Source organism: Adiantum capillus-veneris, chromosome 16 (assembly GCF_014529385.1).
Source record: "Adiantum capillus-veneris isolate H3 chromosome 16, ASM1452938v2, whole genome shotgun sequence".
NCBI classification, from domain to species: domain Eukaryota; kingdom Viridiplantae; phylum Streptophyta; class Polypodiopsida; order Polypodiales; family Pteridaceae; genus Adiantum; species Adiantum capillus-veneris.
In genome coordinates, this window is record NC_140946.1 from 69,264,577 (window position 1) to 69,408,755 (window position 144,179).

At 44.5% G+C, this 144,179-nt stretch overlaps 2 protein-coding genes across 6 annotated transcripts in view; one reads left to right on the top strand and one right to left on the bottom strand.

Annotated features, from left to right (window-relative positions):
• Positions 1 to 4,244, top strand: part of NBP35 (nucleotide binding protein 35) — a 12,997-nt gene extending 8,753 nt beyond the window's left edge. The window contains exon 3 of the mRNA XM_086485098.1: positions 3,124 to 4,244. Coding sequence (XP_086341224.1) covers positions 3,124 to 4,031 — 908 coding nt within the window. The 3' untranslated portion in view covers positions 4,032 to 4,244. The remainder of the gene's footprint in view (positions 1 to 3,123) is intronic.
• A 4,664-nt stretch (positions 4,245 to 8,908) lies between these two features.
• On the bottom strand, positions 8,909 to 76,210 carry LOC147439238 (CDK5RAP3 protein homolog). 5 transcript variants are annotated; one of them, XM_086485099.1, is made up of 9 exons: positions 75,906 to 76,205; positions 43,311 to 43,405; positions 43,139 to 43,233; positions 42,912 to 43,047; positions 42,641 to 42,835; positions 41,989 to 42,576; positions 35,945 to 36,153; positions 12,405 to 12,537; positions 8,909 to 9,386 (listed from the first exon to the last, which is right to left on the bottom strand). In XM_086485099.1, the coding sequence occupies exons 1-9, from the start codon at positions 76,087 to 76,089 to the stop codon at positions 9,264 to 9,266; spliced, it is 1,758 nt and encodes a 585-aa protein (XP_086341225.1). In that variant the 5' UTR covers positions 76,090 to 76,205; the 3' UTR covers positions 8,909 to 9,263. The 5 variants fall into 5 exon arrangements, with proteins under 5 accessions (XP_086341225.1, XP_086341226.1, XP_086341229.1 ...); XM_086485100.1 differs by having other exon boundaries at positions 42,689 to 42,835; positions 75,906 to 76,202; XM_086485103.1 differs by having other exon boundaries at positions 42,912 to 43,028; positions 43,116 to 43,233; positions 75,906 to 76,127.
• Between the last annotated feature and the right edge of the window lie 67,969 nt (positions 76,211 to 144,179).

Consider the following 144,179-nt stretch of genomic DNA (forward strand, 5'->3'; position numbering starts at 1 on the left):
TGGGCAGTGACATATGCAATGTAGCTCTGTCTGTGGCTCCATTTGGCACACCTAAGAAATCCTGGACTCAGCGGGTACTCCTCTAAATCTGCCTGTCTCGATCTCTAGCTGATGTGAGGATGTGCATATCTGACCAATAGCACATCGTATCCCTTCGCATAGATGAGTATCCATGTATCCTGGTCTGATCACAAAACCATCCTCCGTGAGTTGGAGAAGATGCTCTCTATAGAAAGTCATCTTCGTACCTAGCTCATGTGTAGGTTGTATCCAACTGAATCAAGTCCTGTTTGATGAGCCTGGTAATCTCTGCCCTAGTGAGGAAGATGGAGGGTGCATCCAAAGAGTACCGAAAGAAATGGGGGTAGCCGGTCCATACTAAAGCCATGTAAGTGAAACCAAGATGCCATCTCTGCATACCAACATGATCCATCTCCCTGGACCCTATAATGCAAGCTGTCGCGAAGACTCTAGTGCTAATCGAGCATATCTGTCTCTAGGGAGAGCCCAAGCGCTATGCATAAATGAAACTGATCAAGTGAGTGCCTCCACTACCAATGGAGCTGCAAGGAGCTCCACCCTAACAATGCCATGTGGTACTGAGGCCTTGGCCCTAATCATCCGAGAAATCATAGACACCAAGGGCTTCTCCATACATCTGCATCCATCAGTACTGCCAGCTCTGCTATGATGATCAACTGCGGGGCCCCATATCTCCACTCCATACAGCATGGCCGAAGTGACCAAAGTGTCAAAGAGCCAAAGCTTTGTCCGAGGTTCCTGGAGCTGAACCTGTGAACATATCCTCTCAAGTCTCCCCAATGCTACATAGGCTCTGGTCAATCGCGTATCTGCTGCATGCCTCAGGAAAAATACCGGACCACTGAAAACCGCCCTAAGATAAGCGTATGTATCTGCATACTCTCGACCATATGTAAAAGTGGGGGCGGACCTCCTTACCCATTGTGCCGTGGTGTTAAACACCATTACCTTGGTCTTACCAAGGTTCACAGACAATCCACTGTCCCGTGCAAATACATGCAATGCATCCAAATGACACTGCATCCCCTCTGGAGAATCGGAGATCAGCACAATATCATCAGCATATAATAGCAATGGAATCCATGTCCCTGCAAGCTGAGCACCTCTTATCACCCTCTGTATGTACATAATCTGAAAACTCATCTACATATATGCCAAAGAGAGTCGGAGATAGGGGACAACCCTGCTTCACCCCAATGGTGGAGTTGACACGACACAACGTAGTTTCGAGCCAAGACACACTGGTCCCACAGAGAGAGAGAGAGAGAGAGAGAGAGAGAGAGAGAGAGAGAGAGAGAGAGAGAGAGAGAGAGTTGACACGACACAATGTAGTTCCGAGCCAAGACACGGGCCCAAAAGACTAGCACCCCTTTCGGTATTTCTTTATTATTACTTCGCCAAGTACAACTCTTGAGGCTCTCTCCGAGACTTTGCGTCGAGATGCCCTCTGAGAAGTGGCCCTCCGGGCACTTGTGTACTCACAAGGGATGCCCAAAAGCAAAGCCCCAAAAGCATCAGATCCAAAAACACTTGATCCCAAAAGCATCTGCTCTCAGAAGCTCGCGTGGAGAGCTGCCCAAAACAGCCAGCGCTAGTCTCGATAATCCTTACAACGTGCCATGTCGTCAATCAGGGCAATTTTCAGAAATTAATCCCAGATGGCAAGCTTTTGTTATTTTAGGTTTTAGGCCCCTCGGCCGGTGCTCCATAAGTTGGGTAGGGTTAGGTTTTATTTAAAACCCTAACCCCTCCTGTTAATGCCCCTCAACCACACTTAGTGGGTTCAGTCCTTGTCCTCGCGGCCAGTTTTTTCGAGTTGGGCACTGCCACGTCATCTTCTTGTGACATCAGAATTGTTAGAATATTTTCTATGCTTCTGCGATCCTTTGTGGGATCTTGCTCTTCTTGGTTCGTTTGTTCTTCTCGCTCTTCCAAGTCTCTCCATTTCCAGTGCTTCCCGTCCTCCTTGCTAGAGTCGGAGGAAGAGGAACTCTCAGAGCTGTCTGAAGACGAACATGAATTGGGGTCATCTGTTGCACGACTTTTCTTTCGAGAGTTGTTCGAATTGATGACATGGCGTGGCTTAGTTCGGCACCCAGACGCACTGGCCCCAAAGACTGGCGCCCCTTCTCGGTATTTCTTTATTATTGAGCTTTGCAAAGTACAATGCCTGAGGGCCCTCCTCCTCTCAGTGCTCCCCAGCTAATCTGAGCAGAAGAGCCCCCCCCTGGGCACACATATGAAGGCCCTTGGCCAAACTCAGAGCACTCACAATGAAAATCAGTAGCCCCAAAAGCTCCTGTCCCAAAAGCTGGCACCCACCTTGCTGCCCGTAAGACACAGAGGTCCGTGCACTGAGCCATGTCATCACTGTCGTAAAACGTTGAAATCCATATGCTGCCACATCATCAGCAGGTAGGGTTAGGTTTTTAAACCTAGCCCTGTTTTGGGCCTAGGTTTTCTGCTCTTTGAGCAAAACTTTTTCTGCTTCTTTTCACTAGAGTTTTTGGTCCCCTTGGCCACGTTCTGTCCTTTAGGCCGTGCCATGTCGTCACTTTGTACAGTCATTCATCTTCAAACACGTACAGATATCATAAAAACCACAAAACATGGAACAGGGGTGTGATCCATCAATCCAGTGATGGTTTGTACAAGTGTTCTGGTGTTCAGTGCAACAAGTGCTCAAGCTGCCTCGTTGGCAGATCAATCCAGTGCCAGTTTTTGATGACGTCATACATGGCTCCATAGCACTCATCAGGGTTTTGATACATCAATCCGGTAGTCATTTTTTCAATTGAATAGAAGGAAAACATAAGAGGTCAGCCTGTTTATAAAACCCTGCATTGTAGGGTAATAGAGCATAGATAGCTGAGTATCATATTGGTGGTGTAATGGATGAGGTCGAATTAACTTAAGCCTGTTTAATGTTGTAGAAGGTTCAAAGAGGGACCATCTTTAGTTCTGGTTTCTGAAGGCTCAAAGAGAGAGACCATCTTTAGTGCTAATCTCTCGAGTGAGTGTATTTTTGTGTACTGTACTTATGTAAATCAGACTATTAACTTTTGCTGTTGGCTGGTGTAGATCTGGTGCAGATTGCCGAGCGTATGCAGACTGTCAAGCACAAGATACTTGTCCTCTCTGGCAAGGGCGGAGTAGGGAAAAGTACATTTGCATCACAGTTATCCTTTGCATTAGCAGGAAAGGACAAGCAGGTGGGCCTTCTTGACATTGACATTTGTGGGCCAAGCATCCCAAAAATGCTAGGACTAGAGGGTCAAGAAATTCATCAAAGTAATTTGGGCTGGTCTCCTGTGTATGTCGAGGACAATCTGGGGGTTATGTCTATTGGATTCATGTTGCCTGATCCTGATGAGGCAGTCATTTGGAGAGGACCACGGAAAAATGGGCTTATTAAGCAGTTTTTGAAGGATGTATATTGGGGTGATCTTGATTACTTGATAGTGGATGCCCCGCCAGGGACTTCTGATGAACACATCTCTATAGCGCAATATTTGAAAGCAACCAATGTAGATGGAGCTATTGTTGTTACAACACCGCAAGATGTAGCGATTATTGATGTGCGGAAAGAAATTAATTTTTGCAAGAAGGTGGGGATTCCAGTTCTGGGTGTAGTTGAAAACATGAGCGGTTTATTGCAGCCATTATCCAGTTTGACATTTAAGAAGATTAAGGATGATGGTGAGGAAGAGGATGTGACAGAAGCTGTTTTAAGAGAGCTTTTGCAGAGCTCTCAGGAGTCAATCTATGCGTATTCGGAAGTTTTTTATGCTCTAGGTGGAGGAGCCGAAAAGATGGCTAAGGATATGAAGGTTCCTTTTCTCGGTAGAGTGCCTTTGGATCCACAGCTCAGTCGTGCAGCTGAAGAGGGACGATCTTGTTTTACGGATGCTTCATGCAGATCAAGTGCTCCATTTCTGAACAAGATTATTGAGAAGATACAGCTTAGCGTTGAAACAGAGAACGAATAATGATGTTAAGCATATGTTGGCAGTTGCTTTGGATGGAGTGCTTTAACCAACAGGATGGTTGAGAATATAGTGTAATCATTAGAGCATGGCCAAGAGTCATAGGCAGCATTGAAAGTACAGAAAGGGAGAGACTTCCTTGTGCCGGCTTTTGTAAATATATTTGAGTCATGCTGAAGAACTTTTTTTTTGAGTTAAAGAGCTTTATTACATTTATTTGTGATAGTGGCATTTAATTGTCTTTTATGTACAGTATTGGCACAAGTGTCTGAGGTGAGTGGTCAGTTTTTCTTTTTGTGTTCCCTGACAGTTTTTAGATATTTTAAATCACAGGATGGTCAGCACAAGTAATTTTGTGATCTTTTTGGTTCTTGATTGTGAGCTCTATCATCTAATTTTGCTAGCGCAAGAACAAGTCATTGTGCTGAACAATGAATGTTTTGTCGTGCTCAGTCAATGTGCAAGTTGGTGTAACTGATGTAAAACTTCACCTTTTTGCTGTTGCTTAGAAAAAAGATCATTTTAAATATGTACGGTCGTGTTTCATAATTGTTCATTTGTTTTTAAATATGCCAATACAATAATAGGCATTGCATTGCATCAACGATGTTGATAGAAAAACTCTGTTTGAAGATTATTTAAAGTCATGAGGACCTTCAAAATGGTGAAAGGCTTGTTTAGTCTACATGTTACTTTCTTTGCAAATGCCTTTGTTTACAAAAGGAGTATTTTTGCATGTCTCAAGACTCGCAATCTCTTTTTCTGTAAACTGGTGGTATGAGCAACATTAGCTTGTATCTGTCAATGTGGGATGTGTTGCTTCTTAAGAGCTGCCATCATTGTAAGGATGCACTTAATCTGTCGTTTCATGCTTTAGTGTCATGGCGTGCATATTGCCTCCTTAAAGCGTCATATCATGCTTTAGTATGATGATATGCATTACAAAGACATTCATTGAATGTTTTCTGGTGTACATATATATATGCATACTTGTGTAGGTATGTCTTATGTATGTGAGTACTCTAATGCTTCAAATATCAGACTACTCACTAAACTGTAAGTGTCTTAAGAATGTGCTCTACCCCAATGCATGACATGCCATGAAGAAATTGCATTGAAAAGCAACAGTTATTTCTGAAAATTGCTCTCTAGATATTTCAATTAGTTGATTACAGTTAAGGAAGGGAGGAGATAGACGTGTCAAGGGGTGCCAATTTGCATGGATACATGGTTGCAGCGGTAACAGCAGGAGAGTAAGTTTGGTAGGTACTTAAAAGGGGTTGAACTTAAATGTGCCCACACATGATGTCAAGATTGTTATTATATGTGGCTCCGTGAAAGATATCGGCCTTTTTGCTTGAAGGACCAAGATAGTTTTCTTATGTTCCTCAAAATTATCCTTTTGTAAACAAACAAAGAGCAAAATAACATTTAGTGTTGTGAGAGCGATCCCCAAGCATCTAAAGTTGCATCCAAAAACACCGGTTGGCTACATTAGACGCGATCAAGGTAATCAAAATAACGCAATTGTGGGGAAACTTGTAAATAAGCAGGCTAGCATGTGGCAATCATCAATATTATTAGTGGAGTGCAGGGCAACATGAAAACATCATTTCAAAGAAATTTAAGAGATCTCTCCCTCAATCTCAAGCATTGAGACTATTCCAGATATCAAATTGTGTGCCGCCACCCCAAAACAATTGTATCCATAAGCACAAACCTTTCTATAAAAACAAGATAATAGTTGCTTCATCTAATATATGTATCTACATAAAAATGCTTTTGTTAAATATAGAGCCACTTCTATATCAAATTCTTGTTTCTTAGTTCCTTATCCAACTAGCACCTCATCAAGAAAATCAGATGTAGAGTTATTACAACAAATTTCAAGCATTCTAAGAAAAAATGTAAAAGTAATTGACACACATGAGTCATTGCATTGCACAAAAGGTAGCTAGACAATTGTTCTAAACTATTCAAATGTGGCAAATAAAATGTTGACCTCCTTTATGGAGAGAACAAAGGTATTTTTCTAGGAGGTTAAAGTTGGCTAGTGCACACAACAAAATGCCCAAAATAAGGCTCATCTAAGCTAACATAATATAGCAGAAGGGGGAGCCCTTCACGTGTCAAAATCTGTGACATAAAGGCTAAACTCCAAAACTAAGAGAAGCCCTTGTGCACGCGATAAAGAGAGAGAGAGAGAGAGAGAGGCCGCTGAAGGCGGCCGGCCGTACTAGTGGAAATTAAGGCAATATTGGGGAAGATCTAGCTTGATTAAAAATTTGGCTTGTTCCATAATTGTTGGTGCATAATAGATGGCCTTCTTTTCTTTGATCCATCAAAATCATCTTAAATCTAGCTATTGACATGCCACATAGGAAAAGTGTTAACAATGGAACTATTGATAAGCAAACATACAAGTATTTTATAGCCATGTTGAAATGTGTAACGGTTAATAAAAAGATGTCCAAGATTGGGCTTCTAAGATGTTGAGAAAAATTGCTAATGTAAGTACCTTTTTGAAAGGCAATATTTGAACCTACTACAATTTCTACCTCGAGCCTGCAAGCCAAATGCTAAGAAATCTCTTCTTAAAAGACCTTCCATGTTTGAAGAACTAAAGTAAGATCTTTGGCCCTGTTGTCAAAAGGCCAAAGATCTTAGTGTCATGATTTCCCAAAAAAAAAAAAATGTGGTCCACCAAGTCACGCATGCATTCATGACGAGAAAATCATATTCACGAGAAGAGGATCAAAAGATTTCCACAAAGTCAAGCGTGTATTCAAGACGAGAAAATAGAAGGATGAACTCCAGTAATAGAAAATCCACCAGCTCCCAAGCACAAGAAGCTTGGAGGAGGCATGATTACAATATGCTTTTAGAAAGAGGGAAAGTGGAGATGGAGCTCTAACCTATTGTGATCTCTTCTTAGCTCAAAGTCAACAGCTTTGAACATCGTGAGTTTGACAAGAATCGCTATGTCAAGATGCGTCTAAATGTCAAAAGGACTAAATTCACCACAATCAACAATATCAAGGCCCAACAAACTCCAAGCTTCTAGAAGTCTAATGATGAGCATGGAATTCATTTACATTTTCTCACCACCTTTTCCATGTTTAATGATAATAGAAATCTATCATGATTTTACTAAAGATGTAAAATGACAACTAGTTTCTTGACTGTAGATATTGAAATCATCTTCCCTAACAAGGATTAGAATTTCACAATCACACAAGGATTGTGAGCAAACAATGCAAACTTTATCCCTAAAGCTTAGATGTGCCCCAAGCACTTCCAAACCAACTTCAACAAGTCAACTACCTTCCATTAATGGCCAAACCAAAAGAGTACATAAAGTGATGGAAAAGTTTTTCTACGACAAGGAATTGTTGTGAGCAAACAATGCAGACTTTACTTCTGAAGCCCCAAGCAACTAGAAAACAACTTCAACCAATCTAACCACCTTCCACCTAATGGCCAAACCAAAAGAGTGCAATAAGGCATTGGAAAAATTTTATTGCAGCAAGGAGCCTAGCCAATGGATTTTCTATCTTGAAGGGTTCGCACATTAACATTTTGCTTTGTGAAGGAGGATCAACATTTCATAATTTTAATGCTTGCCAAAAGACTACTTATCCATGCAAATTCAGTGCTTGGGATAGAGGTCTTGAAGCAAATGCATCAAGAACTAACTACATGGATAATAAGAATCAGGGTGCTAGACCAAAAACAAGATCAAGTTACTAGACCAAATAAAAGGATAATTTCTACAACAAGAGAAGAATTTTGTTCATATCTTTACTCTTGTGAAGCGGTTGATCCCTTCAAGAGTTTCAATTTGCAATGAATGATTGGGCCTATGAATTTTACCTACCTCAAGGAACTATAATGTCTTATGTCAATTTGTCAAAATAAATTCATGTTTAGCTCAAACTAGATAATGTGTTTGCAAGCAATATAAAACCAAATGAACACGGTCCACAAAGGCAAAGAGGGAAAACCATAGGAGGAGATTGGCTTGTGACCACCTTACTCCTCAACTAAAATTTGCATTGTAAGGCCATCGTGTAAAGTTCAAAGGGTATTTTCTTTTTTTTTCCTCACTTAAAAATATATTATCTTGGCAATTCTTGAATGCTATTAGCTGAATGTACACTTTACATCAGATACTCTTTCATATATTGCTTGACCCATTTTTAAAGCTTTTCTATATTGTCCTAGTAAATAAAATTAATGTCTTGGAAGGCTGTTGAGAATTTCAAGAAGTTGTTTTTTTGAAAGGGCCCCCACTGAGGAAAGCTGTGAGAAAAAAATGAGATTCGAGTTTCTCCCTCCAGCACTCATCAAAGCATCTGCTAGGACAATAGCTAATGTACTGTATCATGTAAAGCACACCTTTGAAACTATGCCATTGCATCAAATACAAAGCACCCTGAAACTTGGAGGAAAATTGATGAGAGAAATGTGACTTAACCCGCTTGATAAATGGAATTATTGATAATCAACAGCTCGTGAAAGAAGGTGAACACAAAGCCCTCTCACGGTTTTAACTCCATGCAAGAAGGTATTTTTTAGAACAACTATAATTGTGTAAGGCATCAACTAAAAACCTTCAGCCAACCACTCCAACAAAGGCAAGGTACCTTTTGCAAGCGCGCACGCGCACACACACACACACACGTCGCACGTGCACGCACGCACACGCACACAATGTACGGCTACCTCTCTTCTTCTCTAAGGCATTTTTTGGCATGTCAAAAAGATGCGACATAGGATTCAGTCCACTTTAGGTCAAAACTCAATCTACGTCTGATTCATGAGACAAAAAATGTACCTCAAATTGAGGGTTGAGATTTTCAAGGCTTGGTCAATAAATCTACCACAATAATTTTTTGCCAAGTAATCAATTGTCTACATTTGCAGGTGGCAGTTTTCACATATCTATAGGTCCCTCGGGTTACATGGGGCAGGGTTACATTGCTCTGCACCGCACACTAGTGGACATTAGATAGCTATCAAAGATTTACCGGATCATCCACACACGTTTTGATGGAAGTGTTTGACATGAGCCTTAGTGATAACTCTAATTTTTCAAAGGGGGGAGATAATTCTAATGGGAAAAATAAATAATTTAAACACTCTTGAGTACCTTTCTTTAAAGCTGCATGTGCAAGACCAATTTTATCAGGAGTAGGGATTCAATGCTACCAGGGTGGTTTCTGATGTTACACATTAATTTTGCCCCAGTACACTATTAATCTCTCCAATAATATTGATGTGTCTTCCTTCATATAGAGTTGATATGGTCTTCTCACATAGGTCCTTTATTCCTCTAATTCGTCGGAGTGCAGCCTCCTGCAACAAAAAACAAATTGCACAAGTATGTGAGGGTCAAATCCAAAAACAAAACAAAGTGAACAGCACACAAATAAGAAGGGGAGGCTTAATGAATCCCTTATTCACTCAATGAAGTCCTTTTGTTCGTAGAACTCCTTGGAGTTCCTCACTAATGTCAAAATGTTAATGGATATGCCTGCTAGCCGGTAGTTTCCTCGTCAGCCCTGGCCGCAACTGTTCAATTTACTGGACCTGTTTGGCTGGTAAACTCTACATCTGTTGCATCATCACGATTTGCTATGAAACTTGTGCAATGGCTGCAGCATATGTAACTACACCGGTTCTGTTCTTTTCCTTTTGAGTTGTCAGAGAGGTGCACATAGTGTACACGCACACACATTCCACGTTGCACATGTTGGTCCTCCAAGCTCAACACAAAACATGAAAAAAAGAAAAGGATTTCATGCATGCAATTCAGCTTCACACATCCAATCATCATTGCTACCCCACAGGCACTTGTGCCTTACCCTCTCTCGTTGTTGTGATATTGTCAAGACAGACTCAGAGTTTATAGTGATTCAAATGGTAGTGGCCTTGGACATTAGTACTCCACAAGCGAGACATTTAGAAAACGATATCACATCGTTCAGCTGTCCCACACCACAAAGTGGCTGGTATGGTGACAAGAGACACAAACCTGATTGCAACAAAATATTCATGGAATTCGTATGCACAGAGTCAGACACGCAGGACACTCAAATGCCTGAGGTGAAGAAAAAACGAGCCTACCTAGCTAAGCTCCTACTTAAGATACTTAAAATATCTAAGGTGCACGATAGCAGTAGGTATGGCAGTTAAGAATATGTGACCAAGCTAATCAATTTCAATTTTGAAAGAAAGAACGATTCTTAGGGTAGGATTCTCAGCGATTTGTTAGAGGCTAAATGCAAATGCTTTTTATGTTCCTCAAGCCATTTGAAAACCAAAATATTATCAAAGAAGACGATCACACAATCCCGATGATTGATCAAGATTCTATTCATCATACGATTGAAACTAGCAGGTGCGTTTTTGAGACCAAAAGGCATAACAAGAAATTCATAGTGACCACTTAAAATGCAGTCTTATGGATGTCAGATTTATGCATCCTGATTTGATTGTAAGGCAGCCCCCTCTCCCAATAACATCAACAGACACACAGCACAATCTCTGTATACCACTCATTGTAGCATTCTGCTAACAATTTGTATACGGCATTGGATGCGGCTGATAGACTAAAGGCATGATCATCAGAGCCTTAAAGCAGAGTCTCGTTTACATGTACAGCAGAGTCTCATAGGGCCATTATGTCATATTCGAGGGCTTAACTTGAATATTCTTGCATGGGTGCTCTTTCTTTTTCTTACTCACCACACCCTAAACAAGGCGAAGGGTGGTTGCATTGGCATTCTAAGACAATAAGACAAGAAGGAAGTTTACAAACATTAAGGCATATTGACATTCTAAAACCATAAAATGAAAAAAGGTTATATGATGCTATGAAATGAAGGGATCCATTGATAAATTAAGAAAAAAGGGATTGATGTGAGGCTATCAAATGAAGGGATCCGTTTGCAAACTCAGAAACACATGAGATTTCAAGGGTTCACACGCAAAGGTAGTCAAAAATTGGTTAATGATTAGATATTCAAATGTACGCCTAAATCCCTTCTTCACTAAAGCTTGTCCTTCATTCAGGATGGACGAGAATGAATACATTGCTGCTTTGTGGAATTCTGCAAATCTTGTAATACGATGAAGATGCTATGGGCCAGTCTTATGAGGAGATTGAAGTGCTGCGAAACCCCGAGGGCATGCCAGGTGCAGTTGTCAGCACCACGGGTTAAGGGTTTCCCACTCTCACCCACTCTCTTCAATCTACGCACTGATGAACCTTTTGATTTGATGGATGGATTGGATGGGCTAGTGTCAACCAAAGGCTTCCGGGACCCACACTACATTCCTTTTGTACTGATTACATATGGACATATGTATGAGAAAGAACCTTGAAAAAACTAAAGCGATAGGGTTCTAGAAATGGAGATAAACACCACACAAGTATAGGGAATCAATCTGACCATAAGTATCCATCTGGTGCAGAGTTGTGGTATGCCAAGTTACAAGAGGTAATAGGTATGATTATTGAGAGTTAGTTTTTTTTGGCCCACATTTACTGATACGAGAATATGCAACCTTGGGGGCCCGAGACAGAATGAAAATGCAGTCAAGTTCAGGAACAGCATAAGTTATGGTTGTTTTACTTATGTTGGTCACCCTGATGATCTTACATGAGTCACAAATATGGGATGGGTACCTAGCTAAACAAGGCTGGGGAACCTAGCTAAACGAGGCAGACCATGTTGGCATACTGCATGGCATGCGGAACGAGAATGGGAATGGGAACGGCCAAATGCACCAAGCCAGCTCAATGCAGTAGGATATCTAAATATTAGAAGCCTCTTAACACAAGTAGCGCAATAATGATCCCAATGGCAACAGTTCTTGCTACCACTCGCGTATCCAATGCTAACTGAAAGTTCATTAGAACTCTCTTAAACCACAAACTCAGCAAACTGGTAGCACCCCCTTATCAGAAGGGTAGTGTCAAAACGAGCCGCTGTATTGTGCCTTTACTTTCGATAACCCCTCCACATATTTCTTCTTAAGAAATACAAACTAGTGATAGAAATAAGCATACTTATCTTGTTCTAAAAGAGCTATTTTTAGAAGGTCGCCCTTGAATTCATTTTGAAGCCGGAGTCGTGGCTTGTGCTTTTTGGGTTGGATTCCCTAGTGGCAGAGAACTTTTTCGGTTCATTGAATTTCCTATTTGCAGTACAGGTGTTTTACAGTATGTTCCTAATTTTGTTGAAAATACATCATCTTGGCTGAAGCCACTCAAACTGGCCCAAGTGTACAGCAGAGTCCATTGAGAGCTTGATGTATAACAAGAAAACAAGAGACAAACTTTTACCACTTCTTGCCCTAGTTGTATACCTGTTTTGGCCATGTTGCTGACAGCATATTTCGTAACTCCAATTGTTTTTGTCCCAGTTCTTTTAAATTTTCCAAAAGTTTTGACTCTTGCTGCTGCTTTTGGAGCAATGACTCTTCAAGTCGCTTCAAAAATCTGCTCAAAAACAACAATTGCAGACTTCACAATAATTTTTATTTCTTTGTGCATGTGCATGCGTTTTCCACAGAATAGACGTGTGAGTTTATATGAATAACCCAGAAAAACAAAAGTTTATAAGTCTTATCATTGTGAGTGAAAACGTAATGCAAAAACCAACTGAAGCAAAAACACAACAATCACTCCTACTGCGTGTGTGCGTGCGTGTGCGTGCGTGTGTTCGCAATCTTTGCTGCCTGCAACTATCGGGTTAGAAATCGGACATCGTATGTAAGGTTTATGTTAATTTTATGGTAAAGACCTTAAGATAAGGGGAAGGTTTTGGCCTGAACCTCTATGTCTAGGAAAGCCGGTTAACAAATTTTTACGGCCCTCAAAATTCCACGGTAAGAGGCTCATGCTACAGCCAAGGCCAAACCGCAACCAAAAACAGAGAGACGACAAATTTGATAGTGCAAAAAGTAGAGGTGCACGACCAAAAAAAGCAACGTGAAACGAAGAGGTTGAAAAGCATGCACCCAAATCAGCGAGCCTTGGAGGGCTAGATGAAGGGGACAGAGAGGGACGCAACAAGTGGAACAAGAAAACTTGCAGCAAAACCTCTGCGCAGTGACGAGAGCAGAGCACTCGTCCAGACTTTGCAACTGCACAAGACTGAAAAATGGCTCCCCCCAAGGCCATTCATTTATAGGCTCTTGGCCTCTTGCTTTTACACATGCTCAAAAGCATGTCACTATTTTTAAAGCTCTTCCAAGGTCGATGCTTTATGTAACTGGCGCCAAAAGCTCTCCGTTGTCCAGATGCCATGTCAACACCCGGATTTCCCACGGCAACTTACATCACAAAGACCGCCATAAGAGCCGGGTCGCACCCAGGTTAGTGGGGGGAGTGGAAACCCAGAGTCGCACCCAGCCTCTTTCAGAACCATGGTCTGTGGCGCCTTCTGTCGACCAGCTCGTGTGCTTTGCTTTCATTGACTCAGGAATTCCTACGTCCCTGGAGGAAGCAGCTAGCCCTTAATACTCGCTTAATCCCCCCCTTTTTCAAAGTGGTAGCGGGGTTAGTAGAAGCCTTTGGATTCTCTGCAGAGCTTTTCAGACTTGCTGAAAATGGTGAATGACTTCCTTCTACTTCCCCCACTCCTCCTGGGCGTGACCCGGCTCTAAATCACAGATTTATACGACCAGTTTTCCATCCTTTTCCTTGGTGCCGTTCCCAATTGACTCTTCCTCCTCTCTCCAAGTCCAATCTAGCCACGGAAGTTTCCGTACAATGTACGAATGCCCATATCGTACAAATACTGTGTACTCTACAACCGTACTATATGACCGTATGAGACAATTCACCATAGGATATTTATATCTTAAGAGTTATTAATAATTGCCTTCCCGAAAGAAGCTACAAGTAGAAAAGTATCCAAAATTTCTCTCTCATTATAGACTAGAAGTGTATCACTCTTGACCATTTGCAAGCCGTCAAAACCTTGGCCTCATACTTCCTCGTCAACCATAATGAAAAAAATAACCTCGTGAACCCCACCGAGTTGTGAGGTATATGAGAAAAGTGTTGACCATCAAGTTTATCATTGCCTTTCACATGAGAGGCCGCCTTTCTCACAATAGAAGCTTCCATAAAGTTGCTACTTTAAAAAGCTTTGTCAAACTGTTTGATTAAGGACAACGCCTTGTTCGTGCCTTTGAACCAAAAAAAATAAAAATCAAACTAGACACTTTGATCTCCATCCTCTTAGCCTTAAATCATCATACATTGTCGGCCAAAGCAAGTGGTTCTCCTTTTGCCCAAAAGTAGACTTGTAAATGGGACGTCTATCATCCTCCTCATCTTTCTCATCCTCATCCTCATATTTAGTGCCTTCCATGTCAGCGAGACTTTTCTTTTATGTGTAGTCTCCTCCACAATTGTTCCTCATCTTCCTCTTCATTAGTAATTAGGTCCCTGTCGTCAAAGTGAATGTTATGTCGTCAATGTTTCTTCCTAGAAACATGTGCTTCGCCTCTAGATCCCTTTTCTGCGCCCAAGTAGCCTAGAAAAGACTTGGACTTATGGCTCTTGCAAGTCGATGAATCGATGAGGTAACATTCTAGACGCCAAAGCGCCCGCTACTGCTGCACTCCCCCCCACCCCCTGCTGCGCCATCGCTGCCCTCTCCGCCAACCCCCCCCCCCCCCTCCTCGCTGCCCTCGCGCTGCCCCCCGCCCCCGCCCCCGCCTTCCCTTGCGCGCGGCAACCCAGCCCGCCCACCCCCTGCTGCGCGTACCTGTCGCTGCCCCCAGCTCGGGCCGCCTCCCAGCCCGCCAGCTGCCCCCCTCGCGCCGCCTTTCGAACCCCCCCCCCCCCCCCCCCCCCCCCCCCCCCCCCCCAATCCCCGCCCGCCCGTTGGCCGCTGACGAGGTGACTATCAGATCAATTTTGAGACCTCCGAGATGGAGTCCAAGGTCATCGCCATGAGTCCATCGACCATCTGAGCAGCACGAGCCCACTATCGACAGTGGAGACATGGTTTCGACCCTGCTTCGGATGTTCTAGTAGAGGAGACAGACATCCCCATCTCCATCTGCTTTCCGGGTTTGCGGAGGGAGTACTTACCACTTTTGTCCAGGATCGGCTCAGCCATTGGGACTGTCCTGGAGACACCTCGCACGGCAACCTCAGTAGCTGACAAGCAACTGGCATTCCCTCAGTTCGCGTTTTGGTCAGAGACACTCACACGCTCCCGAAGGTTATTCTTCTGCCTCGGGTGAGTGGGGGTTGGTTTAGACAGAGTGTGGAGTATTCGCGCCTCCCGAACCAATGCTTCATTTGTCGACAGATGAGCCATCTAGCGAAGGCCTGTCCACAGAGGAGGCCTCGACCTACACCACAACCTCAGCCCCAACCTGCAAGGGCTGGCTAGCAGACACAGACAGAGCCACAACGCACACATGCAGAGCCATCCTCTGAGCTTGGGGCTCGAGCGGAGGAGGGATCGCAGCAGGTCCGTGGTCGACGACGCCAGGGGCCACAGCGACAGCTTGGCACTCAGAGTGGTCCTCAGGCGCCTACTCAGCAGCAGTGGGTTCCCACGGGGAACCGGCTTGGTCCTCTTGAGCAAGATGAGGTCCTTGCTCCAACCCCCACCCCAGCTTCACCCTCGACAACCCCTCCCCCTCCAGAGTTCCCCCCCTCTTCCTCATCCTCCGCCCCGCCTCCTGCTCCTGCCGCCTCCTGCTCCCGCCGCCTCTTTCTCCCGCCCCTCTACTTCTAACCCCCCCCCGCCCCTCTGACGAGCATTAACATCCGGCGCCGATGGGATTCCTTCGACTACGACTTCACTCGTTTTCTGGGCGACCCCTCAGCATACCATGAGGCAGCCTGCTTCAGGGTCCATGTTCTGTTCCTTGCAGCTAGGGGGACAGAGGCCTTGGACTCAGCAGTTGGCTTCTCCTTTCCCCTCTGCGGCAGGGACCAGACAGAGTGGACTCTCGACTCAGTGTTGGGATGGTTGCAGACACAGGTCCTAGAGTTCTCTCACCACATGGGAGAACTAGGAGTTACAGACATGCTTCAAACTCTGTGGCTATTGGCCAAGTTTGCGGTGACACCTCTAGATTCAGCAGGATGTAGACACATTGTGGTTTACTTCTTTGCCGATACACAGTGCTTGCCATGCTATGTATACATTCATGAGGACTCCTGGACAGAGGAGGTTGCTTTACGTACGGCTCGCTCTGCTTGCGCTTGGGTCAGACACTTATTGCAGTCACGCCTATCTAGTGGACGTTCGAATGCGGATTACTCCCCATCCAAGCCAGCCTCGAAGATAGCCCGTCTAGCTGCTGCGGCAGCATCTGTTCTCTCACTCCCCATGAGGATAGTCTCATGGAACGTGCAGGGACTAGGTGGGCCCCAGTTTCAGCGTCAGCGGGGCCGACTACGTCAAGAGCTTCAGCGCTGCCTTGTGGGAGGAGAGATTGATCTCCTTATGCTTCAGGAGCACCATCTGTGTGAGAGCCGCATTAGACGTTGTGGTAAGCTCTTGCGTGGACGATATGACACTTTTTGGTCAGCTGCTTTTGGACCTGGAGCCATCTAGGGTGGGGTATGTATGACTATTGCGGACTCTTTGCAGCACGCCATTGTGGGCAGAGGGATTATTGTGCCAGGCAGGGCTCAGTGGATTACTATGCAGGTTCAGGGTTGCCTAGTGGGCTTCCTGAACATCTATGCGCCCAATGTGGCGAGTGCTCGAGCAGAGTTTTGGTCACAGATAGTTGAGTCTCTACCGCAGGCAGAACACTGGTGCATAGGAGGGGACTTCAACATGTTGGAGGACCCTTTTGACAGGATTGGTGGTAGCCACGCTACTGTGCATGGAGTTGAGCTGGCAGCTTGGGAGAGGTTTTGTATGACTCTGAGGGTCTCGAATGTTTGGCAGCACTCTGGTTTTGTGACGCCCCCAGATAGCCTGGCCTTCTCTCGTTCGGACCGCAGAGTGGGAGGAGTGAATCTATCGCGGATAGATCGCTTCTACACTAGTGACCATTTGAGTGACTTGGGAGGGACAGTGGGCATTCTGGCAGGGACTTCCTTCTCGGACCATGCACCAGTGATCCTCACACTAGCAGACACGCAGAGGAGTGGGACACGATGCTTCGTATCCCAGAGAGGGTCTTGCTGGACTCAGCACTCAGAGAACGGGTAGAGGCTCTCTGGACAGAGAGCTTGGACAGGCAGGATTCTCCTGCTGACAAAGTGGCCTTAGGCCTAGCTCAGATTAGCCGTTTTTTTCTCCAGGAGTCTCTGGCTCGCCGGGCTGCAGCGAGAGAGGAGCAGCAGCATCTCAGACGGGGCATTGCTTCGCTACAGAGGATACAGGAGCAACATCTAGACAGTCCTTGGTTGGAGGAGCAGCTACAGCAGGCTCGTCAGGAGCTTGTTAGCACAGAGGAGAGGCGACATGAGTTTGCTTTCCACCGACAGGCAGCTCAGTGGACCCAAGTGGGCGACAGAGTGACGGGTGCTTTCTTTGAGGCAGTGGGACCTCGGCATTCGCATGCCAAGGTCAGTCAGTTGAGGAGGCCCGACGGGTCAGTTGCTTCTGAGCCCGAGGATATGCGTGCAGTTGCTACTGACTTTTACCGTACTGTCTGCAGAGCCCCAGTCAAACGCCACGATGCATGCAGGGAGCAGGTTTGGGCACAGATGCCTTGTCTTGTGACTGAGGAAATGCGTTAGAGGCTTGAGCTACCACTTCAGCTCGAGGAGTTGCACACGGCTCTTAGGGCCCTCCCCCGTGGTAGTTGTCAAGGCGAGGATGGGCTGACTCCCAGCTTTTTCTTGGAGTACTGGGACCTGCTTGGCCCAGATCTCTGTAGTGCTTTTCAGTACATTTTGCACACAGGAGTGATGCCTGACAGCATGAGTGAGGGCCTGATATACCTCATTCCCAAGGAGGGTAGCTCCTTGGATGAGATTCGACAGTGGCGCCCCATCACCATCCTCAACTCGGCCTACAAAATTCTTGCCAAGGCTTTGAGTTTGAGGATTCAGCCACTTCTAGAGAGCCTTATACATGGGACTCAGATAGGTTTTGTCAAAGAACGTAGTATCCTTGACAACATCTTTACTTTTTGGGAGGCTTCTGCCCTGGCACGGCTCCGTGGTGAGGACCTAGTGATTCTTCTTCTCGATTTTGAGAAGGCATACAACAGAGTTGACTGGGACTTTCTAGAGGGCACTCTACGCAGGATGGGCTTCTCAAATGCTTGGATCAGAGGGGTGTCAGCTTTGTACAGACAGGCTCACAGTCAGGTACTTTTGGCAGGAGGTAGAGGTGATCGCTTCATGCTCACACGTTCGGTCAGACAGGGCTTTCCTCTTGTCCCCTTCCTCTTTCTGTTCTATGCGGAGGCGATGAGAAGGTTTTTGGTGTCGCAGCAGGTTGGTCTACGGGGCTTAGCACTCCCTATTCGGGGAGATGAGCTTCTGGACGTTGAGTTTGCCGACGACTCAGCCTTGTACTTAGATGGCCAAGAGGCCAACCTTCACAGGTGTGAGCAGGCTTTGGAGACCTTCTGTTGTGCATCGGGCGCACTGATCAACTGGAGAAAGACAGTGGCTTTCTCGGTTGGTAGTGCTCCTGTACCCGATTGGATGCCAGGAGAGGGTTTTAGGTGGATCCCCCCAGGGACTGCAGTTCGGTACTTGGGCTGTCAGGTTGGTTTGGACTTGTCTCCCGAGCAACAGATTGCTCCCCTTCTCCTGTCTATCAGGAGAAAGTTGTTACATTGGAGCTCGGCACGACTTTCTTTGGCTGGCAGAGTAGTAGTGGCCAACCAGGTGTTGTTGGCGACTGTGGTACATCACTTCTTGCTGGATCTTCTGGAGTTCTTGTATAAGCCAGGTAGAGAGGCTGATCAGGAACTTCCTTTGGTCAAGACGTGACACTCAGATAGCCCGAGCCAAAGTGGCTTGGCAGGTCATCACTCTTCCTTGTTCACAGGAAGGGATTGGGATCATTGACCCAGCACAGCAGAGCCGAGTCCTTCTTGGGAAGTTCATCGTCAGAGGACTTCTTCCAGGTGAGGAGCCCCGGAAGGAGTTCTTGCTACAGCGGCTTCGTGCTAGGGTGCCTCAAGCAGGAGGCCCCTGGCAACCTTCGACCAGATGGATCTTCACAGAGATGCACAGAGTTGGTTTGAGCAGGAGACTGGAGGACCGTTTCGCTGTGAGTCTGCTTCGATCTTGGGAGCTCTTGCGGCGAGGCCCGGAGCAGAGACAGCCTAATTGCACGGAGGAGCGCCTACGGCAGCCCCTTGTCTGAAACCCCATGGTTAGCACTCAGAGAGGCCACTTGGTTGGTAGTTGGCCTCATGTTTCCTAGGGTCCCATGGCAGCAGGTCCAGCACGCTCTTTAGGTGACTGGTTAGAATTCACAGGCTTGTCTGACGAGGTGCAGGGTTTCCAACTACAGGGCATGAGAGGGGTGCAGAGCATGTGCCAGGACATCTCAGAGGCAGTTTCAGCTGAGTGGCTCACGCCTCTCGAGCCATTAGCACCCAGGTGGATGGGAGCCTTCACACGATTGAGGTTCTCATCTCCGTCAGGGCCTGCTCAGAGACTGTTCCATCCCTTTTCTTCGAGCTTCAGGGTGGGGGACGCCTACAAGAGGCCCCGCAGGTGGCAGAGTGCTGTTTTCAGAGGATCCGAGTAGTGGGCATCTGTGGGAGGACTTGTGTCATTGATCCTGACCCAGCAGCTCTTGAGACTGGACACTGGAGGCTGTGGGTTTGGGAGTGTTGTCCACTGGCACGAGTACAGTGGGATCCTGGTGAGTGGCTCTGGAGGGACCCCTTCTCTTCTGCAGACCACTCAGGAGTCCCTTTCTTTCAGTACATTGTTCGACTGGGACGTCATATACTAGCAGCACAGAGAGAGGCTCGCCCTGCTGCAGCACCTCATTGGCAGGAGGAGGGTCTCACAGCTGAGTTCTTGGCAGCCTTCTGGGAGAGGTTGTGGGACTCCAAACAGTCGAGGCGAGTCACCTTGTTTCAGTGGCTGGTCGCACACAAAGCTACAACGGTTGGGAGTTGGTAGTGCATAGTGGTCTCTCGGCCGCATGTGCAGCTTGTGACCATCTTGTGGAGAGTCAGCGTCATTGTCTTTGGGACTGTTCCTCGGACCAGCAGGTATGGCTACGAGTTCTTCGGCTGATGCTTGCTCTCTCCACAGCTCGGCAGTACACTTTGGTAGCAGCGGCTTGGTCCACCCTCACGGGCCCGGCACTTCAATTTGAGCTATCTTCCACCAGCAGGATGATAGTGATGCACGAGGGGCGACCTACACTCCAGCCTACTACAGAGCTTACTCCCCAGGAGTGGTGCAGTGAGAGAGAGGAGTGTTGGGAGCTCATCAGTGGCTTGACACTCTGGTTCATCTGGCGGGCCCGTTGCTTCCGCATCTTTGAGGCTCGCTCTGTGCCACCAGCAGAGACTGTTCGCGATTTTTGGCTAGAGCTGATCCATACTCTCAGAGGACAGCTTGAGGGACTACAGGGCAGCTCCGACCGCATGCGGGAGCGCAGAGAGGCTTTCCTTCGACTCTCGCGTCCTGGGCCTTTTTACACCATGGTCCAGGGAGTACTCCGATGGCATTACCGACTACGTGTGTGGCTTTTCCCTCCCCCCATTTCTTGATTTAGCCCCATTGTACATATGCTGGTTTTTTCATTGGGAGAGTCTCCCATCATGGTTGTTGTAGCCCTCTCTTGAAGAGGTGGTTGTAGCCCTATGGGCAGTTTCAGTAACTAATAGAAGGATCTTTTTCTCGAAAAAAAAAAAAGTCGATGAGTCTCCCAAGCTTTTCATATGCTTTCTGACTTGGTGCTCTATCTCCCTCTTAATATCTTCTCGTGTTAAAGGAGAATTGGAACCCTTCTTGTGTCAAAGTCAAGATGCAAAAGCGTAGAGCAATGGAGATGATGCACGGGAGAGAGAGAAAGAGAGAGAGTTTCTAAACCAACCAACTTGGCAATGAAATAGCTATTATACAATGGGGACATGGGCTTCTTATATACTATCCAAATGAATTTTCCCTACCTAGAATCTTGTCAAATAAATAAAATAAATACCTAAAAGACAAATAATTAACTAGGATCACATTAGGCATTCACCTAAGATGCATAAACTTTAACACCCTCTCTACAGCTCATAGTGGACATATGTAGGAAGTTTGAGTAAATGAAGAAGCTACCATGGACACCCCAATAGCAGTTGACGACTGGGGATTTGCAATCACCAACTTGTCCCTACAGGCTCCAAACTTGATTAAAAATAATTGTCCAAGAAGAGCGACCATTCGCATAGTAGAATCTCAATCAAACATTCCAACGAGCTTAGACTACATTCCATCGCAGTTTTCAAAGTCTGTACATCTAGAGAAATTTCCTTCTGAAGTCAGGTGTCCTTATTGTTGCTATCCCTCATGGTCGCGCCTCTGTGTGTTGACAATGTCCCATTATCCTTTTTGAGATAGCCAAAGCCGCATGATCAAAATTATAATAAGCATAGTTGTCGCCGTTTAGTTTATTGCTAGCGTTCAAGCATGGGGGTGCCATCGCGATGCAAGCCCCTTCAAGCCTTTGCACACCTTTGCACTTCAAAAGTTTCTACAAAGCCTCCTGCTTCCCAAGTCCTTAGGGGCACTAGCGTTTCAAAACGCCAAGACTCATCTGTGTGCTGCCAATGAAGCTCCTCTGCCACAACAAACTGCCATACAAGGCGTAGAAATGACCTCCTTATGCCGGCCGAAACTGACTTACAGTAACGCATTTCAAAATGCCTTGCCTACCCCACGAGCGCTTGCCCAAGATAGCTCCCAAGCCCTTTGTGACTTAGCATTTCAAAATGCAAGCACAAAGGCTCCCGCAACCGTTGCTAAGGGCCACTTCTCAACTACGCTTCAAAATGCGAAGTGAAGACGCCGCCGATTGACGCCTTGCCTACAGCATTTTAAAATGCAAGAGAAAACGCTATGAAGCCAATGCACAAAGCCACTTTGCCGTTGCCTCCTTCTTCAACACGTGCCGTTTCTCTTCCCTCGCTCTAAAACCATGTAAAAGTCGACGATGTGGAAACATAGAGCAATGGAGATAATGTACGAGAGAGAAGGTTTCTAAACCAACCAACTTAGCAATGAAATAAATAATATATAATGGGGGCATGGGATGCTTATGAACTACCCAAATGAATTTGCCCTACCAAGAATCTTAGTCAAATAAGTGAAAAAAAAAACCTAAAAGACAAATAATTAACTAGGATCACATTGGGCATTCACTTGAGATGCATAAACTTTAACATCTTCTTGGGGGAGGATGTCGGCTTTGGATTTGCTTTCACCTTCGTAGCCATCTCGAATCTAGGGTTGACCACTTCTTTTAGTCTTTTGTCGTTGACGGAGTACCTATATTCTTGGTGTTAAGAGGATCTTGGGTAAAGTCAAGAAGTCGATCCATAAAGACTTGCACTTCCAAGTGACGCTTGTAATCTGCAATTGCGGGCTTAAGTAGGGTCCGCTAGGAGAACACCCCCACCTGTAGGTTCCTTTGTCACATGCACATGGCTCTGAATGCCACGTGGACATGCTTCATCAACTTCCAAAGCGAATTTTCCCCCCCTTCTTAGATATGAGTGTCTAGAATGCTAGGAGGATTAGTGTCGACAATTTTGTGAGCTTGTTTGCAGGACCTGCATGTCCGGACAAGTCCATTAGATTAGGTTTTTCAGTTTTGGAACCCTCTTGCAAACATGGTTTGTACACTCGTTTTGACAGATGTTATTGGACATCTGGCATGACGAGCATATAGTTTTAGGTTAGAGGAATCCGAGGAGCCATTCCCCGTGTCCATCGGATTCCCGGGTGGGGGATGTGCGACAGTTTCACCCAGAAACTAACCCCCTGGCCAAACTTATTAATAAATCATTTTTGTGATCTATTTGTTGGGTATGGTGGACGGTTTGCCCTATCTAGCCCTTAGCATATTTATAAGCCCCATTCCTCACCTATAAAGGGAGCATTGGAGCAAGTTGCAGGTAGTGCTACAAGGCCAGCAGATGTTTTGCAAAACCACCCCTAGCATTTTGCAAAACTTATCCCCTAGCGGTTTCAGCCAGACCAGCCATCGTTTTTGGTTTTCAGCCCTAGTGCCTACAGATACCAGCCAGATCTGCCATCATTTTTGGTTTTCAGCCCTAGCGCTGCAGTTCCCAGCAAATCAGCCAGCATTTTCAGATTTCAGCCCATCTCCCTTGCTAGAAAGAGGCTCGGATCTGGCTTCGCATGTTTCCGTTGCAGTCCGGTACTTCGGCAGCCCATCGAGCCTCCCCTCAGTCATTCCCTCGCCCGCATCGAGTGCTCCATTGCTGTCCATCATCGGCATTGTTGAGGTCTGCGTTTTCAGCCCTTCGTTCCTCTCACATCGAGAGCGCAATTCAGCCCCACATCTACCCCTTGGTGGCCATCCGCAATCCCACATCGAGAAGGATCCAAAGGTCCTCTCTTTAAGGAAAAGTAAAAGGAACCATCATTCAAGATAAAAGGAATCACTAATGCAAGCACAAAAAGAAACGATTTGTGGGAGTGTAAAACCTAGATCATCACCATTTCAATTCTGTTGCACTTGACATTGGTATCAAAGCTTTGAAGATTTTGCACTAATCCAGTAATCCCCAAAAAAGCTCTTTTTCTCTCTCGTGTTTTTGGTTGTGTTGACAGCCCTTCGATGCATACTCCTTCTCTTCGAACGGCAGGCCTACCATTGCGTGTAGGACCGTGTGCCTTGAGCGTCAGAAAATAGCAACCGATTGTATATTAGTGTCGCATGCGGGGTGCACCGACGAGGGGGTAGATAGTCTCCTGATGATTAGATTGCAACCTTCCTTGAACCAAGAGCAGAAATCCTTGCATGGTCAAGACTCGTAGCCGTATGGAAACCTCCACCAATCAAGAAGGGAAGCAAGTCCCACCTACGGACCCTCTCATAGCCCTCCTCCTACCCCTCCCTCTTTGCCACAAATCCCATGGAAACTATGATGTGGATGATGATGGAGATGATGATGCGGCAAGACAAAGCTCGACGACAAGAGCATATGGAAGCAAAGGAGGCACATCAATTAGAGCGTGCGGAAGCGGTGGTGCAGCTAAAGTTGGTCGTCTCGCTACAAAGAGTGCAAAGCAGGGTTGTGTGGGCTCTCAAGGGCATGCCAAAGTGATTAAGCAGCTGTGGAGATCAAGAGAAGGCAAGGAGCAATGGGTATGTATGCTCGATGTGGTTTTCAGAGCCAAAATGCTCTGCTATAGTGCCTATCAGGAGTGCATGGTCAATGTCACGAGGACGTGGCAGTTATTAACCATGTCACAGAGATGTGGCAACTGCTAACCTTGGTTGTTGGTTTCTTTCCAATGGGGTTTATTTTATTTGTTTAAGACCCTCTTTTTGAAGTAGCAAACGGTCGGACATTGTATGGCCAATGTGAACGGTAGATTCACCCGCAGACGGGAAGTGGTCGGCACTGGAATTCGTATGGTAAGAGGATGTCTAGGCTCAGAGCAAGATCATATAGGTCCCCCCGTCGTACTTAGCAAGTTGGTGGATACTAGGAAGTGAACTCAATTAAGGCGTAAAGTCAAGGTGGGACTACCAACCAAAAGTATCCGACAGTTGGGTCACATTGCATTTTTGGATGCGGTCCCAATGAGGATAGATGGTCAGAAGACCAGTGGGAGCCCAACGGAAGCATCTCCTAAAATTTAGGGAACTGCTATTTTGGGCCACGAAATGTGTTCGCGTCATTACCTTCGGTATGACTAGGGGAACACTTTACAACTCTGCCGCGAAGTCAACTAACGCACCAGTTGAGATATTTTTAGCAGGGAAAGCCCAAACTCGGAAACTGGGCGACGTGTCAGCTTGTGAGCGATTCTGCCACTCTGGGAGGCAAAAACGAGCTGCATATCATCAAAGGGGGCGCCATTTTCAGCCACAGGCGGATTGCAACAGGTACAGAAGCTATGGAATGCTTACCTTGCCCTCTATGCACAGTATGGTGACGGGAGTGATGCCCCGCACGCTACATACTGCTCTCTTTCTCCCCTACGTGCAGTTATGTGATGCCCCACAAGAGGGCTACTCATTTGACTGATGTACAGTTTCGCGCAAGTTTTGGGGCTGTTATGCTGCCGAAATTTGGCCAAATCAAATGGTATCTAGGTGGATACACGTGAAGGATTCCCAGGACCTTACCTTGTAATTTACCCTCCTAAAGAATAAAGAAATACCGAAAGGGGCGCCAATTTTGGGGCCTACAGGTTGTCGGCGTCTGCTCGGAGCATTCTAGCTTCCGAGCCGTGTGTGTGATGAAGTGTTAATTCTCGTTATAGGTCTCCTTTGCAAAGTGCTCTGTGTGTGTGTTTAAGTAAAGATTTTCGGGTGAAAGCCAACGCCTACCGCCCTACGGGCCGGTTTCATGGTTCCGTTGCCGGGACATCAATCACTTTTTCCTCAAAGAGTGAGCCTGGATTGTTCAGGGTAAAGACACACAGTGCAAGAACACGGGGATTACACTATGGCCGACAAGGAAGGGAATTATGGAAGAGGGTTCCTCTCCAAAGGACAGGCAGGAGATTCCTATGGTTTTTGAGATTGGCGAGAGCTCACGGCCACGTCAGTCTGTACCTCCTGTCAACGTGAATGTCCCTCTAGTAGTACAGGGCTTTATGACAGGGCAACTTGAGGATGATGCGTTTAAGACTCAGTTAGTTGCCGCGGTGAATGTCTTTTCGCAACTGGTGCAGAATCCGAGGTTTATGGAATTCTTACAAGCGCCACCAGTGCAACAGCAAAATAGACAACCTACGCCGCGTACGGAGCTTGTTGAAGCTCAAGCCCAGGTACTTCATGAGGCGCAGGAGGAAAGGGAACACTCGCATGTTGCCGAGTCGGGGGCTCCAAAGCAGGTTCCTCCCGTGCTTGAACAGGTGGCTAGAACGCCTATTCCACAGGTTATGCCAGTTCAGCCCGCCACCTTTCAGAGCCAGCATGCTGTCTTGAATGGACAGGGAGCTGGATACCAGGCTATGCACTCAGTTTTTCCACCACCCACGGTACATCCTGGGTATTTCGGGGGTGGATCAGTGTTCCAAAGTATGGCTGGTTATGCGTCTGGAAGTCAGCCGTACATGCCAGGAACAGTGTTTGGGGGTATGCAAGGCATCATGCCAAACCCCATGTATGGTACTATCGGCATGCAGCAAGGTTTCCACGGCAACCAGGGCCAGTTTGGGGTGCCACAGGGTCATTTTGGCATGGCTGGTTTTTCTGGACAGCAGCCAGATATCGCACCTCTGACGCAAAATGTGAATGGCCAACACGTGCCGATCATGCCTAGTACAGTGCCCATGTTGCAGACCATTCCGTATGACAATTTGGGGGCACTAGAGAAGCCGAAGGCTTACAAAGAAGGTGGTGCAGTGGTAAAGTTCAGTATCTTCAGTGGTTTCGAGGATAAGACAAAGGCACTCACTTTCCTCCAGCAGTTTGATACAACTTATGCGGGAGGGAATTTTACAGAGGCCTCGAAGGTCAGGAAAGCTGCCACTTTCTTAAAGGACAATGCGCTTACCTGGTGGACGACATTGTTAATGCAAGGACAGGCACCCGCCACTTGGGTTTACTTCAAGCAAATGTTTGCATCTGCTTGGCTATCAAATGAATTTGAAGCCGATGTCTTGACAGATTGGCACCAGCTTACGGTAGCTTCGTGCAAGAGCTTGCTGGAGTACAATAGGAGGTTTTGTAAAGCATTACTCTCAGTGACCTCCTACAGATTTGTGCCACTGACAGAGCAGATAGAGAAGTATTGTTGTGGGTTGCCTAAAGGGCTTCGCGATTACTGTACAAAGAATAGAGTGGCTACCCTTACTCAGCTTATGGAAGTTGCGAACACTAGTCTTGCCCTGTTGAAAGGAGAGGACAGTGGATTTCCGAGCAGTGATAAAGGAGGGCAGCAGAAGAAAAATTCAGCGAAGAAGCCCTTTGTGAAGACGGCTCCTGATGCGTCACAGGGGTCAGAAAACGCCACCAAGGACAAGGATTCAGCTGGGACTTCTGGAGCGCAGGCAAAGAAACAGAAAAGGAAGCCTTTTGTGCGCAAGTCGCTCGAGGAAAAGAAGGTCCTAATGGCTGAGAACAAATGCTTTATATGCGAGCAGCCTGGTCACTTTTCTATCAATTGTCCACAAAGGAAAAGGCCAGCTGACTCAGAGGATAAAGAAGACCAGAAAGGCAAGAAGCCTAAACCCACGGCAGGTTTAGTGCCAGACATGGTGGGTGACAGACCCAGCACAGATGCCAGTGAGTTATGCAGGGCATGGGGTAAAGTTAGGGATCAGACGGCACTCATCTTCTTTGATCCAGGTGCCAAAGCCAACTTTATCTCACCAGAGTTAGCTATGAAGCTCGGCATCAAAGCTGAAGAGATGGGGTACACAGCAGAAGCAGGGTTGGCATGTCCTGGCCACTCAGAGTGTGTTACTCCCATCATTGGAAAACTGCGTCTGCATATTCAGTCGTATGTGGACACTGAAGAGTTTTACATCATGCCGCTCGAAGGTTGTGACGCCTTGTTGGGGATCCCGTGGATGTTCCGAGTGCATGGAGTCTTGGATGCCTACAACAAAAAGATCACTGTACAGCATAGGGGCAAAACTCACATCTTGGATGTAAAGCTTAAAGGAGAGTCAGTCCCTATTGTATCTGCTTCTGCTATCACTTCTGTAATAAAGAATCATCTTTCTGTGTACTTGATTTTTGCACGTGATGTCTCAGATAGGGATCAGTCAAATTTATCTGTGTTAGATAAAGAAAGGTCAGCATTTTTGCAAAAGTTTAGTGACTGTTTTTCTGATTCATTACCGTCGCAATTACCGCCAGAGAGACCTGAGGACCATCGGATAGATTTGGTGCCAGGGTGTAGCCCACCAAATAGACCTCCCTACAGGGTTAGTGCGGCGCAGCAGAAAGAGATTATGGGCCAGGTTGAGGAGTTATTAGAGAAGGGGCTGATTCAGCCTAGTTCTTCACCCTTTTGCTCCCCAGTGCTCCTAGTGCAGAAGAAGGATGGCTCATGGCGCATGTGTATTGATTACCGTGCGTTGAATAAGAATACCATCAAGAATAGGTTTCCTATTCCTCGCATTGATGATATTCTCGATCGTTTAGAGGGTGCTGCAATTTTCAGCAGGATAGACCTGAAGAGTGGGTACCATCAGATTCGTATAAGCCCAGAGGATGTGCACAAGACTGCGTTTAGAACGACATTTGGTCTTTATGAGTTTCTAGTGATGCCGTTTGGGCTAACAAATGCTCCTGCCACGTTCAACAGAATGATGGACCGGATTTTCCGCTCGCATCAACAGTTTGTTGGAACATTCTTCGATGACATGATTGTGTATTCGAAGAATGAAGAGGAGCATAGGCGTCACTTGACCATTGTGTTCGAAGAGCTGCGCAGTCACAGGTTACTTGTCAATCCTAAGAAAAGTGAATTCTTCCTTGAAGAGATCCACTTTCTGGGCCACATAGTCTCAAAGGATGGTGTAAGAATGGATCCCGCAAAGGTCGAAGCTATCAAGACATGGCCAGACTTGAAGACTGTGCACGATGTAAGAAGCTTCTTGGGATTGTGTTCCTACTATAGAAGGTTTATCAGAAATTTTGCAGAGATAGCATCGCCTCTTCACGCATTGCAAAAGAAAGAGGTCACTTTCAGATGGACCCAAAAAGAGATTTCAGCTTTTAGTCTCTTAAAGGAAAAGTTGACTTCAGATCCAGTTATTGTTTTGCCAGATCTCAGGAAGTCATTTGTGGTCCAGTGTGACGCGTGTGGCAGTAGCATCGGAGCAGTTACAAGAGGGGCAACATCACGAGCACTACCTCCTCAGAGACGGTTTTATGATGATGCATGGCAGACTTTGTGTCACTAGGCCACTGCGACATAAGGTCATGGAAGAGAGTCATGTCCCACCGTATGCAGGGCATCGTGGCATTGATGCAACAGTTAAAGCGGTAGAGACGTTCTTCTATTGGCCTACCTTGAGGAGAGATGTGGATGCCTTTGTGCGAGCATGCATAGTTTGCCAAAAGGTCAAGTTTGACAGGCAAAAGGCACCAGGGTTGTTACAACCACTGCCGATTCCGGATAAGCCATGGGAAAGCATTACTATGGACTTTATCTTTGATCTTCCAAGGACGCCAACAGGGAATGATGGTATATGGACCATTATCTGCAGGTTCAGCAAGCAGGCCCATTTTATCCCTGTCAGGAAGAAGATAAAATCTGATCAGATGGCACGCTTGTTCATGTACAATGTGTTTAAGTACCATGGTATGCCACAATCGATTATCAGTGATCGTGATCCTCGCATGACCAGTTTGTTCTGGAGAGGATTGTTTGAGAACATGGGTACTACGCTCAAGTTCTCGTCTTCGTTTCATCCGCAAACTGATGGACAGTCAGAAGAGGCCAATTCTACTGTCTTAGATCTGCTGAAATGCTATGTGTCAGATAATAAGGGCAAGTGGGAACAGTATTTGCCTATGCTTGAGTATGCGTACAATAATACGGTGCATTCGTCTACTGGCAAAGCACCTTTTGAGATTGTTGAAGGCGGCAAAAAGGTTCCTCCCATTTTGCATACAAAAGACAAGATCTTTGAGGCAGATCGATATGTTGAGAACATGGATGAGATGTATAAGAAGATTAAAGTTGCCTTGGAGAAGACTCAGGCAAAACAGAAAAAGGCTGCTGATCGTCACCGTCGTGAATTGCTACTATCACCTGGTGATTGGGTTCTGCTAAGGTTCGAAAAGGCAAGGTTAAAGAAGATGAAGGGCAAGAAACGGCTGTTTCCTAAGCTCAGCATGCGTTACTATGGGCCTTTTCAAGTACTTGACAAGATCAGCGATGTGGCTTATAGGCTGAAACTGCCTGATGCGTGGAAGATTCATAATGCGTTTCACGTGAGTCTTCTAAGACCCTTCGTGGGTGATGTGCCAGAAGATATGCCAGTTGAGGATCAGCCAGAAGTTGAGGAACTTGATGAGATCCTGGTACCTGAGCAAGTTTTGGCACATAAGGACAGAAAAGTTAAAGGACAAGTTGCAAGACGTTATTTGGTGAAGTTCAAGAACTATCCGCCTATGGATGCAAAGTGGATGGAAGAGCATGAATTGTCAGAGTCACCAAATGTATTGCAGCTTTACCTTGAAGCCTTTGGGTTACAACCTACTTATGCCCCAACCCAACGTGTGCAAAGGAGGGGTAATGATAGAGCTAGTACATCAAATGTACATATGAATTCAGTGCCATAGATGGAAATGGAAAAAGTATGAAGGCCTCATTAAGTCATTTGTATCTATGTATGTTACGACCTTTCTTGCGGATACATGCGATGATAAAAGAGTGTTAATAGCACAAGATCATCAGTGGCGTGTATTTATGGTATGCAATCGAGGACGTTTGCGATTTCAAGAGGGGGGTATGTCACGAGGACGTGGCAGTTATTAACCATGTCACAGAGATGTGGCAACTGCTAACCTTGGTTGTTGGTTTCTTTCCAATGGGGTTTATTTTATTTGTTTAAGACCCTCTTTTTGAAGTAGCAAACGGTCGGACATTGTATGGCCAATGTGAACGGTAGATTCACCCGCAGACGGGAAGTGGTCGGCACTGGAATTCGTATGGTAAGAGGATGTCTAGGCTCAGAGCAAGATCATATAGGTCCCCCCGTCGTACTTAGCAAGTTGGTGGATACTAGGAAGTGAACTCAATTAAGGCGTAAAGTCAAGGTGGGACTACCAACCAAAAGTATCCGACAGTTGGGTCACATTGCATTTTTGGATGCGGTCCCAATGAGGATAGATGGTCAGAAGACCAGTGGGAGCCCAACGGAAGCATCTCCTAAAATTTAGGGAACTGCTATTTTGGGCCACGAAATGTGTTCGCGTCATTACCTTCGGTATGACTAGGGGAACACTTTACAACTCTGCCGCGAAGTCAACTGACGCACCAGTTGAGATATTTTTAGCAGGGAAAGCCCAAACTCGGAAACTGGGCGACATGTCAGCTTGTGAGCGATTCTGCCACTCTGGGAGGCAAAAACGAGCTGCATATCATCAAAGGGGGCGCCATTTTCAGCCACAGGCGGATTGCAACAGGTACAGAAGCTATGGAATGCTTACCTTGCCCTCTATGCACAGTATGGTGACGGGAGTGATGCCCCGCACGCTACATACTGCTCTCTTTCTCCCCTACGTGCAGTTATGTGATGCCCCACAAGAGGGCTACTCATTTGATTGATGTACAGTTGTGTGGGTTCATGCTTTTGTGTTGAGGCAAGAGCCTCCTTGTGCAGGAACAGGGGTAGCTAACTGCTGCTCCAAAGCAGGCACTGGTGAGGGTCATAACCTCACCGTACAGGTGCAAAATCAGCGCTGTGTATGCGCTGTAATTTGACTGTTTTTCAGCCATACGGACGCCATGATCATTGGGAATCGTGCCCCACTGGCAAAGGACAGTTAGGGGACTGTTTGGGGCTGAAAACAGGGCAAAAACCAGTAAGTACAGCGTGCTGAATCTACTGTTTTTGGACAGGAATCAGAGGGTATACGACAGTGCAAGCGAGTTCCAGCAGGGGAATTGGTTTCGCGCAAGTTTTGGGGCTGTTATGCTGCCGAAATTTGGCCAAATCAAATGGTATCTAGGTGGATACACGTGAAGGATTCCCAGGACCTTACCTTGTAATTTACCCTCCTAAAGAATAAAGAAATACCGAAAGGGGCGCCAATTTTGGGGCCTACAGGTTGTCGGCGTCTGCTCGGAGCATTCTAGCTTCCGACCCGTGTGTGTGATGAAGTGTTAATTCTCGTTACAGGTCTCCTTTGCAAAGTGCTCTGTGTGTGTGTTTAAGTAAAGATTTTCGGGTGAAAGCCAACGCCTACCGCCCTACGGGCCGGTTTCAGTCAAAGTGTGAAAAGTGCAGAAATGGGAGTGCCAAAGGTGGCCCTCAGTATGGTCTACAGGCTAGTCTAGACGGTTTCTCAAACGGAGCTACGAAGTGGAAATTAGGGAAACTTGAAGGTCAAAGTGGTCACAAGGTTCTATCTAAAATCTGTTCTGGAACGAGTATCTCTTCGTCTCGTTGTATTTCCATTCTGTCAGTTATCCTGATTCTTGTGCCTTGTTGGGGCACCGTGCAGTGATATGTCCTTGTTCTCCACATTCAAAACACTTTCCTGCTTTGAAATATTCGGTCGAGATCGTGTGTCGGTATGTCGCCTGTTTCTATTGGTCGAAGGTTCATCTGGTGGGTAAGTCAAGTTACCCGAATGCATAGCGAATCCCCGCTTAGCATGTCCCATTAATTGTTGAATGGACTCTAACTTCTTCTCAAGAGAGTAGTCTCAAATTTCCTTGGGGAGTCCACAACAAAACCTCTCAATCTGTTCCTTAAAACTAACCTTCTTGAAAGAAGAGGTCGGAAGGAAAGTATCCCAAAATCTTTCACAGTAATCATCCAAGGTGTCACCCCTGATCATCCGAAGATGGTTCCAACCGGTTCTCACATCTCGTTCATACTCTTGGGTGAGCCATGAAGAAATAAAAAGTTTCTTGAATTTCAGTCACTTTGTCGGTGCTTGTTTCCTTAACAAGAGAGTGGACCACCATGTCCGTGCATTGCCTTTCAAAAAGGATATTGCCCGTCTGATCTTGGAGTGCTTTGTATAGCGGCCTCCAGAAAATGTTATATCAAACTGTTGGATAAAGGCTAAGGCCTTAGGAGCATCTCGAAACCTTGAAAAGGTTTCAAACTTTACCGCTTGTCCACCTTCTTTGAATTCCTTCGCCTTCTTGCCCTTGTCGTCAAGAAAATCATATTGATTAGCTTTGTAAAAGTGCTTCCTTTTTTAATAAAATGTATAGTCCGTTCGTTGTTTCTTTCCCTTTCTGTCCTCATCACTCGAGTCAGAAAAGGATGAGCTATCCGAGCTATCAGAAGAAGATGAGTACAAACTGGACAATGCTTCGAAGCGTACACACTTCTTCTCCTTTCTTGCTTTCTCAAAAGAGGATTTTCGGCCCAAGTAACCAAGGAAGTCAGCTCCACATCAGCATGTCAACGTCTGTACCGCCAACCACGTCAACCTTCTGCCCGGGTGGTCATGCCACGTCATCACTTTGTGACAACACGCGCACGAACGCTTTGGAGAACCCACACTCACCCCACACAAACTGCTTCGATTGCACGCACCACAAACACACAATGGTTCTCTCTTTGAACCATACAAACCACAGTTCAGGGAAACACGCCCAAGCCCAAGCCGAGCGTGGAACCCGAAGGGCTACATCCTCTATCCAAGAATCCTCATGTACAAATACATAGCAAGGAGGGCTCCAAACAAACGCGCCACAATGTGCCTGCAACCCGCTGCATCCAGAGGCGTCACGCTGAACTTGGCAAGAGGCCAAAGTGTGTGTACCAGATCTGTCACTCTCAAGTCCCGTGAGTGGTGTGAGAACTCAGTAGCCTAAATCTGGAGCCGGTCAAGAACTGTGTGCAAGGTCCACTCCGTGGGATCCCTACAGCACAACGGGAAGGAGAAACCCACCGCTGTGTCCAAAGCCTCAATGCCTCTTTCTTGCAATCAATGCCTCTAGCTGCAAGAAAGAGGACGTGGACTCGAAAGCAAGCCTCCTCTAGGTCAAGAGAAGAGTCACCTAGGAACAGTGTGAAGCCGTAGTCGAAGAAGTCCCAGAGTCTGCGAATGTCAAAGCTAGTCAAACCCCGAGGGACTGTTGCAAAAGGAGAAGTCTGCACCAAAAAAAGCGGCCTCAGATGGGGTTGTCCCTCTCGAGCCACACAGCTCGTAGCGAAAGCACTACCAAGAGATCCCCTCACGGCAGACGCATGTCCAGTCCCCTGCGTTTGAAGAGGAGTGGAGGGGGGTTCGGGAGATGAGGCTGTGGGGCCCACTGGGGAGAGAGGAGGGACAGGAGGCGGGAGTGGAGGCGGGGGAGGTAGCGTCTGAGGGAGGAGGAGGAACTGAAGTGGACGGGGCCTCCTGAGGCGGTCCTGCTAAAGGGGGTCAAAACGATTCCCAGTCGGAACCCAATGCTGCTGAGCTGCAAAAGGTCGGCACCGGGGGGAGCAGTGGGGCGAGCCCCGCTCCTGTCTCGCCGGCGGCCAGGCACCTGCTGCCAACCGTCAGCTGTCTGATCGTTGGTCTCAGTCGAGGTACCAGCCTGTGCGTCCTGTGTATCTGGTTGCTGGGCATGCTCAGCCTTGGGAGGCTGCGCATGCGCTGTGGGTCAAGGTCTCCTGCGAGGACAGGCCTTTGCCAAATGGCCCATCTGTCTGCAAATAAAACATTGATTCGGGAGACCTGAATACTCCACACTCTGTCTGATCCATCCCCCCACTCACCCGAGGCAGCAGTACCACCTTGGGGGGGAGTGTGTGTCTCGATCAAGAACCCGCACAATAGGTAAACCTGCAGCAGTGGCCACAATTGAAGCTGCAGTGCGTGGAGTCTCGAAAACTGTCCCGAACATGGAACCAATTCTGGGGAGAAGAGGAAGGTACTCTTGCCTCAGGCCTGGGAAATAGACCGAGATCGGTAAGTCAGCCTCCTCATCAAGCACATATGTAGTAGGGTCAAAACCATGATGCCATCGTCTAAAGTAGGTTCGAGCTCCTCGGATGTCGAGCGGACTCATCGAAATCACCTTGGCCGTCATCTTTGGAGACTCGAAATCTATCTGGTAGTACCCTCTACCAAGGATCTGGACATCGGTGATTTTGCCCACATCGGAGAGAAGGCGAGCCTGAAGTAGGTCCCGAACCTCGTCCCGACTGGGCTGAGTGCCTATGATCTTGCAGATGGCCGAAGTGGAACTCTTGCAAGCCACTTTGGTTATCAGGCTCGCTTGCTCTTCTGGCGAGAGAGCAAGTCAAAGGGGCTCCGCGGTGTCGAGCGAGGGGACTTCTGTATAGTCCCTCTGAGGTGGAGTAAAAGCCGCCATTTTGTGTCTGCTGCTGAATCGAGAAGGGCGATGGTGACGCGAAACTCCCAATCGGCTGAGAAAACAACTTCCTGCGAGCTGAGAAGTGGGATTTTGGGGGGGGGGGGGGGGGGGGGGGGGGGGGGGGGGGGGGGGGGGGGGGGGGCTGAGGCTGGGCTGAGGCGCTGTGAGCTGGCTGCGCGCTGGGCTAGCAGCGGGCAGAGCAGGCAGCGGGCTGGGCAGGGCAGCGCGAGGGAGGATGTTGGGGGGGGGGGGGCGAGGGGGGGGATGCAGGTGCGTGCGCAGGGGAGGGGGGCGAGGGCAATATCAGTTCGTATCTTCCCACTTGTCTATAAGTAGCTGTTAATAGGCATCACATTGAACATTCAAGGTGTGTTCAGTGAGCAAACATGTGAATTAATTAATTATGTGCGAATGATTCACCCATGTAAGCAGGCATGATATAAAGAGTACATAGTATGGGGCTCTCCTTGAGTAACGCTTTGGCAACTCCATTCACATGGATAGAATGTCCAGGCCTCCTATGACATAGACTAGCAATTCTAAAAGAATTCAGAAAAGGATAGCAAATAATGGCAAATGAAGAAGATATCTACAAATGCCCTACTAGAGAGTCAACAATGCATTTACACACCATCTGGCTATACTCCAGACCCTTACAATGAGACTTCAATGCGCTAAATTTTGAAGCACCAACAGTGCAGCTCAAGTTCCCAAATAGAACTCAAATGATGATTGCAACAAGATTGCTTAATAGATTTACACACCTTTGAGAAGTTGCAACCATGATGATATCCCGTGTTTTTTTGTCCGTAAGCAGGCCAATGGCTCTCAGAACTTCAGCACTCATTACTTCGAAAGAATCATAACCATATTGTTGTAAATGTTGTGGTGAAATTACTTGCACTTGGTTTTGCAAAGAAGACGTCTCCTCTCTCTTGATCTCTTCTACTCTGAGGGCTAAGAAGGCTTTAATCTGCAATGGAAAAAAAAACATTTACATGTAGCCAGCCACTTTAATTTTGACTTCCTAATAAAAGATGACGCATTGACACGCACAAAATTAAGGTCTTGATTTTGCTGAGGGAATCAATTGGAACATAGGATTATTAACAAGTTTAGAATCATGAAAGTAATGTCTGTAATTCCTTTATACTTGCTTTACACTTTAGCCTTTCTAACGTTGACATTTTGATGCTTATCTAACCTCTTCCTTCCTATAAAATCTCTATATGAAAAATGTTTATTATGATGCCGCCATTGAGATACAATGATGTAGATAATTTTGTCTCAAATGCTATTTTGACCTTCTGAAGACATTGATAACATCTCTCTTTCTTGCTTCCTTTTACCTCCAAAACCCACAAATTTCAGAGCCAATAAAACAAACAAACTACTTGCACTTGCACTCTCAAGTGGCAAAATACAACTTGGCAGAGAGAATTGTCCCCAAAACTGGCACCCCTTGTGGTATTTCTTTATTGCTTAAACTCACGCACTTGCCCTGGTACAACTTCACCCACAAGTGAGAGTTCTGCATGCCCAATCAGCCTGCCATTCTAGCAAGTTATAGCCACACCTTTTCTAGCCGCTATGTCATCAGCTTGACGGCATACCCTCCCTTTTGAAAAACCCATCATCCTTGATTAGGCCACCAAAACCAAAGAGACAACAGCCTTGAGAAAAGAGCTCGGGCCTATACTGAATGAAACAGACAATGACAAAAGAGCATGATCCACAGCTACGCCCACTGGTCTGGCTCCCACTATGAAATCCTGAATACAAGGAATAAAGCTTGGCTGTGCCATAACATAGTCCACTGTACTAGCCCCGTGTCTGTGTGGAAAGCATGTGAAACCGGCTGCTCCTGGAAATCGTTGTAAGCCATTAAGTATGGCTAAGCCATGTGTAGTCGTCATCTCCGTGAGGTATCTCCCATACTCCGTCTGCTCTCTATCGTGTGAGCATCTGTCAAGCCCCAACTCACCCACATCGTAGAAGACTGTCTGAGAGTTGCCCATGCGGCCATTGAAGTCCCCTAGGAGGATGATATCACCATCCCTAGAAAACTCCCAGATATCATCTAGTATAGAGAAAGGCGACTGTCCTCTGGATGCAGCATATACTGACGTACTTGGGGGGGGGGGGGGGAAAGCAACATATGGCAATGTCTAGAAATCGGCCTGTGTCTGCTCTCAACCTCACCCACATGTATCTAGCATGATCATCTCTCCGTACAATATGTAGTAGTGGTTGTAACTCCTCCCTAAATAGCACTGCTACTCCTCCTGAACCTCTACTCCCATGCTCAAATCTCGTGACTGTCCTGTGGGTTGTCTATGTAGTAGTGGTTGTAACTCCTCTCTAAATAGCACTGCTACTCCTCCTGAACCTCTACTCCCATGCTTAGATCTCGCGACTATCCTGTGGGTTGTCTCCCATCTGTATCCCACCACATGTGGCATAAGCTGTCCAGGGGCCTAATGAGTCTCTGAGAACAAAACAATGTCCCTGTCTCTGAAACTGTCCTCAAAGGCACCAACCTCATAGATCCATTACAATTCCAAGTAGTCATCTTCAATGTGGTCCCATAGGTCTCACACCGTCATGTAGAGCGCCGCTCTACTACAATCACCACCCGACCATCTCTGTAAAAGACCGTCTTTCCCTTCTCCCTTGCCACCATAATCTCCAGCATTACCTCTCTCATATGCGCAAGCTGTGAGAGAGTGAGATCATCACCGAGGAAAATACTTGTCTTCTTGAGTAGGCCTCTTTCTCAAGAATTCCTTCTGCTCTGCCAAGGAGGGAAAGCGTAGTATGAGAGCTCTCCCTTTTGAAGATTCTCTCGGGCCATCACTCTTCTTGCCCACTCTCCATGCCTTTGTGTGTGAAGGCTTGTCCACCCCCATCATGGATATGAGGTTTGTGACCTCTTTTTGCACATTGTTTATATCCTTGAGGCCGGTTACCCTCACATGTAGAGCCCACATCCTCCTCCTTTGTTCCTCTTCGAGGTTCATGTTAATAAGAGTGGGTGTACTAGGAGCTTCCTAACCTTTCCCTTTCTTGGAAACCTCAATCCATTTTTCGGCTTCCTCTACTTTCTTTTGTGTTGCGGAGATGACTGCGGCCCATGACTTCTTCTCCCCACCTTCCTTGATAACCCGTATTTCTTCTCTCATGGTATTCAATGGATGGCTAAATTTCGCCTTCTTCGAGCCGCCCACTTTTTGCTTGTAGTAGCGAAGGACCAGCCAAGATATAGGAGCCACAAAATGTAGTGGGTACGATGCCCCTTTATATAGGTGTCGACGGTATCAGCCTCCGTCACCTTCTGTTCGTACACCAAGTGTAAACTGCCATCCATCTGTCGTCCATTGATTCCCACCTGCAATCTCTATGGGATTGTTGATGCATTCTTTGGCTTACAGTTTTTCTCTGTACTTTCATAATGTCTAGTGGAAACAACCCATTGTACATTGTTCTTTCACAAGTCATAAAAAGTTGTGGTTTTGCCGGTAATAGATGTCACTATACTGTTTCATTCTTTTCATCCATCCCCCCTCCCCCCCTCCCCCACCCCCCCCCCCCCCCCCCCCCCCCCCCCCCCCCCCCCCCCCCCCCCCCCCCCCCCCCCCCCCACCCCCCCCCCCCCCCCCCCCCCCCCCCCCCCCCCCCCCCCCCCCCCCCCCCCCCCCCCCCCCCCTCTCTCTCTCTCTCTCTCTCTCTCTCTCTCTCTAAGTCAGGAGACCCTACGGACTGTCATGATTGGACACACATTGGCACGGTTGTACGCATCCATTCTTGAACAGCAGTTGAGTAGGTGGGCAGAGAGAGAGGGCATACACGCAACCAAGCAAGAAGAATTCAGGAGAGGTTTCTCTACTCTTGACCGCATTCTGACACTCAAAGCCATTATTGAGGAGGGCAGATCACATGGCAAACGGATCTATTGTAGCTTTCTGGATTTCCACAAAGCATTTGACACAGTGCCCAGAGCTAGATTAATGAGCAGACTACAGGAAATGGGAGTACCCACACAGCTGATTTGGGGAATCGTGGCATTATGCAGGTCAGTATTGGGGTATGTACGCACTCCAGAGGGGCTATCTACATTGATTCACTCCTCGGAGTGAAGTAGGGCTGCCCGCTTTCCCCTACATTTGGTAAGTATGTAGATGGGGTTTCTGACTATATTGAGAGAGATGGTGATAGAGGCGCACAACTGGCAGGGACATGGATTCCACTATTGCTATACTTGGATGCATTGCATAGGTTTTCCCACGACAGTGGTTTGTCTGTCAACCTTGGTAAAACCAAGGTTAGGGTGTTTAACACCACCTCACAATGGATAAGGAGAGCAGCACCTGCATTCACATACGGCCATGAGATAGTGGAATATATAGATGCTTATACCTACCTTGGGGTGGTCTTTAGTGGACCAGCATTTTCATTGAGGAGAGCGGAAGAGACCAGAATGACCAGAGCCTATGCAACATTGGGGGAATGGAGAGGATGTGTTCACAGATTCAGTTTCACGAGCCTCAGACGAAGCTCTGGCTTTTTGACACTCGGTGGCTTCCGCATTGCTCTACGGAGTTCAGATATGGGGGCCCTCTTTGGACCATCATGGGAGGTCGGGCCGCACTGATGGACGGAGAGGTATGGAGAAGCCTCTGGTCTCTATGATCTCGCGGCTTATTAGGGCAAGGCTTCAATACCACATGACATTATTCGAGCAGAGCTAGTTGCACCCGTACTAGTGGTTGAGGCGCTCACCAGATCAGTCTCCTTTATACACCCCTTATGGGACCTCCCCAGAGATAGATATGCCCACCTAGCACTCGAGTCCTCTCGACAATTACCTATGCAGGGAGATACAACATGCTGGTACGGGGAGATGACATCATGGTTTCACGGACGTGGGTTCAACATGGACAGATTGCCCCCTTTCCAGATGCACCATCTCTGGCTCTTGCACAGTCCTAGATCACCAGGCTCATCCGCGAGGACCTGACTCAGCCAGATACCAAGAGGACTTGGATACAGTCGGCGCAAGAACTGGGCACGAAGATGGCTTTATATAGAGAGCATCTTCTCCAGCTTACTGAGACGGAGACTACAGCACAGAGGATTCGAGCCATACTCTCTCGACATCCAGAGTGCAGATGAGGATGGATTCTAGTAGTAGTAGCATTTTTGTTCTAGTCCTTTTGCACCCAAACATGGTATCAGATTCACTATTTTGCATGAGATTGGTCCCATAGGTCATTTTGGCCTTTTGAAGACGTTAATATAACTCTCTCTCTCTCTCTCTCTGTGTGTGTGTGTGTGTGTGTGTGTGTGTGTGTGTGTGTGTGTGTGTGTGTGTGTGTGTGTGTGTGTGTGTGTGTGTGTGTGTGTGTGTGTGTGTGTGTGTGTGTGTGTGTGTGTGTGTGTGTGTGTGTGTGTGTGTGTGTGTGTGTGTGTGCGCGCGCATGCGTGCGTGTGTTACAAAGCACTTCAACAACCATTGATCGCTATCAATGCGACGTAGCACAACGGGAGTTCACTTTAGTATAATGTGCACCAAGGTAAGCAAAGGTGGCTAGTACCAAGCCTTCACGCTACACTCATATTGACTCTGATATGCTCTCTTGGGGAAACTTTGTTTTTGAAACATGCCGTGAGCTTATTTTGAGCACTTGGCGGCTCCTACAGCGACATTGCTTCCATTAACAAAATAGGTTTAGAAAATTTTCCTCCTAATTTTCTTTTATCCAATCTCATTGTCAAATGCCACTCCTTGGCCAACATTCATGTTCCATTATTGCCTACCAAGCCGAACCACCTCCTCCAGGGCTTGATTCGAGAGTAGTTTAAAACACCACCTTTAACTTGCTCTGGGCCTTTCCATAGCTTCAAGTAGAGAATCTCCTACTTGCACGCTCACCTACTATCCAAGACCTATCACTTCCTCAAAGCATAATGCCCCTTGGCTCTTTTGGCAGGCCAAGCTTGCATATCCAAACATGTCCAGTTTGAAGTTTCCAAATGATATTTCTATCTTTAACAGTGTTAGTCTTTCTTCAATCATGACCTACCAACAAACCAGAAGTTTTCATATACCACCATGGTCTTGCCAGGCCATGGTAAAAGGATCAAGAAGAAAAGAGTGAGGTACAAAAAGCAGACAATCAAGCCTTAATAGTTGATTTCTTGCTCTAGCCAGCCCAAAGCCTAAACTGTCACTCGTACCTGATAAAAAGTTTGCGGCATTAGGACCATGGCCGATGACTATCAAGTCTTAAAAGTTGATTGTTTGCTCTAGCCAGCCCAAACACTACGCACTCACTCTTGCCTGACAAAAGTCTATGGTACTGAGACCACAACCGATGACCATCTTATCTTTCTCTTTTAATCGTCATACACTTACGCCCATTTCTTGATAACCGTCCCTCCTCTTATTGTTACTGTTGGCCTTCTATGAACCTTTAGAGACTCTCTTTCTTTCTTTCTAGAGCACCTTAAATCAATTTTTCCTAACAAAAGTTGAATGTACTTGATATAAATCTATCCAGTGGCTACTGTGATGCACTCATAAAAAAAATTATATATCCAGTCCCCTTCCCTAAATTTCGATTCTCTTCCCCTCCCTCCCCCCTAATTTAGTTCCTGTTTCCCTTTGAGCTCAGGACTACTACAAATAGAACATCATGTTGCGAGCAGTCCTCAACTAGAACTGGTTAGAATTCACACACAATCGAGTCATCTTTTAAAAACCTTGTGGCCTCAAAAAACATTGAGAATAACTGAAAGCACCACATACCTCTAACAAGTCATCCAGCAGACTATTTCTGAATTCACTCTCCAAAAATTTACTTGAAATAATGGCTGGTTTTTGCTCTAGTTCACCTACATCGCCTTCCAAAGCTATGGAGGGACTGACCCCTGCAAGGTCTGTGGTATCTTCAATGCTTATATCCCACTGGATCTCAGATGGTCCTGTATCAAACTGCTCATTATTGTCAATGTCCCATTGTATTCCAGACGCCACAACGTCAGAGTCACCAACAACTCTAGTATCCCAGTCAATACCCCCTTGCAGTGAACCTGAGTAAGAGTCATCCTTACTAGCAGTGACAGGCTCAGCACCTACACCAGCAGGTCGCTCCACATTTTCCTCAACTTGTAAAGGTTGCTCAGAGTCTGCAACTACTCCAATATCCCAATCAATGTTTGCACTATTTTCATTTGTAAATTTTACATTTTCTGACGTCGTAGTCATATCTGGAACCATTGTAGAAGCAGGTAAACAAGATTCGTCAACTCCACCACACATGTTTTCTCCATTGACAGGACTTGAATGCTCATCTTGAAGCTTTCTCAAACTGGGAACAACAGCATCACACTTATCCTGTTCAAACAACTCAAGGATGATGAGATCGATAGTGTTATGTTAGAAACACAATTTTCCTCACCAGAAAACTCAAGAAGAAGGAACTCGGATTAAGAATTCCGATGCTTACACTCTCCTTGTATGCATAAGAAACGAAATCCTGATAACAGTTCACTGTCTGACTCATAAGTTTATTGCAAAGAACTTCTTCAACCTCTGTGAACAGACAGGGTAAATTATTTGTTGTTGCAATAAGCTCCGCTTTGACATTAGTTCCCTTCAGTCGAATAAAATTCAAATCACCATAGTCGGGAATATGATGCAAAAACAAGCTGAAAAAAAACCTAACTCACTTTTATTCCTAACTCTTGACAAGCATGTTGGTACTTGATTGCTGCTGCAGCTGCACTACGCTTATATTCACTTTCTTTTCGTTCAACGTCTGCTAGCTGCTGCTGGAACTTTGTTATCTGTTTTTTAAAGTATGGTCTGCAGAGTAAGCATGACAAAACCGAATTGAGACGAGACAGAGAAACAACGCAAGTAAAAGAGGTGACCTTGAGAGTGAATGATTTTGTACATTTCATAATTAACAGTTTGAATCATAACTTGAGCACTCTCGCCAAGAAAGAGGTGATCTTTTTCATAAGCTCGTACTATTGTATCCCAATCACCCTGCAAGCACGTACAGTTACATGAATTTGTATTATATTCTACCACAACTACTCCACAGGAACGTAGAAAACAAGTACCGCAATGCCGGAAAGCCTCCCAAACAATGTTCTGGCTTCTGGCCTGGCAGCAGTCAGAACATCCAGTATATGCTTTGCTTCCAAATATCCAATATCTGAACAGAAGCTAAATGGGTGACTACAGTAACTCCAGACAATATAACAATATGAAGACTTTCAAGTGGGTTTTGATATGCAGCACCATTAATGACAACAGAAGCTCATTATCAACCCAAACCTGCAAAGCTAAGAAGCAAGTTGTTCTTGACAGTTGGTAATGATATATCAAAAGAGGCTACATTCACACAAGCATGGTGCATGCACATTTGGCATCCCTCTGAGTTTAGCTTAATACTGAGAATAATTGAGCAACAAGGCGAGTAAAGCATGGAACTCTTGGGAGCAATTGTGGACCATTGGGTTTTCTCTGGTGGACACGCTAGCTGCTGCTGACGCTCTTCCTCGCCATCACTATCTCCTACAGCCCGCCCCCATCCCCTCCTTGTGCTGCTATCAGCAGCCCGCCGCCCCCATCCCCTCCTTGCACTGCTATCAGCATCCCGCCGCCCCCCTCTCCCGCCTAGCGCTGCCTGCAGCAACCCGCCAGCCCCCTCGCCCGCCTCGTGCTCTTCTCACCCTGCTCACCCGTCCCTTCTCCCTCTTCTCGTCGCCAATCTCCCTACTCACCCGTGCCACTCACAGCCTGCTCACCCCTCCACACACACCCCTCCCCCCCCCCCAAACGCTTCCTGGGCAGCTCCCCTAAGCTCGTCTTCCGTGGTATCTCCTAGCGGCTTGGTTTCGCTCCTGTCGCTTCACCTCGGATTCATTGACGCCCTCAACTCACCTTCTCAGCAGCAAACACAGATGGAGGATTCTGCTCCGCCACAGAGGGACTCGACGGAAGCCCCCTCGCCCGACCCCGCGGAACCCACCATCCGACTTGCTCTCTCGCCGACAGAGAAAGCAAGCCTAGAGGCAAAGGTGGCGTGCCTTCAGGCCACCTCTGTTCTATGCAAGATCATCGGCACCCGACCTAGCCGAGGGGAGATGCACGATGTTGGGTTAAAGGCCCAAATGGCCCCCTTTGTGTATAGTTTTAAAGGTTATTAACCTTTGGCCAAGTTCACATTGAACTTGGCCACTAACTTTAAATTGGTTCTATACTTTTAATAAAGGGAATGTGTGAGCCAATTTGCTCACTCTATCTATTCCCCTCAACTATCGAGTAGCGCTCCCTCCCTCTGCTATCTTCGTTCCCTAGCGCCCCCTTCTCAGCAGGCACTCGCCCCTCTCCAAGGTACACACCCTGCACATCTTCGCATGCTCTTTCACTTGCACACACCGCTTCGCGCTCATCAACTGGTATCATAGCCAAATTAGGGTTTTCTCCCAAACCTGCAAACGCTGATTTTCAGCCAAGGAGGTCAACTTTCACGCGAGATTTTGCAATTTCATCGCCGAAGGACTCGTCCCCGGACACTAGAGAGCTCCCAACAAGCCAAATTGACCTAAAACAGGCTGAAATTAGGTCAAAATCAGCAAATTACAGGTTATGACAGCAAAATACAGGTTTTGCAGATCATGTATTAAAGTGTGGGAACATCTTTGCTAGGTCCCCACTACCCGAAAACACTAAAATTGCCGAAAAACAAGTCCCAAAACAGGTGTTTTCACAAAATTCCATATTTACACAAGTTTTTGCAAGTGTTTTTATGATGCGACTACATTGGTGAAAGTGCAAATTGATGCAATCTACGCACATTTGACAAGTTTTGGCTATGTATGACCATTTGTGGCTCATTTTTGTGCAATTTGATGCTACAAATTGGGACTTTTGCTCATACATGCTTCTAAAGGTTGTGCAATAGCCTTCCGTATGTTTTGTGAAGCTAAAAACAACTAAAATTGTTGTTTTTGAGCACAAATTCACTCGCTGAAATTTCTTGCGCATAAATTTCAGAAATTGTTTCTTGTGCCTAAATCGACCTATTTTGCCTCAAATTGCTCCTGTGACCATTTGGAGCTGTAGTGCACACCTCTGTGAGGCTATACTTCCGTTTCTGTGCATTTTGCCCAAAAATTCAGCATATTAGCCCTCTTATTCATGCAACTATGGCCTCATCTTCTTCGGATGTGAAGAATCTCTTCGAGATTAGGAGGTTCGATGGAACAAGTTTCGACCTTTGGAAAAACAGGATCCAGGGAATCCTATTTCTTAAGGATTGTGAAGGGGCACTTGAACAGGTAAAGCCACAGAATATGACGGATGAAGCATGGGTTAGCCTGAACAGGAAGGCTGTTACATACATTAAAATGGCCATGACCGATGAGACAGTCATTGATGTGAAAGGTTTCACAAGTGCTTTTGATGTGTGGGAGAAGTTAAAGGAAATGTATGAGAATACAACGCCTATCAACCAAGTACATTTGACGCGAAAACTTGTTGGCATGCAACTAGATGAGTCCAAGAGCGCTACAGAGCACTTGTCGTTGTTCGCAGGTACTTTGTCGCAGTTGCAGGATTCAGGCTTGCCTCCTTTTGATGATAAGCTGAAAGCTATCTTCTTGCTTATGACCTTACCTGAGTCATGGGAAACATTGGTGGTTTCATTGTCCAATAACCCCAATTTGACCTTTGATGGTGTTAGGGGTTCTATCTTGAATGAAGAAATCGGGAGGAAAGCAAGTGGAGAGGGAGGCAGCTCTGCCAACATGGTTAGAGGTAGGACAGAGAAGAAGAATGTCTATGCACAAAGGAGTAAGAGTAAGAGTAAGGAAAGGGGAAATGCCAGCAAAGGCAAGGGTGATGTGACTTGCTATCAGTGTGGCAGGAAAGGTCACAAGAAACCCGATTGCAGGTACTATAAAGCCGAGTTAGATCGGACAAAGAATGGCGGAGACAAAAAGAAAGAGAAGAAGGAAGTCAAGACAGATGCACAGGATAGCTCAAAGGACAAAGAGAAGGCCAATGTGGCTTCTAGTGTTGTGATTGAGGAGCTGTCAGATGTAGAGGACATCTTGTGTGCCACTTCGTCAGATGATGATGCTTATGACCTTGATGCCTCTCTTAATGTTCATTCACAGGACATGCAGATCACCAAGAGTGATCTTATTGATGCTTTGTTGACTGTCAATGATGCATTATCCCGGACTTGGATAGTTGATTCCGGTGCTTCATTTCATGTGACTCCTATCAAGGAGTGTTTCTCTACTTTTGATGCACGCAAGCATGGCCATGTATACCTTGGAAACAATCATACATGTTCCATTGAGAGTATTGGCACTGTGCATCTCTCCATAGATGGCACAAATGAGCTTGTTTTGCATGATGTTAGATATGTGCCGGGAATCAAGAAGAGTCTGCTTTCTGTTGGTCAGATGGACATGCATGGTTACAACATCTGTCTGAGAGAGGATCATGGAAAATGACTAAAGGCTCAAGGTTGATTGTAAAGGTCACAAAGAAAGGGACACTTTACTGCATGCATGGAAAGGCCGTGTTTGGCAAGTTTATTGCATTGGCTGAAATTAACTCTCACATGGAGTTATGGCACAAGAGGCTTGGCCATATGAGCCAAAAGGGCCTTTCTAAGCTTTGTACTTTGAACAAGCTTGATGCTAAAGGCACAAAGCTTGACTTTTGTAATGAATGTCAATATGGCAAGCAAGTAAAGCGTTCTTATTACTCCGGTGTCTCTCATAAATCTGGTGTCCTTGATCTTGTACATTCTGATGTATGTAGCATGTCTACTAAGTCTATGGGAGGTGCATGCTATTTTGTCTCCTTTGTTGATGATCATTCTAAGAAAATTTGGGTTTATTTGCTTAAGTCTAAGGATGAAGCCTTTGCTGCGTTTAAGAAATTTCATGCATTTGTGACCACCCAAACAGGTAGAAAACTAAAATGCTTGCGTACAGACAATGGGGGGGAGTTCACAAGTGCTGAATTTAACAAATTTTGTGAAAATTTGGGCATTAAGAGGGAGCTTACTGTGCCATACAGCCCCTCTTCTAATGGTGTGGCTGAAAGATTCAATAGGACACTTTGTGAGAGGGTGAGATGCATGCTGTCCACAACTAATCTCTCTCATGGATTTTGGGGAGAAGCTTTGAAAATTGCAGTCCATATATGCAATCGATCGCCTCACATGTCTTTGAAAGGTGACATCCCTGAAGAGGTTTGGTCTGGCAAGCCTGCTTCATATGATCACTTACGCATTTTTGGTTGCGAGGCTTTGTTAGACCCGAGTTGAGGAGTAAACTAGATACCAAGTCCATTAAAGGCCTTTTCATGGGATATGGTGAAGAAGGCGAAATGGGTTACAGGATTTGGTTACCTCAGCTCAAAAGGGTTATACGCAACCGAGATGTTGTTTTTAATGAGGCAAGGCTGCTTCAAAACAATTGTGCCTCAAAGCATGACCATAAAAGGGTCAAATTTCAGCATGACCAGCCACCTGTTAGGCCTATTTTTGACCCTCAGGATGCACCACATATGGCTGAAAATTTAGATGATCCAGTGGTGTTTGAGCCAGAAGATGTTGGGCAGCAAATTGAGGCTCCTGAAGGGCATTTGCAGCCACGAAACAATGCTGAAAATGGTGCTGAAAATGATGTACAGCAGCCCATTGTTGATGATTTTATCATGCCACCTGATGTAAATCCATTGCCGGATAATGTGGATCATTGGGTGAGGCGGTCTACTCGTCAAAGACGGCCTGTGAGCAGATATGATCCCTCTTTGCATTACATTATGTTGACAGATGAGGGAGAGCCTCTTACATATAAAGAGGCAAAGACATGTGAGCACGACGACAAGTGGGAGCTTGCTATGCAGGAAGAGATTAAAGCTTTGCATGCTAATCATACTTGGGATTTGGTGGAATTGCCCAAAGGAAGGAAGGCTATTCCTAACAAATGGGTGTATAAAATCAAGACAGTTGATGGAAAACCCAAGAATAAGGCAAGGCTAGTTACAAAGAGATATGTTCAAACCAAGGGCATAACTTTCAGGAAGTGTTCTCTCCTGTAGTGAAGATGACCACTTTGCGTGTATTGTTTGCCATAGTGGCTGCTCTTGATTTGGAAATGGACCAAATGGATGTACATACCGCTTTCTTGCATGGTGATGTGGAGAAAGAGCTTTACATGAAGCAACCCGAGGGTTTTGTTATTCCTAGCAAGGAACATTTGGTATGTATGCTCAATAGAAGCTTGTATGGGCTGAGACAATCATGTAGACAATGGTACAAGAAGTTTGACCGCTTCATGCTCAAACATGGTTACAAAAGAAGCCATGCAGACCATTGTTTGTAACCAAACGTGATGAGAATGGCAGCCCTATTATTCTTGTGCTCTATGTGGATGATATGTTGATAGTTGCAAAGAAAAGAAGCACTATTGATGCTCTTAAAGGGCAGCTGAAATCTGCATTTTCAATGAAAGATCTTGGGGCAGCCGAACATATGCTTGGAGTGCGTGTTACACGGCAAAGGGACCAACACATATTGTATTTGTCGCAAGAGAAAAGTACATTGAAAAGGTGCTGGACAGATTTAACATGGCTGAAGCAAAGCCCCTTGGCGTGCCATTACAGCCATATGTCAAGATGATTGCCCCAAGTCAAAGGAAGAAGCCAATGACATGCAAAGTGTGCCTTACGCTTCAGCTTGTGGTTCACTTATGTATGCTATGGTTGCTACTAGGCCTGACATAGCCCATGCAGTGGGAGTTGTGAGCCGGTTTATGGCTAATCCAGGCAGATTGCATTGGGATGCAGTGAAGTCCATTATGAGGTACTTGAAAGGGACTAAAAACAAATGCCTCTGCTATGGTAAAGGACCATTGGAGTTGAAGGGATTTTGTGACTTTGACATGGCTGGTGATGTGGATACACGGAAATCCACAAGTGGCTATGTGTTTACTCTTGCAGGAGGTGCTGTTTCATGGTGTTCTAGATTGCAAAAGATCGTTGCATTAGCTACGACAGAGGCTGAATACATTTCAGCCATTGAGGCTTCCAAAGAAGCCATTTGGTTAGCACGTCTATGCAGTGAGTTTGGTTTGCCTGACAAGGCACCTATGCTTGGTTGTGATAGCCAGAGTGCCATATGTCTGGCAAAGAATGCCATGTTTCATACACGCACAAAGCATATTGATGTGCGGTATCACTTCATTCGAGAAGTGCTTGAGGATGGCCTTATTACATTGGTTAAGGTCCATACATCACAAAATCCAGCAGATGCTCTCACTAAGTGCTTATCCAAAGCACAACATCAGCTATGCATACAGATGGTGGGAGTCACGTAGCTTAAAGGCGCCCTTTATGCCTTTAAGTGGGAGGTTGTTGGTTTAAAGGCCCAAATGGCCCCCTTTGTGTATAGTTTTAAAGGTTATTAACCTTTGGCCAAGTTCACATTGAGCTTGGCCACTAACTTTAAATTGGTCCTATACTTTTAATAAAGGGAATGTGTGGGCCAATTTGCTCACTCTAATTATTCCCCTCAACTATCGAGTAGCGCTCCCTCTCTCTGCTATCTTCGTTCCCTAGCGCCCCCTTCTCAGCAGGCACTCGCCCCTCTCCAAGGTACACACCCTACACATCTCCGCATGCGCTTTCACTTGCACACACTGCTTCACGCTCATCACGCGATCTCCTCCAGGCCCGCCTTTTAGCAGAGGTGGGCAAGATCATCAATGTTTAGCTTCTCGGATGTGGCTACTACCAGATAGAGTTTGAGACCCTCGAGATGGCGTCCAAGGTCATAGCGATGAGCCCCCTAGCCATACGAGAAGTTTAAGCTCATTTTCGACAATGACGCCATGGTTTCGACCCAGCTACCGATGTTCTAGTCGAGGAGGCAGACCTTCCTATCTCAGTCTGCTTCGCCGGCCTGAGGAGAGAGTACCAGCTCCTGTCCAAGATTGGCTCAGAGATTGGGACTATCCTGAAGACACCTCGCACGGCAACCTCTATACTTGCCAAGGCAACTGGCATACCCACAGTTAGCATTCTAGTTCGGGACACTGACACCCTCCCGAAGGTCATTCTACTACCTGGGGTGAGTGGTGGTTGGCTCCACCAAAGTGTGGAGTATTCGGGCCTCCGGAATCAGTGTTGCATTTGTCGACAAATGGGCCATCTCGCGAAGGCCTATCCATGGAGGAAGCCCCAAGCTTCACCTCAGACTCAACCACAGCCTCCTAAGGTTGGCCAGCATTAGTAGATAGAGACACGGGGTGCTCAGGGAGATTCAACATCCGAGCCTAGGGCCTAGGCAGGGAGGGCAGGTAGCAAGTCCGTGGTCGGCATCGACAGGGACCACCACGGCAGCCTGGCCCTCCAGGTGGTCGCCATGCTCCACGCCATCAGCAGTGGGTTCCCACAAGAAACCGTTTCGATCCTCTTCAGCAGGACGAGGCCCCAACTCCACCCTCCACCTCAACCTCGCCACTAACAGCCCCTCCTCCCCTCGAGTCTTCCTCCGTCCCCCCCGCCTCCATCCTCTTCCCCACCTCCCCCCATCCATCCCCCTCCCCTCCATCCTCACCCACTAGCCCCCTTGCTTTCCCATCCCCTCCCGCTCCTCCCCACAGCCGGCCCATGGGGCAAGACCTTCCTCGGCTGCTAGGAAATCTCTTGGCAGCGCATTTTCCACGAGTCGCCTAGCTAGAGAGGGTCAGCCTTTCTTGCAAACCCCCCTTCTGGTGCAGACGTCTCCCTTTGCAACAGTTCCTCGTGGACTGACGAGCTTCGACATCCGTTGTAGGTGGGACTTCTTTGCCTACATCTTCACACGATTTCTCGACGATCCTTCACCAGACTTTGAGGCGGCTTGTTTCAGAGTTCATGTATTGTTCCTTACAGCTAGAGGGATAGCCTTGGACAGGGCAGTTGGCTTCTCTTTTCCCTTATGTGGCAGGGACCAGTCTGAGTGGACTCTAGACTCAGTGATGGATTGGCTGCAAGCCCACGCCCTCGAGTTCTCTCACCACACGGGAGACTTGGGGGTACAAATCTGGTATAGACTTTGTGGCCGTTCGCCAAGTTCTTAGTGACACCTCCAGACACGGCAGGATGTACACACGGTACACTTCTTTGCTAACACGCAAAGCCCACCACGCTATGTATACATACATGAGGACTCCTGGATAGAGGAGGTTGCCCTACGCACGGCACACTCTTCTTGGGCCTAGGCTGGACAGTCTTTGCAGTCACATCTTATCTCAGGGACGCTCAGATGCGGATTACTCCCCATCCAAGCCAGCCTCGAAGATAGCGCGGTTAGTTGCTGTTGCAGCATTGGTTCTTTCTCTACCCCATGAGGATTGTCTCGTGGAACGTGCAGGGATTAGGTGGACCCCAGTTTCAACGCCAATGGGATCGATTGCGTCAGGAGCTTCAGCGATGCCTTGTGAGCGAAGAGATTGATCTTCTTATGCTGCAGGAGCATCATCTTTGTGAGAGCCGCAGTAGACGATGTGGTCAGCTTTTGCGTGGTCGATATGGACATTTTGGTTAACTACATTTGGACCAGGGGGTATCCAGGGAGGGGTATGTATGACTATTGCGGACTCATGGTAGCAAGCCATTGTGGGCAGAGGTATTATTGTGCCTGGCAGGGCTCAATGGATTACTATGCAGGTTCAGGGTTGCCTCATGGGCTTCCTAGACTTCTATGCCCCCAATGTGGCATGCACGTGCAGAGTTTTGGTCTCACATTGTCAAGTCTCTGCCGCATGCAAAGCAATGGTGCATTGGGGGTAACTTCAACATGCTGGAGGACCCCTTTGTGGCAGCATTCAAGCTTTGTGAGGCCCCCAGACAACTTGGCCTTCTCTTGCTCGAACCGCAAAGTAGGAGTGAATCTATCTCAGATTGATCGCTTCTACGCCAGTGACCACATTTGTGACATGGGTGGATCTGTTTGCATTTTGTCTTGGACATCTTTTTCGGACCACCGATGATCCTCACTGTGACAGACAGACAAAGGAGGGGGAGCACGATGCTACGCATCCCTGAGAGGATCTTGTTGGACTCAGAGCTAGGAGAGCGAGTGGTGGCTCTTTGGACAGAGGGCTTGGACACGCAGGACTCCCCTGCTCACGGAGCGGCCTCTGGACTTCCTAAGCTTAGTCGCTTCTTCCTCCAGGAGTCTACGGTTCGCCTGGCTGCAACGAGGGAGGAGAAGAAGCGTCTCCGACGGGGCGTTTCCTTGCAGAGGATGCAGGAGCAACACCCAGACAGTCCTTGGTTAGAGCAGCAGTTGCAGCAGGCTCGCCAGGAGCTGGCTAGCATAGAGGAGCAGCGCCATGAGTTTGCTTTCCATCGACAGGCATCTCAGTGGACCCAATTTGGGTGACAAAAAGATTGGGGCGTTCTTTGAGATAGTGGGACCTGCCATGCACACACTAGTGTCAGCCATTTGAGGATACCTGACAGGTCAATTGCTTCAGAGCCAGATGATATACGTGCAATTGCACAACTAACTTTTACCGTGACCTGTTGTTAGTAGAGCCTCAGTCAGAGCGTCAAGATGCATGCAAAGACTAGGCGTGGGCACACATGCCTCGTCTTGTGACTGAGGAGATGGGCCAAAGGCTTGAGTTGCCTCTATAGCACTCAAGCCTCTATAGCTAGAGAAGCTCCATGAGGCCCTCAGAGCACTTCTCCAAGGTAGTTGTCCAGGTGAGGATGGTTTGACTCCCAGTTTTTTCTTGGAGTACTGGGACTTGCTTGGCTCAGATCTTTGCAGCGCATTTCAATACATCTTGCACAGGAGAGATGCCTGACAACATGAGTGAGGGCTTGATCAACCTCATTTCCAAGGAGGGAGGCTCCTTGGACGAGATTCGACAGTGGCGGCCCATCACCATCCTCAACTTAGCCTACAAAATTCTAGCCAAGGCTCTAAGCTTGAGGATTCAGCCACTTCTAGAGAGCATTATACATGGGACCCATCAGGTTTTGTCAAGGAGCGCAGTATCCTTGACAGCATCTTCACTTTTTGGAAGGCGTTTGCCCTCGTGCGCCTCCAGGGTGAGGATCTGGTGATACTTCTTCTCGCTTTTGAGAAGGCTTACAACAGAGTTGACTGGGACTTCTTGGAGGGCACTTTTCGCAAGATGGGTTTCTCAGGCACTTGGATCAGAGGTGTCAACTCTCTACAGACGTACACACAATCAGGTGCTTTTGGCAAGAGGCATAGGGGACCCGTTCATGCTCATACGCTCGGTCAGACAGGGTTGCCCTCTGTAACCGGCCCGTTCAATCCAAAAAGGGCGGTAGACTTTACTTCAAACCTTGATTTAGCTTTCACCCATTATTAGTCGTCTATTCTACCTGTGCTATAATGACACAAGAGAGGGGAATGGGATACAGATGCTAGAATGCATCTGTATGCGAGTCAGACACCAGATTGGCCCCTAAATAGGCGCCCCTTTCGGTATTTCTTTATTCTTTAAAAGAGGGAATAAAAGTTGTGGTTCCCTACAAGCTGCCCTGCACAATCTGGGCTGAATTTCTTCTGTTCTAGCCCGATTTTGGCAACATAACTGTACTAGGACCCTTCACAATCAGTATCCCCACGCATTAGATGACTTTCCCGACGCATACGGACACTTTGCAAAACCTGGCGAGAATCTGCAGCATGCTGAATTCTCTGGTTTTTTGCCCCGAAAATGCGCCAGATCACTTGTACAGCGGTCCCCTCGCGTCCCCGAACCTCCTGGGGGTATCAGGGTCCGTTTAGGGCCGAAACCCTAAACCTGCAAAAATACACAGCAGGCTGTAATTCACTGTTTCGGGCTCCGTTTCGCGTGCCGGTCGCATCCATAGCAAGTCCTCGAGCTCCCACACCTGTAGGGCTACTTGCCCTTTGAATCGAACAGGATTTCGCACGTGAAACCTCTCCGAATTCACCTGTACCTGCAAGGGATTAGCCGCTAGCTAATCCAATACCTGTGCAAGAGGCTCTTGCCTCGGCAATCGCGCATGAACCCACATAACTGTACATTGGTCAAATGAAAAGCCCACTAGAGGGGCATAACCATAAAGAATAGGGGAGAGAGAGAGCAGTGAGAGGTGTGCAGGTCATGACATCCTGCACCTCACTGTACATAGAGGGTAAGCCAGCACTCCATTGAAGCTCTCCCACCTGTGACAGCACTCAAAAACGAGCTCACTGCTGAAAATCACGTTTTTGCCTTCTCTTTAAGTAGTAAACTGGCCTCAGAGTGCCAAGTGTCACTCATTTGTGCATTTTCCCGCTTTAGACCCTCGGGTCTAAAAATATCTCACCTGCAGCCTCTGTTGACTTGGCCACAGAGTAACAAAATGATCCCCATGTCAAAATGCACGTAATGATGCGAAGACATTTTGCCGTCCAAAAATAGCAGTCCCTAAAATTTAGGAGTTTCTGCCATTACATTCTTCTAGGTCATCTGGCCCTCTTTGTACACTGCAGCCACACCCAGAACTGAAATGTAGCCTATGTAGCAAAGGATTCCGCTTTGGCTGGCCAATGACCCCACTTTGGCTAACCATAGTCCTTGTCCAACCTTAGTGCTCTTTAGCCCTCAGGCCTGGACTCTCTCTGAATAGTTCCACACTGGCTATGCAATGCAGGGCAGTTAGATTTCCAGAGGGGTGTTTCCAAAAGGTAAAACGAAATTCCCCAAAGACAGAGAAAATAAACAAAAATGGAATTGCCACTGGCTGGTGACACCCTCTAGCCCCCTTCCTCTTTCTGTTCTATGCTGAGGCGATGAGCAGATTCTTGATTTCACAGCAGGTTGGCCTGCGTGGCTTAGCGCTCCCTATTTGGGGTGATATCGGATGCTGAGTTTTCCGACAACTCGGCTCTGTCCTTGGAGGGCCAGGAGGCCAACCTGCACAGGTTGTGCATCAGGCGCACTGATCAACTGGAGGAAGACAGTGGCTTTCTAGGTTGGCAGTGCTCCTATGCCTAATTGGTCGCAAGGTGAGGGCTTAAGATGGATTCCCCCAGAAACTGCAGTTCGCTACTTGGGCTGTCAAGTTGGCCTAGACTTGTCCCCTAAGCAGCAGATTGCTCCCCTCCTATTGTCCATCAGAAGAAAGTTGCTACAGTTCGACACGGCTCTCTTTGGCAAGCAGTGTTGTAGTGGCCAACCAAGTGTTGTAGGCTACTATATGGTACATTGCTTCTTGTTGGATCTTTTCGAGCTCCTACATCAACCAGTTAGAGAGGCTCATCAGGAATTCTCTTTGGTCAGGGCGCGACACCCAATTAGCCCGGACAAGAGTAGCTTGGCAAGTCATCACCCTACCATGTTCTCGGGGGGAGAGGGGATCATAGACCCAACACAACAAAGCAGAGCCCTTCTTGGGAAGTTTGTTGTTAGAGGACTCCTTCCAGGGGAGGAGCCCTGGAAGGAGTTGTTGCTTCAGCGGCTTAGAGCCCAAGTGCCTCATGCAGGAGGCCCTTGAAGACCTTCCATCAGGTGGATCTTTACAGAGATGCGAAGAGTTGGTCTGAGCAAGAGATTGGAGGATCGATTTGATGCGAGCCTGCTTCGCTCTTGGGAGCAGTTGCGATGTGGCGTGGAGCAGCACCAGCCCACTTGCACGGAGGAGCGCTTGAGGCAACCCCTTGTTTGGAACCCCATGGTTAGCACTCAGAGAGACCACTTGGTTGGTAGTAGGCCTCATGTTTCTTGGGGCTCCATGGCACAGGGTCAAGCACGCACTCTAGGCGACTGGCTTCAGTTCTCAGGTTTGCCAGAGGAGGTATAGAGCATCTAGCTACAGGGCATGAGAGGGGTGCAGAGCATGGGCCAGGACATCACAGAGGCTCTACCAGCTGAGTGGCTCACTCCTCTAGAGACAGCAGCTCCCCGATGGATGGGGGCCTTCACACCACTGGAGGTCCTCATTGCAATTTGCGCTTGCTCAGAGTCCATACCCTCCATGTTCTTCAAGATCCAAGCGGAGGGTCGACACCACAGTCTCAGTAGAGGTTCCAAAAGTTGTAGAGTGCTGTTTTCAGAGGATTCGAGTAGTAGGAATCTGTGGGAGGACTTGTGTCATCGATCTTGACCCAGCAGATCTTGAGACAGGCCATTGGAGTTACTTCTCCTGATGTGTGGCGCCAGTATGCATCGTCGTTATATACGGTTCCTGGACAGGACCCCTTCCAGATCCTACAGAGCCATGCCCACCTACTAGCACCTTCTTTACCATTGAGATGGTAAAGAGAGCCATTGACAGGATGAGGACCAACAGGGCATATGATCATGATGGTCTAGTAGAAGAGAACTTTATACATGCTAGAGATATGATGGCAGACGTTCTTGTAGTGTTGTTCAATCGTGCCATGTGTGAGGGGTTACCTGAGACTTGGAGGTTGTCTACTATTGTGCCTATCTTCAAGGCAGGTGATCCCACAGAGCCAGGGAGTTACCACACTATTATGGTTGGGCACACATTGGTACGGTTGTATGCATCAATTCTTGAGCAACAGTTGTCACAAACTGCTGACGTGTCAAAGCCTGAAGAAGGGAGCCAACTTGCAAATGCCGGCCGAGGGGCCTAAACCCTAAGAAGAACAAGTAACAGAAGAAGAAGTCCTACCAACTTATGGGAACCCCGTTCGATGGGGCCCTAAGTGACATAAAGGAAATAAAGCAGGACCCACACACACACACACAAGAAATTGCGTAGCTGCTGATGACGTGACAGATTTTCGAAAATTACGTTGGCTGATGACGTGGCAAGTTGTACGGATTTCTGCGTTTTGCGCTAGCTGATGACGTGGTAGGCTGTACGAATTTCCGTGATTTACGCTGGCAGCTTTTTGGCTTTGCTTTTGGACCATATGCTTTTGAGTTTCAAGGCTTTTCATGTAAACTGCTTTTCATCGGCCAAGGGCCTTTAAATATGTGCTAAGGGCTTTTGGACCAAATGCTTTTGAGTTTGAAGGCTTTTCATGTAAATTGCTTTTCATAGGCCAAGGGCCTTTAAATATGTGCTAAGGGCTCATTCTCTAGCATGCTTCTCGGAGAAGGTGCAGAGTCTCGAGTACCGGCTTGTACTGTGTTGATGCAATATAAAGAAATACCGAAAGGGACGCCAAGGTTTGGGGCCAATACTCTATGGGGTGGAATTCCGCCACTCCGTGTCGCGTGTCGTCTCTCTCTCTCTCTCTTTTTTTTTTTTTTTGGAAAAATCAGAGCTGTATATTACTGAGTACAATATGATCCCCAATGGATGCCAAAATAGCCTGTCACGTGGGGTGTACAAGCTAAAAGTAAAGGTGAGAGCCACTATAGTGACAACTCGGCTAGTACAATCTCATGGTAGTCTGTGTGATGAGTGGAGTAGAAACCACTAAGGGGGGGCATAATGCCATATAATCTGACCACCTGTAAGTGTGAAAAAGAGTGGAGCTCGGGCCCAACGCCGAAGAAAGGCAAATCGTCGAGCCTCGGCTGCTCTAGATGTACCTGAGGAAGAATCCCACTGCCAAATCAGGGTGTGAATGATGTCCAGCCAAATGGCAGTAAGGATATCCTCAAGGAGCTGTGGAGCCGCACTGAGAATGTGAAGACAACGAGCTCTCCAAATATTCCATAGTGTAATGCTAGTGATGACTGAAAAAACTTCATCACGTGTCTGAGGATCCCCCTGCCATGCGATCTGTGGTAACATAGCCAAAGTTCCTCGCCGATAACCAGTCGAGGTAAGCATAAGAGCTGGATCTGTGTCTGAGCCCTCATAGAAAAGATGCGGTCCGGGCATCGGCATCAACCATGAGACAGAGCCCCAAGTGAGAAATCCATCCTGAACACCTGCTCTGCTAAGTAAAAAGTAAACTGGTAGCCACACTGTATGAGAAGAGGAGCATGACCAAAGACAATGGGCTGGTGACTCATGTAGTCGTGAAGGACATCGAGTGCATAACGGATCATGACCCATAGTAGCTAGCCAAGTCCCTACTGGAAGTCCTGCATGTGCAATCATCCACATGAAAAAAGAAATACGACGAGCCGCATGTAAATCCCAGATGGCTGACCAAAACTGCTGTAGATAGGCATGGGAGAGACCTGAATGTAACCAGAAACGCATACGAGTGGGCTGCTCTGGGTGCTGTCTCATCAATGCTAATCTTCCAATTCTGACAGTGTACTCAAAAAATGATACATGTGCACCGGTGGAGTTAGAGTGAGGCCAATGCCACTCTCCTGGGTCCCAATAAAGCTGAGATAAGGCACGACCCTCCCACACCCAAAGCCTCCAAAGGGCGGCATCAGCGGATGCGAAACGGGGGTCAACACAACGACGCTTTCAGCGAGAGCCAACTACTCGTATGGCCTCCCATCGAGCGCCGGTGTAGACAAGGTGCGGAGAGGTGGGAGCAAATGTCAATCTAGCATGAATCCCCTGAGAGGAGTCTGAATCAATTGTGAACAGCATGGTGTCTAAACGAACTAATAAGAGAGTGCTCTGAGCAAAGAGACCTTCCCAGCCACTATGTGGAGGCATCTGAATCGTGCCTCGCATGACTGCGTCCTACTGTGAAGGAATGGCGGAGTCAATCTCAAGAAGTCTGTCTGTCACCCCGCGACCAATTTCATAATGTTCTGCTACAAAATCTGCATCCAGCATACGCGTCTCATGAAACAACCGCATAGAGGCAGCAGGGCCAGTGTCCCAAGCAGCCCAATCAATGTGAGTCCTCTCTCCAAGCTGACGTGGTGGGTTAACCGAAGAATCAAGAACTGCATCATTCCAAATGAGAGGCTGGCGCTCAATCTCCTCACGACATGAGGGAGGTGAGCGTATGAGAGCTCGTCGCATGGAAACCCAAATCTGAAGGAGTGATCGGATGAAGGGTGAGAGAGTGCTGGTGGACAAGGGGGCGTCCGTAAAGAGAAAACGATACCCTGTACGCCAAGTATGACCATCTCTAGTGCCGAGGCGTGGAGTTGCTGTGCAAATAGCGGCCTGAAGAAGCATCTTCCAAGGTTCTTGGCCGGGAAAAAGGCCCCGAACAATAAGCTTGGTAAGAAGGGCGCGACTCTGTAATTGTGGATCAATAATGCCAAGGCCGCCCTCTGACCGAGTTCGAATAATCGTGGACCAGCGAACCCGAGCACGAGTATCAGTAGTCCCATCTGTGCCACTCCATAAAAAGTTCCGTACTAGTCTGCGGAGCTGAGCTATCACTCCTGAATGTAGCATCCAACAAGAGGCCGTATACCATACTGTAGCCAGAATGACCTGGTTGACGACCAATGCACGGCCAGCCAACGACAAATGACGTGAAGACCAATGACAGAGTTTCCTGCGAATAGACTGTAGAACGCGTGCAAACTGCTGCTGTGAGGAAACATCAAATCCAACCTGAAAGCCCAGATATCTGCATGTCTGACCCGACTGCAGCCATGTGAAACCATCAACTACCCCCCAAGTAGGTATGTCATCACTGCCAACTAGTAACCCATAGGATTTATGCCAGTTAATACGTGCACCACTGGCAATGCAAAAAACCGTCAAGGCCTCCCGCATGGCATCAAGAGCTGGTAGCAAATAGTGCAACATCAGCATAGTGTCATCAGCGAACTCCTGATCGATAAGGTCCGGAGCTGAAGGTATTGGCATGGTCAAGCCACGAAATGCATGACTCTGAGCACAAAGAAAATCTGACATAGTCTCTCCAACAAACAGATACAGATATGCTGGTAAAGGACATCCCTGTCGGACAGATCGAGAGAGCTCAAAACTGCGACTGACACGACCACCAATAGTAATAGCACTGCTGGCAGTCCTGAAAAGAGCGGAAATGCTTGCGATCCATCGCAAGGGGAAACCCATCCTGGCTAATGATCCTTCGAGAAAGTCTCACTCAACACGGTCGTATGCTTTCTCAAAGTCAAGAATGAAAAAAGCGAGGTTCAGAAGATGATCTGGCCCACTCTACTGCCTCATAAAAAGTGAAGATATTATCCAGTATGCATCGATCCATGACAAAGCCAGTCTGAGAAGTATGAATAATATCTGGTAAGAACGGTCGCAAGCGATGACTGAGCAGTAACGCTAATATCTTATAGACCGAAGGGAGTAGGGTAATAGGTCTCCACTGGCGGAGCTGAGTTGTGTCACCCCCTTTCGGAATAAGAGATATGAGACCTGAGCAAAGATCCGGATGCATATATCCTGATGCAAATATGTCCTGACAACCACGAAGCAGTGGTATATGCAATACATCCCAATAAGTTAAAAAGAAAGCTCTAGTGAGGCCATCCTCTCCTGGGCAGGAGGATGGATCTAGACTCTCGATAGCAGCATGAAGCTCTGCAAGTGTGAAGGGTGCCAACAAGATCTCGGCCATAGTTTCTGTACAACGGCGTCGAGTGTGATGCCAGATCTGCTCACGGGCCAGTAAAACCTCAGTAGTGCATACATCAGCAGTGAACAATGCCTCAAAATAATCAGCAGACATATCGAGAATAACATCAGGATGCATATGAAGTGTCCCCTGAGCATCGCAAAAAGTCCGAAGGGTGGTGCCAGGAGGGCGCTCTTTATGCGCAACGAAGAAGGCTTTATTCATTCGATCAACTTTAGCTATCCAATGAGATACTGAAGCATGATGAGTGAACTCAGACCTAGCCTCCTGTACACGACGAATTTCCTCTGTGAGCTCTGTCTGTCTAGCAGCGAGATAAGCATCCTGAGGCCACTCCTCAAGCAAGCGCTGTGTGGAACCAAGAGGAATGTGAAGATCAGACTCACGTACTCTCAACTGTCGAGGAATAATAGCAGTCTGATCGCGGCAGTAAATACTAGACTGAGTAATGCAATGAGCAAGGAACTCTCCAGGGGGACCACAATAAGAAGCACCCGTGGACCATAAGTCACAAATCTGTTGCTACAAAACTTCAGTGGTGAGAACACTGTCAGGGATGCGGCAGCCCCGTCTCTGTGCAGAGGATCTAGTGAAGGAGATAAACAATGAGATGGGTAAGTGATCTGAGAGGCTGGTCCCTCTCCAAATAGTAGTAAATCCACCTAGAGCTGCTGCCCAAGGGCCAATGTAAAAACGATCAAGTCGCTCTAATAATCTCCCCTGTTGTCTCTGAAACCCCCACGAGTAATGAAGTGTAACGAGTAATGAAGTGTAGCAGGGTGATGACCAAAAGAGGGTATGTGCCATGCATCAACACCTTGAATAGCTAGAAGAAATCGATCCCAATCTGACTGCTCATCGGGAGAGATGGATGATAGAACAAAAGGAGTGATGGATCGCCAATCAGAGTCGCTTTCGACATTGTTGAAGTCGCCTCCTACAACCCAAGAGTCTACAGCAGGTAGAACAGTAGCCAGAGAGGCCCAAAAAGTAGCCCTCTCCCGAGGAGTAGTGGGTGCGTAGACTGACATAAAACCAATGAGTCCTGAATCCGAAGAGACACATAGATTGCTCTGCCAGCGACAAGGGTGCCATGCTACTGAACTGAGGCCAAGTAACGTGGCCCCACTGAAATGCATACACCGCAACTCTGTCCATGAATGCCTAGAGCAGGCTCCCAAAAAGTGTGGGCGCCGGAGGGCATGAGATTGCCAAAGGGAGTGGCAATCTTATGCTCCTGTACTAGTAATATATCCACAGTGCCTACTACATGAGTGTGCAAATCTCTGCGAAGTAAAAGCTTGCGGGAACTTCTTACTCGAGAAGTCTGTAAACCATTAGCATTCCAAGAAACTACATGTAAATCCATAGTCTGCATGAAAGAATTGGTAAAGCATCTGACTAACTGCGCATCTTCTTGGAGGCAGCTGGACCATCCAAGGGGTGTGCTTCGGGCGGTAGGAAAGCAACCCGCAAGCCTTCTCTAAAATATGGCGTCTCATTGCACCAACTACGGACCTCAGCTTGTTTACATTGCATTACTGATGCTGCAACTTTGACATCCCAAATGCGCATAGACATAGGAAGCACCACATCTGAGGATACATGAATGACCATAGGCAATGAATAGCAAGCATAAACATCACTCCATTCCATAGCACCAATACAGGAAGGGAAGTGTGGAGACAGTACATCCGGAGCGGAAGTAGACAACCATGAATGAAGCTGAGCCATAGATTGGGCATGCACAAAATGTAGAACCTGATCCTCAGACCATTCCTGAGCGGCATGGAATGGAAGGAAAAAGGAATGAGTGGGCTGAGAGCCACTGCCTATTAAAGAGGGAACACGACCTGCCTTGTGATGCATAAGGTAGAGCTGCACCCGCAGTGGTCCTTCTGAGTCACCACACATTTCAGCCCGATGAGAGCCCCAGGAAAGAGGACAGGAGCTGAGAAAACTGCGTGGGACGTAGGTATGAGCGGCTGAAGGAGGGGGAGGACCACAAGGTGGAGGGGGGGGGAGCAAGGGCGAGAGGGGGAGGAGGAACAGGGAGAGGTAATAGCGGGGGATGATCCATCTGCATGGGAATAGGGATCTCGGGAAGAGGAGAAGGAGCGGGCGGGAGAACGGCAAGAGAAGGAGGAGCTGGTAGTAGAGGTAAGTGATCCTGTGCTGAAGAGGAAGAATGGCGAGGAGAAGCAGGGGGTAATGGGGTGGTGGAAACTTGAGAGGGAGCAGGAGAGGTAACTCTGGGGGCTGCATGCGGTGAAGGTTGCTGACGAGGACGGACTGAATGGTTACGACCCACTGTCTGCCATGCATTCTCAGTAGGAACAGAAGCAGAGGGAGGGACATGGGGGGTCGAAGCTCGAGGAGCACCTGCAGGGTGTCGAGGTGCTCGAGTAGTAGTAGGAGGAACCGGTTGTTGACGCTGACCACGTGACTGAGCATGAGTGCCAGGAGCTGGCTGTTGTTGTCGCCGATGGCGGGGTAGAGTGGGGCAATCTCGTGCCAAGTGTCCCATCTCGTGACAACGTAAGCACTGCCCTGGGCGACCAGTGACTACCATTCGGCAAGAGTAGTCTCGATCGCGCACAGCCACAGTAACTGTATCTGGTAATGAAGTATCCCCAAACACCAGGACTTGAATGCGAGGTGGACCAGAGGAAAAGATGCAGGATCCTGGAACAACTGTGCCAAAATGAGCAGCAATCATCTGAAGGAGATGCTCATCAATAAAATGGAGAGGCATATCCAGGAAGGAGAGCGTAAGAGGGAATCTGGGGATAAGGTGTCGACTGTCAAACTCCTCAGTAGTAAACTCGGGATACCACCTCGTCAAGTATATCATCCTGCGATCAGAGAGTATCGGAGACGGAGCCAGGAGAGCTAAGGCAGTGGAGGGATCTGAAAGACGTACCATGAATATGCCTCTGCCAAGAAGCGTAAGCTCCGAGACCCACCCCTGAGTAGTGCCCAATGCAGTCTGACACCAATCACGTATGGAAGAGCGAGGTGGAGACTGTCCAATCATCCGACCAACCAAGGTATGCTGTGCCAAGTGTTGTATTTTGGAGTCAATGCGTGTCAACAGGTCGCCAGTACAGTCCACGTGACAGGCAAGTGGTGATGGAGTGCCGTGCGTAGCACTCGAGACCGGCAAAGCCGCCATGAAGAATGGGCTAGACTGACGAACGGGAAAAAGGGAAACTCGATTGGAATCTTGGACGTTTTCTCTCTCTCTCGCTTTCTTTCTTTCTCTCTTTCTCTTGCAGGTGGTAGTCAAGTTTTGATGCTGAGGCAGGTATGGTGTAGGGGAGTAGGGTTTCTGGGAATTAGGTTATCGGGATTAGGGTTTGTAGCGGAATTAGGGTTAGCAGAGGTAATTAGGGTTTGCGGAAATTAGGGAGCGCGGCAGGCAGCAACAGGTTTCGCGCGCAGCAGGCAGCAGGGCGCGTGACAGGGGGGCTGATGTTGCAGCGGCTTCGCACAGGCAACAGGGTTAGGGTTCGTGCAGTAGCAGCAGGTTTCGCCACGCGCGTGCAGCACGGTTAGGGTTCGCGGCGCAGGCAACTGGTTTAGGGTTCGGCTCAGGCACAGGATTCGCGCGCAGGCAGGGTATTCTCTCTCTCTCTCTCTCTCTCTCTCTCTCTCTCTCTCTCTCTCTCTCTCTCTCTCTCTCTCTCTCTCTCTCTCTCTCTCTCTCTCTCTCTCTCTCTCTCTCTCTCTCTCTCTTTGTTCAGTTGTTACTGAAGTGCTAAAAGTCTGCTCAGTCTGTTCTTTTCTAATGGCACGTGGTGCTCGTCATGTGACAGCAGTTGAGTAATTGGGCAGAGGGTGAGGATGTACGGGAAAAGGGCATGCCGGTTTCAGGAGGGGTTTCTCCACTCTTGATCATATTCTGACACTCAGAGCCATCATTGAGGAGGGCAAGTCACATGGGAGACGGATTTATTGTAGCTTTGTGGATTTCCACAAAGCATTTGACATGGTACCGAGAGCTCCATTGATGTGCAGACTGTAGGAGATGGGGTGTTGATTAGGGGGATTATGGCTCTATACAGATCAGTGATGGGACATGTACGCACCCTGGAGAGGATATCCCATTTGGTTCACTCCACCATTGGGGTGAAACAAGGTTGCCCATTGTCTCCTACTCTATTTGGTATTTATGTTGATGAGGTGTCTGATTACATTGACAGAGAGGGTGATAGAGATGCCCAGCTGGCAGGGACGTGGATCCCATTGTTGTTATATGCTGATAATATTGTGTTGATCTCTGACTCACCGGAGGGGATGCAGCGACGATTGGATGCATTACACAATTTTGCAGAGGACAGTGGATTGTTTGCAAACCTTGATAAAACCAAGGTTATGGTGTTTAACACCACACCACAGTGGATCAGGAGATCAGCACCGACTTTCACATATGGTCAAGAGATTGTATAGAGATGCATACACTTACCCTGGGGTTGTCTTCACTAGGCCGAGGTTTTCTTTGGGGAGAGCAGCAGAGACTAGACTCACTAGAGCATTTGCGGCCTTGGGAGGCTTGGAGAGGATGTGTTCGCAGGTTCAGTTCCAGGAACCTCGAACAAAGTTATGGCTCTTTGATACTATAGTAGCCTCAGCTATGTTGTATGGGGTGCAGATATGGGGACCTTTTGTAGGCCAGTATGGTTGGAGACGTATGGAGAGGCCGTTGGTATCTATGATCTCTCGTGTCACAAACTGTTGACGTGTCAAAGCCCTGAAGAATGGAACCAACTTGCAGATGGTGGCCGAGGGGCCTAAACCCTAAGAAGAACAAGTAACAGAAGAAGAAGTCCTACCAACTTATGGGGACCCCGTCCGATGGGGCCCCAAGTGACATAAAGAATTAAAATAAAGCAGGACACACACACACACAAGAAATTGCGAAGCTGGCTGATGACGTGGCATGCTAACTTGAGTTGTTTTGCAGATATGTTGTAATTGCAGACGATTACTCTCTTTCAAGAAGGGGAGATGTCACAAACTGCTAACGTGTCAAAGCCCTTAAGAATGGAACCAACTTGCAAATGCTGGTCGAGGGGCCTAAACCCTAAGAAGAACAAGTAACAGAAGAAGAAGTCCTACCAACTTATGGGGACCCCGTTCGATGGGGCCCCAAGTGACATAAAGAATTAAAATAAAGCAAGACTCACACACACAGAAAATTGCGAAGCTGGCTGATGACGTGGCATGCTGTACGGATTTTCGCGTTTTGCGCTGACTGCTGATGTGGCAGCTGTACGGAATTCCGGATTTTCGCTGGCAACTTTTGAGCATTGCTTTTTGGACCAGATGCTTTTGAATTTGAACGCTTTTCATTGTAATTGCTTTTTAGGCCAAGGGCCTTTAAATATGACGCTAGGGCTCATTCTCTAGCATGCTTCCTAGAGAAGGTGCAAAACGTGGAGTTCCGGCTTGTACTGTGTTGATGCAATATAAAGAAACACCGAAAGGGGCGCCAAGGTTTGGGGCCAATACTCTCTGGGGTGGAATTCCGCCACTCCATGTCGCGTGTCGTCTCTCTCTTTCAGTTCAGTTGTTATTGCAGTGCCAAAAGTCTATTCAGTCTGTTCTTTTCTATCGGCACGTGGTGCCCGTCTTGTGACATCTCGACAGATTAGAGCCAAGGCCTCCGTACCCCACGCTATCATTCGAGCAGAGCTAGCTGCCCCTCCTATGGAGATTGAGGCTCTTACCAGATCAGTCTCCTTTGTGCACAGCTTGTGAGACACTACTAGGGACAGATATGCTAGACTGGCCCTTGAGTCTTCCAGACAGTTAGCTCTTCAGGGGGACACTTCATACTCGTATGCATAGATGACATCATGGTTCCAGAATCCAGACGCATGGCTTCACCATGGACAGGCTGCCCCCTTCCCAGTACTCTCTTCAGGCACCCTCAATGTCTCTTACACGAGTGGAGATTACTAGACTCATTCGTCAGGACCTGATCCAGCTGGATACCAACAAGACATGGATAGAGCCGCCACAAGAGTTGGGCACGAAGATGGATTTCTATAGAGAGCATCTTCTCAACCTCACAGGAGATGGATTTGTGATTCGACCCCGCTACATGGACACACATGTCTCATGGTTTGCAGTGTGCCATTGGTTAGATACGCACATCCTCACATCAGCTGGAGATGGAGATTGGTAGATTCAAAAGGATACCAGTAGACAGCAGGATATGCTGCTTATGCCACCTAGAGCCAGAGGCAGAGCTATATTACATATGTCATTGCACAGTGTACTATGAAATACGTGGCCGTTTCCACTGCTTATTCAGAGAGGGTTTCGGTCCTTTCTCTAGGGTCATGAGTTATGAGGATCAAAGATGTCTTAGGCTATATCTACTTGACTCACACAGATATACACACTTTACTGGGGAGAGCTAGAGAGAGAGTCTGAGAGAGATTATAGATTTCTTTTCACTAGATATGGGACAGCCATAGGAGCAGCCATCACTGCAGAGCTCGGCCCACACTCATTCGACCACTATCGGCACTCTCATCGACCGAGCACTGGAGCTACGGAGATCCAGACAGCCACGATTGAGGAGAGGGGCTACACAGCATTGATGGAGACTACAACAGAGGATTCGAGCCATACTCTCTCGACATCCAAAGTGCAAATGAGGATGGATTCTAGTAGTAGTATCTTTGTGCTAGTTCTTTCTTTTGTACCCAGACATGGTATTAGATTCACTGAAAGACCAGATTGAGCGGTATTGTTGTGATTCGCCGAAAGAGAATCGAGACTATTGTCTAAACCACAAGTCTGACTCTATTCAGAGACTTATGCAACATGCTAAGGAACGATTTGGAACGCATGCCGGCTCATTGACTTATCTTATGGACAAGATAGTATCCACCTCAATAAAGTAAAAATCCGCCTGATTAAAAAGAATGAATCAAGGGAACTGGATGACAGCTCATCACAGAATTCTATAGAATGACTACTCCCAAAGGTTTTGGAATACTTATTTGCCACTGTCTTCGTTTCGGAAGATTACTTTGAAAGACCAGATTGAGCAGTTTTGTTGTGATTCGCCGAAAGAGAATCGAGACTATTGTCTAAACCACAAGTCTGACTCTATTTAGAGACTTATGTAACATGCTAAGGAACAATTTGGAACGCATGCCGGCTCATTGACTTATCTTATGGACAAGATAGTATCAACCTCAATAAAGTAAGAATCCGCCTGATTGAAAAGAATGAATCAAGGGAACCGGATGACAGCTCATCACAGGATTCTGGAGAATCAGAAGGTTCCGACGAACTAAGAGAACCAGATGCAAGTTCATCAAAGGATTCCAGAGAAAGAGGAATCAAATGATAGTGCGTCTTAGGATTCCGATGATTGACATTGACGTGCCAATGGACAGGGAAAAGAGAAAGAGGAATCAGATGATAGTGCGTCTTAGGATTCCGATGATTGACACTGACGTGCCAATGGACAAGGGAAGCAAAAGACGCTACCCGCAGGTCCCAGGGCACAAGGAAAGAAAGGAAAAAGGGAATCAGTTGGTAAATCAAAACATTCCCCAGACCTTGGATAAGATTTTTGAAGCAGATTAGTATGATCTAGATCTGAATACTGCTTTTGCCAAGGTGCACAAGGCTTTTGACCGACACAATTCGACTTGCAGCTGAAGAAAAACGATTTGGCTACGATGCTCTTACGGTTTGAGAAGGCACGCCTTAGGAAACAAACGAAAGAAAGAACGAAAGATACTCGCTTTCCACGACAAAAAAGAGAAAGGTAAAGTGATATGGTGATTCTTAGTTAAATTCTAGAACACCATGGCATTGGATGCGAAATGGATGGAAAAGAAGGACCTAGCAGATACTCCTCGAATACTCGAACTTTACCTTGATATTTTCGGTCTAAGCTTTGTCGATCCTCGAGATCAACAGGGTTAAATCTGGTGCACTCGGGATTGCACAAGAGGGAGTTACTCAACTCCTTTGTCACAGATTACCTAGATATGATCAAAGTCACTAATTTTCTTTTGAATTTTAGGGATACATAACGACTGGTTAGTATTCTGTTGGATGATGTTATGAATAAAGTACTTCTACATGGGATCCCCGAAAATGATTTTCGCACACGACAGTGCTTGAGGCGAATGATTACTCGCACACGTTAATGCTTGAGTCGAAAATCTCTATAGACATGATCGCAATATGGGATTAGTTAATCCGACATCAATGAGGTCCAAGATGGATCTAGATGCGATTACTAAATACGTTGCTGGCAGTCATGGCAGAGTTACCCGGAACGTGGAACGGGAACGGCGACGGGCCTCCCTGCGGAACGGGGGAACGGGAATGGGTCCGGAACGGGAACGGCGCGGAACGGGAGGCTAAAAAACACCCAAATATTGTTTTTTTTAGCGTTATGTGTTTGAATACAAGTAGTACTAGAGTCCTTTGACTCTAATACCCACAAAAAATACGATTCGAAGACCGTTCAACCTTATTGGGATGTGTGGCGCCTAGACTCAAGAGTACATAGCACATACACAACATTGAACAAACACAATGCCCATGCAAGGAAAACATCAGTGGCATAAGCATCAACACATCGGTGAGATCTCTAAATCTAGAAGTACATCATGAGTCATGACTCTTGTAGACTTGTAGTACTCTCCACTCACTCCTCTTGCAGTAGCATTGATCAAGCTACATAAGATATAGCTGGATACAAGAAAACGTTATGCTTCACATATTTCTGTACTTAGTCTCATTCTATGTCTTGTTGAATCTTTCTATACAAGAAAATGTTATGCTTCACATCTCTCTATATCTAGTTTTACTATGTGTTTTTCAAATTTCTGCATCTATTGCCCGTGCAAAAGCTTTTGCAAGCTTAGCCTTTAGGGCTATTATCAACTATATCTACTTGTGTCACTAACATAGATTTTGGAGGCTAAGGGGTAGAGGTTTCTATTATGAAGGAATCATTTATGATGATAGTATGGTGTGTGCAATATCCATTACCTCATTACCCAACTCTAACCATCCCATCGTAGTAGTCGCATTTGTTCCCAATTCACGTGTGTCTACTATGAGCACAATTTTCAGGGCTTTCAAAACATCCATAGATGTGTCCATTGTACCGACCGCATTTGTTCCCAATGTGCACGTTTGTTTTGAGCAAAGTTGTAGGGGTTTCCAAAACATAAACAGTGAAAGCGTCCCCGAACCTCATAGTAGACTGTGCAGTGACATATGAAGTGAAACTCTATCTCTAGCTCTGCATGGCATAACTGACATATCCTCATGTCTGCTGGTATGCCTCTGAATCTACCTGTTTCAATCCCAAGCTCGTGTGAAGATGTGCGTATCTGGCCTATGGCACATCGTAAACCATGATATAGATGTGTGTCCATGTAGCTGGGCTGTGTGACAAATCCGTCTGTCGTGAGTTGGAGAAGATGCTCTCTATAGAAAGCCCTCTTCGTACCCAACTCCCGTGATGGCTCTATCCATGTCCTCATGGTATCAAGCTGGATAAGATCCTGCCGAATGAGTCTAGTAATCTCCATCCGTGTAAGAGCCAAAGATGGTGCATCAAGAGAATACTGGAAAGGGGGCAACCTGTCCATGCTGAAACCATGAGCTCATCTGTGCATATCAACATGATGTATCTCCCTATAATGGCAGCTGTCTGGATGACTCAAGAGCAAGCCTAGCATATCTATCCCTGGTGGTGTCCCATAAGCTGTGTACAAATGATACTGATCTGGTAAGTGCCTCAATCTCCATAGGTGGGGCAGCCAGCTCCGCTCGTATGATATCACGTGGAACTGAGGTCTTGGCTCTAATCAGCCTAGAAATCATAGATACCAAGCGCCTCTCCATATTACTCCAGAGTTACCCGGAACGCGGAACGGGAACGGCGACGGGCCTCCCTGCTAAACGGGGGAACGGGAATGGGCCCGGAACGGGAACGGCGCGGAACGGCAGGCTAAAAAAACACCCAAATATTTTTTTTTTTAGCGTTATGTGTTTGAATACAAGTAGTATTAGAGTCCTTTGACTCTAATACCCACAAAAAACACGATTCGAAGACCATTTAACCTTATTATGACTTGATTGGGATGTGAGGCGCCCAGAGTACATAGCCAAATGAACAACAATGAGCAAACACAATGCCCATAGTACATACACAATGTTCTCAAATAATTGCAAGAGTAGTAGTCAGAGATAACACTTTGGAATTAATTATGGCTAACATAGTAACAAGCCTCAAGGGCCGCCAGAGGCCAAGGTGCTACAAAAAAACCAAAGGGGGGAAAAGTTCAAACCAGACTTCAGTGACCACAATACCAAAAGACTGAAGGTGACAAATACCATAAAGATGCTAGTAGCTACAAATGGCAAAGAGGGCAAGGCTCAAGCAGCCATACAAAAAGGTGGATAAATGGCAAAGACTCAAGACTCAAGAGCCACTAGCCTGAGAGGCCTCCAATCCGTAGTGGCCGGCTGTAAATCATGCACATCCTCCCATTCCTCATCATCGAGGTCTAGGTCCGGCTCGATCTCAGCCACAGATGAAGTACCTGGTGTTGGTGGATGTGCATCTCCACCCGCCTGAGAAGCCTCTTGCTCCATCTCCCACTGTGTAAAAGGATCTTTCTGTTTGTCTGTACTCTTGCAAAGCATTTTCAAATTTGCACTGACGAAGACAAGATCATTAGCCTTCTCCACTCCAAGCCGATTTCTCTTCTTGGAAGCAATGTGGCTAAAGGTACTCCACAATTGCTCCAAGCATGAGGTACTAACTGACAGGCTGAGAATACGGATCGCCAATCTCTGAAGCTCAGGGCCATCATAGCCATAGTCCTCCCACCAAAGCACTGAACCTATTTTCCTGCGATCAATCTGAGCATCTGGACTGCCAAATGACCCCCGCATCTCTCTGTACTGTCTCAGCTGATCTCTGACAATGCGTCGCCCATCTCTGTCTAGAACCATCTTGTTTAAGATCTCTGTAAATTGGTTCATGACTTCCCTATCTGTCTCTTGCCCTGCACCTTGGAACTCTGGATCCACCATGTACGCTGCCCCGTGTAAAGGAGAGGCATATGAATTCCACCTCGAGCTGCAAAGCGCATGGATCTCCTCATATCGCTCTTCGTTCGGCTCAAGCTGTGCAAGCTGCTCAATCATGCGGTCCATTGCCTCATAAATCTTGCCAATGCAAGGATCCATGCCATCCAGAACTCGAAGCAAATGAACCACCGGTTTTACCTGTGCATCTAGACTCTTGAGCTCCTTCCAGAACTCAAGATCCTCTGCCTTATCCTTGCACAAAATCCCTGCAACTGTCTTTGCATAGGGGGAGGTGGTGAACTCATCACTGATGAAGACCTGTCGGACCGCATTTTGACATTCAGACAGCCTGCGTACAAGAAGAAAGTTGAATGCGAAGCGGGTATCTGAATACTTTAGAAGCACTTTGCCGCCCGACCTCTTGAGGTACTCACTCCGAACCAAGTTGTGATTGTTGATGAAAGTAACCATCTTCACTGCATCAGCAATGACTGGAGCAATCCAGTCTAGCTTGCCGATGTCTTTTAGAAGGTTGTTCAAGCAGTGTGCCATGCAAAAGCACACTGTCACATGCGGATAGTGGCCCTCTATGATAGCTGCTGCTGCCCTGTTTGATGCCTCCCCATCTGTGACAAAGGCCACCACGTGTTGCTCACCGATGGTTTCTATGGCCGCTGTCCACTCTGCAGAGAGGACATCGGCGGACTTGCCACTCTCAGTGGCATCATGAGAGTGCACAAAGTACATCTCTCCACTGGAGTATGCGACGAGACCATGGATAGATCTCTTCATTGTATCGCTCCACCCGTCAGCGATGAGGGAAACGCCATGTTTTGCCCAAAGACGTTGAATGTTGAGGGTTGCTTGCTCCACGATAGCCTTCTCTCGATCGAGCAAGGTGGTTCGGAGAGCCTCTGAAGATGGCGGCACATAGCCGATGCCATACTCTCCTATCCGTTGCACCATGACTTTCCAATACTCCGACCTATTTCGATCAAACATAGAAGAGGTTAGTATCAAAAAAGTGGAAACGACGATAACGGAAGAAATGAGAGAGAAGATTGATGAATCATAAAACAATGAACATACCTCGCTGCGACAAATGGATATGGTCGTGATAGAAGAATCGGGCCACGGCCGCATCCACCTCTTCCTTCTTCTTTGGGTCCCAAGAGGTGGCAAGGGTCTTTTGGCGACGAATTGGACCTTTTGAAGATGCACCAACACCTACACTGGGTAGAGAGGAAGAAGGGAAAATGAGGGTCTTTGGATCAATACCTTTGCGTGCCGGCTTGGCTTTATGGTTGAATTGCCGATCCTTTTCCTCGAGCTCCTTCCTCTTCTCGATGGTTACGTTGGCACAAAATTTCACCTCATGTCCCGACACTCGAAGAAAGTGTGCCCTCACTTTGTCATGCCCCCCTTTCCGCATGTAAGAGCATAGCTTGCATCCCCATGCACGAGACCCTCCCGCCGCCGACAAGGTGCCCTCCGAGGTCACTTCATCCCACCACGACCATTCCTTCGCCTTTTGAGTGTTGCCCGCATGAACGGAGGGGGTTGAACGAGAAGAAGAGGCCATGGATGATGGATTATCCGTGAAAGAGAGAGCTTGATCTTGAACTTTGAGAGAGAGAGAGGGATTGAGAGAGAGAGGCTTGCCGCTTGATTCCGTGAGAGCTTGAGCCTTGAGCCTTGAAAGTTGAGGGTTAGAACTTAGAAGTTAGCCCAAGAGAGAGAGAAGTTGAGAGCTTGAGCCTTGAGGCATGCCGCGGCGCCACACTATGGCTTGAGAGTTGAGAGCAAGCTAGGGAGAATGAGCTTGGCTTGAGAGTTGAGAGCAAGGCTCAAGCAAGGGAGAATGGGCCTTGAGGCTTGATGAGTGTGTGAAGAATGGGGGAGGAGGGGGGCATTATATACTTTTTTGACTGCTGAAAATGGCCGTTGGCTGCCTAACAGTCATTTTTTTCAATTTCAAAAACTGCCGTTTATGGCCGTTGGGGCCGTTCCGGTCCGTCCCATCCCGTTCCAGCCCGTTCCGGTCGTCCCGTTCCGGTGACAGTTTCCAGCCGGAACGCCGTTCCGTTCCGACACGTTCCAGAAAATCCCAGCCGGCCGGAACGCCGTTCCGGCGTTCCAAGGCCCGAAATGTCCGTTCCCTGGTAACTCTGAGTCATGGTCTGAGATTTGGAACGAACTTTTTTTCTATGATTGATTTGATATGTCATGTGATGTCATGTGAAGTGATGTGACTGTCGTCTTTGTACAAGTGCTAGATGTGTCATGTCTAGTGCATCGGTACGTAGGGTCAGTGTCTACTAAACTGGTTATTGGCCTCTTTCTGTTTTGCAGGCGTAATCGAGGGCAATTACAATTCTTTCAAGAGGGGGATATGTCACAAACTGATGACGCGGCATGACCACCCGCGGACAGAAGTGATGACGTGGCAAAAACTGTATGTACATGCTTACGTGGCAGTTATACAGTAGAGTGCCACGTGGCAGTAGTATGGAATTCCACAAGGAATTCCGCAATTCGCGTTGATAAGCTGGCGTGGCACATTGTACGGACTTCCACGTTTCACACTGGCGGCTGACGTGGCAGGGCTGTACAAAATTCCATATTTTGTGTTGGCTGCTTTTTGGCAGTTTTTGCAGCCTGTTGCTTTTGGGATCCCTTGCTTTTGAGTTTAACTGCTTTTGGGGCTCTGGTTTTGGCATCCCTTTGTAAGAATAAATAAGTCCAAGGGGCCTCACTTCTCAAGGCATCTGGACGCAGAATCTGAGAGCACCTGCGGGAGTTGTACTTTGATTAAGCATTAATAATACCGAAAGGGGCGCCAATCTTTGGGGCCAATACCTCTGGGAATGGAACGATGTCGGGCCGTGTCAACTCTCTCTCTCTCTCTTTATCTCTACAAAAGTTCAATGATTATGAGTTTCTGTCGTGTGTTGCTATCGATTTTGTCGCTTGGAGTGTCCAAACCTGTTACTTCTCTACTTGTCCAAATAGGAAGAATAAGATTATCACCTTTATCATGCATAGCTTGGACAACAGCTATGGCATCCCTACTCACGTCGTCAGTGCCAAGAGTAGGTGCAGGTTTGTATAGAGATCATTCATGCTTTGAACATACTCTATAAAACCAACGAACTGAGTTTCTATCACCCTCCGAAGGTAACCTACATTCAACAATGATGCTGGTAGAGATTGTCATTCCTTGTATAAGCTTCGTTTTTCAACCCTGTTTTGGGCTTTTTTCTCCAACTCTTGTCCCTCGTGCCGGTTTCGATTGTCCCTCATCGAGTGTATTGTTCAATTTGCTAACTTAGTTTTCAGTAAAGGATCGTCACTCACCTACGACTCTAGGTCAAGTTTAAAGGTTCTATGGGCTAGTCCCCCATAACACTTTTATGCCTTCATAAGGTTATAGTCTGAAAATACGCATTATTATTGGAGCTTTCTTTAGTTAGGAAACTATAAAGGAATTTGGAACCTACAGTCGAGCTTATCTCATCTAAGTGGACATAGTGCGGAAATTCACTGCTTGAATAATTCAAAATGGTTATGGCTTCAAGACTGTTTACCGGGCACATAAGGCGGCGTAAACTGCTGACAGGGCAGCCACGTCAAGGAAAGGATTCCCTTTTCTCTTCCACCCTGCCTTGTTTTTCTTTCAACACCCCCCCCCTCCCTCTTTGAGCACTTCCATCCTTCTCCAGCCAATAGAGCTTTGCCATGCAACCATGTGAACCTGCTGCAGCTACCGCCTTGTGTGAACACTAGGGCGGAGGAGCTCAGCACCCCTATGTTCCGCCTGGAAGTGGTGGAAGGATGCTTTTCTTCCACCTCTCCAGTCTGAACCCAGCCTTAGTAGAGTGTGTGTGTGTGTGTGTGTGTGTGTGTGTGTGTGTGTGAGAGAGAGAGAGAGAGAGAGAGGAAGAAGAAGAGAAGAAAAGTTTTTAACGTCGTAGGAACAATCAATCCACAGAGAAAGAGAGAGCAACTTATCAAAAGACATATACAATGGGACAGACCCATAACGGCTAAGAAGGAAGCAAAAGTGAGTTTTTACGACAGAACGCAAGCACTGACGCCGAATTAAGGGAGAAAAGGTGAAGCCAACCTTCTGCGGAAACCGTGGGGAAAGAAGGGTGGAGATCCTTGGGAAGGCTGGGGAGGGTAGCGGAGATCTTGGCGCGGATGGGCAGGAGACGCTTGCGCCAATCGGCAGCAATGCGCTTGCGATCGACGAGCCAGTCCGCCAGCTTGGAGAAGGTGATGTCGATGGGCAGCTGCTGTTCTTCCATCGCTCGCACAAACGCACTGTGTCAGTTCTATTAGTCAGTCTTAATGTCTCAAGTCGTTGGTTGCCGTTTTAGCCAAATTTTTACTTGGTGAGGCACTTGGCATGATCGATCCCATGGCCCATAACTCGGATCGCACGCCCACGAGCTTAGCAAGAAGTTGAAAAAACTAGAGTGCTTCGTTAGCCTACATAACCGGAAGTGGATAACAAATTGGTGTAACGGTACAAGCCTTCAAGGCGATTGCAATTAAAGAGAGCTTCCCTTTGGTAGCTACATGTGTATGGAAATGAATGGAGAGCAAGGACACTATTGTAATTACTATTTTGTTCTCATCAAAGCATTGAACAAGAGTATACATTAGTAAAAAGAACATAGAAGTGAAAGCTGAGAGAGAGAGTGCGTGTGTTTATTATTTGTTTTCGACAAATCTTGTTACCCTAAGTGAGTAGAAGTCACTCATACATATAGGAATGTATATACTGTTTTGTTCTCATGGAAGCACTAAACAAGAGTACACATCCGTAAAGAAAAATGTAAAAATGAAAGGTGAGAGAGAGAGAGAGAGAGACAACGCTTATTATTTGTTTTGCACAAATCTTGTTACTCTAAGTGAGTATAAGTCACTTAAACGATTTGATGTAAAGAGTATGCCAAAAAGTTGATGAATTAAGAACGGAACTAAGCAAGAGAGAGTTGGGAAGACTTTGAATCGAGCATGCAATGACTGCTTTATAATGAAATGGACAAAACTTTTGTGGAGAAGAGGAGGAGGACTAGGTAACAATACATATCAGTGGGAGTTTATGATGCAGGAGAAGAAAGGGCTATATCGGTAAGATGCTCTTCAAAGTTGCACGTGTGGCTAACTAGTTGGCAAAAAAGTAGCACAAAATGAATTGTTTAGCTGACTGAAGGTGATTGGGGACCACATTAGAGTAATTTAATTCTATAGTTTCGAGTAGGCCGAGCACGTCCGTAATCTGCACGAACTGCATACAATGGTGTTTTGTGGAGCAACTAGCCAGTACGGCGATGTCGATGGTGATTTGTCGACCGAGTGTATTCCAAGTGATGTAATGTGGATGCCATGGGATAGGTGGTTGAACTGGCCATGGAATGAACTCACTCCATTTATGCATGTAGTGTCTGAGCACCCGCTCTTGCAAATTTGGGTAAAGACAATATTGCAACTTATACATTGCAGTCTCAAATTCGGTCTGCTGCTCAATCAGACCAGCTGGAATTGGCCTACCCATTCTAAACAAAAAAGAAAAAGCATTTAAATCAAAGCAGTTGATAAGTTGTCATGTTTGTCATAGTTTGAATGGAAACAAAAAGACATTGTTGTAGCCAATGATCAAAGTTATGTGACAAAGATAGTGAACAAAACAATGAAATAAAGATGGCAGAAGTTCGCAGCTATATTTTCTTGTGTTTTTTTTTTTTTCTCACCCTTGGTGGATGTCCAGAGCAAACGTTATAGCCTAATGCAGTTGTTGTTTTTGTGTTGTTTAATATAAAAATGTTCTAAGTTTCTAGCTTTATGTATATTGGTACTAGTTGCTAAAGTGATAATTTCAAAATTGTCCTCGAAAGGACTATGTGCATGCATGTCCGCTCGCATTCTCTTCGAAGGATTGTGCTTGTGCTGGCAAACGCGTTTATGGATGTTGTTCGTAACTCCGATATATCTCCTACCGTTTTTCATGCATCGTATACTGTAGACTATGTATTCTTCCCGCGACGTTGCTTTTTCTAGGGTGGAAGACCGATATATCTCCTACTGGTTTTCGTGCATCGTATACTGTAGACTATGTATTCTTCTCGCGACGTTGCTTTTTCTAGGGTGGAAGACCGATGCTTGTCTCTGGTTGTTGATGAGTGTCTAAATATGAAGTCCATCCACATTGGTTAGATCAGCAAAAAATGACGGTGCTATAGAGAAATGAATGGACGGTAGTGATACTTGTTATCCATACTTGCCTTGGTCTGTTGCAATTGGCTTGTATGGGAAGGCTGGTTGGCCATAACTTACTGCCTTGTGTTCACTATAGTGCCATGCTACCTTCTGGATTGTGATAGGTGGATTAGTTGCGCCGTGCGTGTGGTTTGCCGAAGTCATGAAATTTGCCAAGATAGCGGCTTTCTTTAGTAGCTTTTGAAAGTTCAGCCAAATCAATGTTGTAACCAAACCGCAGCTGCTCCATCGTATACAATGTAATTCCTTTAGTTTTTGTGTCGAGGAGTTGTTGTGCTTCAACATTACGCAACATACTCTCATCATCCTCGTACTGGATATCAAACTCTTCAAGTATTTGCTTCATGAGACCTGCAGGATGTAGGAGCAAGCTGGTTAGCATGACAGATAGAAGGCATTATATTTTTCTTTTCTAATAGTATATGTTGTCATCCTGTCTGTGTTTGGTGTGGCCATCGTTTGGTTTAGAGCTTTATATCTTGCGTCGCACTTATTCATGAAGTTGCGACGCTCTTGGAAAGTATGGAACCCCTCCATATACGCATGGGGTTTCTCGCCTGCTGAGTTAGCCAATCTCATCTGCTTAGTCGTGAGGTAAAATCTCTTAGGTTGTATCATGGGTTGCGTTTCCTTTGCATTGTTCGTGTATTGCTTGAAGAGCTGCACAGTAAGATGAGTGATTGATTCGCATGTGTATACATAGGCAGATGCAAGATCAGACAAGCGTGCAGAATGTACCGTGTTGTGATCCATTGTTTGATTCAGTTTCCTGCACATAGAAATAATTATTTTGATGATCTCTTACAATATTTCTGAAGCATAAGATCTGACAAACGTTTTAACACAAATGAATGAAGTGAGGAAGGGAAGAGCAGTAAATTTACAAAAGGTGGATCAGAGTGAGCAGAGGTGATAGAGAAGATGTCTCAGCAATGTAACATATTGAACATTACAAGTCGACAGAAGAGAAGATAAGCAGTTGAACAGAAATTTCTATTTTATATACAAGGCAGTTACAAGGCGATTCAATCAGTTTAATAGAAAGAGGAATTGATACTGAAGAGGGGGAAGAAAACTTTCACGTTTAGATGGTCAAAAATCTAGATGGTGTGAACATCTCTGGTGTAGGGAACTGCAGTAAATGTAGCCGAGTTTGCTCAGTGACGCACGACAGCGTCACGTGTAGAAGGCCAAGGGCAAAAACTTCTTTTACAATGAGCAAGACATTTGTGTTGATTGATGCGCCTTGGGATTTGTGTCCAATCATAGCATAGGCGAGAGCTATTGGGAATGTGGATTTATGGTACCAGTGCCCATTGAATGTCCGCCTGCTATGCTTTGACCGTTGAAGTGTAAGTTCCTGTTTGGATGTGTCCAGTGTGACTTTGATTGCTTTGACGCCGCCATCTTCATCTTGGAGGATTTCGTCTACGCGACATAAGGATCCATTGGCTGCTCCAATTGTTGAGTTTATGTTCTCTGTTATCAGCGCCTTTGCTCCTTCTGCTATTCTGTCAATTGCGTGGAAGTCGGGATCTTCAAGCCATGCTTGGAGCTCAGGGACGTTGTGTGCGTTCGTCTTGAGGCCGATTTGGATGATGTGACTATGCCGATGGAAGCGTTCCAAGAGAAGGTTATTATAATATTGAACGTCGGTCTTGTGTGTGCAAATGATTGTCATGTTCCTATCCATATGTTGCTCTATTTGATCCTGCTTTATGATGCGGTCACCGAGCGCATCGTGAATCTCTTTCTTTGTGGGGAGCCTGACTCTTATTGTATTGAGGAACTCTATGAAAGAGATATCTTTTGCATGGCACACTGAGCAAGACATAATGTACGTAGTAGCAGTGGACCAATAAGTGGAGCTTGTGATGTGGCACGAGTAGCACTGATCACTTTGATGCCTGCATACCGGTGGCAACTGCGCTAAATCATCAAACAAGAAGACCTTTTTATCTTTGAGTGGGTCTAGCAGTGTGTCGTTGGTAGCATTCACAATTTTTCGTACTATGAGATCAAAAGTTTGCTTTGTTAACATAGAAATCTCGTCTATGATAATCGTGTCTACTTCTTTAATACTGATGTATCTGTCATCAGTTTTGGAGATTGACAGGGGATACTGTTGTGTGCTCACTGGTATCTTGAATTGGTAATGGACAGTTGTTGCGATGCTGCTTAACCTCGTGGCTGCTGCACAAGTCGAAGCAGCGAGTGTAACAGTTTTCCCTTGCATTATGAGTTGGCTTGTGATGTATCTTATGAGGAAGCTTTTGCCACTCCCAGGAGTGCCTGTGATCGCATGCAGTCCACCCTTTGCTGCTGTGAGCTTCTTGTAGATCTCTGCTTGTTTAGATGTCAATGACGCATTTTGGACATTTTGAAGCTCTTTTAGAAGGGCAGAGATACGAGATGACGTGTCCTGTTGCTCATAATCTGTTTGCACATCTGGAGATTGAAATGAGGCAGCCTTTGTTGAGGATGTTGTCTGTAGTATCATGTTGTGAAATTGGTGTGTTTGATCTGTCGTGAGCATATTTCATTGTGTGTACTCTGTGATGTACATCTCAAGGTCCTCATCTGTCAGTACCAAATTTCTAAGTTTGCACTCAAGATAGTGAAGAAGTACGAGCGGAAGTGCGACGCGAGAGAGAGTGCGAGAAGAAGAGCACGACGATATGGTGAACTCGCTCTACTGTAATGTGTAGAGCATAGTGAGTTCTTATTAGGTTTTTACAAAAGAATATGTTGTACATACCTGGCGGCCCGCCCACTTACCTGGGCAACCACATTGGGCTTTATACCCCAACAACCTCCCACTTAAAGTCCAATGTGGTACTTTAAGTGTGAGAGAAGCTACTATACAAGCTAATATACAAGAGATGTAGAGAAGTGATGTACTACCCTACACCTAACTGCTTGCGAAAATGCACAAAGCTCTCTGAGTGAAGTCCTTTTGTAAGTAGATCAGCAGGATTTTCTGTGGTGTGAACTTTGACAAGCTGAAGTTGCTTATCCTCGAGCATTTCCATGATGAAATGATACTTCACATCCACATGCTTTGTCTTTGAGTGATAAACTGGATTGCGAGCCAATTGTATAGCACTTTGACTATCACAATATAACACAGGCATCTCTTCTTTGATTCCCAAATCTGTTACTAGTCGATTAAGCCAAATTGATTCTTTGCATGCCTCTGATGCTGCAACATATTCATCCTCTGTAGTAGACTGAGTAACACAATCTTGTAATCTAGAACGCCATGATACTACTCCACCAGCCAACGTAAAGACATACCCTGACGTAGACCTTCGGTTGTCTAAGTCACCTGCATAATCTGAGTCTGTAAAACCCTTTACACTTAGCTCCTGACTCCCATAGCATATACGCATACTCTTTGTAGCTTTCAGGTATCTCAATATTCCTTTCACTGCCTCCCAATGTTTCTTGCCTGGGTTTGACATGTATCGACTTACTACTCCCACTGCAAATGCAATGTCTGGGCGAGTAGCAATCATTGCATACATCAAACTACCCACTGCAGACGCATATGGAATCTTATCCATTTCAGCCTGTTCTTTCTCAGACACAGGACAATCTTGTTTGCTAAGTTTCACATATGGTGGCAATGGAACACTCAGTGCCTTTCCCTTCTCCATATTGAAACGTTGCAAAACCTTGTCAATATACTCTGTTTGAGATAACCAAATCAACTTCTTTGATCTGTCTCTCTCAATGCGCATACCAAGTATATGACTTGCCTCACCCATGTCTTTCATGTCAAACGATTTTGCCATCTTTGACTTCAAAGCTGAAATTTCTTCCAAGTGCTTGCCAGCAATCAACATGTCATCCACATACAAAATAAGGATCAGCCAACTACCATCCTTAGCCTTCTTTGTATATAGACAGTGATCGAACTCACTACGTTTGTAGCCTTGAGAAAGCATAAACTTGTGGAATTTATGGTACCATGCCCTCGGTGATTGTTTTAAGCCATAAAGACTCTTTAACAACTGGCATACCCAATCTTCCTTGCCTTTCTCAACAAACCCTTCTGGCTGCTGCATGTAAATTTCCACATCTAAATCACCATGCAAGAACGCTGTCTTGACATCCATTTGGTGCAACACCAAATCTAATATGGCAACCAATGCAAGAAAGCATCTCAATGTAGTCATCTTGACCACCGGAGAGAAGACTTCATCAAAGTCAATGCCTTGTTCTTGCTTAAATCCCTTGGCAACAAGCCTTGCTTTGTACTTTGGCTGACTATCATGAGCGGTGATCTTATACCTGTAAACCCATTTACAAGGTAGAGCCTTTTTGCCCTGTGGTAATTTAACTAGCTTCCATGTCTTGTTTTTATGCAGAGCTGTCATCTCTGACTGCATGGCCAATTGCCAATTCCCGGAGTCCTTCATTTGCACTGCTTCCTTGTAACATGAAGGCTCATTGCAATCAGTCAACATGACATAGTTCATAGATGGAACAAACCTATCAAGAGGTCGCGTGACACGTCCAGATCTACGCACAATAGGTGGCTCAGGCTCAGCCACAACATGTGGTTCCACTCTATCTTGTCCTTGCTCCTCTTGAGCCCTGACATTTTGTCTTGCACGTGCAGGTCCATCTTCTTGGAAGACAACTCTTCTAATCTCCTCAACCCTCTCTGGTTTAGAATGATATTTGGATTCATTAAAGTGAACATCATTGCTGCGGACAACCTTTCTGGATTCGGGATCCCAAAGTCTGTACCCCATCTCACCAGAATTACCATAGCCTAGAAAGATGCACTTTCTACTCTTTGGCTCAAGTTTGTTCCTAAATTCCTTTGGAACGTGAGTATATGCCTCACAGCCAAAGACTCTGAGATGCTTGTATGAGGGCATTTTGCCTGACCATACCATCTCTGGCACTGAATCCTTCTGCAAAACCTTGCTAGGAGATCTATTTACAAGATGAACAGCTGTTGATACAGCTTCAGCCCAAAACCCATTTGGCAGATGTGCATTAGACAACATACTTCTGACCTTCTCTTGTATGGTCCTATTCATCCTCTCAGCAACACCATTTTGAGGAGGATTGTAAGGAGCAGTAAGTTCACGTTTTATACCTTTTGACTCACAAAAGTCCTGAAAGGCCTTTGAAACATACTCTCCACCATTGTCAGTGCGTAAGCATTTAAGCTTCTTGCCACTCTGATTCTCCACAAGTGTCACAAACGTTTTGAAAACACTAAATGCTTCATCCTTGTGCTTGAGAAAGTAAACCCATACTTTCCTCGAGTAATCATCTATAAATGTCATAAAGTAAGAAGCTCCCCCTAGAGATAGGTTAGGCATAGGTCCACACAAATCACTATGAACAAGTGCCAACTGTGTATCTCTTCTACTGCTTCTATGCTTATGTGGCTGCTGTGTTTGCTTACCATACAGACAATGTTCACAAAATTCAAAATCATTAAATGAAAAGCCAGGTAAATAACCAGAACGAGACAAGATTTCCATTCCCTTCTTGGACATATGTCCTAACCGGCTATGCCACAAAGAAACGTTCGGCTGCTCGGTTACATTGATTACATTTTTAGAGACATTTGATACATAAATCATGTAAAGTCCTCCAGACTTTACTCCATGTGCTACTGTCATATAACCCTTGGATATCTTCCACATCTTCTGTCCAAAAGTGGTGACGTAGCCAGCATCATCAAGTAAACCTGTGCTGATCAAGCTCTTTGTAATTGCGGGAACATGTCTCACATTCTTCAGCGTGAAAGAAGAGCCATTCTGAAACTTCAATTGAACATCTCCAACACCTAAGATCTCACATGTCTTCCCATTGCCTAGCCGAACATGATCTTTAGTGGTCACATAAGAGGTAAAACACTCCTTATTTGGAGACACATGAAGTGATGCCCCTGAGTCTATAATCCAGTCACTCAGTGCATTTCCATCAGATGTTGTAAGAAGAGCTGAGTCCATTGTATTCTTCAAGAAGTAGATGTCTCCTGACACTAGACTGTCATCCTCTACAACAGTGTTTGTCACATTTATTTCTTGAATCTTCACTGAGGACTTGTTCTTCTCACCATGGTCTTCAGCTTTGTCTTTGCCTTTTTCTGCTTTCCATTCTCTGCAGTCTCTTTTCATGTGACCCTTCTTGCCACAATGGTAGCATTCTATGTCACTCTTGCCTTTAGCACTGCGGGACTTGCTACGAGACTGATTCCTCTTTCCACCTTTGTACTTTTCTTTGGTCCTTCCCCTGACAACTAAGGCTGTTCCTTTGCCTTTGTCCATTGTCTTTCTATTGGTTTCTTCAGTAAACAGACTTCCTTCTACACCTGCTATGTTCAAACCATCTGGAGGTGCAGAATTACTCAAAGCTGTGCGAAAAGTGTCCCAACTTTTCGGCAATGTGATCAACAGGAACATAGCTCTAACTGGTTCATCAAACTTGACACCTTGAGCTGACAACTGACTATAGATTGTGTTGAATTCATTCAGATGATTGGACATAGGTGTCCCTTCTTTCATCTTCAAGTCAACAAGCTTCTTAAGCCAGTATACCTGTGAAGCTGCACTCTGCTTCTCATAAAGATCACTCAGCTTTAACCATGCTTGATAAGCCGACATCTCGTCTGCTACATTGAAGTAAACGCTTTCTTCCAAAGTCAGCATAATGGTAGAAAGTGCCAATTCATCCATTTCGCTCCATTCATCTTCATCCATATCTTCTGGTTTTATCCCCTTGAGCTTTATAGGTTTTATCTGCTTCTTTTGTACCAACACGTGCCAAATCTGCTTCTTCCACAATGGGAAATTGGTTCCATCTAGCTTCTTGATATTGTAAAGAGCAGTGTCCTGTGATCCAGCCATAGCTACGCTTCACAGTAGTTTACTTTCCTGGGAAAAATTCGGTAGAGTTTCCCCTGCAAAGTGACCTTTGAACCAATATCAACCTGATAAACTAGTGGATGTTGCCTATAGTCTGTGTGTAGATGCGCCCGTGTCGTATGTGACACGCCTCCAAGAACTGTGAGCCGTCCTTCGATGTGTAGACAGCCACAAATCAACACTCTGGGAGTGTCGATATCCTCAGCACCTGCAGTCGTAGGCCGAAAACCCCAAATTTGCAGAGTCGGATCTGCACCTGCCGAGACCACGTAGTCGAAAATGGCCTGCGCAGACCTCTGTCGAAGCGGAACGGTGACCGAGATGACCTCAGAATGAAATTCTGAGCACACCAAGCCCTACAGCCTTCCCACAAGATTTGGGGCCGTGTCTTTGCCTGTCGAATTTCACTCCAATCTGAGCTGGTGACTCTAGCCTCCTGCAGTGCTGCCCCGAGCCTCGATCTGAGCTCTGATACCAGTTGAAGGAGTACGAGCGGAAGTGCGACCCGAGAGAGAGTGCGAGAAGAAGAGCATGACGATATGGTGAACTTGCTCTACTGTAATGTGTAGAGCATAGTGAGTTCTTATTAGGTTTTTACAAAAGAATATGTGTACATACCTGACGGCTCGCCCACTTACCTGGGCAACCACATTGGGCTTTATACCCCAACAGATAGTGTGACCTGGACGTGTTCTCCGGTGAGAGCAGCTGGGATTCATTTCTGAAGGTGATGCTCTTTAGCAACATGTTGTAAAAGAAAGCCTTCGGATGATGCCTTGGGTGAAAGTCTATGAAATGGACCAATCGGTGTTGCCGCTGCAATGATTGGCCGTAGGTATTCTCCTCTGAAATAATTTTTTTCCTTTCTTTTCCCTTCGTCACTATGTAATCCTTGTGGAAGTCGTAAAATGTAAGCTTCTCCAGAGTTTATGGTTGTGTGCAATACAGATCAACAGGGTGCAGCACGATATCATTGTTGTGAGAAACGATTCGTTGTCATAGTGCCGGGGGTGATGAGTCAACATATTGGACGCTATTGCTCTTTGAAATGATTGGGATTTGCAAACAATTTAATGCCACTTTTGTTGTTGATATAGGTTTCGACAGTAAAGAGACCGAGATCAGCTTCAATTTTACATTGTCAAGGCCACCTAGGCCTAAGCACTCTGCATCTTCTGAGCGGATGTTGAGATGGCCCGTTGGTTTAGTTTTGAGTGCATACTTCAAGAGGTAGTAGGACAACGATGAATTGGTGACCCGCTGTATATTCATATGTTCACCTCATAGCAAGAGCAGTGTATGGTGGTACGGTACGACATTTCTGTCTTCATGTCGGGGCTTGAAGGATTGCCATCTGTGATTTTGTTCGTTGAAGACTGGGTTTGGATTTGGCTGCACATGAAATGGAAACCAGTGTTTACATACTCCATCTCTTTGACCGTGGTAACAACTTGTGCGGCACTTGTGAAGTTGTTTCCTGAGTACGAGTTCTCGGAGCCGGCTTACTTCTGGCAAAACCACAGAGCCAGTTTGTGTCAGGATGTATGCAGCTATTTTAACAGATAGTTTCTTTTTGTCTTCTTCATGCATCCACAATATGACATGAGCATGCAATGATCCTCTATTTTGGACCTCATATCTAACCAAGTGGTGTTGCACACAGCCCAACACACCTTTTGCAAGTATATATTTTGACATAAGCATTTGAAACTTAGAGTGGAAGGTGAGGGCTCATTCGACTGGGCAATCTGTCCAAGTGAAGGAGGCATTTAACTAACGTGCAATTAGCTCAATCGTGTCAATCTCAGGCCATCTTGTGTTTGTGACCTCATCGGCAGTGAAAGTCAAGAAGAAATCAGGCATTCCCCATTCGTCCACCATTGCTATCAAGTCCTTTAGGTTCTTGCGGCGCCACGAGCAGGAGCCTGGCATGGTGGATGGGATGCTGTATCGAAGCATATGCCTCACAGTATCTTTGTCAATTGTTGTACGATTGGCCCTCTTGTAGTTGTCAATGTCCTTTTGCAACAAGCTCGTGTATGTATTGTTAGCCAACATAAGTGCCTGCTTTAGTTGGTACATTATGAGTAGGTATTTTGACAGGGTGTACACGGAGAATAGAGTCGATGCACGTATCTTTACATATATGCTGAAGTTGCTTTTACCATCATACTCGCCTTTCCCAAAAGGGAACAGGAATGGAAACGTTGTTGTCTCTATTGTGATGTCGTTTGCAGAGCTTGATGCGGCAAGCATGCCGTTGGGCTTGAAAGTAACTGTTCTCTCACGCAATTGTTGACGGCCACAGAGCTGCAGAGAAGCAAATTCGTAAGTATCGCTAGCAGTGAATGCTCTTCTCCTGGGTCGTTCAACGATGTTTTTGATGATACCAAACATCAAACTTGTGTCAAGCTGCGCCATCAGTGCAAACGGTGCGTTGTCTTGTTGTTGTTGAATGATCTTGCTCACACTATCTTGACTTAGTATGCAGAGGCCAAGCTTCTTATTCGGTCGTTCAGCCATCGACATGTACTTCTGGAGTACAAAATTGTTCTTGAGATTGAATGCAAGTATGTCTGCCACTTGTGATGTAGCTAGATCTTGCTCTAAGAAGGTTGTTCTATGCTCTTTACTCCATGATAGCAGAGGGTTATCTAATATTGAACGTCTGTCTAGTGTACCTCGTGTAATTGTTGTCATTGTTGAGATGGCATTGACAGATATGTCAATGACGCTCAGTAGCTGTATGTGAAGTTGATTTCCGTTCAATATTCTTCTTGTGTAGTCTGGAAGTAGGGGCACAAAATATATGCGACGTGCACTTGAGTTCTCACAAGTGGAGCACTGCACTTATTGTGTTTCTATTTGTGTAGGCTCTAAGCTGGATACCAATAGACTGCTAGCAAACATTGCAATCGATGTCTCGTCTGGAGCTCGAGTACAATCAAAAGAGGCGCTTCTTTGGATGAAAACTACACCACAAACAAAGCATATGCTTAAAGGTCTGAATATCACTGCAACATCTGAACTCCATCGGTATACTATATTGACAATATCAATCCATGATTGTGAGCACGGTAGAAATCTAGCCTTCTTCTTGATTGAAGTGCGATGTCTCGCTTTCGATCTGCTGAGGTGTATCCTACGCTTTCGGTGATGGTCCATTGAAGGCTTAAGTCGGACTCAATCTAAATGATTCAATGTGATGAGAACTTTGTGATATCTACTTACTAGTCACGTCTAATCAACGAACAATTCAAGCATTTGAAACAACCATGTACCTGGTGCTGGTTTGTGCTACTGTGGGCTTTCGAGCTGGGAAGAGGCAAGCGATAGCTGATTTCTCGAATGTCCCTTGCAAAGAATAAGTACGAAGCGTTAGAAAAGTAATAGCACAATGTTGAAGGTTCTAAGAGTAATCTCATTATTTGTATGTGTTCTTTACTTCTTATGTTATAGAAAAAAAGAAAATGTGTTGGTGTCCTTGCACGAGGGAGTTTGCACAGTCCTCCCCAATTTTTATAATACGAGGGAACGTGCCATTCCCACGGCAGCATGCAATTTTCGGTGTGTTCTTTTTACTCTGTCCTCAGCGTTCAAGACTTTAATGTGGCACTTCTTACTCACCGCACGCTGGAATATGTCGCCGTTACAAATGTAGAGGAGATGTATCCAAGTTTCTCTTGATCTGTTTGCAGTGAAACACGGTAGAGTTAGGCCATAAGTAGTTGTGCCTACATAAACGAGCTGAGTAAGGTAGTTGAAGTTGGACATACTGTTCAATTAGCCACTTGGTTTTGTTACACACAAAGCTGCTATGATTGCTACGCCGGGAATGCGCAGAGGCTTTACTGCAGAAGAAGGTCGATTCCAATATGCTGATGAGGCAAACAGTGACATTGTCGACCTTCTACTGCTAGAATGAATAGGGAGGAGCTTGGCCTACAAAATCTATGATATTGAAGAATGCTCTTGCCATGTCGACGAGGTAGGATTTTTTCATGGCTCTTTTCTTCATGCATAAAAACCCCACTAAACAGTTCATTACAAAGGGATCTCCTTCAAGACCTTCTCTAACAAGTTCAAAATGGATTTCTCACCCAATTTGGAGCAATCTCAATAGATTAAAATCTCGGATTCCACAAACTAATGTTATCGCATCCGGACACACCTGTTAACCCTCACGGCTCACGGACACCCCATCACCTACGACGGACATGTATTATGTATTTGGTAGAGTCAGGTACCGGGCTTGTCGGACCAATAGGAAAAGGGTAAGAGTGATCGCCGATGAGAGGCGCACTCTAACTGGGACATTCAAGGGATTAGTTGGCTAAGCATGGGTGCCCAAGTGTGAATGGGGTGAGCTCATATAAAAGCCAACTAAACCTAAAATTCACTCATTCTCTCATTTGTGCAATAGAAGAGTGCTCTTGCTCCATCTCCATCTCCATCTTCTTCTTCTTCACCTCCTCGTGTGTGTGTGTATGTGTGAGAGAGGGAGAGGGAGAGTGTGTGTGCGATCGAGCATTACGAAGGCACGACGGCGGCGAAGCGGTTGACCGCGGCACGATTGCAGCTTCTTCTTCATCGCGGCGAGGAATCCTCCACGGCAGGAGCATAGAGCGATGAGTGACACACCATTGCCCTCTTTTGAGCTTGCTAGATTAGTCTTGTTGTGTGCTTGGAGCCATTTGTGGCTCGCACACGTTGTATCGGCAAGTCCCTTGCTTCGACAGTGCGGCAAGGAGCACACATTTTTGGCGCCGCTGTCGGGGAATCGCCCTGCACTAAGCCCAAGAGGCACTTTGTGCTTCTCCTATGAGTTGTTTGTAGTAGGAAAGAAGAGGAAGAGGAAGAGGAATGAGTTGTTTTTCTGCAAGTTGTTAATTTCTGTATTGTCTGCAAGTTCTGTGATTTCTGCATAATGTTGTGTTTTCTGTTTGCACACAGTCTTTGCACAATTAGTAGTCGTTAGCTTGTTTGTAGTGAATGAATAAGTAGGAAGGCAGTTAGCAATTTCTGCTTGCACACAGTCTGCACACAGTTTCTGTCAAGGTTTGCCTGCACACAGTCTTTGCACAGTAAGGTAGTGAGAGAGGAAGTAGGTGGACAGTTAGCTCACTGTCAGTAAGCAGTTAACAGATTAGTTAGTAGAATAGTTAGTGGTTAGCAGCACTGTTAGTAAGTAGATAAGGTAGTGAGCTGTCTGTGAGCTGTGAGCTGTTGACTGGGAGGTTAGGTAGGTGACAATGTGTGTGGCCAAGAAAGGGTCACCAAAACCGCGCGCGGTAGTCGCCCAAAAAAAAAATAAAATTTAAAATTTAAAAAAATAATAAAAAACCAAAAATATTTAAGCGTGAGTGACTGGGGGGCTACACTAAAATTTTGATCGGGATCGGGATCATTTCCCCAAGCCCAAGCCCAAGCCCAGGCCCAGGCCTCAGTCCTATGATATATACTAGACTCACTCTTATATATATAGCCTACTCCCTCAAGAGGGAATCAGAGCATGTGGGGCAAGTCCTCCACTCTCCTCCCTTCTCTTCCCACTTGCACCCTTAGACCTCAGCCTCATGTAGCTCCTACACCTCCGATTATTCCAAGAGCTTACAATCCACAATGGAATTATCCAAGCTCTTATACAAGTGGAGCCATGCCATTTAATAATAACATGCCATATCAGGCACCCCCTATGCCTAGGGCCACGCCTGTAAACTTTGGACCACCGTCTGGTACACCACCATACGAAATTTGGGACCCAAGAGCCGCGCGTATGCCAAAGCCAAGGCCAAGGCCAACTCCCATCTCACATGTGGTTCCAGGAGCACATACACCCATTATACCTGCTCAAATAGGAGATTTGGCAACATTTGCTCAAACTATCGGTCGCTCTATTGCGGAAAACATGCGTAGTGCACCTGATAGAGAGCCTAGGAGCAAGGCAGTTCAAGTAGCTAAGCTCACACAGAAATTCAGTGGAGACGGAGATGCTAGAAAGCATATGGAAGTCTTTGAACATGTGTGCGATTCCTTGGAAGAGCACAATGAGCTACATAAGTGTAAGGCTTTGAGTTTGACCCTAAGCGGAAAGGCTGGAGATTGGTATAGAACCTGAAGAGTAGAAGAGAAAACGATCTACTCTACTCTTAGGAAACTGTTCTTAAAAGAATACATACGAGAGGGAGTACTTTGGGGTGTAGCCTCTCAGCTCCAGAAAGCCCACCGAGAAGAAGGTGAATCCGTGAGAGACTTCATTAGTCGCCTAAAGAATTTGAATTCTCGATGCAATCCAAACGAGAGATTCAACAACAACCAATTGCTCGATAGATTCATTAGGGGACTACAACATGAAAGTATCTATAATGGCCTAATCATTAGAGGTATCACTACTTGGGAAGCAGTCACCATGAATGCAATCCAATTGGAGGATAATTTAATGATTGTAGGAGAAAGAGTGTCTGCCGAGCCGAAGTCAAGTAGCTCGCAAGCATCAGGGCATGAGCCAATGAAGATAAAGCCAATCGTGAAAGAGCAAACGATATCTGAGATGACTTTGGCAGATCTCACCAAGGCCATCCAAGAAAGCCTTAGGGGTAATCGTGCTCCACAAAACACTCATATGTATCCAAGAAGGGAGCAACAATGGTGCTCAATTTGCTTGGGCCCACATACTACGAGTGAATGCCCTACTTTCAGAGTAAAGTTTAACGGGACTTGTAACGCGTGTGGTAGGTATGGCCATCAAGCGAAGGATTGCCTAATGCTTAAACACACCATGGAAAATAGACCGCTTATAGCTTGGGCAGACTCACCTCGAGTTCCTGCATTGATGCCTACCCCACCCATGGAGCAACAGTTGCCATTACAGCACATGGTCCCTAGAACCCAAAATGTGGTCCAAACCACACCGTTGCCACCTCCAGTGCTAGGACCGCAACCCCCTCATCCAAGAGTTACACCTATGAACCAAATAGGTTGCGAGTCATCTAGTACTTATGTAGATTGCGAAGAGGACATAGACTCTAGTATCACCTATGGAGTCGACATGCTTGAGGAGTGTCCCATGTACTATATGGAAGACCATTAGGGACAAATCAAACCGGTATATCAAGCTACTGCGCTAGCAGCAAGAGGCCAAAACATTAATAGTTTTACCAAGAGACCACCTCTTCAGTGCTACGAATGTGGTGGACCACATCGAGTAGCTGAGTGCCCCATTAGAATGCAAAAGAATGCCGCACTAATGCAAACAAGTCAAGGGAGTGCATTGGCAATGCCAATACTCACTTGTAATCATTGTGGCATAGATCATTTGATCGCACATTGTCCTAACAATCCAAACGCACCGAAAATCACACCATTGAACATAATAGAGATTGTTGATGGGACACCACCAACTATAAACATAGCACCAATGAATGCACTCACACGGTCGATGCTCCAAAAGCAAAATTACATCCTTGAAGAGAGAGATGCTGCATCCATTGGCCGAGTGAGAAAGAAGAAAACACGAAGAAAGAAATCCCTTAATGCTTCTAGCTCAAAACCTAGTTCAAAGACTAACATAGGGACAGGAGAGGATCCCGTGTATATGAATGACCCTAAGGATGACTCAGATTCGATAGAGACCACGGAGACCAAAACTGTTACGACGAGGATCACGAGAGGGAATTACGACGAACACCAAAAGAGTATTCAAAGTTAAACCACCCAGTTGCGAACCCCCAAGATAAGCCACGAGAGACGAAAATTGAGGATTGCAAGAGAAAGATTGGAACCTATCCAAACCCAACAATGGAAATTGAACGAGTCCAACAACTGAGGGGTGTGGTGGAAGAAACTCAACGAACATTAGAACCTGAACCCAAACATATCCAAATGTCGGACACAGTGTTTCCCACACAAGTTCAACCTCACAAGAACTACAGGCCGTTAGCTATACCCAGTATCATTCGGGAAGAGAGTGAGGGTAGGACATCTGAAAGTGGACACACACCTTTCCTACTAGAGAGAATGTTTGGTGAGGGAATACCCGACCCCCTAGAGGAAGTGGAGATTCCATCTTCACCATTCTCTTTTCAGGGTCCTACGTCCCACAAGATGCCATTAAATGTTGCCAAATTGATGGATTTCATGTCTTCAGAAGTTAGAACCACCATCATGTCCAAACTATATAAAGACCCTGAGTTAGTCTCAGCTCTTCGAGCCTTCCTCAATGGAGAATTACAGGCCGAATTACCACAGTTTGCACATATGAACAAACCTGACTCGGTAATGAATGATGAGGAACATTTAGCACCACCATCTGACCTAGCGGGACATGAATCTGTAATTGAAGTACCCGTTAACAAGTTGGGGCAATACTTTGAAGGTGATGAATCTAATGCTACTCTGCCAATCACTACTAAAGGATTAACTGTAAAGGGGGTCCTTGACGGTGGTGCGGGAGTCAACATGGTGACAAAGAGTTGTTGGGAGTCTATGGGGCGACCTCACCTTGAAGCCACAAGCGTAGTGGTAAAAATGGCTAATGGATCTATTGTTACGCCTATTGGAATGCTAAAGGATCTCAGAATCAAGGTCTTGGGACACAAGGTAAGGCAAACTTTCATTGTTATGGATTTTTCCAAGCATCCTGTGTCATTTGAGATGATCTTAGGGCGTCCATTCATGAGGGAAGCAAAAATGGTGCATGACTGGTCCAAAAACCACGTCTACTTACAGTTCCAAGACTCTGTCATTCGAGTTGATCTTTTAAGTGGTCAAACACATCCTCTAGGAAATAAATTCATCATTGATAATCGATCAGACACAACAATTCACTCAGCTCCATTACAATATTGTTACACGTGTAACGAAGACACGGATATTGGGAAGAACTCTCCTTATATGGATATCCTACCCGGAATGGCTGAGTCAGACAATATCGATTGGGTACACCTAGCGACAACTATAGATACATGGGGAGCTAGAGGAACAACCTGGGTAACACCAGATGGGGAAGATATACCACACATTGCACCAGTAAACATGTTAGGTGTAGCGCATGTAACATCCGATGATAAGAAAGAGGCACACCTACCTGAGAGTGAAACTGATGATTCCTCAAAGGCTTCAGGCCAATACACATCGGAAACGGAATCTCAGGAAGAAATGGATTCAGAACCTGAGGAAACATCGAGTGAGCCAAGTATAGAAACTGAACACTCAAGGTCTAGTACGACCATCTATGGTAATTTATATGAGAGTGAAGAAGATACAAGCGAAGACCTATCAAGCGAGTCGAGTTCAAACATTTACCAAAATCAAAACCTTAACAAGAAACAAAGGTCATATAAGAGACGACGATATCGAGAAAATGTGAGAGCTAGGATAAACAAGGAAAGATCTACTGCAGAATGGCTTAGCTATCTAGGGGCATGTGATGCTCATCGAAATCTAGTAGACAATTGGGGTGAACATCTCCAGAGTGTCATGTGGTGCAGCCCGCGACCCATTGACCTCGCTCAATTGGAGGTTACAGAGCCGAAATTGAGTCGAACTATAAGAAGACGTCAAAACCGAGAGTTAGCACAACAACAAAAGGAGGCAGAACTAAAAGAAAGGTCTCCGTCAGGACAAGAGCCTGCTGACTTACATACGGCTCCTGAACATTTTAAATCTTATACCACGGGGGAGCGAAAGGTTGTGTATGCCAAAGACCGACGAATACCTACCAATGGAAGCAGTGGAGTCTATGATGGTCCAGCGGTAGTTAAAGAGATAGAATTAGCAGAACTAGGTGAGGAGTCTAAACCAGTCTTTATTGCTCAAGACCTTACCGAAACTGAAGAGGTTGTACTTAAGGAGCTCCTCAAGGAATACAAGGATATCTTTGCTTGGACATATCATGACATGAAGGGCGTTCCACCTTTTGTGGTGCAACATACAATTCCTATGATCAACACTGCTAAACGCGTCCAGCAACGACCCTATCCAATGAATCCTAAGTACGCCAAAATTGTACAAGAGGAGATTGAAAAACTTATCCAATGTGGATTCATATACCCTATTGAGCACCTAGAATGGGTTTCTCCAATAGTCATTGTGCCAAAAAAGAATGGGAAACTAAGAGTGTGCGTGGACCGCAAGAAAGTTAATGCAGCCACTAGGAGAGATCATTATCCCTTGCCATATTCAGAACATGTGCTTGAAAGAGTTGCGGGCAAGGAAGCTTATAGCTTTTTAGATGGGTACTCTGGTTACAATCAAATCACAATTGCATTAGAGGACCAAGCTAAAACTGCTTTTATCACAGAGTTTGGAGTGTTTGCATTTCGTGTTATGGCTTTTGGCTTAACAAATGCCCCTGCTACATTCCAACGATTAATAAACATTGCGTTTAAAGAATTTCTAAGGGAGTTTTGTGAAGCTTTCCTAGACGACCTTTGTGTTTATTCTTCTTGGGAGAAGCATTTGTTATATCTACGAAAAATATTTGAAAGGTGCAGATTTTATCGCATCTCATTGAACCCTTTCAAATGCCAATTTTGGGTTAAGCATGGAGTCATTCTAGGGCATAAAGTGTCCAAGAACGGGATATCCACAGATGAGAGTAAGATTAAATCCATTGCCGATTTGCCACCACCTACGAACTATAAAGGAGTTCAAAGATTTATGGGTCATGTTGGTTATTATCGAAGATTTATTTTAAACTTTGCCGAGATAGCGCGTCCATTGTACAAGCTTCTTATCGAGTTTCACTGGACGGAAGAATGTCATCAATCTTATGAGTTATTAAAGAAGGCCCTAACAAGTGCTCCAATCCTGCGAACACCTGATTGGAATGTACCTTTTCATGTGCATATTGATGCATCAAATTTTGCTATTGGGTGTGTTCTAACTCAACCAGGAGAACATAAATTGGACTACCCTATTAGCTTTGCAAGTCGCCAATTAAATGATGCCGAGATGAACTACACTACTACAGAGCGCGAAGGTCTAGCTATGATTTACGCAGTAAAGAAATTTCGCTATTACCTTCTTGCTACCATGTTTGTGTTTTATGTTGATCATCAAGCATTGCTATATTTGGTAAACAAGCCGTGTTCCATAGGTCGAATTACACGATGGTTGTTAATTCTTCTTGAGTTTGACTTCACCGTTGTTGTGAGGCCTGGGAGGAAACATGTCATGGCAGATCATTTATCTCGTATCCCTAATGGCGAAGCTCCTACGGGGGTTGATGATGAATTGCCTGATACTCCTTTGTTCATTGTTGAGACAGTGCCTGAATGGAGTGAAAAGATTGTTAACTTCTTAGTTAATGGTTTTCCACCCAAAGAACTGCGAAAAGATATAGCTCGAAAATTAATCAAGGAATGCAAACCCTATTGCTTACTGGCTGGAACTCTCTATAAGAGAGGAAAAGATGATGTTCTTAGACGCTGTGCCCGCGAGGATGAGTATTTATATATTCTACAAGAGGCACACATGGGTGTGGCTGGTGGTCACTTTTCAGGAAACTTGACTGCCTGAAAGATCTTACAGTCAGGCTATTGGTGGCCCACTCTGTTTAAGGATGTATCACTTTTTGCAAAGGGATGTGATGAATGCCAACGCTTCAGCAAGCCACAAAGAAGGGATAGGATGCCTCTACATCCCATCAAGGTAACCCAACCATTTGAAAAGTGGGGCTTAGACTTTGTAGGACCGATTAGTCCGGCTGCACGTAACACGCAATCACGATATATCATTGTCGCTACCGACTATGTAACCAAATGGGTTGAAGCAAAAGCAACACGGAAGGCGGATGCAAAAACAACAGCTAAGTTCCTCTTTGAGAACATTATCACACATTTTGGATGCCCCTTTGAACTTGTGAGTGACAATGGAACTCATTTTATAAATGAAGTAATAAAAGAACTCACATCAAACTTCATGATATCACACCACAAGTCTACACCCTATTATCCCCAAGAAAATGGCCAAGCGGAGAGTACCAACAAAACTCTCATCTCCATTTTGACAAAGACAGTCGAGGCTCATCGCACTGATTGGGACCTAAAGCTTACATCAGCTTTATGGGCTTATCGTACTGCGTATAAAGTTGCTATTAATTGCACACCGTTTAAGATGGTGTATGGCCAAGAAGCAGTTATGCCATGGGAGTTTGTCATTCCTAGTTTTCGAGTAGCTTCTCAAGAAGGTTGGGATGGTAACCCCTTAGTGGAGCGATTATATATCCTGGAAAGGCTAGATGAAGAGAGGCAATTAGCTGTGCGAAATGCTCTAGTGGAGAAGGATAGAAGAAAGAAGTGGTTTGATAGCCATTTAAAGGATAAAGAAATCAAGGTTGGTGATAAAGTTCTTATGTACGGGGTACGTAATGAAAAGAAGAAATTGAAATACGCTGGTAAGGGACCATATCAAGTGTGTGAAATTACCCCGCAAGGTACCATTCGTGTGGAGACTCTAGATGGAGTTGAAACCATTGGATTCCTTAATGGGAGTAAATTCAAAAGATATTATGATCCTCTAAGCCAGGAAGAGTTGTAAGCCATCCATCAAAAGAAGGCTGCCAAGGAACAAGCAGAGCTTAAAAAAATCCAAGCAAGAGTTGAGGCTCGAGAACGACAACAACGTCTTAAACGCCAACGAGAGGCTAATCTGGGAATCACGCAAGCATTTTTCGAGGACACAGATGACGACTCATTAGAATTTGACTCACCCCTACAATACCCAATTGAGCTAAATAGCCCCTATGGGAAAGTACTATACAATGCCTTATTAGATTCGGGAGCTAAACACAATTTGTTATCCTATGGAGTTTGGTGTCAATTAGGGAAACCGACCCTATCCCCTAGTATGATGCAAGTCAAGGGCATTAATAAAAAGAAAACTGCTATTCTTGGAGTCCTTCAGACCCCTGTTGTCTATGACAATGGAAGCATAGTGCAGAGATTTCTAGTCATGCCCGCAGGAGCTATGGAAGGCAATGTAAACCTGGGACGCACGTGGATGTTGGCAACCAAATGCACTATTGATTGGGATACTGGTAGTGTCACGACGCGACCACCGACTCTTACCCCTATCATTCAAGCAAAGTCACCTACGTTGCAAACTCTAGCAAAGTTGAAGGATAGCCAACATTCACAAGCCAAGGTGGTTAACTCGTCTTTGCCGGCTACTCATGAATCTAGCACTTCAACACTTGTAGTTGCAGCAAGTAGTAATATTGCAAGTACTCAACCTGCACGACCTAAGAGTACATATCAATGGGTCCCCAAGGCCTTACTTCCAACTACCTCAACCCTCCCATCCATTCCAAGAAAAAATTTTCCGGGAAAACCAAGAGCGCGCCCTAGGAGAGTCAAGACCAAATCACGATGGATTCCAAAACAACTATTAGAAGCCCAAGGCTACTATGATGGAAATGAGCAAATTTGGGTACCTAAACGTAAAATGTGTCCTTCCCTATCGACAACAAACCCATATGAGTCAAACAGTGTAACGCTAAAGCCAATGGCAGACCGTGGGAAGGGAAAGATCACAGAATGCTACACACCTAGTCCAGAGCTAGTTTGGGCTCCAAGGCAAAACCAATTTATTCCACCTAGCTCAGGAAGGGGGGAGTTCCATGAAGCTTCTAGCTCCTCATGTAATACATCCATAGAGGTAAAAGCTTCTACACAGCCTCCATCTATAGTAGTGGACCTCCATGAAGCTACAAAAGAATCCACACCTCCCAGTCTTCAAGAATCACTTGATGAACCACTTCAAGTTCGATCCTGGGAGAGTACCTTACCACCCTTGCAACTTGACGAGGCACCTAGGGTAATAGAAAACTACTGGCAAAAATCCTCACCTATTACCAACTGGAACAATTGGTTTCAAAGGGTGACGACATCATTTCAAACGGTATGATCTACCCAAGGAAGGGGGGAGTGTTTGTGGACATCCATCATTCACTTGCTTCCCTCTCAACCTTTCTCCCTGACCTCTTAATCTCCGATCTTAGGGAATGTATATATAAAGCCTTATACTCACAAAAACAAAATAAAAAAGTAAAAGAGCAAGAGCCATAACACAAATCATAAAAACAAATTATGCACAAGAACACGACCCTTGTAATATTTGCACTTTAACCATCATCTATTTGCGTGTACAGATATGGCTAGTACGCTAGAGTCATCCACTCCTGCCTTGGGTGAGAGGTACCCTCGTTACTTTTCACAAATATTTCACATGGTCTTTCCAGTGCTTGCATGTGAATGGGATTTGATAGGTACGCTAGCATGTGAGAGGAGTTTTGAGGAGTTAGAATGGCTGATACGTCTCTTGACCACGTCTGATCCATACTTAGTAGAGAGCGTTTCTCCCATTGCACAAGCCTACCCTTTTGACCAAGATGACTATAGGCGTTTAGTGACCTTCTTAGTAAACATGGGCACCTATGATGAAGAAGAAAATTTACACGACTACACGGATGGCACATATGGTCTCATGGATGATGACTTTGTTTATCTCGACGACGAGGATAGGGGTTTAGCCTTAAGGTTTCCCCCCAACCTCTACAATATCCTATTCCCTTGACTCTCTAGGGGGAGTGCAAATAATTAGGTTAGAATTCCTTATGTTTTTTGTTGTGTTCAATAAATGTTGGTACCTTTTTCCACTAATGTGCCTCCTGGAGGTATTCCTTTTGTTTCCTAGTATGTACAGGAGCGTGTTGCTATTGGTAGGATTTGGACCTTCATGGAATCTTTATCTCGACTCACTCTTCAAATCAAGCGCGACCATCGACACAAACAGGTGTTTCTTGTCCATTAGCATTGCCTCTTATCTTTTTTGCATCTATGATTGTCTGCTTTAATTGTGATTGGTAGCCTAATATTCACCGTATTTGCTTAGTATCAAACATTTAATTCAATGTAATTTTTTGTCATAATCACTTGTCTAGGTTTAAAAATCAAGCAGTCCGACTAAGCTAGTTTGACCAAGTTAGGTGTTAGAAATCTTCTCTTAATACCATGGGGAATGCCTTCCTAATAATTAATGGTTACTTAGGTTCTTAATCCGATTTAGGCAGCATTGTGTGAAACGTACTAGGGCTTTCTAGTGGGCTTGACCCTATTGACCTTTAGCTTAAGTATTATAAAGGGAGTTTACTAGTGTGATGAGCCTGGGGAGGTGTATCAGTGTTATATGACCCCCCAAAGTTACAAAATTAAAATGCTGAAAATGAACAAACAAAAAATCAAAGTGCCACATTGTAAAATCTTAAGCTGGAAGAGAAATCTCAGCTTGATTTGGTACTTCACTCACATGTATTGCCTATGGTACTAGAGCCCTAAAGGTTCCCAGTATGGGCGTTTTTACTTGAAAAGCAAAAAACCCAAGGCATACAAAATAAGCACACACATCAAAATTGAATCACTGTGAAAAGACTTTGGGGGTCAAAGAAAAAGTAATCAGTCAGGCGATGATTTCATGAGAAATTCCTTTATGGTAGCTTAACTACAAGGTCTTCTAGATATAGCCTCTAGTCAGCCCTCGAACATGAATACTTGGCTCTCGCGATTAAACAACTTAATTGACCACAGAAAATTAAGAAGCTTACCCATGGTATTAATATTCGATCTCTAGTGCCTTTCGACCATCAAATTAACGACCCCAGACTTGTTTAATTTTTTACCTTTACATCTGTTTATGCATTTGATTACATTGCAATTTAATGTTCATTGCTGACAAATTGTTTGAAATTCTTTTACCAATCAATTTGTCTACTTAAAACTGCATATGCTTTTTAATCATTTATGAGAATGCAATTACTGTGCCAATGTTGTTTGATTTTGCAGTGACTAAAGAAGGCTAAGGACATTCATCTCAAATGCTCTTCCACCTCGACGAACGGGCTTCAACTCAATAGCTTCCGAGGACGGAATCTACATCAGGAAGGGGGGCATGTTAACCCTCACAGCTCACGGACACCCCATCACCTACGACGGACATGTATTATGTATTTGGTAGAGTCAGGTACCGGGCTTGTCGGACCAATAGGAAAAGGGTAAGAGTGATCGCCGATGAGAGGCGCACTCTAACGGGACATTCAAGGGATTAGTTGGCTAAGCATGGGCGCCCAAGTGTGAATGGGGTGAGCTCATATAAAAGCCAACTAAACCTAAAATTCACTCATTCTCTCATTTGTGCAATAGAAGAGTGCTCTTGCTCCATCTCCATCTCCATCTCCATCTCCATCTTCTTCTTCTTCACCTCTTCGTGTGTGTGTATGTGTGAGAGAGGGAGAGGGAGAGTGTGTGTGCAATCGAGCATTACGAAGGCACGACGATGGCGAAGCGGTTGAGCGCGGCACGACTGCAACTTCTTCTTCATCGCGGCGAGGAATCCTCCACGGCAGGAGCATAGAGCGGTGAGTGACACACCATTGCCCTCTTTTGAGCTTGCTAGATTAGTCTTGTTGTGTGCTTGGAGCCATTTGTGGCTCGCACACGGTGTATCGGCAAGTCCCTTGCTTCGACAGTGCGGCAAGGAGCACACAACACCCCCTGAAGCCTCAATTGTAGCAAACATGTCACACCTTCTTTGTAAAGACAATACTCTACATAACCTAAAATAAGTACAGTCCAAGAGATCTTATTTCGATCACGCATAGATATCTAGTAAAGAGCACACGGCTTTCACAACCGTGTTTGATGACCTGAGCATGTAGTTCTCAGCCCTTGTCACAATGATCTTACGCAAAGGACACTATAGGCACTCTATGCAAAATTTGGTGAGCATGGGAAGGCAAAAGACTTGATATGCACAAGCGTAAAAAAACACGCTATCACGGCCTTATTATCTTCATCGAGAGGGTTAGGGCCAAATTTTTTAGATTGTTTTGAACAAGTTCAAGGTAAGGTCACTCTTCAAGATGTAGTCAGCTATGCGCGCATGTAGATTGTTTTAAACAATTTTAGGGTAAGGTCACTCTTCAAGACGCAGTTAGCTATGCGTGCATGTTGGATTCATCGGCCATGATCACACACACACACACACACACACACACACACACACACACACACAGAGAGAGAGAGGGAGGTCGCAAACCTTCAAGATGCAGTCAGCTATGCGTGCATGTAGATTGTTTTAAACAATTTCAGGGTAAGGTCACTCTTCAAGACGTAGTCAGCTATGCGTGCATGTTGGAGTCATCGGCCATGATTAGAGAGAGAGAGAGAGAGAGAGAGAGAGAGAGGTTGCCAACCTAGCTACACGTATCTTGACAAGCCTGTGGCGCCTGCTGTAATTGCAATCGAGGGTTTGCTCCAACTGCAACGACTTGCAGGGCTTACTTCTGGAACCTGCGAACTGCTTGTGGAGAAGATCGTATTGCTTCTGTGATTCTGGAACGTGCGAACTACTTGTGGAGAAGATTGAATTGCTCTCAGGAGCAACACAGAATGTTGTTTTTAATTCACTTGGTAGCTTTTGACGGCATAGCTTTTATTTGTAGAGCGTTTTAGCGCTGCGCTTTTGGGCGTAGTTTTTTTTAGAGCTGTTAAACGCTGGCCACGTGGGTTAATCAGAGGCGAAGTTTTTGGAATGAACACTACGCTAACAAAGTAAGAAGAACATCGGTGCTTTTTACTTGCACTTGCATCGATGCTTCTCCCTTTGAAGGTCTGCATAGAGCCGGCTACCGTGATTCAGGTGGGTGTAGAGATTTGTGTCAGAACTGATGATGAGGCACTTGCCCATGGAGGAACAGAACCAGTTTGCAGTTTGTAACTTGCGTCATTCGTAGTAATGTATTCAATTGCAACTAAAATTGAATCTTCATGTAGGCATGCGATACTGCTTTTTTCTGGCGCAATTCTCACAACAAAGTTGTACTACATGTGATTGTAGGGGACCCATTGTTGTACTTGCTAGAAGCCTTGCTTAAGGTAGCATTGAAGTTGCAAGGAACTGTGGACATGGAAGGCTATTGAGATGGCATTTGCAAGAGCAGCAGGGATGTAACCGGTTGCAAAGAGATGCAGCAAGCGAGACTTTAAGGTGGCGCCTGCAAACGGACGAAAGATTCTGAGAATGAGATGGTCCAACAATTATTGCCACAACCTTCTAGTCCAGCATCGTGTGGTTGCTTTGTCACGTCCAGCACTGCCCTTGCTTTGGGGCAACCGGTCTCCCCCTCGTCGTGGCTCTACTTCTACCCTTTCTCCTTCAACACATACGACCTCAATTCCTCGATTGTCTACAGGCCGCCTCTACCTACATACATTGCACCCCCTGTTGTCTATAGCAAAGCTTTGCAGATGGAGGATAATCAAATGCCTGACAACTCTTTCAACATTTCGTGGGTGTTTTCTGTGGATCCAGAGTTTGTCTACGTTGTGCGCTTACATCTATGTGAGAATGTTTTTAGCACAGCAGGTGCCTTGTTTAAGGTATACTCATTTGGTGTGGTTTTGATCGAGATGCTATGTGCGCGTCGTGCGATCAATCCATCTCTTCCTAGGGATCAAGTGAATATAGCAGCGTGGACCATGCATTGGCAAAAGATAGGACTTTGTTACCAGATATAGTGGATCCACACTTCGTAGGCACCATCAACACTAACTCTTTAAGGAAGTATGGGGAGACAGTTAAGAAGTGCTTAGATGAGCAGACAGGCCGGCAATGGGTGATGTGCTTTGGAACTTGGAGTATGCTTTACAGCTACAAGAGGCAGCTATGACAATCACAACCAAATTTTGGAGCTTCCAATATGACTTACGGATCAAAGAGCATTGGGATACAAGTCGGGCAGGGGGTCATAGCATGAATAGGATGGCAAGTGAAGAGGACTCGGAAGATGCGACTGCCAGCACTCTGTTTTCGCAGTTAGTCAACTCATAACGTAGGTAGAGAGTGAAAGTTGATGTGTACGCAGATTTTTGAGTGCAAGAGAGACTCACTGCCTATTAGCCTGCATCCAACAACACCTCTCACTAGACCACTCTCCCTGGAGACTCGCATAGTAGTGAAACCTTGTGATTTTCGATGGATGCTTACACCTCGTTGTTGATAGCCAAGCTTTATCGGCGAGCCCCAAACAAGAACAGACTGAGAACATGTTGAGGGATCTCCTTTTCTCAATTTTCGTGGCTGATCATAATTATCTGCAAGAATCACTGGGTTTGCAGGCACGGGTTGACAAAACAACCATAGACAAATCCAGGGAAGAAGCAAGGTTTGTTATGCAAGTCAAGCATAAACAAGAAGAGGATGATGAAAAGATGTAATGGAAATGGCCTATGAACATTGAGAATAGCGAAATTAAGAGAACTATAGTGAGCATCTTTATGAAACTACTTGTAACATTTAATGCACTAGTAACTTGTGTGTAGCAGAAATTGATAGCATAGTGAGCATTTCATTAAGAACAAGTTCCTAATGAGCATAGAGAGAGTACTTAATTTGAGAAAGCAACATAGCAATTTCCACCTAGCTAGCTTGGCATAGACAATACTTGAAAAGAGAGAGAAATAGAACAATTGACAACATTTGAGGACTGGATTTACATGGAGCCGGTCCCCCCTCCATAAAGGCTTTGTATTATAGCTTATCTCATCAAAGGAGACTTTTGTACAATGCAATTCTTGTGTTCCTTGACAAAAAATCATTGGTGCAATGAAGATGGAAGCTTCATGCACCAAATCATGCTTGAAAAACACACCTAGTGTCCCTAGCCTCAGTTCCAACACCTCACACACCTTCAAAAATGGTGAGAGCTAGCAGGGAATGAGGAAAGATTGAGAGGAAGAAGATATATCTTACGAGAAAGAAGTATTCTCCTCACATAATCACTTTAATAGCATAGCTTAGCTTAGCTTAGTAATTAGCATGGTAGAGGAGATGAGCATGCCATTGAAGCTTGGCTCTTGGTTGGATTTGCATCCATAGCCAAGAGTTGTTGGTGTAGGCCCCAACTTCCCAATGCTTAGAGAAGGAGATGGAGTTCTTCTTGCACACATGAGTTTTGTGTGTGTGTGTGTGTGTGTGTGTGTGTGTGTGTGTGTAGCATTGTGTTAGAGAAGGAGATGGAGTTCTTCTTGCACACATGAGTTGTGTGTGTGTGTAGCATTGTGTTAGACAAAAATGCAGCCCTCTCTCTCTTCTTGGTCGACCCCTCTTGCTAATTACTCTTGTCGGCCTCCCATTGGCTCCTACAAAGCTTAGCCAATCACAAAATAGAAGCATAATTGATAGCTTTGTGACATGTGTCCCCCTTTCCCCTTTTGTAAGAGCTTTAGATATTAAAAATAATTTATTAAAGTCTCATTGGACCTTTTAGTCTTCTAGCCAATAGGAATCAGGCAAGCCATTGGGCTGCTTGATGCTCATTGGACCCCTTGGTAGACTATCCAATAGTCTTCTGGGGAGCTTAATTTTTGTTGGTTCTTTTATCAAGAATTTTATAATTAATTAGACTAGTTTACTCTAGCCAAATTCTCATCGGTCCACCTCTATGGCCATCCAATAGAATTTGAGGGGAAATTGGAAGCAACTGGCCTGGGAGTCTGCCATGTGTCCAGTATTCCCTTTGGGGGAAGCTTTGGAATGTGTGTGTGTGTGTGTGTGTGTGTGTGTGTGTTTCTCTCTTCTCCCCTACTCTTAGGGCTTGCCCCCTCCTTAATTGGGATGTGGGAAGACTTTTGAGCTCCATTGATGCACATTGCTCTTTTGCAGACTATCCCCCTTTGGATCCCTATTTTCCCTCCTTTGGATCCCTACTGAGACCGGTCTGGCAGCCTTACCAATATTATAGCTTTAACTCCCTTGGTACCTCCCTATATTAAATGATCAATTTAACATGAGAAAATCATTCGGGAGAATTAAATATTAGTTTTTATGACACTGCTTTGAGGAGATAGAAGGTGAACTTAATTAGCGGTAGCAACATAACCATTATACTTATTTAACTTGGCATGAACAATACTTTGTAAGAGAGAGAATTAGAGAACTTGACAATAGTTGAGGACCGGAATTATGTGGAGTTGCTCCCCCTTCCAAAAGGCTTTTGTATTATAATTTCTCCCAAAAAAAGAGACTTGATACAATACAAACTTTGTGTTCTGTAAGACCTTGATGGTGCAATGAAGATAGAGAGCTTCATGCACCACAATTATGCCTATAACTTAGCTAAATGAAAGCATTAACTTGTCCCCGGCCTCAGTCCCAAGACCTCAAACACCTTCGAAGGTGGAGAGAGCTAGCATGGAATGAGGGTAGGGAAGAGGAAGAAGAAACATTCTTACGAGAAAGAAATAATTCCTCACTTATCATCACTCTTCTTGCTTAGCATAGCTTAATAGCATAGTAATGAAGATGGAGAAGATGGCAAGCTTTAGCATTTTGAAGCATGGCTCTTGGTTGGATTTGCATTCCATAGCCAAGAGTGTTGGTGTAGGCTCTCAACTTCTCAACAAGCTTGGAGAAGGAGATAGAGTTCTTGCACTTAGCACTTCACACAATGAAAGTGTGTGTGTGTGTGTGTGTGTGTGAGAGAGAGAGAGAGAGAGAGAGAGAGAGAGAGAGAGAGAGAGAGAGAGAGAGAGAGTATATCTTGCAAGCCCCCTAGTTGCTTGGGTCGACCCCTCATTCTAGCTCAGGAATTGTCCTCATTGGCTCTCTCAAGCCTAGATTTATTCAAATAATAGAGGTAGCCTTTGGACAAGTGTCCTCCTTTCCTCTTTGAGAGAGAGGGCTTGATAAATGCCTAAACAATTAATTAATTATTCTAAATGCTCATTGGACCCCTCTTTAGCCTAGCCAATAGGATTCAAGCACCCCATGTGGCTAAGCATAGGGAGAATCTGACATGTGTACTTATGCCCCTTAAGGAAGGGGTGCCCTTTGGGTGAGTTGAAGGTCAAGTCAAGCTTATCCCTAGCTTTGGGGCTCGCCCCCTCCTTTGTAGGGACCCTTTTTCACTTAAGCTCCTCAGGCCCTTACCTTCCAAGCATGGGGAAGCTTCTCAAGCACCTTAGTCAACATGCATAGGCTTAGTATGAGCATGGGCTCTCTCTCTCTCTCTCTCTCTCTCTCTCTCTCTCTCTCTCTCTCTCTCTCTCTCTCTCTCTCTCTCTCTCTCATATCCTTAACTTGTAGGCTCGCTCCCCTCTTTATAGGGATCAACTTTGACTTGGACTTGAAGACCTCAAGCACATGGCCAGCTTGGCCAAGGACCTTAGTTATCAAGCATGTCAAGCACCTTAATTATTAACACCTAAAACATGAACCTAGCTTAACCTAAGGTCCTAGGTCTAAGGACTTTTACACTAACCTTTGGAGGTCTTTAATGAAGCTTTCCCTAAGGTTTTTCAAGCTCCGTTAGCTAGCATTGCTCTTTGACAGACCATCTCCCATTTGGACCCATTGACTTTGGTCCCGTGTTGAGATAGATCCATAAGCACATCTCTATATTCTAACTCTTGTTCCCATTTATTCTCCCACATTAAATGATCAGTTCAATATGAGAAAATCATTTAAGTTAGTTAGATATTATATTTTATGACATTAACTCTCTCTTGAAATCATAATCGTCCTTGGATGACTAGTCCATTTGGGGATTGGGAGACTTAGCTGCGGCAAGCATGTTTGCTCTTTAGTCCATATCATAGTTCCAAAGTAGAGTGACAATTTCTACTTGGTGTTTGAGAGACGTCGTCAACACAAACATGATTTTAAGCATGCATACTACTTAAATTTGTGCACAAGAAAAAGAGAATTAGTCTTATATGACAAAAAAATTGATCATTTAAAAGAAACATTTACATTTGCTTACTCTAATGTAGCATTGTAAGCATTAACAAGGTTCATACTATCCTTAAGTTGTATTCCTTGTATCCATCTAGCATCTTCAAAAGGATAATTTTTTGAACTTAATAAGATATCATCGGATAATCTTACCATGCCTTAACACCTTGTCCTCATGTCGAAGTATAGCTTTGAGTTGTAGCACCTCTTCTTCATCTTTGATTTTTGGGGGGTCTTCAATAATTGGGTTTGTTGGTGGCTCTCCTTTGTAAGGCTTGAGTAGGCTCACATGAAAAGCATTGTGTATGAGTCAATGGTTGGGCAATTTGAGTTGATAAGCCATGTGATTGATTGGCTTCAAGATTTGAAAAGGACCATAGTATCTTTTTGCTAGCTTAGCATAATACTTTTGGTGGCCCGTAAGACCCATCGTTTGTCTTGATCGAGCCTTGGGAAACTTGAGTGAGACCCAATCATTTTCTTTGAACGTTAAGTCCCTTTTATGCTTATCAGTAGTAGCTTTTTGTCTTTGTTGAGAGATGGATATACCCTCCTTAATCTTTTGAAAAGATACTTGTATGTCGCGGCTATACTCATCGGCAGTGAAGATCTTCCCATGTACTTTAAGTAGCAAGGGACTTTTAGGTCTTCCCTCTATGATCTCAAAAGGTGCCTTTCTAGTAGTAGTAGGGACAATATTATTGTACACATACTCTACAAGGGGTAAGTACTTCTCCCATTGTGAGCATTGATCTACTTCTGTAACATAAGTATTTAGTAGATTGAGAATCGTAAGATTGGCTATCTCACTTTGGCCATCCGTTTGTGGGTGATAGGTTGAAGAGAAATTCAATCTTGTACCTAAATTTTCAAAGAGACCTTTCCAAAAATTACTAGTCATTCTATGATCTCTATTGGACACAATGGATGTTGGCAATCCATGGTGTTTGAAAATCTGAGATATGAAGAGGGTTGCCATTTGGTGTGCCTTAATAGTCTTTTTGACAGGAATAAAGTGTGCTTGCTTGCTATACCTGTCAACTATTGTCCATATTCCCATATTCCCATGGATAGACTTGGGTAATCCAAAGATAAAATCCATGGATATACTCTCCCATGGCGAATTAGGGATTGGCAATGGCTGGAGTAATCCAGGTTGTTTCCCTCTATAATACTTTGTCTTTTGGCATATCATACATTTGGATACATACTCTTCTATGTCCACTTTCATGGTAGGCCAATAGAAGTATGTTTCTACTCCTCAAAGAGTACGTTGAATCCCTTGATGCCCCGCATAGGGAGGAGCATTGGATTCATACATAACTTTCTCACGAAGGGAGTGAATAACATAGTCTGCTTCCATGGAGAAGATAACCATCTTGCAAGATGAATGATTCCTCTTTATTCCCTAAGACAAGGGCTACCATTATGTCTTTAAAATGTGGGGCAGTAGCATACTCATCTATCATGGAAGATAGATGATTGTGAGTTGCTATAGACACCGCATTTACCCTCAGTCATCGTCATAGTGCATCAGCCACTTGATTATGCTTACCAGCAATGGGAGCAATATGAAATTTAAATTGCAAAAGAATATTCTCCCACCTCATTTGTTTGTCGGAGAGCTTGGTTTGTGCGTGTCATGAAGTAATTCAGGCTTTGTGGTCCATTTGCAAAATAAATGGAGTCCACAATAGATAGTGCTGCCATGTGTCTAGGGCATGTAAAACAGCTAAAAGCTCTTTTACATATATTCCCAAGACGCGTTCATCGGTATTGAGCCGCCGGCTCTCATATGCTATGGCATGCCCTTCTTGAAGCAAGACTGCTCCAAGGCAATCACCACAAGCATCACATTGGACCTCAAATGGATTTGAGATATTCGGAAGCATAAGCACTGGTTGGGAGGTAAGCTTGTCTTTGAGCTTGTCAAAAGGCAATCTATGAGTACTTAACGTTCTTTTTTGTTAAGTCATGTAATGGTCCTGCTATTTGAGAGAATTTTTCTATGAAGCGTCTATAGTATGCACACATACCAATAAAGCTTTGTAGCTCATGTAGATTCCTTTGATTAGGCCATGCTTTTATTAGCTCCAACTTTTATGGATCCATACGGATACCATCTTGAGAGATAATATGACCTAAATATTGAATCTCTTGAAGGAAAAACTCGCTCTTCTTTTGATTGATAAAAAGCTTGTTCTCCCTCAAAGCTTGAAAAATTACCTGGAGATGTTGCTTGTGCTCCTCCAAGGACTTGGAGTAGATGATGATATCATCAAAGAGCACTCCAGTGAACTTGCAGTGGGGTCTTGGGTCTGAAAACTTTCTCCATTAAACGATTGAATGTGGCCGGCGTATTAGTCAAACCAAAAGACATGACTAGATATTCATAAAGATCAAACATTGTACGAAAGGCGGTATTACGATATCTTCATTCACTATCCTTATTTGATAATAGCCACTTTTAAGGTCAATCCTACTGAAGTAGGTAGAGCCTTGTAGCTTATCAAACAAACCTTCTACCCATGGTACAGGAAATATATTTTTAATAGTGATATGACTTAGTGCTCTGATAGTCCACACATATGCGGTATGTACCATCTTTCTTTTGCACTAAAAGGACTGGAGAACAAAAGGGAGAGGAGCTAGGCCTCACCATCCCTTTGTCTACCAATTATTGTACTTGCCTCATGATCTCCTCTTGTTGAGCTTGGGAAACGTGATAAGGAGGCTTGCAAGGCAGTGAGCTTCCTGGTAGGAGCTCAATTCGATGGTCATCATCCCCTCGTTTTGGAGGTAGCTCCATAGGGATATCATCGATAAAAACACCTTGGAACCTATTTAGAAAATTAGACAAATAACACCATTTTAGATAATTTGGGAAAATCTCGTTTCTCAAATTCTAAATGTGTATGCTAGGATTGTGTTATTTAATGATTTCTAAGCTCTAGTTGCCTTTAATTTAGATAAATTATCATGATTGTATGAGTCTATTTTAATTTCTCTACTATAAAATTTAAGAATAAACCTCCAATATAGTTTTTGGAAAGAGGATTTGTATGACATCAGTGCTTTTCAAAATTCAACAAATGCTTCTAAAAGTAGCTTCTCAAAAAATGAGGTGTCAAAAAAACCAATTGATATGATTTTAAAGCAGCATATAGATTTATTAGAGCAATTAAAAAAGATAATATGTAAAGGGAAATACTATTAAACACTCTTGTCATAATTTGGTGACCTTAATCCATGTATAACAAAATACTTGGTCATGGTTTTGTAGCATGCTATCAAGTTTTAAATACACGATAATTTAAACAACATTCAAACTAATATTTCACACTTAAAAAGTCAAAACAATACTATATAGTATCCTATGGCTATAAGACCATGAGATGCCATCTATTGCACCTATGGCCTTAAGGCCATATGGTGCTCTTTGTAGACATGTCTATGACTTTAATATATCTCTTTATGACCTCAGGGCGATAGGGTTAGGATTGTTAGCTGGTCCCAACGTATAAAGAGGTCCAGTCCTTCAAAGCCATATGGGACTTTATTTATATGCCACCCTATGTCCCTAAGGTTGTAGGTTGTCTTAGGGCCACAAGATGTCGTTTATGCCAATAAGAAACCCTTCCATGCTCTATGTTGGCACACTATGTCCCCAGGCGCACAAGGTGTGCCTCGTATGCTAGTTAGAAACCCTTTATTCTATATGTTGTCACCATATGGCCTTAGACCATAGGGTGCCCTCTGTGCTAGTAAGAAATCCTCTATACTCTGTGTTTGCACCCTATGGACCTAGGGCCACAAGTTACCCTCTATTCTAGTAAGAAATCCTCTACGCTCAATATTGAGACCATGTGGCCCCAAAGCCATAGGATATCCTCTATGGTAGTGAGAAAAACCCTCTATGATCTATGTTCACAAACAATTAAAAAATCTAAACAATACTATAGAGTATCCTATGGCCCTAAGACCATAAGATGTCATCTATTGCACCTATAATTCCATTTGGTATTTTATTTAACTATACAAAGTTAGATGAAGCACTTACTTAGATAAACTATCATAATTCTAACTTTGAAATTATTTCTTAACATAAAACTACAATATAAAAACTCCTAATATAAGTTTGTACCAAAGAATCAATGTTAAGATGAAGATTTTTTACATCAAGTACATGCTTTAAAACTTCACTCAAAGGTTTTAGAGATGGTGTCTCAAAAAAAGGAGGTGTTTAAAAACACCATTTGATGTGAATAATATGAATTGTATACATTGATTATGTCAAAATAGTATAAAGTATAAACATAAAGATTACCACCAACTTGACAGTTTCATAAAAATGATGGTCTTCATCACATGTACAATAAAAGACTAACTAGAAAGAGTATGATATCGCCAAGATTGAGGGTCTTCAAAAAACACCGTTTTGTAACACTACCAAATGTCAAGAAATTCTGATTGTTTGGATCACTTAATAAAGACAATTAATAAAAAGAAAAAGTTAACAATACCATAGAAGCATCAAACAATGAAACCAAAGAACTTGAATGAGAGAAGTCTCCTGACAATAGGATGCACTCCATTAAAAAAACAGCTTAAAGATGTTTCAAGATATCCCACAACATTCCATCAAGTTTAAATTTTTAAAAGTACACATTGCCAAATACTTGGTAGATGCTATTTAGAATACTTAACTAGTACACTTAAAATGGCCTCCTTCTCTTGAGATTTTGACTCCTTTGAGACATATAACATTGCATTACATAGTGAGTCTCAGGATCAGGATGGAACATTACAAAATTTCTTATGGTATAGTCTCTCTTGTCTTTAGCATACAACCATCCACATAACCATGGAACAATTTCATCTTTAAAAAAAATTTGAAGCAATTGAGTAGGTTGGTTCCAAAACTTTGGAAAAATCATATAAGTTCCTTGCATATTCCACATCACTCGATATGGACTATCATCAAATATTATAGTGTTGCCCCCATCTAAATAATCAAATAGCTTCCATATGGTCGAAAGATTTTTGTGATAGGATCTTTTGTAACCGATCATGAAATTTGAATTTGGCAGCACCGGTTATCCATAATCATCTTGAATTTGTGACTTTGTGTAGGAAAATAGGTCTTGATTATGTGTTGAGCTTTTTGTAAACGATGGTAGCTCCAAATCCAAACCTCAAAGAACTCAAAGCAAAATCTTAAGAAATACTCTGCATCTGGACGCATTGCATACACCTCGTTGTTATCTTCTACAATGCACATGTACTTGGTCCAAGTTGGCCTTGATTGAAGCTCAAATGTTGCAAGAAGAACACCCTCTAAATCCAAGATAAGCGTTCTTTTGTCCTGTTTGAAAGATGTTGGTAGATAATGAAACCATTGCTCTTGGTTTGAATGTGATATTTGATGTAATATGAAAGGGAGCTCCTCTATTTTGTGATAATCTAATAGCAAAACATTTTTTCTTAGAAGCCCTGAAATGATTTAAAAAAAAAGTTAATATAGAGATCTTAAGTGTGTTGAAGACCTTAGGGACATAGGGTGCTAATTTGTGGTTACACTTAGTAAGTCCTATGCAAGAACACATGCCAAACTATGACCCTATGGTCTTAGATTCATAGGGTGCTGAGACCATAAAGTGAAATTTTCCCAAGGACATATAGGGTGAGATTTGACCTTATGATCATGTAGATTGTCCTTGATGGCACAGTGAAATCAAATTTCAAAGCAAACAACTATAAAAGCTTTTAAAAAAAAGAGCATTTGGCACATGAAACTCAGAAGTTACTTATAGTATTGAAAGAAAATTTAAAAAACTATTAATCATTTAGATCTTCATATTTCTTGAAACCCTAAGCACTCTAACAAAGTATCTGAGTACATAAAGATCTTTGTAAATGACAAAATGTTACAAAACATTGCTCCATCATTTCTTGATATAGGGCTATTTGAGATCATATTGAATTTTTAGATGCTTTATATAATTCTTGGCTTCATGTACTTTGATCACATGCTCCTTGTATCCCAATTTTTGGGCAAGCATGATTGCTTCTGTACCTTTCAAGGTTGATAATGATTTGATATTCTTTAAGACCCTTACTTTTTCTCGATCACGTGCTGAAAGTTTCTTCGAGTGGACATTCCACTAGTGCTATATGTTGTAACTTTCTCATCGTGAAGAGGACGAGAAACTTCTGGTAGCCTTCCCGTGGAGTAGGTTTTCCTAGAAAAATTAGATTTCTCTCCTCCCACTCTGCAACAACCTTGTGTATACGGTTATAAAGCTCATGACCTTGAGCAATGGGTGCTTGTCCATATAAATGAGACCTTGTAACTATGTGAATGTCATTAACATGATTGAGAGCTTTGATATATGGTAGTAGCTCCCCAAGGAGGATATTATCCTCCTCATCATCAACATTAAATGATGGTGGAAAAATACAATTCAATGCAGGATTCACACATCCCTTTAATGGTTCATCATCTACACGAAGCAATCTTCTTACATCAAGCCCAAATTTTGATGATGCAATAGCCAGCGGTTTGAAAAGTGCTTCTACTCCTGGATGATCTAAGCGAGTGATCCTTGATTCTACGCATGGTTGACATTGGCTTTGCCCCCAGATCATAAAGAATGGAAATTTTTCTTTAGCTTCCTTTTCTAAAATCTTTGATGTCCACAACATGCATGTCATTAGCAGCTGACCATATCCCTACATTGAAATTGCTAAATAGAGCCTTTAAAAACTCAATGCATCCTGGACGAAGAACAATATGCTCATGTCCAAACTTAAAGCTCTTCATTTTCTTGGACTTTTGCCAGCATCTCCTCAGGAACAATCGACACAAGCTCACTATTATAGTCAGCATTGGTTTGTTGGTGGATGGAAGGTCTGACTCACCATGCACTTCGATTTCCAAATCCTGGGATGCTAAAATATTTGTGTTGGATTCTCCTTCTGGCGTTGCACATGTTCTGGAACTTCCATTGCCTTCTACTTCCATTGTGGTGTCATACAATCCAATTCCCAACTCTTGGGCTACTAGAATATTTTCATTGGATTCTTCTTCTTCCCTTGCACATGTTCTGGAACTTTCACTGTCTTCTTCCATTGGATTACTCTTTAAATTTATCTCCAGTCGTTGTAGCAGTTGACCTTCAAAGACTTGTAGATTCTTGTCATCTTCGTCAGAAACTCTTTGGTTGACATGGAGATTGATTGAATCTTTCTCAGTAGGGTCAATGGCATTAGCATCCTCTATACCAACAATCTCGAGTAAAACTTTGTCAGCCGCAATATCTTGTTGAAGGACTGCAAGTTTAAAGAACACCTAATTTTAGATTCCAAAGCATCTACATTTTGATAACTCTTTTTTTTCACACTCTTAGAAAAAACTAATCGCAAATAGCAAATTTACTAACTGACAACACATCTACAATGAATTTATTTTTATGCTCCTTATTGTCTAGAGATTCCTAATCTTTATTTAGCTACATTAGTTTTTTGTCCATGATGGTGGCGCCTAGAAGCATACTTGGAGAAACATTTATGCCTTTAAGCTCTAAAGCAGAAGTCTCATTTTCTATTGCCATGATCTTCTTGCATTGGATGATTTCCTTGACTAAGTTTCTTATGGCCTTCAGGCCATATAGTTTCTTTGTAGATATCTCTATGACTTTAAGATAATCCAAAATATGTCTGTTTATGGCCTCAAGGCCATAGGGTTAGGATTGTTGGGAGGTCTCAACATATAAATAGATATATGGCTTCAAATCCATATGGTACTTTATTTATGTGTAACCCTATGGCCCTAAGGCCATGGGTTGTCATAGGGCCACAAGATGCCCTCTATGAGCACTAGTAAGAAACCATATATGCTTTATGTTGGCACCCTATGACCCGAGGGCCACAAGGTCTGCCTTTTATGCTAGTAAGAAACCCTTTATGCTACATGTTATCACTCTATGGCGTAACAAATCCTCTATGCTCTATGTTTGCACCCTATGGACCTAGGGCCACAAGGTACCCTCTATGATAGTAAGAAATCCTCTATTATCTATCTTTGCACCCTATGGACCTAGGGCCACAAGGTAGCCTCTATGCTAGTAAGAAATCCTCTATGCTCAATATTGAAACCCTATGGCCTTGGGGCCATAGGATGTCCTCTATGCTAGTAAGAAAAACCCTCTACGCTCTATGTTGGCACCCTATGGAGACTTGAGGGCCACAAGGTACCCTTTATAATGCTACTAAGAAACCTTGTATGCTCTAGGGGAGCACCAAATAGCCCCTAGGCCACAAGGTTCCCTCTATGCTAGAAAGAAAACCTCTACAGTCTACATTGGCAACCTACAGCCCTCGGGCCATAGGGTGCATCAAATGGCTCCTAGGCCACATGGTGCCCTCTATGCTAGAAGGGAAACCTCTGCGCTCTACATTGACACTCTATGGCCCCAAGTCCATAGGGTGCCCCTTACGCCTAGTATGAAACCATTGAAACTCTATATTAGAATCTAAAGACCGTAGGCCACAAGGTGAGATGTATGCTAGTAAGAAACCATCTAAACTCTATGTTGGTAGCTAAAGGCCATAGGATAGCCAAGGAATCCTTTAGGAGCATTCCCCACAAAGACCACCTTATGACCCCATGGTGATTTAGTGGCCTAGGTGCCCTTCTTAAGACTCTTTTATTTTTGTATCATATGGCCCCAGGGAAATAAGCTATCCTCTATGCTATCAAAAAACCATTTATGCTCTTTGTTGGAATCATATGGCCCCAAGTCCATAGGGAGCCCATAGGGTGCTCTCTATGCTAGCAAGAAACCCTCCATGCTATATGTTTGCACCCTATGGCACCAAGGAAACATGGTGTCCTCCATGATAGTAAGAAACCCTCTATGCTCTAAGTTTACACCCCATTTGACTATGTTGACACCCTATGGCCCTGGGGCCATAGGGTGCTCCCTAGGGCCACAAGGTGCCCTTCAACCTAGGAAGAGACCCTTTATGCCCTAAATTGGTACTCTTTGGCCTCAGGGTCATAGGGTGCCTTCTATGCTAGTAGAATACATTATATGGTCTAGATTTCCACTCTATTGCGTAGGGCTAAAAGGTTTGCTCTATGAAGAAACCATGTATACTATATGTTGGCAGTGTATGGCCCTAGGGATAGAAGGAAACCCTAGGGCTATAGGGTGTCCTCTATGCTACTATCATATGGTCCAAGGGCTAGATAGTGACCAAGGTATCATGTGTGTCCCAAGGTAACAAGGTGCTAATAAAAAGCCCTCTATGCTTTATGTTGGCACCCTATGGCCCCAAGGCCATAGGGCGATCTTTATGCTAGTAAAATTCCCTCTATGCACTATGTTTACGTGTATACTTATAAGAAGTCATTTATGCACTTTGTTGGCATCTTATGACCCTAGATCCATAAGATATCCTCTATGGTAAAAGAGAAATTGTACATGGGATATGATGGCATCCTATGGTCCTGGGGCCATAGGGTGTCCTCTATGCTAGCAAAATGTGTAAGTTAATACTCCAAAATTGAAAGAGCTTTTCAGAAAAAAAAGAAATAAAAAACCGTCTACTTCCATTATGGTGTCATGCAATCCAATTCCCAACTCTTGGGCTACTAGAATATTTTCATTAGATTCTTCTTCTTCCCTTGCACATGTTCTGGAACTTTCACTGTCTTCTTCCATTGGATTACTCTTTAAATTTATCTCCAGTCGTTGTAGCAGTTGACCTTCAAAGACTTGTAGATTCTTGTCATCTTTGTCAGAAACTCTTTGGTTGACATGGAGATTGATAGAATCTTTCTCAGTAGGGTCAATGGCATTAGCATCCTCTATACCAACAATCTCGAGTAAAACTTTGTCAGCCGCAATATCTTGTTGAAGGACTGCAAGTTTGAAGAACACCTAATTTTAGATTCCAAAGTATCTACATTTTGATAACTCTTTTTTTTCACACTCTTATAAAAAACTAATCGCAAAAATAACAAATTTACTAAACTGACAACACATCTACAATGAATTTATTTTTATGCTCCTTATTGTCTAGAGATTCCTAATCTTTATTTAGCTACATTAGTTCTTTGTCCATGATGGTGGCGCCTAGAAGTATACTTGGAGAAACATTTATGCCTTTAAGCTCTAGAGCAGAAGTCTCATTTTCTATTGCCATGATCTTCTTGCATTGGATGATTTCCTTGACTAAGTTTCTTATGGCCTTCAGGCCATACAGTTCTCTTTGTAGATATCTCTATGACTTTAAGATAATCCAAAATATGTCTGTTTATGGCCTCAAGGCGATAGGGTCAGGATTGTTGGGAGGTCTCAACATATAAATAGATATATGGCTTCAAAGCCATATGGTACTTTATTTATGTATCACCCTATGGCCCTAAGGTCATGGGTTGTCATAGGGCCACAAGATGCCCTCTATGAGCACTAGTAAGAAACCATATATGCTTTATGTTGGCACCCTATGACCCGAGGGCCACAAAGTCTGCCTCTTATGCTAGTAAGAAACCCTTTATGCTACATGTTGTCACTCTATGGCCTTTGGGCCATAGGGTGCCCTCTATGCTAGTAACAAATCCTCTATGCTCTATGTTTGCACCCTATGGACCTAGGGCCACAAGGTACCCTGTATGATAGTAAGAAATCCTCTATTCTCTATGTTCGCACCCTATGGACCTAGGGCCACAAGGTAGCCTCTATGCTAGTAAGAAATCCTCTATGCTCAATATTGAAACCCTATGGCCCCAAGGCCATAGGATGTCCTCTATGCTAGTAAGAAAAACCCTCTACGGTCTATGTTGGCACCCTATGGAGATTTGAGGGCCACAAGGTACCCTTTATAATGCTACTAAGAAACCTTGTCTACATTGGCAACCTACAGCCCACATGCCATAGGGTGCATCAAATGGCTCCTAGGCCACATGGTGCCCTCTATGCTAGAAAGGAAACCTTTGTGCTCTACATTGACACTCTATGGCCCCAAGGCCATAGGGTGCCCCTTACGCCTAGTATGAAACCATTGAAACTCTATATTAGAATCTAAATATCGTAGGCCACAAGGTGAGCTCTATGTTACTAAGAAACCATCTAAACTCTATGTTGGTAGCCTATGGCCCAAAGGCCATAGGATAGCCAAGGAACCCTTTAGGAGCATTCCCCACAAAGACCACCTTATGGCCCCATGGTGATTTAGTGGCCTAGGTTCCCTTCTTAAGAATCTTTTATTTTTGTATCATATTGCCCCAGGGAAATAAGCTATCCTCTATGCTATCAAAAAACCGTTTATGCTCTTTGTTGGAATCATATGGCCCCAAGGACATAGGGTGCTCTCTATGCTAGCAAGAAACCCTCCATGCTATATGTTTGCACCCTATGGCACCAAGGACACAGGGTGTCCTCCATGATAGTAAGAAACCCTCTATGCTCTAAGTTTACACCCCATTTGACTATGTTGACACCCTATGGTCCTGGGGCCATAGGGTGCTCCCTAGGGCCACAAGGTGCCCTTCAACTTAGGAAGAGACCCTTTATGCCCTAAATTGGTACTCTTTGGCCTCACGGTCATAGGGTGCCTTCTATGCTAGTAGGATACATTATATGGTCTAGGTTTCCACTCTATAGTGTAGGACTAAAAGGTTTGCTCTATGAAGAAACCATGTATACTATATGTTGGCAGTGTATGGCCCTAAGGATAGAAGGAAACCCTAGGGCTATAGGGTGTCCTCTATGCTACTATCATATGGTCCAAGGGCTAGACAGTGACCAAGGTATCATGTGTGTGAGAATTCTCTACTATATATACAAAAACCACTTTATGGCACTATGGCGTCCCAAGGGCAACAAGGTGCTAATAAAAATTCCTCTATGCTCTATGTTGGCACCCTATGGTCCCAAGGCCATAGGGAGGTCTTTATGCTAGTAAAATTCCCTCTATGCACTATGTTTATGTGTATACTTATAAGAAGCCATTTATACACTATGTTGGCGTCTTATGACCCTAGATCCATAAGATGTCCTCTATGGTAAAAGAGAAATTGTACATGGGATATGATGGCATCCTATGGTCCTAGGGCCATAGGGTGTCCTCTATGCTAGCAAAATGTGTAAGCTAAAAAATGCGATAAATGTACAATACGATATACAAAATTGAATCATTATCATACATCATACATTTGTTGCTTTACCACACATTTGAAGGGGTCTTTGCCTTCAAATATCATCATAACATTCAAACATTTAAATGAAAATTTCAAGTAATTTAATTCACAAATGCATTGATCTGTTGGTGGATGGAAGGTCCGGCTCACCATGCACTTTGATTTACAAATCCCGAGGGGCAAAAGTATTTGTGTTGGATTCTCCTAATGGCATTGCACATGTTTTGGAACTTGCATTGCCTTCTACTTCCAATTTACAAACTTAAACAATGGTTATACATTATACAATCATTTCTTTGCAATAAACCTTGATACAATGTTCCGATTGCTACATGACAAGCTAAAAATTTCTACTAGTCCTAGCTTCTCTCTATTGAAAAAAATTCAAGATATAAATTCCAATTCTCTGCATCATCTAGAAGAGAAACAAAATCATAGTTTGGAACAAAATACTCGCACTTTATATCTTTGAATAAAATCTTGTTACAATCAAAGAACTAGATCTTCACATAATCCAAAGGACAAATGCTTCAATAACCATTTATACTCGATGTTTACTATCTAAGCAAATAATTGGCATTTACAACAAATGTTGAATATATGTTTAATCTAGTTAGTTGTAATACAAAGATAATTATTTCAAAGCAAATATGTTTAATCTAGTTAGTTTCAATACAAAGATAATTATTTCAAATGCTTACACCATCAATTCACAATAGAAGAACTTACACCCAACAAAAAATGATCATACATCAATTGTTCAAACTCTCATTTTGGAATTTTGAGGACTAAATGCTTTTTAGTTTTTTCTAGCTTATTTCATTCTCAATAGAATATTAAACCTTAATCACAACATAAGAAATATATGTCCCTAATGTATATGGACACAAGATATAAGGCCAACGAAAAATGTTCTTGAAACACTTAAAGAGTCTTTAGGTGACCTAGAATAACCAACCTATGGTCTAAAGGCCATAGGGTGTCATGTGATGTTTTATAAGATGTGTCCATAAGAGCTAGGTGATTTGCATCCATGGGGTGATTTAAGTGCCCCTGTGGAGATTCTATGTCACCACCCTATGGCCCTACGGCCTTAGGGTATCCAAAATGCTCTTGGATAACTTATGTTTCCTTCTAGAATAGCCCAAATACTCATGTGCCCGTTTAGAGACTTTATGTAATCTCTCTATATACATAAGATTGTAGGATAGCTGTGTTGACACCCTATGGCCTTAAGGCTGTAGACTAACCCAAATGCTTATGTGCCCTTTTAAAGACTCTATGTAATCACCCTATATCCGTAAGGTTGTAGGGTAGCCAAATGCTTTTGGGGGATTCTATGTTGACACCCTATGGGCCTAAGGCTATAGAGTAACCCAGATGCTTATGTGCCCTTTTAGAGACTCGGTGTAATCACCCTACATCTGTAAGGTTGTTGGGTATCCCATTTTCTTTTGGGGGATTCTATGGCCCTAGGGCCATAGGGTGTCATGTCTACAAAGAACTCTATGATCCTCAAGTCATAGTGTATTCTTCCCAAACCTCATATGATCAATTAAATTTAAAGTATTACATAATATATATCTTATGACCATATATAAATGTAAAATTCTATTTACCAAAACATGTCCATATAATATCATACACTTAAGTCTAATTCATTTATTGTGAAAAAACTCAAACTCACAAGTTCACTTTTTTTCAAAGAAAATAAATTGAGAACAATAACCAGTCAAACATCAATGTTTTTAACATCATGGGCAGATTTGAGATGGGACAAATAAAATAAAATGACAACAATAATAATTTAAATATCAGTAATGTAATATCATGGGTGGCTAGCTTAACCTGTTTCCTGTAGACTTTCTAGAATGGCCTCAGCACTTGCATCCAATGGTTCTTCAATTTCTTCTTCCTCTGAATCCTTGGCATTGACTTTCTCTGTGTTATCCACACCTGCCCACCTTCTAAGATCAAGGTCTTCTTCCACTATGGAATGACAAAGAGATTCCAATTGCGTCATTTGATCACTACTACATGCAACTGATATCACCTTTCTCTGTTGTTGTAGTGCCTCTTTAGTCCCATAGCCTAATGAGAAGATGTCTATCACTTGATCATCTTCTTTGAGACAGATGCATTTGATTGCACGACGTACAAAAAAGGATTTGGCCTTGGTCACAACATCATACTCGTCGTCATTGATGCAGAGAGTATGCATTGGCTCCAACAATGACTCTTTAACACTAGAGTAGTTGGTGTACTGCTCTCCTTGACTGAAAAATGCCCAAACCCCAAAAACTACTTCGCGAAGAGCACATGTTTGGATGGTCTCTAATCCCATTAAGGAGCTCAAAGGTAGAACGTGCATTTCATACCATTTAGCTTTTTCAAAAATTGCCTTTACTAGGGAAGCAACATGCTGATACTTGACTAAGCCGGCAATTAAAAACTCTGATGGTTGATGTGCTACCCCACATACTCCATCAATTACTTTACCAAATTGGGCAGCACTCCAACCACTAGATGTAAGACTTTTGTGTGTTGTGTCTATGATGCAAACACCAACACGAATTTTAGAGCTATTCTCACTGCTGCAGAGAAACTCAATGCCTTCCAAATTCTTTCCAACACACTTGATTGTCCATTATAAAATGAATTGAAAACTAGAAGTGCCATTCTTTTGTGCAATGATCCACTGCACATATCCCCTAGTGATCTCAGGAATTGGCTCTTTCTCCTTTCCTTTGTGTAGTAGGAGATTTAGCCATTGCGTACAACTCGTGAAGAGAGATTTGTAAATCTCATCTGTAATGTTATAATGAGACTTACATTTATCCCATGAAGTAACTGTTATTGCTGATGGATCTATCTCTTTAAATGCCATCAACATTTGAGGCTCAAAAACCCTGGTCTTCTTTAAGGCCGTTGCATGTGCAGTGAGGTCGAGCATGCCCGCTTGTTGACGTGGTTGCTTCACTAAGCAAATCTTCTCATCTGCCAGCTCTTGTTGTAGTAGCTTGACATCATTATCTTCTAACCAGCTAGGCATCTAAAGGTTGTTATGCTTGGTTGTCGCCCACGAGCAGTTGATGTCTGATGCTTCTCCAAGATGTGTATCCACTGATCATAGATTTCATCATCGTACATGACCATGTGTGCTTCTTTGTTGGCAAATGATTTATGGTTGAACACGATGTTCGCCACATTTACAAAGGCCTTCAAAATAAATAAAAGAAAATTAACTTTATTTCAAGACATATTTCTAACAAAAACAAGCATAGGGAAGTGGAACTTACATCCCAACCTGCTCGACTTGGATGACCGATAGGAACACCTGCCTTGGGTTTTGTTGGTTTAGAATATGCATGCCATTGACTACGGCCATGCTTCAAGACCTCCACATAAGGCTGGTGTTTCATTGCTGTTATTCTCTCCATGTTCTCCATTCTGGAAATTCGAACAGCAACCTCTTTCGGAGCGTTTTCTACCACTATCCTTGCAGTTCTAAACTTGTAGAGCTCTTTTCTCAAAGCATACTTAGTGCTGTTGTTACGCAAAAAAGCTCTAGCTGCTATGATGGAATGCTGACCAGCTAGAATCCAGTAGTGGTATGTTGATAGCTTGTATCCATGCACTTCAGCTCTTAGTAAAGGCATTTTTGTAATTGGGTTATACGACATCAAGTCTGCTGCACTGGAGACTGGCCTAGAGTGCCCTGCAAATTGCTTCAAGAGATATTTCACATATACATCTGACAATGGTCTGCATCTATAGCCTTCTGGTGCAAGGTTGCATTGCTCAACTGGGATCAATTGGGTAAATTGTACACCAAATTTAAAATAGTGGTCAATTCCGACGTATCCATCTAACCCACTCTTACAAGTTTTGGCAACTTCTTTATCAAGATCTTTTTCTTTGGGCTGTATAATAGAGTCCAACACAGCTAAGGATGCTGAGTCCACAACCACTGCCACTGAGGGGGTTCCAACTGTTAGGGTTGCAAGTCCACTAGAATCTCCTGCTTCTTGAGTCTGTAAGGGTATAACTGAAAGATTTTCTTCGGTCATATTTCCACTATTTGCTCCAAGTGAGGGAGTCTGACTCTCCTTGAGCGTCTTAGATTGATTTGTTGTACATGTGTCTTCATTCTTTCGCTTCTTATTCTTCTTTGTGCTGCTCAATTTACCTAAATATTGATTGACTTTCTTAAAGCCCTCAATATATAAGTCTATAAAGTTCTCACTTGGAGTGTCGTCTTGAAGCTCCACCCACCCTGCTTTTGTCATTGTCACTCCTTCATAATCAACCTTCACCAATTTTTGAGCAAAGGCCATAGGCTCCAACAAGTAGGAGTCACCATTGAGTAGTTTTACTCCAAGGCATGGAGACATTTCAAGATCTGAACAATCTTTCTTTATCTCCTTGACAATACCACAGTCCTTGGAGGGCAATTGCTCTTTATCTTGGAAGAACAAGTGGACTTTCTCATCACTTCCACCATTTGGTAAGTGAAAATCTAGATACCAAGAACTTGGTGTTGAGCTTGTTGCATCAATTGACTTTGACTTTCTCTTCTGAGAGATTTTCTGTAAAAAGAATGACATATATTTAGACAAGATGGATACTATTACATCCATATGGACCTAGCGCCATAGAGTCACCTCTATGTTAAACCATGTGGTCCTAGGTCCAAAGGGTGCCAACAAAATGGTTTTACAAGTGTACCTAGGCCACTCTATGGTAGTGTGATCACATGTTCCCTTATGACATTAGAGGACCCTCAAAGAAGTATCCCTTGAATGGCCTAAATACCCCTTTAGAGCCTCTACACCAACACCATATGGCAATATGTGGCCTGAAGGCCATAGGGTCCCCTGCATGCTAGTAAGAACCTCTCTATGCTCTACATTGGCATCCTATGGCCCCAAGGCCACAAGGTGGCAAAAATGTTTTAAAGAAACACTTCATGAAGGTTTTCTGGTAACCTATGACCCCTGGGCCATATGGTGCTCTCCATTCAAGTAAAAACCACTATTTGCTCTATATTGAGGAGACCTTGTGGGATGAAGTCCATAGGGTCCCCTCTATGCTAGTAAGAAACTCTGTTTACTCTATAATGGCACCATGTGGCCTGAAGGTCATAGGGTTCCCTCTATGCTACTAAGAATCTCCTTGTGCTCTATGCTCTATGATGTATATTGACTTCCTATGGCCCCAAGACCACAAGGTGCCCTCATCGTTTCCAAAAACACCTCATTGTTTTGCTATGGCCCTAGGGCCATAGCTCTCTATGCCGATATAAAGCACCATGCTCTATATTATCTCCCTAAGGCCTGAAGGCCATAGGGTTGGCCTCAAGGGCCCCAAGGGTGCTCGGTATGCCAATGAAAAATACTATTCGCACTATATTGAGAAGACCTTGTGGGATGAAGGCCATAGGAACCCTTCTATGATGGATTTTTGACAACCAATCCCCCTAGGTCAGGATGTTCTATATGCTAGTAAAAACACTATTTGCTCTATATTGGCACCATGTGACTTGAAAGCCATATGGTCCCCTATATTCTAGTAAGATCCTCTCCATGCTCTATATTGGCAGCCTTTGGCCTGAAGGCCATAGGGTCCGATCTTTGCTAGTAAGAACCGATCTATGCTCTATATTGGCACCCTATGGCCTTTAGGCCATATGGTCCCCATTATGCTAGTAAGAACCTCTCTATGCTCTACACATCCAATGACCCCAAGGCCACAAGTTGCCCTCTATGTTTTGAAGAAACCCTTCAGGAGGGTTTTTTGGCAACCTATGGACCCAGGGCCATAGGGTGCTCTCTATGCCATTGAACAACCCTCATTGTTTTGGTACCCTATGGCCCCAGGTATAAAGCCCTATTTGGTCTCTCTATGCTACTAAGAAGTGATCTTTGTTCTATATTGACACCCTTTGGCCTAAAGACCATAGGGTCCGCTCTGTGCTAGTAAGAACCGATCTATTCTCTATATTCTCTATATTCAGTCCATAGGGTCCCTTGTATGTTAGTAAGATCTCTCGCCCTTGAGATTGTACATTGCCACCCTAAGGCCCTTGGGCCACAAGGTCTCTAGATCGGACATAGAGCACCATGTGATCCTATGGCCATAGTGCCATATATATGTTTTGGAGATCCTATGGTCCTGTGGCCATAGGATCTTCAATAGGAACATAGGGAACCCTATGACCCTTGAGATTGTACATTGGCACCCTATGGCTAGATGGGACATTGGTCACCCTATTGTTCACCCTATAGTTCGATGTGAGACCACGCTATGGCCTTATGGTCATAGGGTGCCTTAGAGCCATATGTTACTCTTTAGTATGAGGTGAAACCCTATGTAGCCACACCCTGTCTGCCCTTCTAAAGATTCAATGTCTAGTTTTATTTTAGTGACTACAAATGAATTTAAAGAAACTATATTACACCATATCTTACAAGCACATATAGTGTATACTTTCTTTCCCACCTTCTTGCCTCTTTTTTTTTCCCATCCTCCTGCAACAACTGAACCCTAATCCATCCTCATACAACAGCGTGCTCTACTCGTCCTCTTACAACGTGTGCCCAACTCCCCACAACCCAATTACAGGTATTCATAGTTTCAACATTTTCTGTAGTTATTGTCTTTTGCATTTGCAGGTTTATAATTTTTTGTCGTAATTAGAGATTTTTGCAGTTAGAGTTTTACAATTTTACAGTATTAGGTCACTTATGAGAAGTTTTCTGTTTTACAGATTTAGGTCCCTAATAAGAGTTTTTCGTTTTACAAATTTAGATCCCTAATTAGTGTCTTCTGGTTTATATTTTTAGGTCTCTAATTAGAGGATTCTGTATTACAGTTTTAGATTTCTAATTAGAGATTTTTCTGTTTTATAGTTCTACAGTCTACAGTCTGCAGTTTTACAGATGTAATTAATGATTTTTGTTTATTGTTCTAGAGAGAGGTGATTCACAACTTAGCTAAAACGTAATTAGATTAAGAACAGTTAAAACCGAATTAAGCAAAAAGATTAGGATTTCTACAGGTTACCTCTGAGTAAATCTGTGCTTGATGAAAACCGGCTGCAACAGTAGCAAGCAGTAACTTAGGTGTGTTGAGGCCGCGACGATGATGGTAACAGATCTGTGTTTGGGAGGTCGCGATAGCAGTCCTTCTGTTGAAGGTTGTGGCGATGGCTTCGCATAGATCTATGTGCGCGTCGCAACGATGGCATAGAACTGTATGCGTAGGGAGAGAGAGGGAGAGAGAGAGACAGAGAAAGACAAGCTCTGTGCAGGTTTCGAGTAAGAAACGAGAGAGAGAAAGAGAGCAACAGCGCGGAAAAAATTGTGGTAGAGAGAGAAAGAGAGAGATAAGGTTAGTTAGGTTAGGTTAGAAATTCAAAATTCGAATTTTGAATGTAGGGGTTTTTTTTTGTGTGTGTGGGTGAGTATACCCCCTAAGCAGCCCCCTAGCTTGCTTGGGTCGACCCCCCATTGTAGCTCATGCTTAAAGCTCATTGGACCCCTCCAGGCCTAGCCAATCACAAGCAGGAGGCATTACAAGCAGCAAGGGTAGCCTTGAGGTCCCCCTTTCCCCTTTGAGAGGGAGGGCTAGATAAATGCTAAATCAATTAATTAAATCTCCTAAATTATTATTGGACCCCTTGGGTGGCCAACCAATAGGCTTCAGGCACACCATGAGGGCAACATGAGGAGGAACTTGACAAGTGTCCCTTTTGCTTTCTTTGTACCATGCATGCCTTGTGTGAGTGTGTGGGTGTTCTCTCTCATCCCCCCTCATGTAGGGCTCGCCCCCTCCTTGTAGGGATTGAATCTTTGACTTTTTGACACCTCAAGCCCCTCATGCATAGGCCCAGTTCCCACCACAAGCTTGGCTCATAAGCACTTTAAGCTTGGGATGGGTTCTCACCTCAAGTGCAACCCTAGAATCTCAAGCATGTCAAGCACCTCAAGCATCTCAAGCACCTCAATCATCAAGCACATTAGTCATCAAGCATGACAAGCAGGACAAGCACCTCGAGCTGGGTCGGGTTCCCGCGCCTCAAGCTCAGCCCTAGCTTACCTAAGGTCAAAGGCCTTTTACACACATTATTGGAGGTCTTCAATGAAGATAACCCTAAGGTCTTATGCTCCATTTGTTAGCCTTGCTCTTTGATAGACCATCTCTCATTTGGGCCCCTTTACCATTGGCCCCGTGTTGAGATAGATCTATAAGCACATGTCTATATCTTAACACTTGTTCCCGTTTATTCTCCCACATTAAGTGATCAATTTAATATGAGAAAATCATTTGGGTTGGTTAGATATTAGATATTAGTTTTATGACATTACCTCTCTCTTGAAATCATAGTCGTCCTTGACTATGAGGTAGAAGAGATAAAGCCTTAGTCATTAGTCAATTTTACTTAGTGGGTAGAGGATCCCTTTTTACCCTACGACATCTTTCCAAGATGGATGACTAATCCATTTGGTGCTTGGGAGACATAGTTGCCGCAAGCATGTCTGCTCTTTAGTCCATTTTATTCTCCCAAAGTAGAGTGACAAATTCTACTTGGTGTTTGAGAGACGTCGTCATCACAAACATGATTCGAAGCATGCATACTAGTTAAATTTGTGCACAATTAAAAAGAGGACTAGTCTTATAAGACAAAAACATGAGTCATTTAAAAGAAATTTGTACATTTGCTTACTCTAATGTAGCATTGTAAGCATTGACAAGGTTCATACTATCCTTAAGCTGTATTCCTTGCATCCATCTAGCATCTTCAAAAGGATAATTTTTGAACTTAATAAGATACCGTCGGATAATCTTACCATGTCGTAGTACCTTGTCTTCATGCCGAAGAACAGCTTGGGGTTGTAGCACCTCTTCTTGGTCTTCAACTTCGGGAGGGTCTTCAATAATTGGTTCTGTTGGTGGCTCTCCTTTGTAGGGCTTAAGTAGGTTTACATGAAAGGCATTGTGTATGAGCCAATGGTTGGGCAACTTGAGTTGATAAGCCGTCTCATTGATGGGCTTCAAGATTTGTAAAGGACCATAGTATCTTTTTGCTAGTTTAGCATAATACTTTGATGGTCCGTAGGATTTTTGCCCGTCATTTGCCTTAATCGAGCCTTAGGAAACTTGAGTAAGACCCAATCATTTTCTTTGAACATTAAGGCTCTTATGTGCTTATCAGTAGCAGCTTTTTGCCTTTGTTGAGAGATGGGATATAGCCTCCTTAATCTTTTGAAAAGATTCTTGTAGGTCACGACTATACTCATCGGCGACGAAGATCTTCCCATGTACTTTGAGTAGCAATGGACTTTTAGGTCTTCCCTCAATGATCTCAAAAGGTGCTTTTCCCATAGAAGTATGTACAGTATTATTGTAGGCATACTCTACAAGAGGTAAGTACTTTTCCCATTGTGAGCGTTGATCTACTTCGGTAACATAAGTCTTGAGTAGATCGAGTATCGTAAGATTGGCTATCTCACTTTGGCCATCCGTTTGTGGGTAATAGGCCGAAGAGAAATTCAATCTTGTTCCTAGATTTTCAAAGAGACCTTTCCAAAAATTACTGGTCATTCTATGATCTCTATCTGACACGATGGATGTGGGTAATCCATGGTGCTTGAAAATCTGAGATATGAAGAGAGTTGCTATTTGATGTGCCTTAATAGTCTTTTTGACAGGAATAAAATGTGCTTGCTTGCTAAACCTGTCAACTATTGTCCATATTCCTATATTCCCATGGATAGACTTGGGTAATCCAAAGATGAAATCCATGGATATACTCTCCCATGGTGAATTTGGGATAGGCAATGGCTGTAGTAATCCAGGTTGCTTCCCTCTATCATACTTGGTCTTTTGGCATATTACACATTTTGAAACATACTCTTGTATGTCCACTTTCATGGTAGGCCAATAGAAGTACGTCTCTACTCCTCGGAGAGTAGGTTGAATACCTCTATGCCCCGCATATGGAGGAGCATGGGATTCATACATAACTTTCTCACGAAGGGAATGGGTAACACATAGCCTATTTCCATGGAGAAGATCACCATCCTGCAAGGTGAATGGTTCCTCTTTCTTCCCCAAAGCAAGGGTTGACATTATGTCTCGAAAGTTAGGGTCACTAGCATACTCATCTATCATAAAGGATAGATCATTGTGAGTAGCTCTAGACACCGCATTAACTTTGGGTCGTCGTGAAAGTGCATCGGCCACTTGATTGTGCTTACCAGCTATGTGAGCAATATGGAAATTAAATTGCGAAAGAAAATTTGCCCACCTCATTTGTTTGTCGGAAAGCTTGGTTTGCGTCATGAAATACTTGAGACTTTGGTGGTCGGTTCGTAGGATAAATTGAGTCACCAATAGGTAGTGCTTCCATGTGTCTAGGGCATGTAGAACAGCTAAAAGCTCTTTCTCATAAATGCCTAAGACTCGTTCATCAATATTGAGCCTTCCACTCTCATATGCTATGGCATGCCCTTCTTGAAGCAAAACTGCTCCAAGGCAATCACCACAAGCATCACATTGAACCTCAAATGGCTTTGAGAGATCCGGAAGCATGAGGACTGGTTGGGAAGTAAGCTTCTCTTTGAGATTTTCAAAAGCATTTTGCTTCTTAGCGGTCCATACAAACTTAACGTTCTTCTTAGTTAAGTCGTGTAGTGCTCTTGCTACTTGAGAGAATTTTGCTATAAAGCGTCTATAGTATGCGCACATACCAACAAAGATTCTTAGCTCATGTAGATTTCTTGGGTTAGGCCATGCTTTTATTACCTCTAACTTTGATGGATCCATTCAGATACCATCTTTAGAGATAATATGACCTAGGTATTGAATCTCTTGAAGGAAGAATTCGCTTTTCTTTTGGTTGAGAAAAAGCTTGTTCTCCCTCAATGCTTGAAAAATCACTTGGAGATGTTGCTTATGTTCCTCCAAAGACTTGGAGTAGATGATGATATCATCAAAGAACACTCCAGTGAATTTGCGGTATGGTCTAAAAATTTTCTCCATCAAATGATTGAACGTAGTTGGTGCATTAGTCAAGCCAAAAGGCATGACTAGATATTCATAAAGACCAAACGTTGTGTGAAACGCGGTCTTTAAGATATCTTCATCCACTATCCTTATTTGATGATAGCCACTCTTAAGGTCAATCCTACTGAAGTAGGTTGAGCCTTGTAGCTTATCAAACAGATCTTCTACCCGAGGTACGGGAAATCTGTTTTTGATAGTGATATGGTTTAGTGCTCGATAGTCCACACACATACAGTATGTACCATCTTTCTTTTGCATCAAAAGGACTGGAGAACAAAAGGGAGAGGAACTAGGCCTCACCATCCCTTTGTCTACCAGCTCTTGTACTTGCCTCATGAGCTTGTGAGACTCAATAAGGAGGCTTGTTAGATGGTGAGCTTCCAGGAAGGAGCTCAATGTGATGGTCATCATCCCCTCGTTTTGGAGGTAAGTCCATAGGGATATCATCGATGAACACATCTTGGAATCCTTTTAGAAAATTAGACAAGTCTAACTCTTCTTGATTCCTACCATTTACATTTGATGAAACATTAGTATCTTTTAGAGACTCTTTGACAAAAATCATGTACGCAAAAACTGAGCTCTTCATTGACTTATCAAAGGAAAGAGGATTTACAAGTGGAATAGTGCGACCACGCTCACTAGCATCTATATACATTTTCTTTCCCCTGTAGGTGAAGTAGATTCTCCTTTCAGGGAACTTCATGTTGGCAGCCATGCGATCAAACCATGGTGCCCCTAGGATAACATCCTCATGTTGGAGAGGAGAGATGAAGAAGTCTTCCTTGTCGACATAGCTTTGGACATGAAGCCTCAACTTCCCAATCAACGGAGTAACGGAGGCTTGTTGTCCCTTGAAATCTGCATCAGCCACTACTATATCTCCCATCTCAAAAGCTTGAATGCCCAACTTGGTGGCCAACTCCATTGATATGAAGTTAAGAGTAGAGCCAGGGTCAAACAAGATGAAGGCATCATGCTCTCTTACCTTTCCCCAAGCATAGGAAAGTGATGATCCTTTGCAATGAGCATCCTCTTTTGGAGCTTCGATGGTGGAAGCCCTAGGAGTCTCATTGCGAGTATTCTTCTTGGGGCAAGAACGATAGCCATGTCCTTGCTCCCCACACTTGAAACACTTATGGTCCTTGCGAAAAGCTTCAAGCTCTTCAGGAGAGAGTTTGTTTTTACCTTTGTAAACTCCCTTCTCCTTGGACCGATTGTTGTTGTTGTTGGAATTGACTTGGGAAGTATTTTGAACATTGGTTTTCCCCTTTGCATCATTTTTGTCTTTGTTTTCCATGGGCTTGACATTACGTCTAGCCCCTTGATGGAAATTGATGCGTGAAGCAACCATGATGTGATGGATTACTTCGCTAATAGTACCAGGCCGTTGAGAGTTGATGTATTTGGCCATATCTTCAGGTAATCCCGCACAGAATTGCTGCCTTTGCTCGGCAAAGTCTATCTTTTGAAAGACAGTAGCCTTGAGATGTAAATCCCAAAACTTGTCTACATATTTGTGGATAGACCCATGGGAGAGGAGCTTCAAGTTGCGCCATTTGGTAAGCACTTTGTCCTTTACATCGCTTGCAAGGAATTGCTTCATGATGGAAACTCGTAGAGTTTTCCATGTCTTTGGGGCTTCACCATTTCCATGAAGGCTAGCCCACCATTGACGAGCTGATTTTTGGAAGTGCATAGCTACATGGCGTAGCTTAGGGGATTCTGTGAAGCCCTCATCTCCAAAGGCCGCATCAAATTGTTGGATGAAGGCCAACACTTTGTCGGTAGCACCGAAGGTGCCATCATAGGTGAGAAAAGAGATACGCTTTCCTCCCTCCTTGAACTTCTTTAGCTTTTGTGACCTTCGCCATGCAGGAAATGATTTGTGATGTCCTCCCCTCGTGTATTCTCTAGGAGAATAACCATAACTTTCATCAGAAGAGGAGGAAGGTGAAGAAGAATGAGAAGAGGGTGACCTCTTCCTAGCCCTTTTCTTCCTTTGTTTCCTCTCTTGCCTTTCAGAGTGATGAGGAGAAGGACTATGTGTTGATCTTTTCCTCTTGGGAGGAGTGAGCGATCGTCTAGATCACCGTCTTCGTGGAGCCACAACTTCAGAGGAACTTAAACTTTCATTGCTTTCTTGCTCTTTGGATTCCTCCTCTCGAATGGGAGAGAGTCTTCTTTTGGGGGTCTCTTCAAGAGGCCTCCTAAGCTCTCTCTCCTCTTGGAGAGGAAGGGAAATTCCATAAGCACGAAGTTGTTGAGTAACTTCGGCTTGCAAAGTAGGGTTGCCCATAGCTTGCTGCAACCTAGTGACGAGATAATTCACAAACATGGGAGCATCATCATTAGCACCTTCATGTGCAAAATCAAAGCTATCAATGTTCATTCTACTCTCTTGATTATTGTCAGCCATGTTAACAAAATTTATGTATGTACTTAGTGTATGCTTTGGCAATTCAAAACCTTAGTTGCCACTCCTCTTAGCCTTTGAAAATTGGCTTTTAAGTATCTACACCCACGGCTCAAAGTGGTTAATTATAGAGAGTAGAGGAGTAGGTCTAACATAGCAGAGTTGCCAAGGGCTAGCTCCTTTCGGACTTCTTATGGCTCAATAACGGTAAAGCCGTAGGAAAGTCTAAAAAGACTCCATTATTAAGTCCAAAGCTCCCGAGGTGTGCACCATCCCCCACATAGTGGGCTCAACAAAACCGATAATAGATCCCATTTCCACTTACCCTAATATAATTAACAACATCAACCATTTATAGGCTACTTAAGGACCTCTCTTCTTAAGCAAGAAAAGAGAAACCAAATGCTCTGATACCAATGTAATGAAATTGGCCTATTTAATTTGAGAGTAGCGGAAATTAATGAGAGTACTTTTGAGAAATGACTTTGTGAGCATAGCAGGTGAACATAATTGAAGATAGCAACATAATCATAGCAATTAGTTAACTTGGCATGAACAATACTTTTGCAAGAGAGAGAATTTAGAGAACATGACAACAGTTGAGGACCGGATTTATGTGGAGCCGGTCCCCCCTCCAATAGGCATTTGTATTATGATTTCTCCCATTAAGAGAGACTTGTTACAATACAATCTTTGTGTTCCTTGTGACCTAGGTGATGCAATGAAGATGGAAAGCTTCATGCATCACAAACATAACATAAACTTGAAATAAGCAGTCCCAAGACCTCAAACACCTTCGAAGGTGGAGAGAGCTAGCAGGGAATGAGGGTAGGGAAGAGGAAGAAGAAACATTTTGTAGGAGAAAGAATTAGTTCCTCACTTATCATAACTCTTGTTGCTAGCATACATAATAGCATAGTAATGAAGAAGAAGGAGATGGAAAGCTTAAGCATTGAAGCATGGCTCTTGGTTGGATTTGCACTCCATATCCAAGAGTGTTGGTGTAGGCTCTCAACCTCTACTTGCTTGGAGAAGGAGAGGGAGCTCTTGCACTTTGCATAGCACACAATGAGAGTGTTTGTGAGTGTGTGTGGGTGAGTATACCCCCTAAGCAACCCCCTAGCTTGCTTGGGTCGACCCCCCTTGTAGCTCATGCTTAAATCTCATTGGACCCCTCCAGGCCTAGCCAATCACAAGCAGGAGGCATTACAAGCAACAAGGGTAGCCTTGAGACAAGTGTCCCCCTTTCCCCTTTGAGAGAGAGGGCTAGATAAATGCTAAATCAATTAATTAAATCTCCTAAATTATTTTTGGACCCCTTGGGTGGCCAACCAATAGGCTTCAGGCATACCATGAGGGCAACATGAGGAGGAACTTGACAAGTGTCCCTTTTGCTTTCTTTGTACCATGCATGCCTTGTGTGAGTGTGTGGGTGTTCTCTCTCATCCCCCCTCATGTAGGGCTCGCCCCCTCCTTGTAGGGATTGAATCTTTGACTTTTTGACACCTCAAGCCCCTCATGCATAGGCCCAGTTCCCACCACAAGCTTGGCTCATAAGCACTTTAAGCTTGGGCTGGGTTCTCACCTCAAGTGCAACCCTAGCATCTCAAGCATGTCAAGCACCTCAAGCACCTCAAGCACATCAATCATCAAGCACCTCAAGAACCTTAGTCATCAAGCATGACAAGCAGGACAAGCACCTCGAGCTGGGTCGGGTTCCCGCGCCTCAAGCTCAGCCCTAGCTTACCTAAGGTCAAAGGCCTTTTACACACATTATTGGAGGTCTTCAATGAAGATAACCCTAAGGTCTTATGCTCCATTTGTTAGCCTTGCTCTTTGATAGACCATCTCTCATTTGGGCCCCTTTACCATTGGCCCCGTGTTGAGATAGATCTATAAGCATATGTCTATATCTTAACACTTGTTCCCGTTTATTCTCCCACATTAAGTGATCAATTTAATATGAGAAAATTATTTGGTTTGGTTAGATATTAGATATTAGATTTTATGACAGGTCTCTCTCCGATTCGGGAAGAAGAAGAGGATCCCTATGAAGGGCTCAAAAATTTGCTCCTTGATGACGCATCTCCTTCTCAAAGGAGAATTCAAGAGCCTCCACCGAAGGAACGAGAAAGAAGTGAGTCTCCTGCCACCTCGGTGGAGATGGTTCCACAAAGACAGCGAGCTAAACGCTCTCCATCACCTCCAAAACGGAGAAGACCATCGCATACTTCTCCACGCCATACTTCAAAGAGGGATGACAAAAAGCAAGAGAAGAAAGAGGACACCCTCTTCTCCATATTCTTCATCCTCTTCCTCTTATGAAAGTGATGGTCAAGACAACGAAGATCAAGGCAAGAAAAAGGTGAGAAAGAGGTCACCCTCTTCTCCATCTTCCTCAAATTCTTCATCTTCTGAAGAAAGTGATGGTGCAACCTTTGAACCATCAAAAAGAAGAGGCCATTGGAAATCCTATGCCATGTTGAGTTCAAAGAGGGAGGGAAGAGCATCTCTTTCCTTACCTAGGATGGCACTTTTGGTGCTACAAACAAAGTCTTGGCCTTTATACAACAATTCGATGTGGCGTTTGGAGATGAGGGTTTCACAGAGTCCTCTAAGCTATGCCATGTAGCTATGCACTTTCAAAATTCCACCAGGCAATGGTGGTCTAGCCTATGAGCCAACGGTGAAGCTCCACGAACATGGAAAGCTTTAAGAGCTTCCATTTTGAAGCAGTTTTTGGCCACCGATGCCAAAGACAAAGTAATCACCGAATGGTGAAGCTTGAAGCTCTTTCCATGTGAATCCATCCACAAATATATGGACAAGTTTTGGGACCTATAACTCAAAGCCTCTGTCTTCAAAAAGTTGGATTTTGGAGAGCAAAAGTAGCAATTTTGTGCGGGCTTAACCGAAGAAATGGCAGAGTATGTCAACTCCCAAAGGCCACGCACCATATTGGCGATAATACATCATACTATGGTGGCCTCTCAAATCAATTTCCAAACAGGGGCTAAGAGGAACTCTAAGCCCCTAAAAACAAGTGTTCCAATGAGCCTAAGAGGAAGGACAATGTCCAAAAGTCTCCTAAGGGCAATTCCAACAAAGCTAAAGAGAAAGGAGTTTATAAAGGCAAAAATAAACTCTCTCGTGAAGAGCTTGAGCGTTATCGCAAGGATAACCTGTGTTTCAAGTGCAGCGAACAAGGGCATGTGTACCACGCTTGTCCCCAAAAGAAAAACCGCCATGATCCTCCTACAGCTACCTTAGTCGAAATCCAAGAGGAGGAAACTCACCACAAAGGATCTCCTCTATGCCATGCTTGGGGAAAGGTAAGAGAACATGATGCTTTTATTCTCTTTGACCCCAGTTCTGCTCATAATTTTATATCTATAGAGTTGGCCACCAAGCTAGGCATACAAACCTACGAGATGGGAAATGTCCTACCCGCAGATGGTGCTTTCAAGGGGCAAGAAGCTTCCGTCACTCCCTTAATCGGGAAATTGAGGCTCCATGTCCAAAGCTATGTGGACAAAGAGGACTTCTTTATCTCTCCTCTCAAGCATGAGGATGTAATCCTAGGGGCACCATGGTTTGATCGCATGGCTGCCAATGTTAAATTCCCTAAAAGGAGAATCTCCTTTAAGTTCAGGAAAAAAGATATGTATATAGATGCTAAGGAAATGGGTAACACTATACCCATTGTACATACACAAGATTTCAACAAGTCAATAAAAAGCTCTATTTCCGTGTACATGATTTTTGTTAAAGATTCTCAAAATGAACCTAATGTTTTAGCAAAAGAAAATATACACAACCAAAAGAAATTAGAGTTGTCCAAATTTCTCAAAGGGTTTCAAGATGTCTTAATTGACGACATCCCTTGTGAGCTACCTCCTAAACGAGGTAATGATGACCATGCAATTGAACTTCTTCCAGGAAGTTCACCACCTAACAAACCTCCTTATAGAGTTTCTCAAGCTCAACAAGAGGAGATTATGCGGCAAATGCATGAGTTAGTTTAGAAGGGCATCGTTAGGCCTAGCTCATGTCCATTTTGTTCTCTTGTGCTCCTAGTGCAAAAGAAAGACGGCACATATAATATGTGTGTAGACTATAGAGCACTAAATAGGATCACTATCAAAAATAGGTTTCCCGTTCCACGGGTAGAAGACCTATTTGATAAGCTACAAGGGTCCACCTATTTCAATAGGATTGACCTAAAAAGTGGTTATCATCAAATAAGGATAGTTGATCAAGACATTGTAAAGACCGCATTTCGCACTACGTTTGGTCTTTACAAATACATTGTCATGCCTTTTGGCTTGACCAATGCACCAGCCACATTCAACCGCCTGATGGAGAAGCTATTCAGGCCTCACCGACCTTTACTGGAGTGTTCTTTGATGATATCATCATCTACTCTAATTCATTAGACGAACACAAGCAACACCTCCAGGTAATATTTCAAGTTCTAAGAGAGAATAAACTTTATGTTAATCGAAAGAAAAGTGAATTTTTCTTGCAAGAGATTCAGTATTTAGATCACTTTATCTCTCAAGATAGCATCCAAATGGATCCATCAAAGTTAGAGGTAATAAAAGGATGGCCTAAACCAAGGAATCTTCATGAATTAAGAAGCTTTATAGGTATGTGCGCATACTATAGACGCTTCATAGAAAAGTTCTCACTAATAGCAGGACCGTTACATGACCTAACAAAGAAAAACGTTAGGTACACATGGTCTACCAAGGAGAACAATGCTTTCAAAAAGCTTAAAGAAAAGCTTATCTCTCAACCTATGCTTACACTACCGGATCTCTCAAAGCCATCTGAGGTCCAATGTGACGCTTGTGGTGATTGCCTTGGAGTTGTTTTGCTTCAAGAAGGGCACGCCATAGGCTATGAAATTTGAAGGCTCGACCCTGTTGAGCAAGCTCTAGTCATATATGAAAAGGAACTCCTTGCAGTTCTACATGCCTTAGACTCATGGAAGCACTATTTATTGGGGACTCCTTTCATTTTGCAAACGGATTACCAAAGTCTTAAGTACTTCATGACGCAGACCAAGCTCTCCGACAAACAAATGAGGTGGGCATACTTTCGTTCGCAATTTCATTTTCATATTGCTTACATTGTTGGCAAGCATAATCAAGTAGCCGATGCACTCTCAAGACGGCCGAAGTGAATGCGGTTTCCATAGCAACTCCCAATGATCTATCTTCTATGATAGATGAGTATGCTATTGATCCCGATTTTAGAGATGTGATTTCAGCCCTTGCACTAGGGAAGAAAGAGGAACCATTTACTTTACAAGATGGTTATCTTCTCTACGGCAACAGACTATGTGTTACTAGTTCACTACGTGAGAAAGTAATGTATGAATCTCATGCTCCTCCTTATGCAAGGCATAGAGGGATTCAGACTACCCTAAAGGGGATTGAAACATATTTCTATTGGCCTACCATGAAAGAAAACATACAAGAGTATGTTTCTAAATGTGTGGTATGCCAAAAGACGAAGTTTTGATAGAGGGAAGCAACTTGGATTGCTTCAACCTTTGCCAATCCCTAATTCACCATGGGAGAGCATATCCATGGATTTTATCTTTGGATTGCCTAAGTCTATCCATGGGAATACAGGAATATGGACGATAGTAGACAGGTTCAGTAAAAAATCTCATTTTATACCTGTCAAAAAGACTATCAAAGCCCATCAAATGGCAACCCTCTTCATTTCACAAATCTTCAAGTACCATGGCTTTCCAATGTCCATAGTGTCGGATAGAGATCCTAGAATGACCAGTAATTTTTGGAAGGGTCTCTTTGAGAATTTATGAACAAGGCTAAACTTCTCTTCGGCCTATCACCCCGCAAACGGATGGCCAAAGTGAAATAGCTAACCTAACAATTCTCGATCTACTAAAAGCCTATGTAATGGAAGTAGATCAAAGATCCCAATGGAAGAAGTACTTACCCTTAGTGGAGGATGCCTACAATAATATTGTACATACTTCCACGGGAAAAGCACCTTTTGAGGTAATTGAGGGAAGATCAAAAAGTCCCTTGCTACTTAAGGTACACGGGAAGATCTTCCCTGCAGATGAGTATAGCCGAGACCTACAAGAATCTTTTCAAAAGATTAAGGATACTATCTCTATCTCACAACAAAGGCAAAAGACTGCTGCTGATAAGCACAGAAGAGCCCAAGCCTTTAAAGAAAATGATTGAATCTTACTCAAATTTCCCAAGGCTCGATTAAGGCACACGACGGGCAATAATCCTACGGGACACCAAAAGTACTATGCTAAGTTAGCAAAAAGGTACTATGGTCCCTTCCAGATTCTTAGGCCAATCAATGAAATGGCCTATCAACTCAAGTGGCCCAACCATTGGCTCATACACAATGCTTTCCATGTGAGCCTACTAAAGCCTTACAAAGGAGAGCCACCTCAAGAACCAACTATTGAAGACCCACCGAAGATCGAGGACCAAGAAGAGGTGCTGCAGCCCGAGTCCATTCTCCGACATGAAGACAAGGTACTAAGAGGCGCTAAGACTATCCGACGATGTCTTATTAAGTTTAAAAATTATCCTTTTGAAGATGCTAGATGGATGCAAGGCATACAATTAAAGGATAACCTAAACCTTGTCAATGCTTCCCTAGAGTAAGCAAATGTACAAATGTTAAAAATGAACAAAGTTTTTGTCTTATAAAACACCAAGTAGAGCTTGTCACTCTACTATGGAAGATTGATAGACTAATGTGCATACATGCTTGCAGCAACTTAGGCTCTCAAGCGCCAAATGGACTAGTCATTCGTTCTGGAACGATGTTGTAGGGTAACATAGGGATCCTCTACCCGCTAAGAAAAGGACTAATAAATATGCTTTATCTTCTCTACCCCATAGTCGAGGACGACTATGATTTCAAGAGAGAGGTAATGTCATAATAATAATATTTAATTCTCCTAAATCATTTTTTCATGTTAAACTGATCATTTAATATGGGGAAGTGCCAAGGGAGAAAAGGCTAGAATATTGGTTAAGCTAGCAGACCGGGCCATAGTAGGGATCCAAAGGAGGGAAAATAGGGATCCAAAGGGGGGGCCATCTCCAAAAGAGCAATGTGCAACAATGGGCTTAAAAGACTCTAAGGTTAAGCCCATTAAGACTTCCAAAACGCTAAGGTTCCAAAATTCAAAGGTTGTGTCCAAAGGCCAAACACTAGGGAAATTGGATGCTTAGTGTGTGTCACAAAAAGTCTTCGTCAATCCCTACATAGGAGGGGGAGAGCCTTGCAAGTAGGGGATGAGAGAGAAACTCTCTCTCTCTCTCTCTCTCTCTCACACACACACACACACACACACAAGCTCCCTTTACACAAAGGGAATGAGGGACACATGTCAGCTCCCTAGCCCAGATGCCCACAAGGTGTACCCAAATCCTATTGGATGGCCTTGGAGGTGGACCAAGGCTAGAGTAAATCTAGTTTAATTAATTTAAAAATACTTAATAAAAGAACCAATAATAATTAAGCTCTCTAGAAGACTATTGGACAGTCTCCCAAGGGGTCCAATGAGCATTCAACAGCCCAATGGCTTGCCTAATTCCTATTGGCCAGGAAGCAAAGGGATCCAATGAGATTTTAGTTGCATTTATTAATTACCTAAAGCTCTCACAAAAGGGTAAAGGGGGACACATGTCAGAAGGCTATCACTTATGCTGCTTAATTACCAATGGCTAAGCCTGGGGAGGTCCAATAGGATGCTAGCAAGAGCAAAAAGCAAGGCGGGTCGACCAAGAGAGAGAGGGGGATGATTTTTGCAAGACATTATCACACACACACTCACACAATCTCATGTGTGAAGTAAAGAAGACTCTCTCTCCTTCTCAAGCTTTAATGGAAAGCTTATCACCTACTCCAAGCTTGTGAGAAGGGAGGCCTACATCAACAACTCTTGGCTTTGTGATGCAAATCCAACCAAGAGCCAAGCTTCAATGCATCCTCATATCCTCTAACATGCTAATTACTAAGCTAAGCTATGCTAATATGAGTGATTATGTGAGGAAATGTATATCTTTCTCATAAGAATACTTCTTCTTCCTCTCAATCTTCTCTCGTACCCTGCTAGCTCTCACCATCTTCGAAGGTGTGTGAGGTCGTGGGTCTAAGACTGTGAGGGAATTGATGTTGTGTTTGATAAGTGTTTTGCTTAGTGAATGAAGTTTCCATCTTCATTGCACTAGCTAGTATTGAAGGAACACAAAGAATTGTATTGTAAAATGTCTCTCTTTATGGGAGAAACCTTAATACAAAGCCTTTCGGAGGGGGGACCGGCTCCATGTAAATCCGGTCCTCAAATGTTGTCAATTGTTTAATTTCTCTCTCTTTTGAAGTATTGTTCATGTTAGAACCCTAGGAGCTAGAGACTTGGATCCTCCACCCAACCGCCCATACTTATAGGCTCTTAACCCTAGGATCCCCTGTCCACACTGATAGCTGGCCCGTGTCCGAGGTCCGTGACCCCCCTTTAGGGTAGGGCCCTGCCCGTAGGGCCCGTGTCCTGACATTACTCCCCCCTTTGGAAGAGTTTTCGTCCTCGAAAACACAAGTGGTGGTATCTTCATAAGAACACTAATGTTTTCCACCATGGCATCCCTCATGGATCCAACGGTTCGTTGAATCGGAACTCGGTGCATTGGGAGGTTCAATGAAATCAAGAGTAACATCTTGATTTTCTACATTGTTGTCCCTGTGCAACCATCTTGGTTAACCGTCTCATAATCAAAAGAGCGTGAAGGCTCCGTTTAGAACTCACTTGAGAATGCTAAACGAGTTATCACAACTAAGAGATGTTTAAATGCATACCCAGGTTTCATACTTTCTGAAGGTACTGGAATGTGAAATATAACCTCGGCTCATCTTTCCATGAAAGTACTATGCTGACATATTCATCAACAGCAACCAAGTCCTTGACTTGCGGTGGTTTCTTGCCAATAGTCAACCTCATCCAAACTGATGATTAAGGTTGATAACTTGAGAATAACAGGCAGAGACTAAAACTAGCCGTAACATGCCTTTCATCATATGAAGCAAACTCCAAACTAGAAAGGTAACCGATCCAGTTGTTTCGCTTCTTGCTAACGTATGCACTTAGCATAGCCTTTAGTGTGATTTAACGTATGCACTTTGCATATCCTTTAGTACTAAATAGAACGCTTGTAAACTACCCATCCTACTCGGGGTGAATAGCAGCAGTAAGAGTGAGGTGCTTTTCCCCCAACCACTTACAGAAAGTCGCCCACGACTGACGACAAACTATGACTCGATCATTGAGTATCCAGCCATATACTCGATATGGAATGGAGACAACCAACTAGGTTGAAAGCAGATTGGAGTTTCAAGCATCCAATCACAAACACCCATACTTAGCCATCACCTTGTATGGCACCCATACTAAATCTGCAAGAGAAATTGCACTGACAGTGCAAAAAATTGCAAAAACAATAATGTCCATGAATTTGCAGGCCGCTCCGAATAAATTTGTGTTAAACACTAGGGCCCATAACACCTAGTGTGCATGCATTTAACACAAACATATCCGAACTGCAATTCCATGACGAGACTTTCCACTGTACTTACGTGAAAATCTTGCAACAAAAGTTGGACCATAATAGAATGTGACAACCCGGTCACATCTAGGAACCAACCATGAGACCTTCTCATGAACGTAGCATACTTTGCTATATGTAGAAACAACCCTCCGTTAAGGTGGTTTCACAGCACTTGTAATCACAACAAGTTTGTACTTAGTACCCGACAATTTTTGGCCACTGAAATTGTACCTAATACTGTGTGCTGCGAATGGTCTAATGAACGGATGCGACCAGCACCTAGGGAATTCGTCGCGACACATCATTAAGAATTGGGCGCTAGTGTCAGTCCCAGAGACTCATATTCTCCACATGTGAAATATGTCTCAAGTAAGGATGTCAGGAAAAGTGACATCCATAAAGTACGAGCTGTACTTGTGTGTGGAGGTAATTGATAACACTCTGCGACAAGAGTGAGAGGGACCCTCATTATCATGCTCCACATTGGCTAAACCGAACTCCTTGAGTTCCTAGACCATGTTGTATCCCATGTGACAACATGTGCCAAATTGAACCCTACAAGTAGGTTCGTAACAGCATAAGGCAGAAAAATAGATTGGACACTTGGCCCAAAATACTTTGTGCCGACATGCCCTTGGCATGGCTCTGTAACATTCAAGCGTACTTATACGTCTTGAGAAACCAAGTAAAGCATACTGAAAAAGGAATAACACCAAATCAATAGATGCGTACCTGAAGATTTGAACGTAATGTTCACTTACCCGTATTCAAACGGAGAGGAGCACGTCTCCTACCTGAAAAAAAAAAACAGTATTGCACTGGGAACCATTGGTGTAGCCTTCGCAATTCAACCCCTTTGGTTAAAATCTATTTAGTCAAACCCCTTGGTAAGACCCTTTGTAGAAACTGCTCAACTAGCAGATAACGGTAACCAACATAGTTAACCGTGTACATAATGATTGGAATCAACTTGAAAAGTTGAGTTTGTCTGCTACCGCGTGGTAGATTGAAGAATTCTCTCCTTGCAAGTCTAACTGGGAGAGATCAAATTGTGATCTTTAATGCCTATGGGGTGATTTAGCAGTCACCCGCCGGGTCATACCCCAAACAA

What these genes read in the sequence shown, in the direction of transcription:
- LOC147439238 (XM_086485099.1), bottom strand. Translation starts at nt 76,089, where the DNA reads ATGGAAGAACAGCAGCTGCCCATCGACATCACCTTCTCCAAGCTGGCG. An exon ending in GTCAAGAGTTAGGAATAAAA is followed by an intron (nt 42,836 to 42,911) that starts GTGAGTTAGGTT and finishes ATTCGACTGAAG; the next exon opens with GGAACTAATGTCAAAGCGGA. An exon ending in ATGGTTGCAACTTCTCAAAG is followed by an intron (nt 12,538 to 35,944) that starts GTGTGTAAATCT and finishes GTTTTTGAGCAG; the next exon opens with ATTTTTGAAGCGACTTGAAG.